The following is a 143613-nucleotide window of genomic DNA, read 5'->3' as shown; positions in this document are numbered from 1 at the left end:
GGGTTTTTTATTCCTATACCCTTTGGCTGTTGAGAAGCTGCTTCTGTTCTTCTGTTTCTTTACTTTTCTTCTATTTATCTCTTTATTGTATTAAGAGTTGGAGTGCCCTTTATACTATATTTTGTAAGACCAAGATTTGGTCAGGTGGTACAATTCTATGTTTTGATGATAACAAGTTTATTTATTATATGAACAATTATGGTTCTCTAACGTTTGTTTCTTAAGTTGTTACAAGCAGGCTCTGACTCTGATTTTAAGACTCAACTTTTATCAGAAGTTAAAGACTCAAGAGTAATTTAAGTTACGCTTCTGCATTAACTACGTTCATCTGAACGGTAGCAAACACTTCAGAAGATCTGAAGATTCAAGCTCTGATGTGGACTCTGAAGAATCAAGCGCTGGAACTCTGAAGACCAGATGTTCTGATGAACGGTCCAGAAGCTGAAGGTTTGAAGCTCTGACGTCCAAGAACAAGCTGGCTCTCAAGATCATAAGCACTTCACATTTTGAAGACCAGATGTTTTGTTGAACGGCCCAGAAGTAGAAGTTCTAATGATCTGAAGATCCAAGCTTCGCTCTGACTCTGATCGCGTAAGCTTCACAAGTTTCAATACGAAGCGTCTCCCAAGATCAAGAGTCAACTAGGCTAAGGCACGCCATTGTCATTCGTACAAAAGCAGATGTACCTTTCTGACCGCCTTACCTACGATGCTCAGCCATAGCAGGCTTTGGAAATTTCAGAACTGCCCTCCAACTGACAGATTCATCCAACGGATACACACTCTAAACCTTGGAGTATTTAAAGGCTGAAGATAGAAGAAATCAGCTAAGAAACTATTGAGCAATACAAGCGAAAAACTTCAAGCAAATACCTTAGCAATATTTCTTCATTGTTCTTATTGTGTTTACGTCTGCTTGTTTAGAAGCATCTCTTTGTAAACCCAACTCTTTCACAAACTTTGTTTGTAGTTCCTTGAGAGACCGGTGAGGTCAGTATTCTTGAGAAGACAAAGGCAAGGTTGTCTTAGTGCTGCTAGTTCATTGTATTGTTAGTCACTGAGCAAGGTTGCTAGTGCAGTTATAACAATCATCGAATAGTGAATTGTCTTCATTCTAAGAAGGAAGAAATCACCTTAATGGGTGGACTGGATTAGCTTGAGTGATTTATCAAGTGAACCAGGATAAAATCATTATGTGCTTTTCTCTTTCCCTTATCTCTTGCACTATGTGATCTTTAGTCCGAAAAGATTATCCTTAATCTTGGAGGGAAATTTCAAAAAGCTAAAAACTCTATTCAACCCCCCCCCCCCTTTTCTAGTGTTTTTCATACCTTCGTATTTTAATGCATTTTACGGCTTTTAAAGAAAATGAATGAAGATTTAAACAATAGTAAAACATAAAAATAAATATTTAGAATTAATTTGGTTATTCGTGAATAATTAAAAATGAAGAAATTGATATGTGACATGAATCTAAATGAAATAAAAGAAAACGTGAGGTAACAACAAAAATAAAAGGCAAACTAAATTAAACTAACATATATAATTGAAATTAATCACCATATTTTGTTTCGTTTTAATTCAAACATGAACTAAAAAACAATAAACAAGGACAAGTCAAGAATAATGGATCCAGGAATTTTAAGTTGTGGGTGCAACATATATATACATATAAATATATAGCATTAAAAGTGATATTACTATTGAAAATTATGATATACATACAGCGTAAATGTTCATATTTTAAAATTTTCGAAATATATCAACACTCAATTCTTAAAACTTTGTTATTTATTAACTACAATTTATATGGATCTATTAAAATTATGGGTCATACTTCCAATTTTGTTAAACCTATATTAGTCTCAACAAATAAATAAAAGAGTATTGAAAAAAGATGCGCTAATGTAAGGGTTACTAGCATTCCTTAATAATAAAAAAGTAATGAATCATTCACACCCCATACTTTTTTCTATCTCATTTCTACACATTTTTCTTTCTATCTCTTTTTACATTTTCTATCACATCACAGATCATATCACTCATTTCTCTTTTATCTATTCCTATTTCTTTAAGGTGGAGGGAGGTATAACAGATTTGTAAATTAAACATTATTCATAATAAAATTATCCATTATCCATTACTCATGGCATGAATTGTACATTTGTACTAGTAGCCAGATTTTTATAACTATTAATTTTCTTTTTTATTTCTACATACCTGTGTCACACACTACTCATATATTCTATAGTTAAAAATTATATAATCAATGAGTTGCACAAAGGAACAAGATACAAGTGAAATGTGGGGCATAATATAATATTAAGGGTTAATCGTCTACTAGGCCCCTGTCTTTGTCTCGTCGTCTGAAATTAGTCCCTCCCCGGAAAATTTGCAAATCTGGGTCCTCTCGTTTGCAATTTGTATGAAGCAAGTCCTCGCCGGAGTCCGGAGCTCCGGCGAGAGGTGATTTGGCTTGCTGACTAGTTTAAAAATGCTTACGTGGATTTAAAAAATAAAAATAAATTACACATCATAAAATTTAATTTACTTAACAAAATTAAAAACAATTAAAAAATTAATTCTCCCAAAAAACAATCATAGTAAAGTTAAACCCAGAAAATCAAAACATTTTCATCTCCTTTATAATCATCTTCATCAACTCACAAAGATCTTCATCTTCTCCATCCCATCATCTTCATCCCATTTTTCAAAGCTCAAATTAAAACAAATTAACCCAACAAATTAATACCCCAAATCAAAATAAACCTTCAAATCCCTAAATCAGAACTGTTCCAGCTTCTTCTTCCTCATCACCTCTTCGACTTCAACTTCTTCTTCCTGTTCCAGCTCCTTCACCCAGCAAGCAAGACCAAACCCAGCAACACCACCCATACCCAGCAACCAAAACCAAACATGTTTCTCAATCCAAGTCTCACCACACTAACGGCGAAGCTGCTCAATTGCAGGAGAGGAAGAAACACGTGAACCAGAGCAATAAAGAGAAAGGGATACAACTTTAGGGAGAATCAGAACCAAACTGGGAGAAGAACTCCACTGTTTTGCAGTAATTTCAGAGAGAGAAACCCTAATCCCAAACTCTGACACATGAATTGGGTTGAAGGTGAAAGAACGAACCCAGAAGCGTGAATCTGCATCGAAACCTAACGAACCCAGAAGCGCCCGGTGGCACGCCTCGCCGGCGAAGCTCGTCCTCTGATCCAGCGTCTTCTCCGCGGTGGCCTTGATCTTCGTTTTCTGGTCGATTTGGGTTTGTTGCTTTTCACGTTCTTGGTTTTCTGGTCGATTTGAGTTTGTTGCTTTTCACGTCCTCTGATTTGGGTTTTTTGCTTTTCACGTTCTTGCTTTTCACAGATCTTGGTTTTTCACGTTCTTTTCTTATGTGTTTCTGGGTGTTTTTCTTCTCATCTTTTTCAAGTTCACCATTTTCTTCACTTTCATACCACCAACCACACTAGCATCAAGGGGGAAAGGTGAACAAGTGGCGATGGTGGGGTGAAGAAGTGGTGGGGTGGAGAAGAAAGGAGAAGCAGCGGCGGTGGTGGGCTGAAGAAGTGGTGGGCGGCTTGTTAGGATGGAGAAGATTGGGAAAATTTGTTTCCCTTATTTTAGGGTTTAGGATTAGTTTGTTTTTTTTTTTTAAACTGAGTTAGTTTGTTAATTGTTTTTATTAATTACATTAGAATCAGTTTTTTATTTATTTGAAAGTTAGGATTAGTTTTGTTAATTTAATCAAAACTGATTTGTATTTTTATTTTATTTTTTATTTTTCTTTTCCTTGACACGTCAGCCTCATTTATCCAGTCAGCATGCTTATTCATCACTCGCCGGAGCTTCGGGCTCCGACGAGGACCTGCTCGAGACTTATTGCAAACGAGAGGACCCAAATTTGTAAATTTTCCGGGGAGAGACTAATTTCAGACGGCAAGACAAAGACAGGGGCCAAGTAGACGATTAACCCTAATATTAATTTTGTATTAGGTGGGGGCATAATACTATACTTGTACTACGGTGGAGGTAAAATATGAGTCTAATATAGTACCCTTATACTTCTCTAATAGTATTTTGAAAATAGTTGGTGGGGGCATTTGACGCCATGGTGTTATACGTGGATCCGTGCCTGCCCCTTTGCTATTGAGAAGCTGCTTCTGTTCTTCTGTTTCTTCTATTAATCTCTTTATTGTATTAAGAGTTGGAATACCCCTTATACTCTCTTTTAATGCATTTTACGGCTTATAAAAAAAATGTATTTTACGCCATGGTGTCATATTTTAATGCATTTTACGGCTTTTAAAAAAAATGTATTTTGTGCATTTTACGCCATGGTGTCATATTTTAATGCATTTTACGACTTTTAAAGAAAATGAATGAAGATTTAAACGATAGTAAAACATAAAAATAAATATTTAGAATTAATTTGGTTATTCGTGAATAATTAAAAATGAAGAAATTGATATGTGACATAAATCTAAATGAAATAAAAGAAAACGTGAGGTAATAACAAAAGGCAAACTAAATTAAACTAACATATATAATTGAAATTGATCACCATATTTTCTTTTGTTTTAATTCAAACATGAACTAAAAAACGATAAACAAGGACAAGTCAAGAATCAACAATATGTGTGAAAATGCTAAATCCAAATCATTGCATCGTTAAGGATTGTCAAACTCTGTGTTTCGTATCCTTGGGTGTCGGAGTATGCATTGGAAGAGATCTATCTGAATGTGTCAGTATATATGATTGTAGTGCCAATAACAGAATATACCCAATGTATTAACTTGAATATGAAAAAATGAGAAAATAAAGTAAATATATAAAATGTCTTACTTGTGTAATTTATTTTAAGACAAAACTTATATACAATTTTATGTATGTACTGATCTCCAATTATAGCATCGTATATGTAGAATAGAAAGATATCTCAAGTGGTCAGAGTTTGGAAACATACGGGTTGAGAAGGTAAATGTCTAAAAATCAATTTTTAGAGAGTGTAGTATATCTTTCCGATGTATCAAGAAATACGTAGAAAGTTGATGGAAGTTAGCAAATTAAAAAATTAATCAAATATTAAGAAAGTGAGTGGCTGCAGTGTGAACAATCGTAAAAAATGATATCTAATTTTTATCCTTTTATTTTATATTGAATATTGATAATTAAGACTTAAAATTAAGTTTTATACCCCGAATGATAGCTCAAGTGGTTAGAGCTAGAGGGAACATATGAGTTGGGGTGAGGGAGGTTCAGGAATCAAACCCTAGATGGTGCAATTTATCTTTTCGATGTAAAAAAAATATTTAAGCAGAAAAAAATGAAACATATCAGTCTCTAAATTTTGTTTTTAGGATAATTTATATCTTACTAATTTGCCTTAATACTAGTGTTTTTTACCCGCGCGTTGCACGGGAAATTTGTCTATTGTATTTAATACATCGATTAATATTTTAAATTATAAAATATTTAAAATGCTAATAATGTAAGAACAAACATAATAAAGATGCAGATATTTAAAAAACACAAATTTAGACACTCAATTCTAGTATTTTGTAAGCATACACTGAATAGACTAATATAAAGATTTTGAAAAATACAAAAGTTATTAGGCCAAAATATTTAAGTTTTGCATATATGAGGTATAACTAAATTTTGTTTGCCAAAATATTAGGCCTAATACAAAAGTTATTAGGCCAAAATATTTAAGTTTTGCATATATGAGGTATAACTAAATTTTGTTTGCCTTAAGGTTTTGAGTGACAAATGTGGTGTCCAATCCACTTTGGTGTGCTCTGTGCTCATGTAAGCCATGATCCCCAGTTTATCCACAAGGAAGTGATGCCAACAACCTTTGATGCTTTGTTTGACATGTTTTACAATAAATAAAAAGCTGAATTTTGGTTGCGAAGATGTATACTTGTGTTGCATAAAGGCTTATTGCTTTTGTGTTTTAGATATGTAACAATACATAAATATATAATTATTGTTTACATTATTAAAAATACACTTAAGTTATATAAAAATGTTTTTTTTAACTATGTGTACACATTTTTCATTTATCATGTAAAATGTTCCTTCCCGTGAGATCTCATAACTCGAATATGTTAGCACTAATAAATTTAGGTTATAAATCTATAGTACATATGTATTCATATTTTTTATTCCTCATACTATTTTAACTATCAAACTATTATAGTTATATACATATATAAATATACCCTCTTAAATTTTTTTAAAAATACTAAAATTAATTATATTAATTTTTTTTCTATTAATTTTAACACAATCATTTTCATATAAAATATCCCTTCGTGGAAGACGTTTACTCCTTCCAACACCATGTCCAAGAACTACGAAATTCAACAACATAGAGTATGCTCTTCGTATCTAGCATTTTACTCTGTATGCTTACCTGACATTCTTTTTTCTATGCTTTACTTCGAGTGAAACCCAACGCAAGTCAAACCTTCTAATGTGATTTCAGGTAACAATATAATAAAATATAGAACCTTCAAACATCTCGTCCTACAAATCTCAAATTGTAATATTCATATATGCTTGCTCAATCCTAAGTTCTTGGCCATATCTAAAAGAAATGAGTCATGTTTATCTCAACTACTCTTATGGTAAGAGCCCTTTTAAGCCAACATATGCATGTCGCGCTCAGTAGTACCTGCAGGTACTTGATCTTCAAGTTCTTGTTTGAATTGTTAAGAGCCTCTCTTGGTGGCTCAAGGAGGAGACCTTCAAGACCGTTTAAAGAAGCTCCCTTGGTCAATCTTGAAAACTGGCAAAGCTTCCTCTTGGGTGAAAAATCCACTAAACACTTATTGTCAGACCAATTTTCCCCAATGCTGCAAAGATTGAGCCATACCTCCTAGAGTTTGAAATAAGGTGGTTAGTTAAGCTTAAATATCACCCAAAAGCAAACCTAGAGTTTGATATTTGAAAAAAGTAAAATATCACATTTCACAGGGCATGACCTCAATTAAATCATTTCTCAAAAGCTGTTATAAAACAAAGCCTTAAATCTCAATCAAAGCTTGAATCAAATATTCACACCAGATTAGTAATTACTATTTTTATAACCTTAGTTTTATCCGTGCAAGAAAAACCAAAAACATATAGCATAAAAAGATGTAGCACAAACAAAAGGTTTTAAAGACATAAAAATATAATTCGATAGAATTTCTAGTTTGACATCTTTTGGCACTAGATTTGGATCAAGCAACCCATCATTTACACAAAAACTTAAAAGGGTACAACACAAAGCATATAAAATACTGCATTTATCGGGATTTATAAATAAATTTGAAATCTGTAATAAGTGACAAATCCAACAATATTCACAAATCCAATTTTGAAAATATGAAGTGTGGGAAAATTTACCAAAACTTAAAAGCAAGAGTTACCAAAGTTACCAATAGAAAAGTCTCAGCGATGAACTTTATACTATTTTCAAATATTCATGCTCTGAAATCTCTTTATTCAATAAGAGGAAGACATTCCCAGAATCATATGAGCCGCTTACATATTTGATCTAAAATGAAGAGAAAGGGAAACATAAAATGATTATTTAAAACCAATCAGAATATACTTTTGCTGAAAAATCACCACAGAATATCAACGAATAGTGTAAAGAAGCCAAAACTTAGGCATATGTAAAAAATTCAGCTATTTTGAAGAAAACAGAAAATATAGAATCTCTAAATCCTGATTAAATAGGTAACCTGCTGCTAGCACATTCTAATCCTGATTTCTTGCAATAAAGAAACTAACTCAGCATCCACCTCTATGGACAGTTTTTGAAATAAATCAATAGATTGGCATGTCACTATATAAATACATATTCAACATAGCAAGGGAACACGTCTACATACTCCATGGATTGAACAAAAGAAGTTATTAAACAAATTAAGAATTGAAAGAGGACGCGCTGTTAACATTATATATCAGGTAAGATAATTAGTGATTAATATATAGTAAAAGATGCCAGACAGAAAGAGCTAGAGCATGGTACCTTTCTCTTTTAGTAATAGTCCGAGAGAGCAATTATTCCAATCAATTACCATAAGCTGTCAAATCCCCTGAAACAAAAAGAGCAAATGAAAGGCAGTCTAAAATTGATGAATTTCACTCACTTTTATTGTGACTTGAGAGGGACTTTTCTTAGCAAAAATGAAGAGGAAGGGAAACATAAAATGATTATTTTAGGCCAATCATATTTTAAGCAAGCTCCAAAGCAGTAATTGTTGTGAACATGAAACACATGAGCAGCACCCCTGTAGCATCCATTGACATTAATTTACACGATATCTAGCTGAACTTTATGTTATTCGTCCTATATAAAAATATGTACCACCCTAAAGGGCCATCCTGCACAAAACCAAAAGGGCTATAAAATGAAAAGCTGCATAGAATACTCAAATAACCTATAAAAAACTATTGCTAAATGTTGTTCCATTCCATCCAACATGAGCAGCACCCCTGTAGCATCCATTGACATTAATTTACACGATATCTAGTTGAAGTTTATGTACCACCCTAAAGGGTCATCCTGCCCAAAACCAAAAGGGCTATAAAATGAAAAGCTGCATAAAATAGTCAAATACCTACAAAAAACTATTGCTAAATGTTGTTCCATTCCATCCAGTCTATGGATAACCTGTTTGTAGTACCATCCTGCTTTAACAATGTCAGAGACATTATTCACAATTATGAGATTTGTTCTCTTTAAAGTACTAATCCCACAGGCACCAATGACTGATTCTACAATGTTCAATGAAGAACTTGGTAGGGTTGGCAAAGCTTTGCCGCAACTTCAATAGTCAAATTCTTAAACCCTACTTATATAGTTGGAGCTTTGCTCCCAAGTCCAAAGGGAATAGAAATAATCAATCAGTTTAAATCATCTGTGTATTTTATTCGCATAAAATATATGCTTCAATGATTTGATTTTATTCTTCTAAAAGTTATTACAGGACATAAACAGCAGCTAAAAGGTTAGCCTCAAAGTGAAATGCTTCACTGTTGCAGTTAAAAGGTTGGCCTCAAAGTGAAAATCTTGACACATAGCTACATAAACAAAGGACATAAAAGAAGTAAAAAATGAAGCTCTGCTGCCTTAAACCACATTGTTAGAGAAAGAGAAAAGCAAATTAAAAAATAAACAAAAAACAACAGCAAAAAATAAACAAAAATGCAGTCTAAATGGCAAAACAAAGAGAAACTAAACTCCAGTGTACATAATTAGCATTATTTAGAAGAAAAAATCATACCACAACATGTAGATGTTACCTTTAACCTTATAATTATCAATCAATAAATTAAGTAAAAAGGCATAGTATCAATAATAGAGGAGTATAAGTTTAAGAAATTAAATAACCTTATAATTTCTTTAACCTATTTTATTATATAGCTCCTTTAACTATATAAACTAATCAAGCAATAAGGCATATGGAGTTAACATTCTAAAAGAGAAAATTTAACTAATATAGTCATTGATATGATGTATAGTAGTTCCATGAAAGACAAACTAAAGAAATTAAAAATTCTTACTTCTTTTCAATGACCAAACACAACAAATTAGAGATCAAAATAAATGAGAATGAAACATAAGGAATGGTGGAGTATCTGCAAGCATCTATGACTGAGATCATTCAGGTTAGTAAAAAGAGGAAGGCCTGCCTTGCATTAATAGCAGTCTGCAGACAAATAAATACAAAAAAAAGTGGGAATTTGCAGGGACCATGCTCTCAATGGCTTGCTTCTCATACCTCTTTTATGTTCAAGCTCTCTCAAGGAATACCATAAACATCCTTCTCCTCCCATGTTTGTTCAGTATAAGTCACCTTAGTAAGCTCCTCCAACCATAAAAAGTTGCTCCGACAGCTTTGGGTTTTCGGAACAGAAATGGTAATCTCTACATGACTTTCACCAACCATTATGCACTTGCCCTAATAAAAAAAAAACAAACCATGCTGCAATTTTACACACTCTGCATTGTCCAATGACTTGACCAAATACATGTAGATAAGTATTTATAAAAAACAGAAGCAAGATTATCACAGTTCCTTGAAACCATCATCTTGTGGCATAGAAGTTCACCAAGAGAAACCTATCTGGACATCTACCTTGCCATTTTTAAATTGTATTAAGGAGTAACTTAGGTTATGTGCAATTATGAGAAGGAGAAATCAGGGGCATAGATCATGAGAAGGACCAAAAGGAGAAATCAGGGGGTGGTGTAAGTATGGAGTAATGTAGGTCATAAAACATTTATAGTAATTTGACTTTTCAATTACTATCAGAGACATAATCAGGGAATAAAATCAATGATGGCTAATAACCAATAGCTAATTTAATCTATAGTGACCACTGCCATCCCCTAAGCTTATGGAAGTCAGAATCATAAAACTTTTTCTCAATGCCGTCCCCTAAGCACATTAACAGTATCACTGCCATACCATTTCAGTGTTTCACTCTTCAAAACAATAAGATTAAAAAATGAAAGAAAACCAAAACACATGTTCTCAATTGCTGAAATGCTACAGGTTTTTATAATACTAACTACCTCATAAATGAATCAGATAGATAGTGAGCATAAATGATAACTAACCTAATCACTTAATTACAGAGGGACTAAAGTTAAACTAACTAAGCCACTTATCTATCTAAGTCACTGATTTTCGTTTGTGTAATATTGTTTCTGCATCATCCTCTCTATCTGGTTAACTTGTGAAGAAGACAAAAATAAGATAAAAAGGTCATACTAATAGAGCTTTCTTTAGATACCAATTGTCAAAATTGTTCGGATGTTAAAAATCTCTCCTAACAATCAAAGTAGCAAATAGATATGTAAAGAGTTGTATGAAAGAGGTAAGATATGTAGGTCAATTGTTCTAAATAGGATTAACAAAAAAACTTAGGATTCTGAAAAGAGAGAAACATTAGAATGCTCTTCATTTTCACACTTGAAACCAAAAATTTAGGTGCAAAGTATATCAGAAAGTATGAAAGGGGCAGAAAACCTTACATGTTCTCCAATCTTTTTACCAACAATAAAATGGGAAGAATGTTTCACCATCTCAAACAGTTTGCCACCTCTTCTCTGACTCCAGCAATAGCTTCAATAGCTTTTAACATTACATTGTGTTTTCTATCTTTGCTAGCACCATCCTCCAAAAGAAAAAGTTTTGACTTATCCTTGATTCGTTCAAGGTGCAAATGCTCTTCATTTTCCTTTGCTCTAAAGAAGAGAGTTTTTCTGAGCATCATGATTAAAAAAAATACAGTCATAAACATTATGATTGCAGAAAATTGGGGAATCCAGACGTTTCAAAACATTTTTTTTGGAAAAAGAAAATACAACTTCTTGCAAATGTTCATTAATCATCACATTAAAGAGATAAAAGCTAAATACTCTAGGCCAAAAGAATAATCCAAATTGCATCTGGATACAGAACTGATCTCTTCAAGTGTGAAAGTTCAGCCATGTGAGATGCCATAAAATGAGTGAAATTAAACTTATTCCAGAGGAGAGAGTAAGCAGTGTAAAGTCACTTGTCAGACCGAAGTTATTTGATTCTATACACATTTGAGAAACCCAGTTCTTTTATTTAATTTAAAAATCCCGTGAGTGCATCAAAATTAAACTCATATTTTTCCACTAATGCAATCAAACATGATATGGGTGTGTGAATGAGCGTGTTTCACCTGAGCATTAGGACTCGGCTAACATCTTTCTTGGGAGATGAATCTCCACCCTTGGCTCCTGAATCCTTGGTATGACCTTGAAACACAACAAAATGAAAAAACCATAACATAATATGCTTAGAAGCACATCAGCGAACCGTAGCCAAACAGAAACAACTCCAAAACAGAGTACAATTAGCTATTCAAGCAATGGAAGAAAATAATTTGAAATTACCTCCATCTGCAACATTCACAATCAGTCCAAGGCAGCAAGACAAAAGCCAACCAAAAAACAAAAGCACAAAAAATCGCCCTTAATCGTCTTCGATTACCTCCTCCTTATGATGTTATTGCACTCATGTATCCAATGGGTGGCTTGAGTGGCGACGCGACAGCGAATCGGATGGATGGGGATTGCAAGTCGATAGCAAAGATGTGGCAGAGGAATGGGGATTGCAAGTCGATGGCAAAGTGGTTCCGTGGAGAGATGAGACGATTCTGTGGGGGTGGTTCCGGTCGGTGGAGAGATGGGATGAGAATTGCATGGAGGGGTTGGTGCACCTGGGGTAACGACGGAGGTCTAAGGGAGCGCGGTGGCGCCGTGGTGGACATGGTGAGTCGACAGAGGAGGTTGAGAAAGGGTTTCTTATGGTATGAAATAAGACTAATGAACTGAGTCAAGAGACATTGTGTGTATGGAATGGAATGTGTTAAAGAGAGATTGTGAACCGGAAGTGGTGGAGCTGGGCGAGGTAGGAGAGGTTGTGGGATGAGAATTCCATGGAGGAGATGGGGGAGGTAGGCAGGGTTTTAAGGTTTTAAGAGGGTTTTTGCTAATGGGATGTATTATTGATTTAAATCATTTATAAGATTTTATTTTTGTTTAAAATGACAGTTTTTTAGGAAATTTTAAGGTTAAAATAAAAGAAGATATAAAATATTTACCCGTTGAATATCTTTTTGTTTTTTCCTTCACATGAATCTCTTATAAATGGAACATGATCATGTTGGATTTTATTTATTTTAATATTTAACATAATCACTTGTTTTTTTTAAATTAAATATGTAATAAAATCGTGAGTTAATTAAAAATCCAAAAATTCAACAAAAATACCAAAAAAATTAATTAATACTCTACAAATAAATAATAAGATAAATTAATATAAAATCAAGAAATAAACAACCTAAATCCTAATCAAATCTAAATTTTAAAAAGGTACTAAATAAATATAGATAAAAACTATCAAAATCTAGCAAATCACAATAAAAACTCATAAAATCCTGAATTAATTAAAAATCCGAAAATTAATAGGTGAAAAAGCTGAACATGATCATGTTGGATTTTATTTATTTTAATATTTAACATAATCACTTGTTTTTTTTAAATTAAATATGTAATAAAATCCCGAGTTAATTAAAAATCCAAAAATTCAACAAAAATACCAAAAAAATTAATTAATACTCTACAAATAAATAATAAGATAAATTAAGATAAAATCAAGAAATAAACAACCTAAATCCTAATCAAATCTAAATTTTAAAAAGGTACTAAATAAATATAGATAAAAACTATCAAAATCTAGCAAATCACAATAAAAACTCATAAAATCCTGAATTAATTAAAAATCCGAAAATTAATAGGTGGAAAAGCTGACGTGTAAATAATTAAGTGAGAATTAATCTCGGAGCGACACGTCACTAACTTGGCCTGTGAGAGCGACACGTCATGCTAGAAGTTGTTCTTTTCTAATATATATAGATAGATGTTAAGTCCTATGTTATTGTAATTAATGTACTTTCAAAAAAAATATTGTAATTAATGTGCATTTTTTTCCTCGATAATTTTTTAAGTAATTGTTTTGCAAAATATCAAAAATATTAAAAAAATTCAAGTAAATTTGTAATACCCTATTTTTTAAGTTGTTGCACTTTAAGTCATTCCATCACTTTACTTATTCTTAAAAACGTACAAATTCTTATTTATGTTATGAATAAAGAGTACACAAGTATGTAAAGGGAGGAGGAGAGATGTATGAGAGATAGATAAATAGTGTGATGGGGATGCTCTGCTATTTCCCTTGATGTATCCTTCTTTTGTTTGAGCAATGCATGCAGTATTATCTTCATATATAGTTGTTGGCGGCATCTTTCTAGAGGACAGACCACAAGTATCAAGTACACATAGAATCACGAATTTCAGCCAAATGCATTATTGACTTGCCTCATGTAATGCTAATATTATGCATGGTTAGCTGAGGTGGCTGTTATAGTTTGTTTCATAGATCTCCATGAAATCGTTGTTCCTCCACATGTAAACAAGTAACATGTTTGAAATCTTCAGACAAATATCCAGCATATGCATAACCAATTAGATCTTCAGACTCTTTATGCCTTATTGTCTTTATACCTTTAGGGTATATACATGAGGTCCAAAGACCATTAAATTCAGCAAATGGATTTCTTCTTTCTATTTATGACCAATCACACTCATTCATTTTTGGGTTCAAGATTCTCGCACATATTTCTAATATTGAGCGCTACTTAATCATGTCCACAATTCTTCATATTCTTGGTTCCTTGTTTTAACTTGTAGAGACATGATCAATTGAAATCCCGTTAATCAATTATTACAGGTACCTGAACCTCTTCATGAGGTATAAAACATTTTTGTAGTCTCTACACTTTTCAAGATAGTTTGCCTCCTCAAAAGACCATCTTCCTTCTCTAGGATATATCTTTTGAACAAGTTTTAGGCATGCCTTTTAAAAAAATTTCAGATATTAAGTTAGAGAAGGGTATTTGCAGCATATAAGAAATTTAATAATTCCTTTAGGGTAAGTGAATGCATCTTTTGAACTTCTGGTTCATAGTGTGAGTATATATATGCATTCTTTACGAATTTTCAAAGCTGCTTATTTTTCTCTCCCCCCTAATGTTGAGAAACAACAACAAGTAAGACATGAAATATCTTCTGGTAATGGCTCAAATTGGTTAATAATCTCTACTTTCTCCGTGGTCTCACCTTCATGCGTTGTGGTGGAGCAATTGTAAATATATAACGCACGTTGAAAATTCATGAGAGATATTAGGTTCCTGACCATAAACCAATTGTGATGGGAAGAATTCTGATGACTTGTTGGCTCAATGCGTGTCAATGTTGCTACCAGTAAGGACATTTGTTCTCATATCTAATTGTCTAGCTATAAATAGGAGGCATTTAATTAAACAACTCAACTAGATCACTCTGAATACGAACATAAGCAACTAGATATTCAAAATCATGTCATTTACCAACTTGATCAAGGATGAAATTTTCACTATCAATATTGCGAGCTAATGGGATATTTGTTCATTTAGTCGATGCATCAATAAATTTATGAAATTCTTAAATGACTCATAAAAAGAGTGAATACGTGCACATGTATCGCATCGAATATACTCAAGAATAATGAGATATTCAAATCCATCCTTTTGCCAATTATTAATTGGTCATGAGAACAATATATAAGAATTCATTATATTGAAGAATCTTCAGGTTCTTCGATGAGTGCTCATATGAATTCATATACTTTCGCATCATAAGATTCGGGATGGTCTAACCGGTCCTGCCAATCACATTCAATTTGTTTCATATATAGAACTTTCTCATTCAAAATAGTACTTCAATGTTTGAAGTGAAATTTTCTGGCATTTTAAATCCTTCAAGAATTTTGATATTTTCAACCCATAGTTTATCGTTACATCAATTAAATGTAAATAAAGTCCTTCAAGACTTTCAAATTAATAAGGGATATATGTACATGACAATTATGTCACAAGATGAGTATTACATCTCATAATTTCCTTTAACTCATATCCATCACATGGAAAAACACAATAGGTTTGACATCTTTACATGTATGGATTACTACTGATCCAAACAATATCTAACAATAGTGTTTATTCTGCTCCTTATTTTCTATACTTTGATACCAATTTAGGGGGATAAGGGGATTATAAAGCATGAGATCATGCGCCAATGTGAGACTGTAACTCACACTTTAATTCTCAACATTCTCCCTCTAAGTGTGAGTCACAAACATATTATTATGCTCCCCCTCAGCAAGCTATTAGCAATTGCACTTCAATTCGCTTCATCACCATGCCAATAGGATATGTCGCCTGACCACCACATTGTGTCAGGAAGACTTCCGATATAAGGATTTATTATCATGGCTACACCAACCATTGACTCTAATACGATTTATAAGATTGCAACTGCATCTGGGGTTGTTTCTCGAAAAAAATATAAGATTATTGATCGGTGGATATTTTCAAGATTGTCAATGATCCCTTTTAAAATATTGCTTTGAAATTTCATAGGCTTCTTCTAGAAAGCCACCACAAAGTTTCATTTCATGAGAAATGAAACAATATCAAATATGCTATTCGATGTCCTTCAGGGACAATTAACCATGCGTTAATAATTTTTCTAACTAAATGATCACAACTTTTGTCATGTTGTGTTAAAATATTCACTTCAGGGAATATCTCAATCATTCATTAATAGCTACTTCAGCAGCTTACATGATAGATGCATCTCTTTCAATCAACTTGATCATTTATAATGGTAACGATATAGTTCTTCAGGAACTATAATGTAGACATTGACAAAAGACTATAGAGTCTTCTTCTTTTGTTTATTTCAAATAGCTAAGTTTGTTTAAATATTCCTTTATGATACAATAAGGAAATCTAAATACATGTAAATAAATTTATTTATCATAAATAACTAAAAGAATTTTATGACAAACTCATAGAGTTATTCCAAAATATATTATCTTCATAATCTCATAAATATCTACACATTATAAAAAAATTCCTTTAAGATTTAATAAAGATTTACATACTAACTAAAATAGAGCACATCCACATACAAATGTTGCTGCATGTATTCAAAATCAATAATTACCTTTTATTCTAATTTTATCACAATTGAGTGATCTGCTTCATTCCTAAATGACATGTTAGCTGAAAACCTAACAGAGTTATAAACCAAAGAAATCCAATTAAACCAAAGTGATAAATGATCTGGTACTGCAAACAAAACAAACGAAACAGTGCAATCGATCCAATATCATATATCATATAATTTAAATTTAAATTAAACTAAGAGATACACAATAATAAAATGAAACAATATAATCATGTAATTTGAAATAATCTTATCATCATGACATCATGGTAGATTGTTACGAAACTGTTTTAATACAATTTGATTTAAACAGATAACACACTTTTATTTTATTTTATTTTGACAAACACACTTTAAAAAGAAAGGCTAAAAAGCACTTTTGGACCCTAATGTTTCATGTTTGTGCAAATTCTGCTCCTACTCTATTTTTGTCGACGTTTCTACCCCTCATGTTTTCAAACAGTGCACCGTCTACCCCTCCATCAGTCAGACGTTAAAAAAATAACGGAATGAGCTGATTTGACTTTATTTTTTATATTGTTTTGATTGCCACGTGAAAATTACAAGTGAAATTGGAAAAATGGGGTATGGGAGATTCAAACTCAAGACCTGTAAGTAGCAAAACATGCATTTAACCAGGTCAGTTACATACATAATTGATATATACATCAAGCAAATTTAATTTATATCATTTCATTGATCATCATCAACTTCATATACTCCTCTTCATCTCTCCAATCCACTCAGGAACCTCTCCTGAGAAACGTTGACAAAAATATAGTAGGGGCAGAATTTGTACAAACTTGAAACATCAGGGGCCAAAAATGTTTTTTAGCCAAAAAGAAATTGATCGATTTCAGTTCAATTCAATATAAAAACAATCTATTCATTATGGTGAATCAATTTACATGTAAACAATAATCAAATCAATTCAGGAAGAAAAAAAATAGCATATAAAAAATAGTCAATTCAATAAAGAGATCTTTTACCAAAATAAAGAGATCAATTCAATTTAAATAATTTAAATATAGTATATTTTATGACTCTTTTCTTGATCTCTTCCTATTATTTTCATATGATATATCTCATAAATTTTCTTTATCTCTTCTACTTCTGGTGGCAAGATTCAATAATATTCCATTCACGTCAAGGAAGGAATGAAGAATGATCAAATCAACTAAATGATATGTATAGAGATATAGAGTAATTTCTCTCATACATTCAAGTATCCAATAAATCTATTGAATCTTTTTAGGATTTAATATTCATATAAATTTTTAGTTCTTTATGAACTGTTCTTTGTGTATTCATGCTATGATACTTCTGGACTCATAGCTCAAAGAGAATATATCTAAATCAATTCGGAAATGATCTTCAAGATTCATATTTTTTTTTAAAAAAAATCTACTACGGTAATTCTGAACTCGTAGGTTATGAATCTTCAAATGAATCTTCATGATTCATATTTGAGATAATCAAATACGGTACTTCTAGACTCTTAGGTTATGAATATTCAGGATTCATATATTTTTTTTTCTCAAAATAATTCAATTACAATGCCTATGGACTGTAAGGCTATGAATCTTTATGATTCATTCAAAATAATTCAATTATAGTGCTTTTGGACTGTAAGGCTATGAATCTTCATGATTCATATTTATTACTATGGTACTTTTGGACTCATAAATAAATGATTCGAAGAAGAAGGAGAAGAAAGAAGAAAAAAAAAATTTTTGTTAAAATTATAACCTTCAACATGGATATGGTACTTACTCTGGAAGTGGTACTTACTCTTTCACTTAGGAATTAGGAATTATGGAGAGACTATCGTGCTGATAACGTGTTATAAATAAAGAGTACACAATTATGTAAAGAGAGGAGGAGAGATGTATGAGAGATAGAGAAATAGTATGATGGGGATGCTCTGCTAGGTGCAAACTCTCTTGTATTTATAATATTAGGTTTGGAGTGTTGAACAAGTATACATTGTAAGATCAAGGTTTGATCAGTGGTTGCATCTCTATGTTTTGATGATTACAATTAAGGTTTGTGATGATGAACAATTGTGGTACCCTAACGTTTGTCTTTTTAAGTTGTGACAAACAAGTTCTGAATCTGACCCAAGCCTATTCGTTCAGAAGAAGAAGAACCAAGGGTTACTAAAAAGAGAGCTAGTTAATCTATCATGTTCGTTCTGAACAGTGGCAAATACTTCAGAAGCTCTGAAGATGGAAGCTCTCAAGAATATCTGAAGAACTCAAGTCAGAAGTTCTGAAGACCAGATGTTCCAGTGGAACGGTCCAGAAGCAGAAGACTCAAGTTCTGAAGACTTGCAAGAAGTTGGTTCTGAAGACCCAGGCTATTCTAGCTCTGACCATCAGAAGTTCTGAGGAACTCGTTCAGAAGCAGAAGTTGCATGGTCAGAAGACTCCAAGCTTCAATCTGACGATGATCAGAAGCTTCATCAACGTTCATCTGAAGCTCCTTCATCACAAGTCAACTGGTGAAAGGACAGGTCGCTATCACAGTACAACGCCGTACAAGTCTCAGTCTGTCCGCCACCTACCTTGCACAGCCTAGCAGTCTGATATTACAGAATTGCCACTCCAACGGATAAAACCCTAGCAACGGCTACATCACAAGTGTTGGAGTATATAAAGGCTGAAGAAAGAAGAAAGAGACCAAGAAACTCTGCTGAAAATATTCAACATATACGAACCATTCTCTTAGCATTATTTCTTCACTGTTCTTAAACTTCTGAGTTTACTATTCGCTTGTTAGAAGCACTCATTGTAAACCCGAAACCTTTTACATCATATTGTAAAGTTCATCAAGAGACCAAGGTTGGTCGGATCTTGAGAGGACTGAATCAAGGTTGATTCAGTATTTAGCTAGTCTTAAGAGGATCGGTAGATCAGCTTCTTAAGAGGATACTAGTGAGAAAAATCAGTGTACTGTTAGTCACTTAGCAGATTGCAAAGTGCAGTTGTAACACTCATTGATTTTAGTGGATTGCCTTCATCAGAAGAAGGAAGAAATCACCTTCACAGGTGGACTGGATTAGCTTGAGCTTTTATCTCAAGTGAACCAGGATAAAATACTCGTGTGCTTTACTTCCTATCATTCAGCACTTAGTTTTTATCTTTGAGTTTTGAAAAAGCCAAAAAGTATACCCGAGATTCAAAAACTCTATTCAAACCCCCCCTTTCTAGTGTTTTTCGCACCTTCAATTGGCATCAGAGCTCCGGTTCTGATTTTAACACCTAACAGTGTTCAGTGATCCAGAACCTTGTGTGAAAAACAAACAATGGCCCAAGCCAATACTTCCGCTGACAACAACAACAACAATCAACTCAGAGCACCGATCTTTGATGGTGAAAAGTTTGAGTACTGGAAAGATAGAATAGAATGTTATTTCCTTGGCACTGACCCAGATCTCTGGGATATGGTCATTGAAGGCTATACTGATCCAGTAGATGCTTCAGGAGTGAAGATCCCTCGTTCTGAAATGACTGACGCTCAGAAGAAGCGTTTCAAGGATCATCACAAGGCGAAGTCCATGCTATTCAGCTCAATATCATATATTGAGTATGTGAAGATCTCTGACAAAGAAACTGCTAAATCCATCTTTGACTCCTTGGTCATGACGCATGAAGGAAATGAAGAGGTCAAGGAAACCAAGGCTCTTGCTCTCATACAACAATATGAGCAGTTTAAGATGGAATCTGGTGAAACCATTGAGGAGATGTACTCAAGGTTTCAAACTCTGATTGCTGGAATCAGAGTGCTAAACAAGGGCTACTCTACTGGTGATCATGTTAAGAAGATTATCAGAAGTTTGCCTAAAGAGTGGAGAGCTTTTGTCACTGCCCTGAAACTCTCCAGAAACTTGAACTCTTTGAAGTTAGAAGAGCTCGTGAGTCATCTCAGAAGCCATGAGATTGAACTCAAAGGAGACAAGCCTCAGAAGAAAGACAAGTCTATTGCTCTTAAGTCAAAGTCTGACAAAGCAAAAGCCTATCAGGCAGAAGAGGAAAATTCATCTGAAGAGCTATCAGACGCGTCTGATGATGAAGAGCTATCTCTTTTCACTAAGAGGTTAAGCAAACTCTGGAAGAACAGACACAGCAAAGGAAAAGGACCAAAGAAAAGTTCAGGAAGATATGAATCTTCATCTGGTCAGAAGAAATCATCTGGAAAGGAAGTCACTTGCTTCGAGTGCAAGGAATCTGGGCACTACAAGAGTGACTGTCCCAAGCTTAAGAAGGACAAGAGACCAAGAAAAGTCTTCAAAAAGAAAGCCCTCATAACCTTTGATGCAACTGATTCTGAAGAAGCTGAGTCAGAAGAAGATGAAGCTGTGGAGGCTCTAATGGCTACCACCAGCAGAGGTGCTGAAGCTTCAGAAGATGATTCAGACTCTGAAAATGATGATGAGGTATTCTCTGACTTCTCTCTATCTGAGCTAAGAACTGCTTTATCTGAAATAATGAAGAAACATGATATTTTGCTAAATAAGCATAAAGATCTTAAAAAGAAATATGCTGCTAAAACCAGCCCTATAGAAGTTCATGAGAAGTCAGTCTCTGAACTCATGGATGAAAACTATATTCTTGTTAATGACAATGCTGTTCTTCGTGCTAAAAATGATGTGCTAGAAGATCAACTTGCATCATCTGATGTTAAGTATGAGACAAAATATGAGAAAGCGTTTCAAAAGTTCCTTGCAAAGGGCATAGACAGAAGTCTTATGGCTTCAATGATCTATGGCATGAGCAGAAATGGGAACAGTGGCCTTGGCTACTTTTAATCCATGAAAGATAAGTCATCTGAGCCCAAACGCGAACCATTGCATGAGCATTTCGTTCCCGCTGGCACGGTCATTCCAGAGAAGGTTAAACCAAAGGTGGTGAAACCAAAGGGAAAGTTCAAACTTGACATGTCTAGATACTATACTCAGGTTCCTATGCATTATCCTCCTGTTGCACCCAAAGTTCCAAGAACTTCTGGGAAAACTAACAAGAAAGGACCCAAGATATGGGTACCTAAAACGAAAATTATTCCTGTTGCAGACATCTTATGCAGCTCAGTTAAGACACCTGTCATGGTACCTGGACAGTGGATGCTCGCGACACATGACGGGCACAAGGTCTATATTCCAAGAACTGACACCGCTTAAGTCAGGAGGAGACGTTGGCTTTGGAGGAAACCAGAAGGGAAAAATTATTGGAAAAGGTTCCATAGGAGATGGAAAAATTCCAGTTATCAATGATGTACTTCTGGTGGAAGGATTATTTCACAACTTGCTCTCCATAAGCCAAATTGCTGACAAAGGTTACGATGTGATCTTCAATCAAACCGGATGCAAAGCTGTTAGTCAAACAGATGGATCTGTTCTGTTTTCTGGAAAGAGGAAAAACGATATTTACAAAATCAGATCTTCTGAATTGCTATCTCAGAAGGTTAAGTGTCTCATGTCAGTTAATGATGAGCAATGGATCTGGCACAGACGTCTAGGACATGCAAGTCTCAGGAAAATCTCTCATCTTAGCAAGCTAAATCTCGTCAGAGGATTGCCTCATCTGAAGTATTCATCAGAGGCTCTATGTGAAGCTTGTCAGAAGGGTAAATTCACCAAGAAACCTTTTAAAGCAAAGAATGTAGTATCTACAACAAGGCCCCTTGAGCTACTTCACATTGATCTCTTTGGACCAGTGAAAACTGAATCCATTGGAGGAAAGAAGTATGGGTTAGTCATTGTAGATGATTATAGCAGGTGGACATGGGTAAAGTTCCTAAGGCACAAAGATGAAACACATACTGTGTTTACCAACTTCATTACCCAAGTTCAGAAGGAGTTTCAATCTTCCGTGATTACTATCAGAAGTGACCATGGTGGAGAATTTGAGAACAAAGCTTTTGAAGATTTATTCAACTCTCAAGGAATCTCCCATAACTTCTCTTGTCCTCGCACTCCTCAACAAAATGGAGTAGTTGAAAGAAAGAATAGAACTCTTCAGGAGATGGCTCGCACCATGATGCAAGAATCAAGTATGGCCAAGCACTTCTGGGCAGAGGCAATCAACACTGCATGCTACATTCAGAACAGAATCTCCATTAGACCAATTCTGGAGAAAACTCCTTATGAGCTATGCAAAGGAAGGCAACCTGATATTTCTCACTTCCATCCTTTTGGAACCTGTTGCTACATGCTCAACACCAAGGAGCAATTGGGTAAATTCGATTCTAAAGCTTTAAAATGTTATTTTCTTGGTTATTCTGAAAGATCTAAAGGTCTTAGAATTTATAATATTATTCATCAAACTGTTGAGGAATCTATCCAGATTAGATTTGATGATAAGCTTGGCTCATAAAAGTCAAAGCTGTTTGAAAGATTTGCAGATTTAAGCATTGATTGTTCAGAAGCAAATCAACCAATGAAAAGCCCAGAAGATGTTGCTTCAGAGGCAGAAGCATTTGAGGATGTTCCAACAACTTCTGATCAACTTCAGAAGAAGAAAAGAATAGTTGCTTCTCATCCATAAGAACTGATCATTGGCAACAAAGATGCTCCCGTCAGAACCAGGTCTATGCTCAAACCTTCAGAAGAGACTCTTCTGAGTCTGAAGGGATTTGTGTCTCTCATTGAGCCAAAATCAGTTGATGAAGCTCTTGAAGACAAAGGCTGGATTCAAGCAATGCAAGAAGAGCTAGATCAGTTCACCAAGAATGATGTATGGACCTTAATGCCTAAACCTAAAGGTTTCCATGTCATAGGAACCAAGTGGGTGTTCAGAAACAAGCTAAATGAAAGAGGAGAAGTAACAAGAAACAAGGCAAGACTGGTGGCTCAAGGCTACAGTCAACAAGAGGGAATTGATTACACTGAGACCTTTGCTCCAGTAGCAAGGCTTGAAGCTATAAGGCTTTTGATTTCATTCTCAGTAAATCACAACATCATTCTCCATCAGATGGACGTCAAAAGTGCCTTCCTCAATGGCTACATTTCAGAAGAAGTGTATGTCAAGCAACCTCCAGGCTTTGAGGACAACAAACATCCAGAGCATGTCTACAAGCTCAAGAAGTCACTCTACGGATTGAAACAAGCTCCCAGAGCGTGGTATGAAAGGCTCAGCTCCTTTCTTCTACAGAATGAGTTTGTAAGGGGTAAAGGTGGCAATACTCTTTTCTGCAGAACCTATAAGAATGACATTCTTATAGTTCAGATTTATGTTGATGATATCATTTTTGGTTCTGCTAATCCCTCCTTGTGCAATGAATTCTCTAAGTTAATGCAGGCTGAATTTGAAATGAGCATGATGGGAGAACTTAAATACTTCCTGGGAATTCAAATAGATCAACGACCAGGAGTCACCTACATCCATCAGAAGAAGTACACCCTGGAACTTCTGAAGAAGTTCAACATGAGTGACTGCAACATCTCAAAGGTTTGTCAGATGCTTCCTCAAAGGTTTGTCAGAAGCTCTATCATGGAATTATAGGCTCTCTTCTTTACTTAACTGCATCTAGACCTGATATATTGTTTAGTGTGCATCTCTGTGCTAGATTCCAATCAGATCCTAGAGAGACTCACTTAACTGCTGTTAAGAGGATCCTCAAATATCTGAAAGGAACTACTAACCTTGGCTTGATGTATAGAAAAACATCAGAGTATACACTTTCAGGTTTTTGTGATGCTGACTTTGCTGGAGATAGAGTGGAAAGGAAAAGCACTTCTGGAAGCTGTCACTTCCTTGGATCAAATCTTGTCACATGGTCAAGCAAGAGACAGAACACAATTGCTCTATCAACTGCAGAAGCAGAATATGTTTCAGCTGCCACTTGTTGTATACAAACCATATGGATGAAGAATCATCTAGAAGATTATGGCTTGTCTATGAAGAAAGTTCCCATCTACTGTGACAACACAGCTGCTATTTCACTCAGCAAGAATCCCATTCTACACTCAAGAGCAAAGCATATAGAGGTAAAGTATCATTATATTCGTGATCATGTTCAGAAGGGCACTCTATCATTAGAGTATGTTGATACTGACCATCAGTGGGCAGATATCTTTACTAAGCCCTTGGCAGAAGATAGGTTTTTATTTATTCTTGAAAACCTAAACATGGATTTTTGTCCAGAGTAAGGTTTTCTTCAGAACTTCTGACCATGGTACCTCTGAAGTCATCAGATATTACCCCTTTCAGAAGTTACTCGATCAGAAGCACTTAACCCACTGGTTAAACTTCCGTGGTAGACAACAATACACGTGTCACCTCATTTGTGACATAGTTCCTTGAGTCGCGTGGTATATCTGCTATAATGATGATGTCTACTCTCCTCTACTATGCTATTTTCAGACTATATACTTTATAACCATTGATTTTGCCTTTAATTTCTTAGAAAAACTGTCAACGGTTACCATTAAACCCACTATATTCACTGTCACACACGATCTCCCACTCACTTACACTTACGGTTTTGAAACTATCCGTGTGCATTGCATTCATTCATATTTCTTCCTCCAACATTTCCCCTTTCTCTCTAAACCCTAAACCTCCATCTCTAAGAATCATGGGCAAATCAAGGAAACCTAAGGCGAATGTTTCTGCTTCTACCACACAAACTGCCAAAGATCAAGAGAAGCAAAGACTCGAGGAAGCACAGAAGATTCTGAATGCACCAAATGTTGTCACCTGTGCAAAGAAAGTGGAAGAACTGAGTGTGTGCTGCGAAGCAAGAGTTGATTTTGATAATCTTGCTCAACATGGGTTTGATATTAGGAACCAAGTCGAGTTTCAAGGATGGTCTAGGTACTTCAACAGGCTCGTTGGTCCAATCTATCACAAATTGGTTGTCGAGTTCTGGAAGAATGCAGTTTGCAACGACTACTACGTCGTCTCCCATGTACTGGACAAGAAAATTGTGATCTCTGAAGAATCTATAGCAAAACTGCTGGGTATGGAGTTTCAGCAGGGAAAAAGGATCAAGAATGTTGAAGCAAATGTTGCTGGAATGAGGACCGTGGTCAACAAGGCGCTCTATAATAACTGGTCTCACGAGAGAACCAAGTACAACATTAAGGACTTGAAGTCTGAAATGAAGATTTGGCAAAAGATCTTCATGCACTGTATTCACCCCAGAACTGGAGGAACTGATTACCTGAATGCAACTCAGAAGGTAATTATGTACTATATTTCAACTGGTGAGCTTATATGTCTGCCATTCCTACTTTTCAATTATCTGAAGGAATGTGTTGAAAAATCAAGGACCACAACTGGTTCTGAGAACAAAAGATTCATCTCTTACATTCCGTATGGAAGGCTGCTGTCAGACATCTTCGTCCAAAATAAGCTTGTCAAGACTCTATCAGATCTTGGACTTCACGAAGATCTGGCCATGACAGTTGGTGATGCTCTCAATGGCACAAAATTGAAGAAAATGCAGATCATTGAGAAGATTAAAGTTGCTCCCAAAGAAGACACCTTTGATGAAGTTCGTCGGAGAAATTACCCCATTGATGACTTTCCCATTTGGTCCAAGAAGGACAATCCAGCATGCATTCTGGAATATGTCAGGATGCTCAGAAGTCAAGGTGATCCAATCACCCTTACAGAATTTGTCAATACTCTTCCTGAAAGTCCTCCTCAACTGGTTACCAGGAAATCCAGTAGAGCAACAAGCAGCAAGCCCTCAGATCCTAAGGGAAAAGGGATTCTGATAGAGGAACCTGCAAAGAAGAAGGCTGCTTCCAAGACTGTGATCATCAGGGAACCATCTTCTGAAAGGCCTCTGAAGAGAACCTCAACTCAACAACAACAAATGTCTGATTCTGAAAGCTCAGAAGACACATGGGTAGACCCCTCAAGTGAGGAGACTGCAGATGAAGACAGGCCTCGGGCTAAGAGACGCAAAATCATTCTTGAGGAAGAGGAAGATGAGCAGGATGACCATGAGATCATCCAGAATGTGATTCAGGGTATAAGAGACTCATCCGAGGCTGAAGAATCCACAGATTCTGATGAGGTACACTTGGTAAGAAGAAGAAAGCTGCCTCTGAAAGGTCCCCTTCAGCAGAGAGAGACAGTTGCAGAACAAGCTTCTGAATCTGCTTCAGAAGTACAACGTGAAAGAAGATCTAAAAGAACTTCTGATCCAGCAAGGGCTGTCAAACTCACCAGAACCTCACCCATCAGAAGCCCCAGTAAGGTAATTACTGAAAGCATTAATTCTGATTCTACTTTAGTAGTTATACCTGAACAACCCCTGCCTATATCTACTTCCATGCCTACCTTAAACCAAACAGCACCCACTCAACCTGAAACACAAACTCACACACAAGCTGAACCTCAAGCTCCTACTTCAACCAACCAAACAGCTACCACAGCCATCCCTTCCATTCCAATTTACACTTCTTCCACATCCATCCCAACTGAACCAGTACCTCCTTTCAATTCCTTCATTCAAGGCATTATTCAAAGTGAGGCAACTCTAAAAACCTTAGTTGAGCAATTCACTCCCAAGCCAGCATCCACTCCACACACCTTTCTCATAACCCAAACTGGTGAGATCCCTGCTGAGAAAGAAAAGGAAGATGATGATGTCCAGATCCTTGAGCCGCCCTTCAATGTGAAGCCTCTTCAACAAATTGCTTCCAATTTTGAAGATCGGATTCCAGATGCTGCTGAGACCTCCTATGTGTCTTTGTCTAACTACTCAGCAGTCAACTCACAGGATCTGAGTTTCACTTCACCTGAGAAGACTGTCACCTCAAGGCAAAGGCCAGATACTATTTCTGAAGCTGAGTATATGGATGAATCAGATCACTCAGGCGTAGAGAAGGTCCATGAGATTGGTTCCACTCTCTCAGAGAACATGGATGAATCAAATGCTTCAAGCTCCAATGCTGCCAGAACTCCTCAGCCTGTTCTGACCCTGGCCACCTCCTTCCTTCCTCAGAATCTTCCTCAACTCATTCAGGAGTTTTCTGAAGAGGCCACCAGAAGGTTGAACTGGCTGTATCAGGTAACTGATAATCAGTTTGATGCTTCTCTCATTGATAGTCTATGGTCTGCATTTGAGAGATGGTCAGAAGGCAAAGGTCATGAACTTCAGAAGCAACTTAGCAGGGAGAAAAGACTAAGAGTTCATGATGCATCCGAAAGGGCCTATGAGCACAGGCAGAGAGTGCTACACAAGGTCTGTGAACCCTTGAGAAGAGCTATGGCTGAAAGACCATGTGTTGTCTCTGCATGCACCTCGGAAGATGCTGTGATGGTATCAGCAGAGGAAGAAGAAGAAAGCACAGATGGCATAGTCATTCTGGAAGATGCAGATGCTGATGAAGTTCAGAAGCAAGGGCCAATTCAAGTTGATATTGCAATGTCATCAGAGGCTGAAGTTGCTCCTCATGTTCAAGCTCCAGAAGTTCCTACATCTGATCCAGCTCCAGAAGTTGAAGTTCTTGCTGCCCGAATTGACAGAATTCAGAACGATCAGCAGAGGTTATTTCAGATGGTTGAGGAACAAGGACGTATTCAGAATGAGCAAAGCAAGCAAATTCAAGAGTCCTCAGGCAAAATGGAAGCAATCATGAAGTACCTCATGGACAACCTTCCCTCCTCTTCCAAGCCTTGAATTCCTCATCTCTATCATGCATACATTTAATTGTTATGACTGCATTTACTTTATGCTGACTTTGTTTAATTATTCTATCTGATTCAATGCACCGTCCGTTTAGTAACTCACATGCCTTTATGATTTGATACGTTTTATGCATGATTTTTTGTTATTTTTTCTCCTTATAATCTCCGCAATCCTTCTTCTCCATCACAACGCCATTCACTTCCTTATCATTCTGTTCCATTCTCCATAGTTCAAGAATGACTTCTGTCGACTTAATTTCTGACCTCAAGACTTTGGTATTTGACCAAGTTTTTCCATGGAGTGTTAATCTTTCTTCCTCTCAGATCTCTCAAGCTCTTGAGAAGATTGAGCATCTTATGACCTGTTGGCTCACTTCTCATCAGACTCACTGTCTTCAGAACCTTCAAGATGTTCTGAATGATCTCCTCCGTCTGACCAATCGCCAGGAGGACATCGAAGCTCAGCTCCAGGGCATTTGCATGCTTCTGGAATATGAGGAAGATCATCATGAAGCGGATCCAGAGGCTGTCCAGGAGAATGTTGCCTTGAAGGAAGATTTGGCTACTCAGTTAGCCTCAATTAATAAGGACATTCGTCCTCTCCATCTTCAACTTCTCTCCATGAAGAATTCTCGAGCTTTTCTGTTTGTCTAGGCTTAGTCTTCTTCTTTCCTCTCGATCCTTTGTACTTTTTCTCCATTCAATAATAATAACCTATCTTGTTTGCATCATTTCTCTGTTATTGCTATTGTTGATTGTGTTTTTCACTCTTTTTGACTATGACAAAAAGGGGGAGTACATAAATTGGTTTTGATAAATTTTTATATTACATAAAACCAGTAGAGGAGAATAAGTATCAATACTTATAGCACATAGATAATGTCAAGCGTCTCAGATAAGGAATACATTTTGAACTAATCTTGCTTCTAACGCTTTATTCCAATTATATCTGGACAAGACTCTATGTTATTATGTGAGATACGCTAAGTTCTGAAACCATCACTACTGATGAGTATACATCTCTTCAAGCGTAAATTCTGATCACATAACCAGACTCCGAATCTAGAATCTTCACAAATTCATCAAGTCATAGATTCAGGGGGAGTCAGGGGGAGACCCTAGCTCAGAAACAGGTGTTGTCCTAGATTCAGAAAGAGCATAGCAAACTGTTACACAAGGATAAGTTTATTCTTTGATCTTTTCCTTCTTGTGTATTCAGTTTATTGTGTAAAAATTGTTCATCAAAATACTTGTTTTGTCATCATCAAAAAGGGGGAGATTGTAAGATCAAGGTTTGATCAGTGGTTGCATCTCTATGTTTTGATGATTACAATTAAGGTTTGTGATGATGAACAATTGTGGTACCCTAACGTTTGTCTTTTTAAGTTGTGACAAACAAGTTCTGAATCTGACCCAAGCCTATTCGTTCAGAAGAAGAAGAACCAAGGGTTACTAAAAAGAGAGCTAGTTAATCTATCATGTTCGTTCTGAACAGTGGCAAATACTTCAGAAGCTCTGAAGATGGAAGCTCTCAAGAATATCTGAAGAACTCAAGTCAGAAGTTCTGAAGACCAGATGTTCCAGTGGAACGGTCCAGAAGCAGAAGACTCAAGTTCTGAAGACTTGCAAGAAGTTGGTTCTGAAGACCCAGGCTATTCTAGCTCTGACCATCAGAAGTTCTGAGGAACTCGTTCAGAAGCAGAAGTTGCATGGTCAGAAGACTCCAAGCTTCAATCTGACGATGATCAGAAGCTTCATCAACGTTCATCTGAAGCTCCTTCATCACAAGTCAACTGGTGAAAGGACAGGTCGCTATCACAGTACAACGTCGTACAAGTCTCAGTCTGTCTGCCACCTACCTTGCACAGCCTAGCAGTCTGATATTACAGAATTGCCACTCCAACGGATAAAACCCTAGCAACGGCTACATCACAAGTGTTGGAGTATATAAAGGCTGAAGAAAGAAGAAAGAGACCAAGAAACTCTGCTGAAAATATTCAACATATACGAACCATTCTCTTAGCATTATTTCTTCACTGTTCTTAAACTTCTGAGTTTACTATTCGCTTGTTAGAAGCACTCATTGTAAACCCGAAACCTTTTACATCATATTGTAAAGTTCATCAAGAGACCAAGGTTGGTCCGATCTTGAGAGGACTGAATCAAGGTTGATTCAGTATTTAGCTAGTCTTAAGAGGATCGGTAGATCAGCTTCTTAAGAGGATACTAGTGAGAAAAATCAGTGTACTGTTAGTCACTTAGCAGATTGCAAAGTGCAGTTGTAACACTCATTGATTTTAGTGGATTGCCTTCATCAGAAGAAGGAAGAAATCACCTTCACAGGTGGACTGGATTAGCTTGAGCTTTTATCTCAAGTGAACCAGGATAAAATACTCGTGTGCTTTACTTCCTATCATTCATCACTTAGTTTTTATCTTTGAGTTTTGAAAAAGCCAAAAAGTATACCCGAGATTCAAAAACTCTATTCAAACCCCCCATTTCTAGTGTTTTTCGCACCTTCATACATGTGAGCCTGACCCATTGACTCTTAACTCTGATGGGCATCCAAATATTCATAACAATTTCCAACTTAAAATATTTTCAAATTGACTTGATTAATTCATTTCATCACTTTCTTTTTTATTTTATAGACTGAAAGTGTTTTTTGTCTGTTCTGTCAATTTTGTAAAAAAACATTAAATTTCACTGAAAATAAAAAATCTCAAATTTCCCTTTGTTCAAAACCTGATTTCACATTGGACAAAATTCTTCAAATTTGATGAAATTTTCACTAAATTTCTAGTTTCTAAATCCTTAAAATGATTTCATATTCTAAATTTACTACAAGCCCCTTAAATATTTGGATAAAAAATGAGAATTAAGAATAAGAATTACTACAAGCCCCTTAAACAATACACTATGGAGTTTGATCCCGTATGCACTCCTATTGTCAATTTGGATTTAACGTAACAATATCTGCTTCAACCAAAAATCGTTCAATAGCAATGACGTGTGGGCCTCTCATCTCCTGCGAATCGGGTGGTGGAGTCATGAGTTCCAAAAATATGGGGGAGGGATTTGCATTTGAAGCAGAGGTTTGGGCTATACATGAAGTTCTTCATCTTTGTGTAGTGAGGCAAGTCAAATTCTTGATTATTGAAAGTGGCTCATCTTTAGCAGTATAGGATGGGTCAATAACATAAGCAATAGGCCGTGAAAACTGATCAATGTCCTAAATCAAATTGACTTGTGGATGACGGATGTGAGATGCCTGAAGGGAAGCAAATTCTGAAGCTGATAGATTGGCTAAAAGAGGTGCAAATTATGCAAAAGATTTATTTTATTTTCAAGAATCTCTATAACCCAGTTGGATATTGTTGTTGGCCTTATTTTCTTTTTAGCTTGTACCATGAAACTTGTATTGTAACTCTGATTAGCGCGGAAATTCTGGTTCACGCACAGGACAGATGTCGAACCAAATGTCTAGGACATCTGACACAACGTACAACAGATAACAGCGGCAGTGCAACACAGTATTAAATAAAAAAAAACAATAAGAACACCGAGAATTGTTAACCCAGTTCGGTGCAACATCACCTACATCTGGAGGGCTACAGCCCGAGAAAGATAATCCACTATTATAGAGAATCAAGTACACAAAAGGTCTTAATTGAACAGTCCTTGTTCACAGCCTTTCCTACCTACCTCTACCCGTGGTTATTACTTAGGTCTCCCCCTAAGTATGAGAACCCCCTCACTTTCTCTCAATCACTGCCACAGTGATTAACAGCTCACAACAAGAGCAAAGACAGATCTCATGATCAAACAACAAAAAACTCAACTCTCAGCAAAAGAATCAATACATGAATATGCTGAGAGAACAACAAGTGTGAACACAGACAAGAGTAAACCCTAGTTTTACTCAACAGAAGCTCTCTGCCTAAACACTAGGTTTTAGTCTTCATATATAGCAGTCATCCAGGCCTTGTCTTTGATGGGCTTTGACACGCAAAGGTCCACACAACACTCAGGGAGTTACTAGGAAACAAATCTGCAGAAAAAGTCTTCAATAAAAAGTTTCCTATTCCAGAAATAAAACTCCCACACAATCTCAGATCAAATCATTGAAACCGATTAGATCACATAGAATATAATCCTTGCACGAGGCATAGAAGCTTCCAGAAATACCCTAGCTTGATCACCAAGTAATCAAAACGAAGCTTCACAGAAAACCTAGCCAGCTCATTGCAGGTTTCGCAGGGACAGATGTCACAGGCAAGATGTTGTGACATCGGGTCCGACATGTTGGTCAAAAACGTAACTTAGCTAAAATGCAGACAACATACCAAAGGAACAACAAGCGCTGGATTTGAAAGATGGTTCTAGTCTTTTTTGTTGGTGTTGGCTTGTGGATGAGTACTCTTTTTTCTCTTTTGGGTTTTTCCCACTCGGTTTTTCCAAGAGAGGTTTTAATGAGGCATGCTCATGAGCCGGTTAACACTTTTTTTAGTCCCTCTTTAGACATCTTTACCTACTATGAGAGGGTTGTTCTCATAGGTTTTCCTATTTCAATAATACCAATCTTTTTGTTCTAAAAAAAAATAAGCATTAGGTAAAAGAAAATTGACAAGAAGATCACATTTGTTTAAGGTTTAATACTCCCTCCGTCCCTAATTATAAGTTAAAGTTGTAAAAATCACACTTATTAAGAAAGCCTTAACTGATGCATTGGTTTTTTAAAAAAATGTACAACTTTTCATGTTTACCCCTATTCAAGATAAAACTTTTTAATTATTATACTATTAATAGTGCTCCACTACTAATAAATGCAAGGTCAAATATGGAAAGAAATATTAGCTTTTACAACTTTAGCTTATATTTAGTGACAAAACATAAGTCTCAACTTTAGCTTATAATTAGGGACGGAGGGAGTAGCATTTTTGGTCCCTCACTTATCACGATTTGACAGTTTTGGTCCCCCAAGAAATTTATTAACCTACAACGTCCCTCACATTAACTAACTGTTGTCGTTTTGGTTTTTTGTCAACTTTCACCCAATATTTAACGGTTTTTAATTAAAAAATCAATTAAAAATAAGGCTTGAAGAACTGTTTTATGTTTTCTAATAAACAATTTTATGGTTTCTAGTGTTTTATAATTGATTTTTTCATAAAAAACCGTCAAAAATTGGATGAAAGTTGACGAAAAACCAAAACTGCAATAATTAGTAAACGTGAGGAACGTTGTAAGCTAATAAATTCCATGAGGAACAAGAACTGCCAAATCGTGATTAGTGAGGGACCAAAAGTGCTATTAAGCCTTTGTTTAATTCTATATAAAGTATTTCAATTACTCTAAACAAAATTAAGGTTTTTTTTTTTACATCGAAAAGATAAATTACTGCACTCTTCAGAGATTGATTCTTGGACCTCCCCACCCAACTCATATGTTCCTAACTCTTACCACTTGAGTATCATTCGGCGACAAAACTAAGGTATTAAAGTCACTTATAAGTTATATCTCCCGTTCAAAAAAAAGTCACTTATACCTCAAACTAGAATTAGAAGTCCAATTATACCTATCAAGATGGTTACCAATGACATTTTGTTGGGTTGTTTAGATATCAAACCTAAAAGGGATTGGGAGCAATTTATTGCATGTTTAATTTGTTAAAAAACTGACATACGGTTAGTGCTTGGTTGATGAAATTACTTGCTGCAATTGAAGCTCGATCTAAATGAAATGCATTTTACTTATAGATGCACATAATCAGTGATAACACATAATTCAAATCAACATGGTAGACCCTTTAACAAATATAGCATCCTTTTTGTACTCCCCTTTAGCATTGAAACTAGTAAAAGACATGGGAGGAATGCCTTGTTCATTGGTGAAAACATTGCTAGGATCAACCTGAGTCTTGGCCATCACCAATCTGCCGTAGTTACTCAAGAAGTACTTTTCACCCCAAACCTTAGCTTTTTCAACTGCATCTTTTGCACTAGCACCATTGCTAATCTTCTCCATCACTCCAAGGTCAAAATCCATGTAATTAATATATGCAGCCCTTGGACCCCATGAAACAAAAGGAGTCATAGAAGCATAGAATCCTCTAATCCAATCAATATAATCACTGCTTTTGTCATTGTCAGCTTCTTTCCAATAGATCAGGTACTGAATTGTAAACAGGTTTCCTGATCTGTGTGGAAAAGCAATGGATTCACTGCTTATATTATGCATCATCCCACCATAAGGGTCCATAACGATTTGCCCTTTAGGCTCCTTTTCAAGAATTTCCAGTGCAGTTTCTATGCCTACAAGAGGGACATGGATCCTCACAAAATCTGATTTTGCCTTGAAATATTCTTTATCTTGCATATACCTGTTCTTCAAGTCAGGGACCAAGGCTCCATCACCTAATCCAGAGAAGAAAACAATTGACTCAATCCAACTCATTTCTCTACATTCTTCTTGCACAACACCCAATTCAGGAAAAGTTTGGTTTAGAATGGATATAGCACTGTCCCTAGGACCAAGATAAAACCCTTTAAATGTTGCTGATATGCCTATAGTTTTAGCCTCGGGCAAACCTGCACCAACAAAGCATGACAAGTAGAAATCATCTTCCAATTTGGGTGCCACATATTGCCATTTGTGAACTAACTTAGCAACATGACTTTTTGTGCCTTTCCTAGACGCAATGAAACTTGTTACAACTTGTGGCACTTTCAACAGCTTGATTTTCCAAGCATAAACAATCCCCCAAAGACCACCCCCTCCTCCTCTAATAGCCCAAAACACATCCTCTCCCATGGTTTCTTTATCTAACAATTTTCCATCAGCATCAACAAGAAGAGCATCTACCACATTATCTGCTGCAAGACCATATTTTCTTGACAACAGCCCAAATCCACCACCACCAACATGCCCTCCAACTCCTACAGTTGGACATGACCCTGCTGAGAATCCATGCACACCACTTGATTGGGAGATTGCATAGTAAGTCTCTCCCAGTGTGGCACCACCTTCAACCCATGCTGTCTCAGTCTCCATGTCCACCCTAACATGGTTTAAGTTCATCATGTCAATGATGACAAAACGGGTGTCGTCATCAGCAACTGAGGAAGTTCCTTCATAGCTATGGCCACCACTTCTTACTCTGATCTCTAGGGAGGCTTCTTTAGAACATGCTACACTTTTCTGCAGCTGCTTCAAACTCTCTGGCAGTACAATGGCTATTGGCTTAGGAAGCTTAGGCTCTGCAAACCTTAAGTTTTGAATGGAAAAATTGAGAATCTTGAAGTAGTTATAAGCAGAGTCATGTTCATTGTAAGGGAAGGTGGTAAAGTTTTTGATTTTGTGATTGTCCAAACAAGAAGTGAAGTTTCTTAGTGAATCAGATGAACACAGAGATACATCAAAAGATAACAAAAAGAAACAATAACATAGAAGGCATAATCTTTGGAGGAAGTTGAACATGGCTTAAGTTTACTTGTGAATGTGAGACTGAGGAAAATGGTGGTCAATAATTGGAACAGGAGAAGTTGAAGTTGATAGGCACTGGAGAATGAATGAGTTAAATGGTTTAAGACAAGAGAGGATGGAGAAACGTAGCAACTATGCATACGTTGTAGCCGGCCATAGAATAAAATTGCAATTGGAAGGTTGAATTGAACTTGAACATTGTGATGGAATCAATTTGCTACTTAAAGCAGACAAAATTTGAAACGCAATCAACATTTTAAGGAACAAAATTAGTGAGAATGAGGCTCTACACATGAGGATGCATAACTAGTAGACATAACAGTTTGCCGGCTAATTAAGTTAAGAGCGCCAGGCCATTGATTTATTTATTTTTCTTAATAAATTTAAATACGTTCCTGTTTTCTTTTTTTCAAATATTATATTTTTCTATATTTTATCTCATATTATCTTATACTAGAAGCTATTTTCGAAACCAAGAAATAGTAACTCTTATAGGTGTCATCCTCTCATGCTTTGTCTTTCTTGATTTTTTTTTCTTTCATACTATTCTTAGTAGGTATATGATATTTCTGAATTTTATTAATTTTGAAATTGAATTTTATCCTCATTCTTAATTAATTCTGACTTTTCCAATATTATTTACTCTCATGATTAATAATGAGAAATTATATTCCTTAAATCACTGTACAAAATTTTTCAACCAAAAAATAATTGATCTAAATCCTTACTATTATAGAAAATTATTAAACCTTCACCCGAAATGTGGGCATTTTATTTATTTACTTTAATATCAATTAAATTTTATCTTATCTTATCTTATCCCATCTTCTCTTATACTATATACTATTTTCGAAACAAAAAAACGACAACTCCGACAAGTGTCACGCCCTCAGTCTATGTCTTTCTTCATAAGTTTTCTCTATCATACTATAATTAGTAGGTAGATGATGTCATATTTATCTTTTCTTTTTTTTAGTAATTTAAATATTAAATAATTCTATATTTTTTAAAGTAATTAATGTATTAATATTGTCTTTAATACTTATTATTGACATTAGAATAATTAATAAAATTCAATTCTAACTTTTTTTCAAAAATAATAACTGTATTAATTTGACATTTAATGGTTTTTAATGACATTAGAATAATTTATAAAAGTCAATTAATTGTGACTTTTCTACCATTAAAATGCATGTTGATAAAGTTTTTTTAATGATTATGTTTATTTTTTATATTACAAAATAATTTTTTCATGTATATTTATATTTTCTGATTTTTTAGTAATTTAAATATTTTTTAATTTCATATATTTGAAAATAATTAATGTATTAAAATTGCACTTAATAGTTATTAATGACATTAGATTAATTAACAAAAGTCAATTGTTACTTTTTTCTAAAATAACTACTGTATTAATTTGACATTTAATGGTTTTTAATGACATTAGAATAATTAATAAAAGTCAATTATGATTTTTCTACCATTAAGATTTATGCTGACAAAGTCTTTTTTTAATGATTATGTTTATTTTTTATATTACAAAATAAAATAAAATTTGAATGTAATATGTTACGTTCAAAATGATACCATATGCTAAAAAAAATTGATGTCAAATAGTTTTAAAGGATTGTTTGGAAATTAACTCAAAAATTTTGTATTTTATGTTTTCGTATACACATCTGAAAGATTAAAACTGTTTTAGTTCAAAGCATAACAAATTAGAAAAAAAAAATGAATTAGAATGTTGTACCGTCATGGACTTTGGACAGGATGGTTAGGTCTCTACCGGAAGGCTAGGCTGCCCTCTGAAGTTTGGGCTGGACAGATGAAGTCTGGGCTTACATGCTAGAAGACTAATATAAAAGCTCACTCCACTACGAAGACATTCAACCATCGATGAGGAAGCAAATTGATCGTTGATCACCCGCTTGGTCAAAGGTTATGACTGTTGCTGACCAACGCAGCCTGACACCAAGTCAGCCGACCAGGTGATGAAGGGCTTCCTTGATGGAAGGGATTGATCCACAAGTCAACCGACACGCTAGTGATTACGCCCCATTAACGGGCATGATCGGTCAATTGTAATAAATACATCAATTAGGTTTCATAGGCCAACCTGCTATAAAAGGAAGACTTCCCACTTCTATGTACAAGATCTTTTCCCTATTGAAATAACACTCTAAGTCTTTTGTTCATCTGCTTAGCTCTTAGGGTTTATATCAGAACATTGGCGCCCACCGTGGGGCCTGGTAAAACATTCCGGCTTCCACAAGAGTTTCTTCATCCCCTGCCCTACCACCGCAGCCTAGCCGCCTAAGGCTACGAAGGGTGTTGTTTGGGACATCACTCACCTCAGCAAGTCTAGAACTGAAGGTTATCCGTAAATTCAGAGGGAGGATGTGCAAACACTATGTAAGTATAACACCAAACTTCTTACCGTTAAAATATTTACATTGTTTTGCAGGAAGACTTTCGTCGACAACAGGTATGTCAATGTCAAGAAGGTATGTCGCTACGGTCACAACCTATAAGGAGAGAGGAAGTCGACCGGTTGATCCAGATGCACAACCGTGGAGGAATTTCAGAGCATGCTCGCACTTGGGTTTAAAAGCAGGAAAAGAAGGAGGGTATGTCGCAGACGATAACTGACAATGAAGCTCTTCCATTCGCCCACAAGCAAAGGTAAACTAACTTGGTAAGATAGTGTTTTCATTTGAGCACATGAACAGAGCAACATTGTGATCCTTCGAAGGACCTTTATATTTCGACCAAATCCATGTCCAATCGTTGGTTTGAGTATAATAAACGCCCATAAAAACAAACAAGGAACTTACAATTTTGAAGGATACTAAGAAGTCAAACAATCATGCGTTCAGGATTTCCGCCGACTCCGGTCGGGTGTCAAGTCTCATCACCTAGTCCCCGACTAGGTGCATTGAACCTCCGCCGACTCCAGTCGTGCGTCGAGTCTCACCGCATGGTCCTCGACCAAGTGCATCTCTTCTCCGCCAACTCCATGTATGAGGTCGAGGTCACACCACTTGGTTACTCGACCAAGTGCGTCTCTTCTCCGCCAACTCCATGTTTGGCGTCAAGGTCACACCACATGGTTACTCAACCAAGTGCGTCGCTTCTCTGCCAACTCCAAGTTTGGCGTCGAGGTCCCACCACTTGGTTACTTGACCAAGTGCGTCACTTCTCCGCCAACTCCATGTATGGGGTCGAGGTCACACCACTTGGTTACTCGACCAAGTGCGTCTCTTCTCCGCCAACTCCATGTTTGGCGTCAAGGTCACACCACATGGTTACTCGACCAACACATCACTTGGTTACTCGACCAAGTGCGTTGCTTCTCCGCCAACTTCAAGTTTGGCGTCGAGATCACACCACTTGGTTACTCGACCAAGTGCGTCACTTCTCCACCGAAATCACATCACGTTAATGCCAACTCGAAGGCATGAGCTGAGATCTCAACACTTGCTTAGTTGATAGCTCCAAATAAATAAACGAAGACAACCGATAAGCATGAAAACGACGAGGATCGGGAAAACGAGGAAAATACGAAGTTAGTCTCATTATAGACTAACACCCAACAAAGCATCCAACCAAAATAGGGTGTCCAGCCATCATAGGCAGTCAAATAATTGATGACATCCAACAGAGCTAAAGGGAAAGGAAAAGACGAAAAAGAGGAGAGAAAAGACTAACTAAGGAATGAAGAGATGAAGCACTTGAATTAAGAGAGAAAAGGCCAACTGTGGAAGGAGGAAGTCGACCGGTGCCGACCGTGGAAGAAGGAACTCGACCGGTGAAGCACATGAATTAGGAGAGAGAAGGCCGATCGTGGAAGGATGAAGTTGATCGGTGCCGACCGTCGAAGGAGGAACTCGACCGTGGAAGAAGGAACTCGACCGGTGAAGCACATGAATTAGGCGAGAGAAGGCCGACTGTGGAAGGAGGAAGTCGACCAGTTCCGACCGTGGAAGGAGGAACTCGACCGGTGAAGCACATGAATTAGGAGAGAGAAGGCCGACCGTGGAAGGAGGAAGTTGACCGGTGTAGACCGTTGAAGGAGGAACTCGACCGTGGAAGAAGGAACTCGACCGGTGAAGCACATAAATTAGGAGAAAGAAGGCCGATCGTGGAAGGAGGAAGTCGACCGATGCCGACCGTCGAAGGAGGAACTCGACTGTTGAAGCACATGAACTAGGAGAGAGAAGGCTGACCATAGAAGGAGGAGGTCGACCGGAGTCGACCGTTGAAGCACATAAACTAGGAGAGAGAAGGCCAACCAAGACCAACATTACTTTGCATACACTAGGAGAGAAAAGACTGACTGTGAAGGGAGGTAGATGACCGCTGTATCAGACATTAAGGATGACCACGAGTAGCTAAACCACAAGAGGACGCAATGGAACAGGTCACAAGACATTTAACTGTGGCACACAAAAGCTCTCTTAAGGCTTTTGCGACTAAAGCATTTAGCCACAAGTCTTGGGGGGTTGTGTACTGTCATGGACTTTGGACAAGATGGTCAGGTCCCTACCGGAAGGCTAGGCTGCCCTCTGAAGTTTGGGCTTGACAGGTGAAGTCTGGGCTTACATGCTAGAAGACTAATGTAAAAGCCCACTCCACTACAAAGACATCCAACCGTCGATGAGGAAGCAAACCGACCGTTGATCACGCGCTTGGTCAAAGGTTATGACTGTTGCTGACCAACACAGCCTGGCACCAAATCAGCCGAACAGGTGATGAAGGGCTTCCTTGATGGACGGGATTGATCCACAAGTCAACCGACACGCAAGTGATTACGCCCCATTAACGGGCATGATAGGTCAATTGTAATAAATACGTCAAATAGGTTTCAGAGGTCAACCTGCTATGTACATGATCTCTTCCCTATTGAAATAACACTCTAAGTCTTTTGTTCATCTGCTTAGCTCTTAGGGTTTATATCAGAACAAATGTAACTCGAATAATAATAAAAAAAGCTTAAATAGATGATATATGTATTTAAAAAGTAGAAATAAGAGAGGAAATATGAACAGATTTGATGTATGCCGACAAAACATTCTTATTTCATTTGTGCATGACGTGAGATAAATACTAGTACTATAAACTATTTTCGAAACCAAGAAATAGTAACTTTTATAGGTGTCACCCCTCATGCTTTGTCTTTCTTGATATGTTTTCCTTTCTCATATTATTCTTAGTACGTAGATGATGTCATATTTTATTATTTGAAATTTGAAATTCAATTTTATCCTCATCATTGGTTCTGATTTTCCAAATATTATTTACTTTAATAATTAATAATGAAATTTGAAATTACTTTTCTTAAATCATTGTACAAATTGTTTCAACCAATAAATAATTGATTTAATTCTTTATTATTCTACAAAATTATTAAACCTTCACCCGAAATCTGAGCATTTTATTTATTAACTTTAATATCAATTAAATGAATAAAGTCAAAGGTTATATTTTAATCAATCTCACACGTATGTTTTTGAAAACTATTATCTTATCTTGTCATGATAATTCTATCCCAGCTCCTCCCTCAGAATATCTTTTTCACATCATTGATAGGATAAGATAACCTTAATAGAAAGTAGATAAACAATGATACAATTACCACAATTTGATCACAATCAACCCTCTAAACCACTTGGACCAGGGTTCCCAAGAGAGTTGCCATCAACATTGAGAGCTACCAAACTGCTAGGAAGACACTTCCAAGACATCGAGGTTTCATGAGCAACTCGCTGAGATGGGGCAGACTCGTGCAGTGTTAAGTATTAACGACAAGTACCTAAAAATTTCTTTATAAATATTTGATGCTAATAAAAATAAAGTTATAAATAGGTGAATGGACATATTCTACAGATTGATACTTTAAATTTGAGGAACAATAACTTAATGTTTAAACAAGCGAAGACATTGTCTATAAGGATGTAGAGACATCATCAGGACATCGCCTACCATACATTATCTAAGCACTTTAAAGACATAGTTTGTCACTAAGTGAAGACACATCTACCCGACATGACATTATCTACGAGGTCCAGTACAAGACCTCGTATGAACCTTAGGGCCGAGATGTGACATCAATCTCAATTTGAAAAGTGACTTTTGTATTTTCCTACATCCCTTGGACATAGTGCTTACCTTTGCAAAGTCAAAGATGAAGCTTATAGAAAAATGAAAATGATTGTCCACACCCTTACACAAGGATACTTTTTGCACAACTATTTTTGGAAAAATTAAGCTAACGTTATATTGAAGACCCAACATATCAACTACTCTAATTTCCAACACTCAATTCCTCTCCCTTGGCAGAAGGTGTTGTTTGATTTATAGTGGTGAGCTCCCTCTTGTTGTCGTCATTGATGGTCAACTCTGCTCCTCTCATAGATCAAGAAATTTGCAGGAGAGATTAAAAAAAAACGTGAAGCCCTGTCCCTCTCCTCTATTTTTGTTTTTGGCTGCTGCCAAAACATCCTACCCAGTGCATTTATGGAGACACAACTTGTCCATGTGAAATGTGCTCATGATTCCAGATTGTAGTGGTGTATGAGTATTGCTTAGCACCAAAATAGAAAAGCAAAGAAATTCCAATAAAAGATGAAATCACTTGCTGTATTTGAAGCTCAATCTAAAATGAAATGCATTTTTCTTATAGATGCACATAACATAACCAGTGATATCACATTATTCAAATGAACAAGGTAGACTCTTTTACAAATGTAGCATCATTCATTCATGTACACTGAGGTTTGGCATTGGAACTGGTAAACGGCATAGGAGGAATGCCTTGTTCATTGGTGAAAACATTGCTAGGATCAATCTGAGTCTTGGCCCTCACCAATCTGTAGTAATTACTCAAAAAGTACTTTTCACCCCAAACCTTAGCTTTATCAACTGCATCTCTTGGACTAGCAACATTGCTAATCTTCTCCATCACTCCAAGGTCAAAATCCATGTAATTAACATATGCAGCCCTTGGACCTGATGAAACAAAAGGAGTCATAGAAGCATATAATCCTCTTATCCAATCAATGTAATCACTGCTTTTGTCATTGTCAGCTTCATTCCAATCGATCATATACAGAATTGAAAAAAGGTTTCCTGATCTGTGTGGAAAAGCAATGGACTCACTGCATATACTATCCATCCCCCCACCATAAGGTTCCAAAAGAACAAACCCTCTAGGCTCCTTTTCAAGGATGTCCAGTGCAGTTCCTATGCCTACAAGAGGGACATGGTTCCTCACAAAATCTGATTTGGACTTCAAAAAAGGTTTATTTTGCAGATACCTGTTCTTCAAGTCAGGAACCAAGGCTCCATCACCTAAGCCAGAGAAGAAAATCATTGACTCAATCCAACTCAGTTCTCTGCATTCTTCTTCCACAACACCCAATTCTGGAAAAGCATGGTTCAGGATGGATATGGCACTGTCCCTAGAACCAAGATATAACCCATTGAATGATGCTGATAAGCCTATAGTTTTAGCTCCTGGCAGACCAGCACCAACAAAGCATGACAAGTAGAACTCATCTTCCAAGTTGGGTGCCACATATTGCCATTTGTGCACAAGCTTTGCTACATTACTCTTTGTGCCTGTTCTAGACACAATGAAACTGGTTACAACTTGTGGCACTTTCAACATTTTGATTTTCCAAGCATAGACAATCCCCCAGAGACCACCCCCTCCTCCTCTAATAGCCCAAAACACATCCTCTCCCATGGTTTCTTTGTCTAACAATTGTCCATTGGCATCAACAAGAAGGGCATCCACCACATTATCTGCCGCAAGACCATATTTTCTTGACATCAAACCAACTCCACCACCACCAATGTGCCCTCCAACTCCAACAGTTGGACTTGACCCTGCTGAGAATCCATGCACACTACTTGCTTGAGAGATTGCATAGTAAGTCTCTCCCAGTGTTGCACCTCCTTCAACCCATGCTGTCTCAGTCTCCATGTCCACCGAAACGTGGTTTAAGTTCATCATGTCAATGATGACAAAAAGGGTCCCTTCATCAGCAACAGAGGAAGTTCCTTCATAGCTATGGCCACCACCTCTTACCCTGATCTCTAGGGAGGCTTCTCTAGAACATGCTACACTTTTTTGCAGCTGGTCCAAACTCTCTGGGAGGACAATGGCTATTGGCTTAGGAATCTTAGGCTCTGCATACCTTAAGTTTTGAAGTGAAAAATTGAGAATTTGGTAGTAATTATTAACTGAGGATTTGTCATGTTCATTGTAAGGGAAGGTAGTAAAGTTTTTGATTTTGTGACTATGCACACAAGAAGTGAAGTCTCTTAGTGAATCAGATAAACACAGAGAAACATCAAAGCATAACAAAAGGAGACAAAAACATACAAGGCACAATCTATTGAGGAAGTTGAACATGGCTTAAACTTACTTGTGAATGTGAGGATGAGGAAAAAGGTGGAATGGTCTATAATTGTTAGAGGAGAAGTTGAAATTGATGGAGAAATGTAGCAACTATTCGTCTACCACATGTTCCTGAACTTAAGCATTTTTGAAATTGGAGTTGGTAGGTTGATACTTGAACACTGTCATGGAATCAATAATTGAAACGCAATAAACATTTTAATAAGGAACAAAATCAGTGAGAATAAGGCTCTTCATATGAGGACGCATAACTGGCAGACATAAGATAAGAGTTTGTCGGTCATTGATGATTTTATCTTTAACATGATAAAATATAACTGCGTTGCTTTGATGCCCTTTAACTCTGTCTTTTATTTTTGCTACTAGTGATTTTAGCCTATAATATTTTGAGAACAGATTTAGGCTTTGTTTAAATTAGTGGAAGGAGGGATGGAATAGGGTGAAGGAGAAGGAATGGGAGATCTCCATTATCTGTGTTGTTAAAAAAAGGATAGAAAATCAATGTGAGACATGAACAATTTATAATAATTTGAGATCTCCATTTTAAATTTAAATGTTTAATTTTATTTTTTAATCTATGTGTATTTAAAAAAAAATAGAAAAGCCACGTGAAATAAATGATTCAACAAAAATTGAGCCACATAGACTGGAAACACGAGTAGGGACTTATTCTGATTAAAAAAAATTACAGGGATTCGGAATCGGAAAAAAAAAATTCAGGGATTTATTTTCGTACAGCAAACAATTTCAGGACCTCCAGAGCATTTAAACCTAAAAATAATATATACCATTTCTTAACCACCATTCGCACTCCACTACGTTTTGTTTTTCTCGCAGCTACTTTTGTTTTCCTAGTCATGATTCACGATTATCATATACTAGTAAAATCAAAGTGGTTAAGTGGTCTTCACCACCAATAATACTGCCTTGCTAACAATAAACTTGAGAGAGGGGATGGGACATTAAGTTGAGTCATCAATAATACCCCACGCAAAGATTTTTTTTAACTTGTGAAGCAGGTTAGATAACTCAATATAGCATTAGTTCAGTTTTAAAAAAGAAAGTGAAGAAGATTTTTCCAATATTGGAAGAAAAACTGAACCAAGAGATGCAAAATCATGAGATGCATTTCGACAATAATAATACAGAAAATTAGACGGTGCTAAGACAGAAGGGGAAAAGGATGTAACTTCAAAGTGGAAGATATAAATCTATACATAGTTATGTCAACAAAACACAATTTACAAAATGTTTAACATGTTTATAGCTTTAAAATCTTAAACTTTTTCATAAACAATTTAACAATCCTACACTGCTTCAAAATGAATTATATTATCAAATTTGGCATTTATCATACGCTTTAGATTTTTCTATCACAACCTTGCATTTTTCATCTCTTTTTCTTACCTGCAGAAGAGTTTAAAACAACATCAGTCATAATATGAAACATCCTGGAAAGATGATACAATGACCGAGAAGTAACCTCAAGAGGAGAACTAGAGAAGAAACCGAAGAGTAAAGGAATAATCAAGCCAGGTGCAATTCTTTATTTGTATGATACTCAAGTTTATCCAATCTCAAAGGCTAATAATATATTTTGCTCGCTATTAAATAGTTTCAGAAAAGTGAAGAAACTGAACAAAAACTGTAATACTTTTTTATCTGGCCTCCACCGGAAAGCTAATAGTCCTTTTCAGTAGGAAAATTAATAGTAAAAGGCCATGCATATCCAACTACAACTAAAATAAATGAAAAAGTATCATTGTTAATAATAAAAATAATAGAAAAGCACATCTTCTATGTGCAAAATAAGGACTTACAATCACAAACTAAATAAGAAGTATACTACAAAAGAATTACCTCAACTTGTGGAATTTTGCCTTGAAGCAACAGATCAACGCTTTTGTCAGTCTGCAAAAAGAAAACATGAAATAAACAAGTTAACCTTAAACCAATTCATATTTTAGCTTATCCAAATCTCTTACAATTCTACTCGAGTGATTTGGCAGCAATGAAATCAAATAATCAAAAAAGTAACGCATCTTAAATAATGATGCAGGAGATTCAAAGCTCAATGTAGATTTGAATCATCAATAACATATAGGCCTAACATATATGAGCAAGGTTTTAAATATCGGTCGCGGTCGCGTTTCAGTTTTCACGGTTGCGGGTATTGCGGGTGTTGCGGATGTTGCGGTGTGAATGGTTCACAATTATTCCCAACTTATACTAAAACTCTCATGACTTAATTTTCTTATTAATATAAGATATTTAAAGGAAAAAAATGAAACTAATACAATAAATTTAACCAATGAATTATGCAGGCCCTTTTTATATGAATTGAGACCCTTTTTATCTTATCCTTCACACCTCCATTTGGCTCATATTAACTTTTAGGTGTCACTTTCTTATCTCTTAGTTTTCTGCTTCTTCTCTCTCCTTAGCCACTATTTCACCGACCCAAACTAAACCACACCCAGATTTGCAATACCACCAACAAAAAGCACAAACACAGGAGCGAGAAACATGATCGAATTCGATCCAATTATTGCAATTTGAAGTCTGAAAATGTGAAGATTGAGTGCTGTGAAGACCATGAAAGCAGAAAAATGGTGTTTGATTTGCAGCTGCACCACCTCTCCAGCAATGAAAATGGAGTTTGCAGCTGTACCAGTCTCTGATGCGGGGAAAACGGCGTTGCGTTGCGTCCGTTGCGGCCGCAATATTGTTCTGTTGCGGACGTTACCTGTGATTTTGCTTCCCACCGTGAAATCGTCCTGTTTCGGTATCGGTGGCCACCGAAACCGTTATTTCGCGGCCGGTATTCATGTAACGGAGCGATATTTAAAACCTTGTATATGAGTATATGGCAATCCATTCTAGCATTTACTTTCATGATTTTTAGTATAATTATAGTTATAAAAATTTCACGTTCAACCCCTAGATACTATGACTGGTGTTTATTTTGAAAAGAAGTTATAATGGTTAGTAAAAAAGTATTAACAGAGAAAAGCTTCTATAAAAAATGATTTAAAGCAACAGTGTGAAATAACTTTTCACTAAGGTTATGTTTGGATTACATAATACATGATAGAGCTTTATGGCATCACCTAATGCATCTAGCTGAACCCACCTAGGGTAAGGCTTGGTTGTTATTGCAATTGTTATGTTTGGATTGATAGAAAGGAATGATACAAAGTTCCAATGTTTGGATAATTAAAAGTAGGATGCAATGCGATGAAATATGATATTATGATGGAATGAATTTATGTTCTACCCGAAATCCCATTTGTCTGCCCTCCAACTTGGGATATATAGGATGTGTTGGGATCCAAGAGAATGGGCCTAGGGATCCTGGGTGACCCTGGGCTAGTGTTATTTGTTACTGTTAGTGGATTCATGGATCTGTATGGCTCAGTCTATCTTTAGTTTAACTTTTCTATCTTTTAGTTTGTTTTATTAGTGGAGTCGGGCCTATGTTGGGCCAGTGTCATTTTCTTAGTAGTGTTAGTTTATTTATTATAAATAAGAGTGTCTTCCTAATACAATAATACATAAGGATTAGGATTTGATTATTGAGTTTGTAAAAAGGTTTTTACTTGGAAGGGGTTTTCAAGGGTTTTTACCTGATAAGTTTGAAAGAAGGTTTTTACTTGGTAAAAAGGTTTTTACCAATGCAATCCACAAGATATGAATCTTTCTTGACTGGAGTAATAAATGCTCAATTAACATACCTGATGTGTAATCCAGTAGTGTCTGTCTCTCATCTCCATCACGAAATCAAATGTTGGAGGTGCTTTCCTCTCAAGAATTGTCTTCTGACACTTTCTTGCTCTGGCTTCTGCGTCTCCCAGAGTAACGCTTGCTATTCCGCCAATCTGATAAAGCAAATGGAGGAGGATCTTGAATATTAAACTTGATTAGATTGCATAATGACTCATTTCCACAAATCAAGCATCTCTTTAACATCACACACTAATCTGCTCAACATGTATTTCAAATGAACGAATGAAATAAAATGCAGCTCAAGTTTACATTGAAGAAATTGATAGTCACTTTGTCAGATAAACCACTCAACCAAGCTAGAGAGCTCAACGTCTTAAAGGGAGAAAAACTAAAATGTCTTAAATGTTATTGTTGGCACAACCAAATGAAAATAAGAACTAACCAGATCAGAGAGTGTAGGATTCTTCATGATATTCTCAAGCTGCTCTCCATGAGCAGTCCCAATAAGCATAATGCCTCGCTCAGCAATTGACCTGCAAGCATGAGCTTCAGCTACTGTGCCAATCTCATCGACTATAATCACCTCAGGCATGTGATTTTCTACTGCCTCAATCATCACGCTATGCTGCATTGATGGCTCAGGTACCTGCATTCTTCGTGCACCCCCAATTGCTGCATGAGGAATATTGCCATCGCCTCCAATTTCATTGCTGGTATCAACAATCACCTACCCAATTTGCAAGAGTTTATTCTATTCATAAGCTGATCAACAAAGTAGTCTGAGAAAGAAAGAGCACAGTGAGACACTGAGAAATAAGTGTACCACTCTCTTGTTAAATTCATCAGACAGTACACGAGCAATCTCTCGCATAACGGTAGTCTTGCCAACCCCAGGCCTAAGAGAATCCAAATTTTAGGATATCCAAGCAAAAAGAAACATCATCAGATAATGGTAAATAAAGCATGTGTGGTGAATGAGTTGGACATTCTATAATGCTGTTGGATTGGATTAGGAAATCAAGAAAACCATGATTAGTACCATTTATTACATTTTGTCAATTTCCATAACATAGATTTCAAAACCTCCAAAGGAGTGAATTAGATTTATATATATATTCCAATTAACAGTGCCAGTAAAGGAACCCACCAAGTCTATAACTTTGTTTTTTAAAAAAGATGTCCTAGTATTTAGACCAAAAGATAAAATGATAAATACAACAATGGAACAAGCTATGAATAGGGTGCTGCTGCTATACCTTCCAACAAATAAAATGTTCTTCCCATATTGAAGCAGATCATAAACCATGTCAATGTGGCCGCTGACCGCCCTCCCAACCCGACACGTCAACCCAACAATGGCACCATTCCTACTCCTTATCGCGGATATCCGATGCAACGTACCCTCAATGCCAGCTCTATTGTCCCTCCCAAACTCACCAACAGCTTGTTGAGCATGTTCCAACTCTTTCACCGTTACCTAGCTACACACACATTCCTCAACACATCAAACCACACAAAAAATTCCCTCCAATACAAATCTTTTCCAAAATTTTGCAAATTTAATTACCATTATGAATCAAAAAAGTAGACCATTTTATTTTTGGTATAAATATCCGGTACCGGACACCCTTTGGATGCTGTCAGATTCGGGATTTAGTCACAGTTAAGGCTCATCATCCCCCCAGTGTGTATTGTGTGGGGATCGAACCCCAAAGCTCTTCCCACACACTCAGCCTACGTTGCCAACTGAGCTACCCCTCTTGGTTAAAGTAGACCAAAAATTTAATCTTTTTAATTACTAACTTCCATCTTCCTTGAAAAATTTGAAAATGAAAGTAGTAATAAAAAGGTCTAATTTTTAAGAAATTATGATTACCTCAGTGTTCCTTAGATACTGGCTACCAAGTTTTCCTAGGTAACGAGCTTCTGGGTAACGACCCAAATCCAAAATAACCTAAAATAACGAAATTGGGTATAATATAAGATTGGTGTTTAACTTCATAATTGGAAGAGATGATTGGAAATTGACCTCTAGAAGTTGAGGGCGATTTGCTTGATTGAGGAGATTGTGATGCAAATCAGAGGGAAGAATCTGCAAAAGAGAAGATACATGGGTGTGAGTGAGAAAGCAGTGAATACGAATTGGGAATGGAGGAAGAGGGAAGAAGAAGGTGCCTGTAAGAGAGGTTGGAGGTCGTCTTTCTGCGCAGAAGAAGAAGAAGAGTGTGGAAGTGGCGGCGAGGCTTGCGAGCAGTTGAATTTGAGAGTGGTGTGTGGTTTTGTCTTTGAAATCCATGGCGCCACCATCCAACATGAAGAAGATGATGATAGTGTCGCAACGCCCATTTCTGTTTCCTTTCTCCCTTATCCACTTTTCCCCTTTTCTTTTTAAATAGTTGGAGTTTTTTTTAAAAAATAAAATTGGAAGACAAATTGAGCTATTTAATTTATCTCTTATCCGAGTGCAAGGATTGGGGAGTTGGGTTTGGGGCCTCCCCTATGGGGCTGCGCGCCCCACCCTTTTTTTTTAAACCCAAAAGTGCCCTACGGAAAGGTACTTTCCGTATTCAATTTAACTGAATACGGAAAGGTACTTTCCGTATTATATTTTGATGACTACGGAAAGGTATTTTCCGTATTTAACTCTGACAGGATTCCCCCTTTTTCCACCATTACTCCTCCCTCACCAACCTTCACCAACCCCTCACCAGCCCCCCTGAACCTCCTCAATGCCTCCAGACCACCCTCTCTCTCACCCTCTCCTACCTCACTTTCATTCCCAAGCTCTCCACCACCATCCACTCCTTCATTTCCCAAGCTCTCCACCACTACAACAAGTGTTGTAGTAGAGGTAAGTCTATGTGTTTATTTGTTGTTATTTTGTAGGATTAAGTAGTGGAAGTAGTTAGATTAAGTAGTTTAAGTAGTTAGATTAAGTAGTTTAAGTAGTTAGAAGGATGGGTTTTTGAATTCTGAGTCGTGATATAATACGGATTGTTATCTTCCGTATTGAATATGGAAAGGTACTTTCCGTATTCAGTATGGAAAGTAACAATCCGTATTCGGTATGGAAAGTATATTTCCGTATTGAGTATGGAATGTAACTTTCCGTATTCTCTTCCAGGGATGACAGATTCATTTTTCTTTGGTGAGTCACAATTGATTGAAGCTGGATTTCACAATGGTCAACCTGAAGAGGCCACTACAGAGGTGCCACCACCAGCATTTGTGCCCCCGTGTATAAGTATAGATGTCTCGCATTTATTTGCAACTGATCAGGTATTCTTTGAACATATTTTTGCATTGTTTTGAGAGTGTAATATATCAATTCTTATTATGTCTTGATCACCCTTGTAATCAATTCTTATTATTATAACAGATTTTCCCTACCCGTGATGATCTTATCAATTGGGTTCATGGAATTGCGATTGAAAATGGATATGTTACGTTGATCACAAAGTCAGATTATGGTGGGAATGGAAGCAGAAAAGCTTATGTCATGTTGGGGTGCGAGAAGCATGGTAAATATGTTCCTTATAGAGACCCTGACCTTGTTGAAGGGACGAGATCACAAAAGACAGGTTGTCCTTTTAGACTAAAAGGACGACCTAGGAAAAATGGCATAGATAGAGATTGGCGGCTAAAGGTGATGGAAGGTATACACAACCATGAACCAGCTAGGTCACTACTTGGGCACAATTTTGTTGGTCGTCTAAAACCCGGAGAGAAGGAGCAAGTGGGAAAAATGACAAGGAGTTGGGTTCCACCGAGAAAGATGTTGTTGACTTTGAAGGAAAACAATCCTTCAAACTTGACTACCATATCTCAGATTTATGGTGTTTGCAAGAGGTTAAGAAAATCCCTCCGCGGGGGATTGACAGAAATGCAACACTTGTTGAAGAAGTTGGACGGTGACAAGTATGTCCACTTTGAAAGACATGAGCCTGGATCGGAAGTCATTAGGGATGTATTTTGGGCTCATCCAAATGCTATCAAACTGTTCAACACATTTCCATATGTAGTGATTATGGATTGCACATACAAGACAAACAAATATGCAATTCCCTTGCTTGAGATTGTTGGACTGACTTCCACAGATAAGACATACTCCATAGCCTTTTGCTACATTGTTAATGAGGGCACAGATGACTACGTTTGGGCACTGGAGTGTATGAAGTCTCTATTAGCTGATCAAGCCATGTTGCCTAAGGTGATTGTTACTGACAGGGATCTTGCCTTATTGAGTGCTGCTAAGCAAAGCCTTCCTAACACTACACATTTATTATGCTTGTGGCACATCAACAAGTGTGTTTTGGCAAAGTGCAAACTCTATGTTGGCACAGATGATTTTGCTGAGTTGGTTATGATGAAGTGGGCAGAGGTGGTGGATGCTGCAACAGTTGAAGAATTTGAAGTGAAATGGATGCAATTGTTTAATATGTGCAAGGCAAAATACAGCAACTTTACCTCCTATTGTTCTACTACATGGTTGGTTAACAAGGAGAAATTCGCCAAGGCATGGACAAATCATGTGATGCACTTTGGAACAACAACAAGTAACAGGTAAAAAAATTACATGAGCTTAATTTATGCGTTGTTTGTTCATTTGATAGATTGTTGTTAATAAGATATCTATTTGTTGTTTGCAGGGCTGAGGGTGCACATGCCAGTTTGAAGAAGATGTTACGGGATTGCAAGGGTGACCTGGCCACTTCATGGGATGCGTCGCATAGTTTGACATGTAATCGACATACTGAAATATTAGCATCGTTTGAGCGCAGTATTCACAGAATTGATCACATTTTCATGTTCCCATTTTACACAAATATTAGAGGATTTGTGTCAAACAAATGCCTGCAGCTCATCGACGATGAACATATAAGAATGAAGTCCTACGGCGGATGCGATTGCTTGTTGAGAGAGACTCATGGACTACCTTGCGGTTGTGAACTTGCAGGTCACCGGTCAACCACTCTCTTGTCAATTAATTTTATTTGTTATTGAAAGTGACACTTTTGTGAACTTGCAGGTTATGAAAGAATTCCATATGAGTCAATTCATCCATTCTGGAAGAGACTGAGTTGGGAGCATGTACCTGAACCTGTTGCAGATACTACCAGCAACCATATTTGCGGCATGAACCATGGAGATATGCAACCAGAAGTTGAGGCATTGACACATTATTTCAGTTCTTTGGATACTGGAGGGCAGAGTATGGTAAGGAGGAAGCTTCAAGCGATCTATTGTCCTGAAAGCAGTTCACTTTGTACTCCTGCGGTTAAGATAAGGTCCAAGCGCACTCTTAAGGCGAATGAGAAAATACCACCTAAGAATAAAGCAATAGGATCCTTGACTCGTGATCTTTCAGGTTTTGAACATGTTGATAGGGAGATCAGAGAGGCAAAGAAGGTTTCACAACCACCAAAGAAGAAGAAGCGTGTGAAGAAGTCTGATACAAGCTATTTCATGGGTCATTTTCCAGCCTTTTTCCACCCATATATACAAACAGTTCAGAATGTTGAGGATGATGGTAACTGTGGCTATAGAGTCGTTGCTGCATTACTCGGACTACCATCAGGTGAGGAAAGTTGGTCATGGGTTAGGGCAGCGTTGTTAGAAGAACTTGAACGACACAGAGGGTTGTATGATGAAATGTGGTCCAGACATGTGGTTAATGCCTTACATTCCCGACTCACTCTTCCTCCTGGTGATCCGGCTACCGAGGATAAATGGATGCAACTGCCAGAGATGGGATACCTTGTAGCAACCAGGTTCCAAGTGGTTTTCATATCCATCTCCTCTACGGGTTGTTGGTCATACCTTCCACTAAGAGGAGAAGGTCCACCGGATGTACATCCTGTTATAGTTGTTGGTCATGTGATTAATCACTTTGTACAGGTATTTTTTGATTGAGTACACTAATATCCAATTGGTGAATTGATTTGTTGTATTTGCAAGTTATCTAATTTTATTGTTATTCTCTATAATGTAGCTCCATCTAACTCCTGGACATTCTATGCCGCCAATTGCTCTCCAGTGGGAACGGTATGTTGATCCTACATCAGTAAGCTGGTGCGCCCCATATGGTACACGTTTAGGAAGATTCACATCAGAATACGAAGCTTGGCTTGTTACTTTTGGTGTTCCTCTTATTCACCAAAGCTATGTAGACATCACCTCAGATTGACACCACACTTTTGTGTGATATTCATTTGTAAACGCTCTGTAATATTAATCTGATGGGCCTTGCCTTTATGATGTTCATTTGTTGCTTTTAATAATATTAATTTGATGGTCATTTTTATATTGATGGGCCTTATTATTTTGAATCAGCATCAGGGATAATTAACATAGACAACCACTCTGTCATCAGAGTCCTGTCATTTTCATCCACCCCATCATCAGAGTCCTGTCATTTCCAACCACCCCATCATCAGAGTCCTGTCATTTCCAACCACCCCATCATCAGAGTCTTGTCATTTTCATCCACTAAATGACGAACTTGAAACCTGACATTACTATCTACCACCAACCAACCCCAACCACACTTGTATTATCCACCAAACACCATAAATCTTTTGACCATTCTGCTATAAATCTCTCTGGGTTCTTTATTCTTCTTCATCCTTTTCTTCATGTCTTGCTTTCGAAGATAAAAAAAAACAATGGAACAAGACTGGGATGCATTAGTCCGCCGTTGCAAACGTCAAGGCAGCACTTCTAGCAGCTCTCGTCCTCTCATTCATGGGCCAGCTGGCGCCGTCCAGGCTGCCATGTATGGGCGTAGATCCAACCCTAACACACTACTCATTCCGACCCAAGAATTTGTGAGGCGTGCGCTCGAAGACAGATCAACCGAAACCGATCCTGATTTCAATTCAAATGCTTGGCTTACAGCCCTGCAATTGGTGGAATCTGCCACTCCGCTGGGCACAATCACAACGAATGTTGAGAGAGTAGAGAGTGTTGTTGCTGTTATTAAATCATGCACTCCCAATGGTTTCGGAGATGCCAAAGTTACCCTCAAGGTATTTGCTCGCTTTTGTCCAGCTTCTTTAACCGTCAATTTGTTGTCTCATTTTCTCTCACGATTGCATTGATTTAGGACCCTACGGGCACCGTTGACGCTAGCGTCCATCGCAAGGCCTTCACTGACGGGGAATTTAGGAATGTCATAACTGTTGGATCTGTTCTTGTTCTCCAAAAGGTCTATTACCTTAAACATTAATCTTGCTTCCTTTGAACAAGTACGCATTAATCTTTTAAATTTGCAATTTACTTGCAGGTTGCTGTGTTTGCACCGAGTAAATCTGTTCGTTATCTGAATATAACGTTGCCCAACATAGTCAAAGTATTTCCACAGGATAGCGGACCCCACGACTTCATCGATATCACTGAGGATTAATTTTGTTTTCGTGTTGCTTCTGAATAATTTCGTGTACCCTTTAAACTGTTTGCCATGAATTATTTATGTTACTTATCCTGCCTTTGATTATTTACGGTGTAGTTATACGGGTTTTTTTCAATACAAGAGTCGGCATATAATGAGTGAAAATAGAAAGCATGATTAATATAAAGAGAGTCCTAATACAAAGAGTCACATGTCATAATATAAAAATACAAAAAAAATATACAAATATACAGTCAATCACTCGCCCCGACCCCTACCGGCCCCTCTACGACCTCTAGGTCCACGGGCTCTGCCTCCACGGCCTCTGCCTCCACGCGCACCCTCTACAGGAGCACCCTCTGCAGGAGCACCCTCTCCACGGGCTCTGCCTCCACGGCCTCTGCCTCCACGCGCTCTGTCTCCACGACCTCTGCCTCCTGCAGCTCTAGCTCCTCGGACAGCAGCAAAGGCTACCCCCTGGGTACCAATGAAGGCATTGGATCTAATAAGATCCAGCGCCCTCTCAGTGAGGGATCGGGAATGCGTGCCCTCTGCAGGAGCATCTGGCACCTCGAGTGACTGCTCCAACAAGTCCACGGCCCGACGCATAACAGTCTGCAAAAATAATGTAGATACATTAGATACAAATAAAATATCATGAACAAAAAATCACAATTGAATGGAAAATAAAATTCAAACTTACCACTGCACTGAACTCCTCCCTCCTATCATCAGGGATGATGAACCGATGGGACACAGCGCTGTACCACCTCATGTAATCCTCCACAGCCTCTCCCGGATATGTAGCGGGGATCCCCTGAGGGCGGAGGTGCGGCGCAAACTCAGCAAAGGCAGCATCTGCGGTCTCAGCAAGGGACCCAGACGTCTGGATCTCAGAGGGGTGTTGAGGGACATCCTGTATGAAGCCAAACTGGCGCAGAACCCTCTCTGGTAGATGCCGTCGAACAACACGGCCAAATGGCGACCGGATGTAGCCAGAATACATGGCCCTCGGATCCCGTGGTTGATGAGCCCGATGGTCCTCAAATGAGGTCCATATAACGTCATCCACCGTCAGCTCATCGAGCATGACTCGCCTCTCATCAAGGCCTGCATGCCCGACCCGGGACATAGCCCACCGCCGCGCCCTAGGCTGGTCCTGCGAGTACTCCGGATCCGCCCTACGGATAATGACGCGGTCAGAAAGGTACTCGTAGACCCATCCTAGCAGGAGCGAGCTAAAACCTCCCATCTGGGCCGTCCCCCTCCTGGACGCTCGACTAAGCTGGTCGTATAGCGTAGCGAGCGCAATCGCGCCCCACGCGTACTCGCACACTCGACCAAGATCCTCCAACATCCCTATCCAATAGACGGTCGTATGGTAGCCTCCGCTCTTGCTAACAAAGAGCGTGGCGCCTAGCTGGTTCACCAGCCAAATCCGTGCAGCGTCCTCATATCGGTGCTCTACAATGAAGTGAATTAAGTTAATAGTTTATAACAATACAATAATAATAGATACAAAGACAATACAATAATAATTAAGACATACCCGCCAACGCAGCCTCATACCGGGTCTGCAAGACCCCAAAGCGAATAGTCTGGGACCTATTCGTATCAAACTCAGCCTCATAAATACCAACAGATCCTCCCATCAACTGAGCACAGAGCGCTGCACACTCGTCCCTCTCCCCCCTCCCAGGCGTATAGAACCTCGACCCCATGGGGAGATGGAGAAGAGCCGACACGTCGTCCAAGGTGATAGTCATCTCCCCGAACGGCATGTGGAAGCTACTAGTCTCCTCATGCCATCGCTCCACAAGGGCCAAAATAAGGCCTGCATCTGTCACCGGGTAGCTGCAATAGGGTAGCTGATGAAGACCCGTCTGCTCAATCAACTCTCGAACCCGCCTGTGACTGTCTGAATCACCATCACAAGCAAGGTTCCAAACCTTCCCCCCAGCTGTGGCCACCTTCAACTGTCGACGGTCCACATACCGCTCGTTTGTGCGTAGGAGTGCATGCCACGCCCAGGGAGCCTTGTGATCAGCATAATGGGTGAGGAGCGATAGCTCAACAGGCCCCCCCGGAAACGGCGGCAACCTCTGGATCAGGTCCTCCTCGCCACCCTGTGCCCCCTGCTCCCCCTGCTCTGGCGGCAGGACATCAGCATCAACAGTAGGCGGAGGAATACTATCCTCGTCAGATCCTCCCATGCCGGATGAGGCCTCGCCTGATGACTTCTCGCCGGAAGACTCCTCGCCTGAGGACTCCTCGCCTGAGGACTCAACCATGGGAGAGGGCGGAGAAACAACTGTAGGTATCTCAACCGTGGGAGACGGCGGATAATCAACCAGAGGAACCTCAATCATGGGAGACGGCGGAGAAACAACTGGAGCTGAAGCCTCCACCGCCTGAGAGGTTGCAGCATGATCGCCGCGCCGGCTAGAAGCATGTAACCGCCGGTGTCTATCCTCAGTAGCCCCGACATCCTCACTAGAAGCATGAGACCTCTTTCTGTTCTTCATTCTCACTATATATTCAGAGCAAACATTCACTATATATACCATTTCAGCCATAGACAGAAACATGATGCAAGCAAATGGAAAATTCCTAGAATTTTATAAGTACATAGATGATAATCGGATCTTCTGTGGATTATGCATGCTTGGATCTACTTTTATTTTCCTAATAATCAATTATGGCATCTAGAAACTACTCACAAATGCTTTGGAAACCTTCTATAATTGATTCTGAACCCAGAATCAATTATAAGTGTTGGGTTTGGTTCTGAGATGAATACGGAAAACGTTTTTCCGTATTCAATACGGAAAACCATGTTCCATACTGAATACGGAAAACCATTTTCCATATTCAATACGGAAACCTGTGATCCGTATTTACCCAGAAACGCCATTAACGACAATGAGCTATCGGCCCTAAACCCAAACCACATTCAAGACATTTCAGCCAACAATACCTCTACACAAGCAACAATCGACTACCCTAGGGTTCAATGATTAACATAATTTCAAGTTAAATGGGGAAAATCCAAAAATCCTTACCTCTAGGTTTCAATTCTGAGAATGGGGTTGTGAAGAGCTTTGATGGAGATGATGGAACCTTTCAAGTACACGGTTCAAGCAAGGGGAGCGACAGAGATCGAAGGTTGAAGATGGGAGAAGAGTTTGGCAAAATACGGAATGAAGTTTGAAATGGGTTTGAATAAACCCTTGCCGGTTTACATACTAATATAATACGGATATAAGACTTCCGTATTGAATACGGAAATGTTGCTTCCGTATTCTATTAAAGGGGGGCGTTCCAGTAATTTCCCCACTTTAAGTGGGGCGGGGAGCCCCATAGGGGGGGCCCCAAACCCAACTCCCCAAGGATTGGGATGATTTCTAATTTTGGTGCCCAATAGTAAAATGTTAGTTGGTATTAGATTTGATATGGTCGTAGGTGGGACCCTCATGGGCCACTAACTTAGGCATCAGAGTATCTTCGCTGGGACCCTCTTGGGCTTGGTGACGATGCTCGGCCCCTGCCACTTCTCTTCACCCCGCTGGAAAAAGCTCTCATCTGGATTTTCATTGTTTTCTCCTCAATCAACAACTCCTAGGTGATTTGACCGGCTTAGTCCAACCAGTTGTGGTGTGGAGTGGAGGAGGCGACAATGTTGTAGAGTAGCAATGGCGACAAGTTTTGCTCAACAACTTGCAATTATACATGCATATGTGATCTCTATTTTCTTACATTAATGGGAAGTAATTTAAAGATGGTTAGGGAAAGGAATGCACGTACTTAGTATTTAGAGCTCATTTAGATACCCGTTAGAAAGTATGAAATCAGAAAAATAACAAATCTCGAGACACTTTTTGTTGAAGTAGTTTCAACAAAAAGTATCTTGTTGAGATGCAAATAAGTAACACAAGAAAGAGGGGATTTGAATTGTGTACTTGAAATTTACATTTTAAAAACTTTGTTTTATGAAATGATTATTAGTTCTTTCAAGAAAACGTTTTAAGTATGACTTTTAGTAAATTGTTCAGTGCAGCGGAAATATAAGCAAGTAAGGCAGAACGATCAGCAAACAGAGATTTATATTGGTTCACCCTAAACGATTGGGCTACGTCCAGTACTTGGCCACCACCAAGATTTTCACTAGCAAGTTTCAAGGACTTCTCCAATACAAGTATTCGACAGGACTTCTCCAAGTATTATCACGGACTTCTCCAAGTATTATACAGGACTCCTCCTATAAGTATTGTTCAGGACTTCTCCAAAATCTTACAAAGATTTAAATCACTCTACAGGGTGTAAGATCAAGATTTGGTCATGTGGTACAACTCTATGTTTTGATGATAACAAGTATTTATTTGTGAATGAACAACTATGGTACTCTAACGTTTGTCTTAAGTGTTTTGACAAACAGGTTCTGATTCTGACACCAGAAGATAAATTCATCAGAAGATCTGAGGATCAGAAGATCTGAGGATCAGAAGTTCTGAAGATCAGAAGAGCTGAAGATCAGAAGATCTGATGATCAGAAGATCTGAGGATCAGAAGTTCTGAGGATCAGAAGTTCTGAAGATCAGAAGAGCTGAAGATCAGAAGATCTGATGATCAGAAGATCTGAGGATCAGAAGTTCTGAGGATCAGAAGTTCTGAGGATCAGAAGATCTGAAGACCAGAAGCTCTGAAGGACCAGAGGCTCTGAATGTCCAGAGGCACTGAAGGTCCAGAAGCTCTGAAGTTACGAAGGTCAGAGGATCCAAGCTTCCCTCTGACTCTGATCACCAAGCTTCACAAGTTTCAACATGAAGCGTCGTCAGATCAGAAGCTAATGGTTACAGGCAAATGTCACTATCAAGAAGTACAAGAGCAGTGTACTATTCCGACAAGCCTACTTACCAAAGTTCAGCCACAGCAGGTTCTGGAAGTTCCAGAAATGCCCTCCAACGGTCACATTCTCTCAACAGAAATATCCTTTGCACCTTGGACTATTTAAGGCTGAAGAAAAGAAGAAAGATTGTGGAGAGAGAAACCAAGAGCTGCAATACAAGAAAAGATTCAAGCCTCTACTTTCTTCATCTGTTCTTATTTAGTTTACACTCAGCTTATTTAGAAGCAAACCTTTGTAAACACCAACCTCAAACAGTTGTTTGATTTTCCTTAAGGGACCGGGTAGGTCAGTATCCTTAAGAAGACTAAGAGAGTGAATCTTAGTGGTGATTCCTTTAGGAGATCAAGGTTGATCGGATCCTAGAGAAGACTAAGAGAGTGAATCTTAGTGTGAGCTAAGTCAGTGTATTGTTAGTCACTTGTAGGTTTCAAGTGCAGTTGTAACAATTATCTGATTAGTGGATTGCCTTCATTCTAAGAAGGAAGAAATCACCTTAACGGGTGGACTGGATTAGCTTGAGGGATTTATCAAGTGAACCAGGATAAAATACTTGTGTGCTTCTCTCTTCTCTCTATCTTTATCCGCTGCACCATCTATCTCAGATAAACCGAAAAGATTTGCTAAAATCTTAAGGGGAAAGTTTTTATATTCAAAACTCTATTCAACCCCCCCCCCTCTAGTCGTTTTTCACACCTTCAATTGGTATCAGAGCGCAAGTTCTGATTACCACACTTAACAGTGTTCAGTAGATCCGGGCCAGTGTGAAAAACTCATGGATTCCACCACTACTACAAGCAAATATCAATACAGTGCAAGACCACCTATCTTTGATGGTCAGAGATTTGATTTCTGAAAAGACAGAATCGAAAGCTTCTTTCTTGGCTTTGATCCTGATCTTTGGGATTTTGTTGTTGATGGCTACACCCCTCCTATTGATGAACATGGTGTAAAGATCCCAAGGGAGAAGATGAGTGAAGATCAAAAGAAGGAGTTCAGTGATCATCACAGATCAAGAGCTATACTGCAAAGTGCCATTTCATATGAAGAATATGAGAAAATTACTGATCGAGATTCCGCTAAGTGTATCATTGATTCCTTAAAGATGACACATGAAGGAAACAAAAAGGTGAAAGAGACAAGGGCGTTGTCTCTGATCAAGCAGTATGAATCCTTCCAAATGGAACCTGACGAATCCATTGAGGATATGTTTTCCATATTCCAGTTGATTATTGCTGGAATAAGACCTCTCAACAAGAGCTACACAACAGCTGATCATGTCATGAGAATTCTGAGAGGCCTTCCTGAAAGTTGGATGCCTTTGATAACTTCCTTGGAGCTAACTAGAATATACTAAACAGTTGCATAATTTGAAATATCTTCACTGTATAGTAGAAGGTATAATTAGAGAGTAAACCCTAATTCTCAGAAGCCCAAAAGCTCCTTGCTGCTGTCATAATTAGAGAGTTCATACCTGATGAAATCAATGATCGTGAGACTGGAAGGTCGAGGGGATTTGGATTTGTGACGTTTGCATCGGAGCAGGCTATGAGAGATGCGATTGAAGCGATGAATGGTTAGAATCTAGATGAGAGGGGAAAAAAGGGAAATCTTGAGGCACTTTAGGTTCGATTCAAGGGCTTATGAATCTGGAAATCGCAGACGGTGATGAAATTCTGGAAGAGATGAATTGCATAGGAGGTTATGCTGATTGATGAGAAATGTGGTTGAAGTGAAAAATAGCAATGACACACTCAAATAAGACTTCTCTTGTAACTTGCAGATGTCTTCAATAATTTGTTTGGTTTGACATAACTCGAAATACCTAGCTTGGCAACGTGCAGAACAAAAATATATATACTTCTAGATTTCCACCAGTCCAGTGACTTTGCCCATTCTGTTTAACTGTTTCTAGTTTTTGACAAGTATCTTAGAATTAAAAAGAGTTAACTGAAGTAATTCAATTTTGATTTGTCCCTTGAAACTGAGCCGTTGTTTCATAGCACATAAGGTTCTAGAAAGGTTCAGAATGGCATGCTCTTGAATCATAATGGCAAGATAAGAAGAGCATTATTCTTTATGTTGGTTCTGTTCATGCAACTAAGCAAGCTATCTTGATTTAATGATCATATCATGCTTCTTTTTTAACCTTGTATAGCAATACCATTTGTTAACTTCTATACATAATTTTTCTGAAACCAAGTCATACATAATTTGTTAACCATAAAAGATTACCCAAGTTGCTGTAAGATTGAAGATCTATGTGATTTATAACTTCTGGATAGATTATGCAGCTAAAAATAATCTTGAAAGTGAAGACTTACGCAAGGAGTGCTTGTTCCAGGTAATAGAGAGTAATTTTCACATAAAATCAGCACCCAAATAAAAACCCTTAGAAACCCTATCACTCTCTAGTACTCAGTAGAAACTAAAGTGAAGAACCCTAAAAAATCGATCATACCTTTTGTTGCTCCTTAAGCTCTGGCGATGGAGGATGACGGTTTACGAGCGACGAGCGGCGGAGAAGAAGGCGGCGGACACGCGAAGGGAAACCCATTCACCACCGCATATTGTGGATTCGAGCACTGACTCCGGCGGAGGATCTAGCGAGCGTGAGGAACGGTGGTTATGGTGAAAGGGAACGACAACGGTGGAGCTAGCGAGCGTGAGGAACGGTGGTTTCAGTCTTTCAGTCGAGAGGTTTCAGTGTTTGGAAATGGTAAAGTGTCTTTTAACCTGTGCTAGCGAGAATGAGGATTGATAAAGTGTCTTTTAACCTATTAGTCTTTATCAAGTCAAATATATTTATTTCAAAGTATAACAGACAAAATATCAAGTAGTTCAAATGGCTAAGTCATTCCCTTTGACAAGCAAGACCCAGGTTCGAAACCTGGAGAAAACAATTTATTTTTAAAAATAATATATTTAGCGACAGAAATTATGTTATTATTCTGTCACTAACTTCTTACAAACTTTACCGAGGGAATTAGCGACGGGAGGTAATCAGCGACGGTACAAAACTGTCACTAATTTGCAATATAAAATAATAAAATGAAATTAGCGAGGGAATTAGCGACGGAAAAACAGCGAGGGAAACAATCCGTCGCTAAATTTTAAAAATTGAATATTTATTTTCAAAACGTCGATCCGTCGCTGATTCCATCGCTATCCGTCGCTAAAATCCATCGGCAATTCGCGTTTTTTTAGTAGTGTTGATACCAGTACCTATCATAATTAACTTGTATGTTTTCTCTCCTTCCTTCTCATGTTGGTCGGGTTTGCTTTAATATATCCTACCAAATAGAAATGACAAATTGACATATTGGTTTTGGGTGGGGAATGATTTTTTTGCCTAGTTACCTCAATATAAAGCAAGCGTTTCAAATCAATGATAAATAGACTTTATTATAGTACTACCTAAGTAGGTTTACATAACCAAATGGATACCAAACCCTCAAAATTTCAAGTGAAGTTGAGAATACTATTCATTATTCAGCTTCCAATCAAATAAAGCTGATCTCAAATAGTTGTTAATTATATAATGTTTCACTTTTAAGAGTGATAATATGTTTGAATCAACTTTTCTTTTATCCGGCATTAAAAAACTACTCATATAAAATTATCACCAAAATTAATTACATAAAAAATTCTAAACATTGAAAGCTGAATAGTTTCTAGCTATCTCCTTCCCTGTAACGGGAAGTGAGCTAAAAAGTGATACATGGCATATTATTCTTGTAAGAAATGCCTGAGCATGATAAAAAAAAAAATGGGAAAAAGGGTTTATGAGTACATCTAGGGTGGTAAAATGTGTAAGATCAAGTTTTGATCTAGTAGTACAACTCTATGTTTTGATGATTACAAGTTAACCTTTTGATATGAACAATTGTGGTACTCTAACGTGTTTTTCTGAGTGTGCTATTTACAGGCTCTGACCTCTATTCAATCTCACACAAATCAGAAGCACTGTGCATAAAGAGTGACCCAAGCAACGCTTTCGCATTCTCCATGTTCACTCTGAACAGTGGAAAAGCTTCAGAAGATCTGAAGTAAATCAAGCTCTGATAAGGACTCAGCGCACTTGAAGGTCTGATGATCCAGAAGATCTGACAACCAAAAGACTCTGAAGGCTCAGAAGCTCTGATGGTGTAGAAGACTCTGACGATCCAGACTCTGAAGTCCAGAAGCAACTGGCTCTGAAGACCATGTACTGATCCTCTGAAGTGAAGATCAGAAGGTACAACGGTCAGAGGATCCAAGCTTCCTTCTGACTCTGATCAATCAGCTTCACAAGTCCCAATACGAAGCGCTCCTCTGATCAGAAGTCTACGAGGTTAAGGTCAAGTCACTATCCAAAGTACAAAAGCAAAGTGTACTATTCTGACGACCTACCTAACATCCTCAGCCAACAGCAGAAGCTGGAATTTCCAGAACTGCCCTCCAACGGTAGCATTCCCATGCAACGTTCAACCCTAATCCTTGGAGTATTAATAGAGGCTGAAGGTTGAAAGAAGCGGCCAGAAGCATTCACATACGCGCAAGAAATATTCAAATCCTTCTAAGCTTTCTTTCATCTTAAATTTCATTGTGTTTACTATAAGCTTTTTAGAAGCACTTTCCTTGTAAACAAGAACTTCATATACAGTTGTATAGTTTGCCTTTAGGAGATCAAGGTTGATCGGATCCTAGAGAAGACTAAGAGAGTGAATCTTAGTGTGAGCTAAGTCAGTGTATTGTTAGTCACTTGTAGGTTTCAAGTGCAGTTGTAACACATACCTGATTAGTGGATTGCCTTCATTCTAAGAAGGAAGAAATCACCTTAACGGGTGGACTGGAGTAGCTTGAGTGATTTATCAAGTGAACCAGGATAAAATCCTTGTGTGCTTTTCTATCTCCTATCTTTAGCACTTAGTTCTCGAAAAGATTTGTTAAAATCTTTAAGGTGAAGTTTATCTTGAAAACGTTATTCAAACCCCCCATTTCTACCGTTTTTCATACCTTCAATTGGTATCAGAGCGCAAGTTCTGATTACCACACCTAACAGTGTTCAGTGATCCGGGCCGGTGTGAAAAACAATGGCTACCACCAGTGAAACACAGAAAGATGGATACAACGCAAAGCCTCCTGTGTTCGACGGTCAAAGGTTCGAATACTGGAAGGATAGACTCGAAAGTTTCTTTCTGGGTTTTGATGCAGATCTCTGGGATATTATTGTGGATGGCTATGAGCGTCCAGTTGATGAAGAAGGCAAGAAGATCCCAAGGTCAGAGATGACTGCAGATCAAAAGAAGTTGTACTCACAACATCACAAAGCAAGAGCAATTCTTCTAAGTGTTATTTCTTATGAAGAGTACCAGAAGATTACAGATCGTGAGTTTGCAAAAGGCATTTTTGAATCTCTGAAGATGTCTCATGAAGGAAACAAGAAAGTTAAAGAATCAAAGGCATTGTCTTTGATCCAAAAGTATGAATCCTTCATCATGGAGCCAAATGAGTCCATTGAAGAAATGTTCTCTAGATTTCAGTTGCTTGTAGCTGGAATACGACCTCTCAACAAGAGCTACACTACAAAAGATCATGTCATAAGGGTCATCAGGAGTCTTCCTGAAAGCTGGATGCCTTTAGTGACATCAATAGAGCTCACAAGAGATGTCGAGCGTATGAGTTTAGAAGAACTCATTAGCATTCTGAAATGCCATGAGCTGAAGCGTTCTGAGATGCAAGATCTGAGGAAAAAGTCTATAGCCTTGAAATCCAAATCTGAAAAGGCTAAGGCTGAGAAGTCAAAGGCTCTCCAAGCTGAAGCAGAAGAATCTGAAGAAGCATCAGAAGATTCTGATGAAGATGAGCTGACTCTGATCTCTAAGAGACTCAACCGCATCTGGAAGCACAAGCAAAGCAAGTACAGAGGCTCTGGAAAGGCCAAAGGAAAGTATGAGTCCTCAGGCCTGAAGAAGTCATCAATCAGGGAAGTCACATGCTTTGAGTGCAAAGAATCAGGGCACTACAAAAGTGATTTTCCAAAGTTGAAGAAGGACAAGAAGCCAAAGAAGCACCTCAAGACGAAGAAGAGTCTGATGGTGACATTTGATGAATCAGAGTCAGAGGATGTTGACTCTGACGGTGAAGTCCAAGGACTCATGGCTATTGTCAAAGACAAAGGAGCAGAGTCAAAGGAAGCTGTTGACTCTGACTCAGAATCAGAAGGAGATCCTAATTCAGACGATGAAAATGAGGTATTCGCTTCTTTCTCTACCTCTGAACTGAAACATGCTTTGTCTGATATTATGGATAAGTATAATTCTTTATTGTCTAAGCATAAGAGGTTGAAAAAGGACTTATCTGCTGCTTCAAAGACTCTTTCTGAACATGAGAAAATTATTTCTGATTTGAAAAATGATAATCATGCTTTGATCAATTCTAACTCTGTGCTTAAGAACCAGATTGCTAAGTTGGAAGAAATAGTTGCTTGTGATGCCTCTGATTGTAGAAATGAATCTAAGTATGAAAAGTCTTTTCAAAGATTCCTGGCTAAGAGCGTAGATAGAAGCTTAATGGCGTCAATGATCTATGGCGTAAGCAGAAATGGAATGCATGGCATTGGCTATTCTAAACCAATTAGAAATGAGCCTTCTGCGTCTAAAGAAAAATCTTTGTATGAATGCTTTGTTCCCTCTGGTACCATATTGCCTGATCCTTTACCTGCTGAAGTTGCTAAACCCCCTCTCAAAAAGGGATCTTTCTCCATGTCTAAATATCATGCAAAAATTCCTTTACATTATCATGTTGAGAAACCCAAGGTGATCAGAACCTCTGGGGTAACTAACAAGAGAGGACCCAGAAAGTGGGTACCTAAGGATAAGATTATCTATGTTGCAGATATCCTTGATAGCTCCACTGAAACACCAATCATGGTATCTGGACAGTGGATGCTCGCGTCACATGACGGGAGAAAGGCGTATGTTCCAAGAGCTAAAACTTAAGCCTGGAGGCGAAGTTGGCTTTGGAGGAAATGAAAAGGGTAAAATTGTTGGTACTGGTACTATTTGTGTAGACAGTAGTCCATGCACTGATAATGTTCTATTGGTAGACGGCTTAACTCATAACTTATTGTCTATAAGTCAATTAGCTGACAAGGGTTATGATGTTATCTTTAATCAAAAGTCCTGCCGGGCTGTAAGTCAAATCGATGGCTCTGTTCTGTTTAACAGCAAGAGGAAGAACAACATATATAAGATCAGATTATCTGAGTTGGAGGCTCAGAATGTGAAGTGCCTTCTGTCTGTTAATGAAGAGCAGTGGGTATGGCATAGACGGTTAGGGCATGCCAGTATGAGAAAGATTTCTCAGCTGAGTAAGCTAAACCTTGTCAGGGGCTTACCCTCTCTGAAGTTCTCTTCAGACGCTCTTTGTGAAGCATGTCAGAAAGGCAAATTCACTAAAGTCCCTTTCAAGGCAAAGAATGTTGTCTCAACCTCAAGGCCGTTGGAACTTCTGCATATCGACCTGTTTGGACCAGTGAAAACTGAGTCTATAGGTGGCAAGAGATATGGGATGGTCATCGTTGACGACTATAGCCGTTGGACATGGATAAAGTTTCTAACCCGCAAGGATGAGTCTCATGCTGTGTTCTCTACCTTCATAGCCCAAGTGCAAAACGAGAAGGCTTGTAGGATTGTGCGTGTCAGAAGTGACCATGGTGGAGAGTTTGAGAATGACAAGTTTGAGAGTCTGTTTGATTCCTATGGAATTGCACATGATTTCTCTTGTCCCAGAACTCCTCAACAAAATGGTGTTGTTGAGAGGAAGAACAGAACTCTTCAGGAGATGGCTAGAACCATGCTCCAATAAACTGGCATGGCTAAGCACTTTTGGGCAGAGGCAGTAAATACAACATGTTACATTCAGAACAGAATCTCTGTGAGACCAATTCTGAATAAGACTCCCTATGAATTGTGGAAGAACATAAAACCCAACATTTCTTACTTTCATCCTTTTGGTTGTGTTTGTTATGTTCTTAATACTAAGGATAGATTGCATAAATTTGATGCTAAGTCTTCTAAATGTCTATTACTCGGTTACTCTGAGAGATCTAAAGGTTTTAGATTTTATAATACTGATGCTAAGACTATTGAAGAATCTATTCATGTTAGATTTGATGATAAGCTTGACTCTGACCAGTCAAAGCTAGTTGAAAAGTTTGCAGATTTAAGCATTAATGTTTCTGACAAAGGCAAAGCTCCAGAGGAAGCTGAGCCAGAGGAAGATGATCCAGAAGAAGAAGCTGGTCCCTCTGATTCACAAACTCTGAAGAAGAGCAGAATCACTGCAGCTCATCCTAAGGAATTGATTATGGGCAACAAAGACGAACCAGTCAGAACCAGATCAGCCTTCAGACCCTCTGAAGAGACCTTGCTTAGTCTGAAAGGGTTGGTGTCCTTAATTGAACCCAAGTCAATTGATGAAGCTCTTCAGGACAAGGACTGGATTCTGGCCATGGAAGAAGAATTGAATCAATTCTCCAAGAACGATGTTTGGAGCTTAGTGAAGAAGCCTGAGAGTGTCCATGTAATTGGAACAAAATGGGTGTTCAGAAATAAGTTGAATGAGAAAGGAGATGTAGTCAGAAACAAGGCAAGGCTAGTTGCTCAAGGCTACAGCCAGCAAGAAGGAATAGACTACACTGAAACATTTGCTCCAGTAGCAAGACTAGAAGCAATCAGACTGTTGATCTCTTTCTCAGTAAATCACAACATAATTCTACATCAGATGGATGTTAAGAGTGCCTTCCTAAATGGATATATATCAGAGGAAGTCTACGTTCATCAACCCCCAGGTTTTGAGGATGAGAAGAACCCAAACCATGTGTTCAAGTTGAAGAAATCACTCTATGGTCTGAAGCAAGCTCCCAGAGCATGGTATGAGAGACTCAGCTCATTCATTCTGGAGAATGAGTTTGTAAGGGGTAAAGTAGATACAACTCTCTTTTGCAAAACTTACAAAGATGATATCTTAATTGTGCAAATCTATGTTGATGATATAATATTTGGCTCTGCTAATCAATCTCTATGCAAAGAATTTTCTAAGATGATGCAGGCTGAATTTGAGATGAGTATGATGGGAGAACTCAAGTACTTTCTGGGAATACAAGTTGATCAAACACCAGAAGGAACATATATCCATCAGAGCAAGTACACTAAAGAACTTATGAAGAAGTTCAATATGCTGGATTCAACAGTGGCTAAAACTCCTATGCATCCTACATGCATTCTGGAGAAAGAAGATGCAAGTGGTAAAGTTTGTCAGAAGCTCTATCGTGGTATGATAGGATCACTTCTATACTTAACTGCATCTAGGCCAGATATATTGTTTAGTGTTCATTTATGTGCTCGTTTCCAATCAGATCCAAGGGAAACCCACTTAACTGCTGTTAAGAGGATCCTAAGGTATCTGAAAGGTACCACTAACCTTGGCTTGATGTATAAGAAAACATCAGAGTATAAGCTTTCAGGTTATTGTGATGCTGATTATGCTGGAGATAGAACAGAGAGAAAAAGCACTTCTGGAAATTGTCAATTTCTGGGAAGCAACTTAGTCTCATGGGCAAGCAAGAGGCAATCAACCATTGCACTATCAATTGCAGAGGCAGAATATATCTCAGCAGCAATATGCAGCACTCAGATGCTCTGGATGAAACATCAGCTGGAGGACTATCAAATCCTAGAGAGCAATATCCCCATCTATTGTGATAACACTGCTGCAATTTCACTGAGTAAGAATCCTATCTTGCATTCAAGGGCAAAGCACATTGAGGTAAAGTATCACTTTATTAGAGATTATGTACAGAAGGGCGTACTTCTTCTAAAGTTTGTTGATACTGACCATCAATGGGCAGATATCTTTACAAAGCCCTTAGCAGAGGATAGATTTAATTTCATTATGAAAAATCTGAATATGGACTTTTGTCCAGCATGAAGATGGATCAGAACCTCTGACTATGATACTTCTTGATCAGAAGATGTCTAGTCCAGAAGGTAACTCTATCAGAGTGTATGTACCCATTGGTGCTGACTCTGAAGCTGAGACAGTAAACGTGTGTCAGTATCTCTGATGCATAGTTCCTTGTGCCCGTGTGACAGTCTGTCATAATGAGTGTTGATGTGCTTCTCTCCTGCGTGTGATATGTGTATTTACTGTTACTATGATGTCTTTAATTTTTAACCGTTGATTTTAACCTGCTTTTTGATCAACAACGGTTACTTTTAAAAACCCACTATACACACACGATCTCCTACACTTAAGGTTTTACTCTCTCTCTCTCTCTTCAGTTTTTCAAAACCTCTCACCCATGATCTCTCTCTCTCTCTCTCTCAAGTCTTTATCTTCATTCTTCCTTTCTACCCAAAACCTTCAACCGCTCAAATGGCGAGACAAAACAGAAACGAAGCTGCTGACGCAACCAGGTTTCCTGTAATGGTAGTTGGTCAAGCTACAGGACAGGCAGGTCCTGAGGTTCAGAGAAATCAAGGTCAAGCTCAAGAGCAGATGATTCCGATTGCAGAACGAGGCTGTGCCGTTCACTGCGTGTATGCACCGGAAGAACTCCAAGTACTTGCAGAATGGAGATTCGACCTAGACAACATTGCTGCAAATGGGTATGATCTTCGTCCCGAAGTTCAAGTTCAGGGATGGGAAGAATACTTCAACAGGCTCAGAGGACCAATTTATGACAAATTGGTCAAGGAATTCTGGAAACACGCTGAGTGTGATGATAATTAGGTGGTTTCGTACATAGCTGGAAGAAGGATAATCATCACAGAGAAATCTATTGTGAATCTGCTGGGTGTACATACTGGAACTGGGTACAGATTTCACCTGACTGAATCCAAGTTGAAACCCAGAACAAAGGAAGAGACAAACAAGGCCCTTTACACCAATTACAAACCGGGCAAGACCGATTACAAGGTGATGGATCTTCATCCTAAACTCAGAATCTGGCACAAGATTCTGCTCAACTGTATCAACCAAAGGCCTAAGGGCAGTTCTCCTGACTACATCAACTTCTGCCAGAAGGCGATGTTGTTCTTTATTCAGGATAAGAAGAAGATCTGTCTTCCCTTCTTCTTGTTCTCTTACCTGAAAGAATGCATCAGGAAGTCCATAACCACTGCATCCATCAAGTCTGCTATCAAGTACATTCCTTTTGGAAGACTTCTCTCAGATCTTTTCATTGAAAGTAAACTTGTGGAAGATCTGATCAATGCTGGCTGCACTGAGGATCTGACCACAATTGTCAGTGATGTCTTCACATCCACATCTTTGAAGAAGATGGGATTGGTCAAGAAGAGGATTGACCCTGATCATGAAGATACTGAAGGTATGAAAAACGGTAGAAAGGGGGGGTTTGAATAACGTTTTCAGTATAAAACTTCCACCTTAAAGATTCTGACAAATCTTTCGAGAACTTAAGTGCTAAAGATAAGAGATAGAAAAGCACACAAGGATTTTATCCTGGTTCACTTGATAAATCACTCAAGCTACTCCAGTCCACCCGTTAAGGTGATTTCTTCCTTCTTAGAATGAAGGCAATCCACTAATCAGGTAAGAGTTACAACTGCACTTGAAACCTACAAGTGACTAACAATTACACTGACTTAGCTCACACTAAGATTCACTCTCTTAGTCTTCTCTAGGATCCGATCAACCTTGATCTCCTAAAGGAACTAAACAAATTGTTTATCAAAGAATTGTTTACAAGAGATTTGCTTCTAAAAAGCTAATAGTAAACTCAATGAATTTCAGATGAAAGAAAACTTAGAAGATTTTTGAATATGTCTTGCGTATGTGAATGCTTCTAGCCGTTTCTTTCAGTCTTCAGCCTCTTTATATACTCCAAGGATTAGGGTTGAGCGATGCATGGGAAATGCTACCGTTGGAGGGCAGTTCTGGAAAATCCAGCTTCTGCTGTGGCTGAGAACGTTAGGTAGGTCGTCAGGAAGGTACAGTTGCTTTTGTACTTGGATAGCGACGCGACCTTTAAACCTAGGAGACTTCTGATCAGGGGAATGCTTCGTATTGGAACTTGTGAAGCCGGTTGATCAGAGTCAGAGGGAAAGCACAGATCCTCTGACCATTGTATCTTCTGATTCTGAACTCAGAGGGAAGAACATGGCCTTCAGAGTTTCTTGCTTCTGGACTTCAGAGTTTCCACTATTCAGCTTCTGGATCTTCAGAGTCTTCTACACCATCAGAACATCTGAACCTTCAGTGTTTCTTGGTTATCAGAACTTCTGGATCTTCAGAGCTTCTAGTGACTGAGTCCACATCAGAGTTTGTATAACTTCAGAACTTCTGAAGCTTTTCCACTGTTCATACTGAACATGGTGAATGCGAAAGCGTTGCTTGGGTCACTCTTTATACACAGTGCTTCTGATTTGTGTGAGATTGAGTTGAGGTCAGAACCTGCAAATAGCACACTCAGAAAAACACGTTAGAGTACCACAATTGTTCATATCAAAAGGTTAACTTGTAATCATCAAAACATAGAGTTGTACTACTAGATCAAAACTTGATCTTACAGATACTTCAGATGAAGTCAGAAGAAGAAGAGTCCCTCTGAATGACTATCCTTTGTGGACTCAGGCAGACAATCCTGAGGCTATCAGGTGCTACGTTGAAGATCTAAAAGCACAAGGCCTTGAAATTGATTTAGATGAATTCTTCTGGCGATTGCCACCAGCTCCAGAGTTTGACTCTCCTCCCAAGAGGAACGTTCAGAGGAAGATGGTCTTAGAAGAATCCTCTGAGGAATCTGATGTCCCTCTGAATAGGAAGAAGAAGGCTGACCAGCCTAAGAGGAAATATGATGAAACCACCAGGCCAGATGATGGTGATGATGGTGACAATAACGATGGTCCTTCTCCTCCCAAGAAGAAGAAGAAACAGGTTAGAATTGTGGTGAAGCCTACACGTGTGGAGCCTGCTGCTACAGTCATCAGGATGAAGACTTCTGCCAGAGTGACTCGCTCTGCCGTGCGTACAAGTAAGTCTGCTATCATTGAATCTGATGATGATTTAAATTCTATTGATGCACTTCCCATTTCTACCCTCCTCAAACGCACAACCACCTAACTCACTCCTATCCCAGAGTCTCAACCTGCAGTCCAAGCCACATCTCCACCAAATTCCCCAAGGTCTTCATTTTTCCAACCCTCTCCAAACGAAGCACCTCTTTGGAATATGCTTCAGAACCAACCTACCGGACCCTCCGATCCAACCTCACCCATTACCATTCAATACAATCCTTTAACATCTGACCCCATCATTCTTGAACCCTCTGGACTTGACCTCACAATTCCTGTCCAACCAGAACAAGAACCCAGAACGTCTGATCACTCTGTCCCCAGAGCATCAGAACGTCTGGCTGCCAGAACCACTGATACAGATTCTTCAACTGCCTATACTCCTGTATCATTCCCAACCAATGTTGTTGACTCCTCCCCTTCTAATAACTCTGAGTCAATTCGTAAACTCATGGAGGTCAGAAAAGAAAAAGTGTCTGCCATCCCAGAGTATTACCTCACATGTCCAAGCCCTAGGAGATACTCTGGACCTAGACCTGAACGTCTAGTTGACCCAGATGAACCTATCCTGGCTGACCCTTTACATGAGGCAGATCCTTTGGCTCAACACGCTCAACCTGACCCTATCCATCAAGAGCCAATTCAACCAGAACCAGAACACTCTGTGTCTAACCACTCTTCGGTTAGATCACCACATCCTCTGGTTGAAACCTCTGATCCTCACCTTGAAGCCTCTGAACAACATGTTCAAAACTCTAACATTGGCTCTCCTCAAGGTGTTTCTGAGGCACACAGTAGCAATCACCCAACCTCTCCAGAACCAAACCTCTCCATAGTTCCCTACACTTACCTCAGACCCACCTCTCTCTTTGAGTGCATCAATGTTTTTAATCATGAAGCTTCTTTGATGCTACGCAACGTGCAAGGTCACACTGACCTGAGTGAGAATGCTGATTCTGTTGCTGAAGAGTGGAATAGTCTGAGTACTTGGTTAGTAGCTCAGGTTCCTATTATGATGGAGCATCTGACTGCAGAAAGGGATCAGAGGATCGAGGCTGCAAAGCACAGGTTTGCAAGAAGAGTGGCTCTTCATGAACAACAACAGAGACATAAGCTTCTTGAAGCTGTTGAAGAGGCCAGAAGAAAGCAAGAGCAAGCAGAAGAAGCTGCACGTCAAGCAGCAGCTCAAGCTGAACAAGCAAGATTAGAGGCAGAGAGACTTGAAGCTGAAGCTGAAGCCCTTAGATGCCAAGCACTTGCACCAGTGGTTTTCACTCATGTTGCTTCTGCTTCCCTTCCATCTCATCAAGCTGCTCAGAATGTTCATTCTCGCTCTACACAGTCAAGCTCGTCCAGACTCGACATCATGGAACAACGTCTTGACACTCATGAGTCTATGCTAATGGACATGAAGCAGATGATGATGGAACTTCTGCGTCGATCTGATAAACCCTAGTCTTAGGATCTCTTCGTTTTTCTCTCCTAAATTTTTTTTGTTATCTTCTGTTTATTTTCTTTCAGTTACTTTAGTTATTCTGCTTTATTCGTTTGTGATTATCATTGCATATATATATATATATATATATATATATATATATATATAACTAACATTGTGCTTGCAAATGTTTTTCTTTATTCATATCACTTATGTTATTACATCATACATGTTGTCCCTTATCTAGAATGGAGGATCCTTCCTCATTCTTCTGCACTCTTGGCGCTGCTCAGACCTCTCCCTCTCCAGACGATCCCGCGCATACTGGATATTGTTGAGATTGACGTTTAGCTCTTTTCTCTCCAGAATCTCTTCTGTTGTCTTGAGCTTCTCTTCTATGGTTTCCTTTTCTTCCAGTAGCCTCAGCTCCAGTTGGCTGAGTTCTTGAACGTCTTCCACGAAGGCAAGAAATTCCTTCAAGTCGTTCTTTAGCTCTGGACGAAGGTCCTCCTCAAGCAGTGTCCTCGTCAGCTCTGGAATGGTCATTGTACCCTCTAGATGCCTTATGTTCAGGAACAAGTCCTCCTCGAATGCCTTCCTTCTGAGCTCTTCTAGTGCAACCATGTTTGATGCCATTTTTTTTATTGATCGAGTTGTGAAGCTTACCATATTCTCCATCGCTTTATATAGGCTTCACTTTCTCTCTGTCAGTTAATGCTCCTACAGTTTCTCGAGGTTCAGTTCTTGGTAACTGAAGCTTCTCTTTACTCCCTTGGCCGGTGGTAAACGTTCTTCTTTTGCATTAACTCTTCTCTTTAATTCGCCTAACTCTGATTCATGCATCGTTTCTATTTCTTTTGAAACTTAGACCTTCTCTAAGGGGGAGTACCTTGTACTTCAACCTAAGTTTTTCACACCCCAAGCTTTTTGCTTATGACAAAAAGGGGGAGTACAACCCAGTTTTTGATGTGTAAGCTGTGTTAGTGTGATTTATTTTTCTTTTGGAGAATTTAAGAGTTCCACCTTTATGACCATAGATGTGTCACTGGGCAAATACAAGGAATACATTTCACTTCTTCTGAAGTGATTTTAGTTTGACTCTGATACCCAAGACTCTGATACCTTGTCCGTTGACTCTGAATACTTATGCGCTCTGATAATTCTATTTCATCTATGTCATAAGTTTTTCACTCTGAACTCTTATTTTATTTAGCTCAGAATCTAGACTTTACTAACGTTTTCATCAAGTATTAGATTCAGGGGGAGCTAAGCTCAGAATCAAGCAGTGACTTGAATTCAAAATGAGCAAGATAAACTATTCACATCAGGATAAGTCTTATTCTATATCCCTAAACTCTGAGTGAATTCAGTTTATTGTTTAAGAATTGTTCATCAAAAATCTTAGTTTTGTCATCATCAAAAAGGGAGAGATTGTAAGATCAAGTTTTGATCTAGTAGTACAACTCTATGTTTTGATGATTACAAGTTAACCTTTTGATATGAACAATTGTGGTACTCTAACGTGTTTTTCTGAGTGTGCTATTTACAGGCTCTAACATCTATTCAATCTCACACAAATCAGAAGCACTGTGCATAAAGAGTGACCCAAGCAACGCTTTCGCATTCTCCATGTTCACTCTGAACAGTGGAAAAGCTTCAGTAGATCTGAAGTAAATCAAGCTCTGATAAGGACTCAGCGCACTTGAAGGTTTGATGATCCAGAAGATCTGACAACCAAAAGACTCTGAAGGCTCAGAAGCTCTGATGGTGTAGAAGACTCTGACGATCCAGACTCTGAAGTCCAGAAGCAACTGGCTCTGAAGACCATGTACTGATCCTCTGAAGTGAAGATCAGAAGGTACAACGGTCAGAGGATCCAAGCTTCCTTCTGACTCTGATCAATCAGCTTCACAAGTCCCAATACGAAGCGCTCCTCTGATCAGAAGTCTACGAGGTTAAGGTCAAGTCACTATCCAGAGTACAAAAGCAAAGTGTACTATTCTGACGACCTACCTAACATCCTCAGCCAACAGCAGAAGCTGGAATTTCCAGAACTGCCCTCCAACGGTAGCATTCCCATGCAACGTTCAACCCTAATCCTTGGAGTATTAATAGAGGCTGAAGGTTGAAAGAAGCGGCCAGAAGCATTCACATACGCGCAAGAAATATTCAAATCCTTCTAAGCTTTCTTTCATCTTGAATTTCATTGTGTTTACTACTAACTTACTAACAACTAACCACTAACATTTGCCTATCAAAAAAAAAAAAACTATAAGCTTTTTAGAAGCACTTTCCTTGTAAACAAGAACTTCATATACAGTTGTATAGTTTGCCTTTAGGAGATCAAGGTTAATCGGATCCTAGAGAAGACTAAGAGAGTGAATCTTAGTGTGAGCTAAGTCAGTGTATTGTTAGTCACTTGTAGGTTTCAAGTGCAGTTGTAACACATACCTGATTAGTGGATTGCCTTCATTCTAAGAAGGAAGAAATCACCTTAACGGGTGGACTGGAGTAGCTTGAGTGATTTATCAAGTGAAACAGGATAAAATCCTTGTGTGCTTTTCTATCTCCTATCTTTAGCACTTAGTTCTCGAAAAGATTTGTTAAAATCTTTAAGGTGAAGTTTATCTTGAAAACGTTATTCAAACCCCCCCCCCCTTTCTACCGTTTTTCATACCTTCAAAATGGACTTGACCCGTTGGTCAAGTCCGTTTAGCCCGCCTATTTTAACGAGAGTTGGGTTGGGTTGAGAAATTCAGCCCAACAAACTCACTTTAAACCCACATTTGAAACCCACTTTTTTATGAGTTTAAGCGAGGCAAGGCAGGCCAGGCAGTCGAGTTAGCACATGTTTTTTTACTTAAATAAATAAACTTAGGAGATTAGGGATTCATTTTCAACTTCAAACCCACTTTCATTTCACCGGTTCCGATATACTTTCGACGTTCTTCCTCTTCACTTCACGTCTTCATTTCTTTCTGGCTTCACCTTCCACCTTTTCGATCTACGGCGCGCTTCACCCATCACCATTTTTGTTCTTCCCGCCGCCTGATCAGCCTATCATCATTGTCATTTGTCTCGCCGGCCTCTGCATCACCCATCATCGCTTCGCCCATCGTTGTCGTTGTTGACATTTTGCTGATTCTAGATATCATTCTCCCTTGCTTATTTTCTACCTCAACCTTCTTGTTTTTCTTGGAAGAGGAAAAATTCTACTCTTTTAGTAAAAATGTCCATATCACCTAATGCAAAGAGAAATCAAGAAAAAGAAAATAGTTAAAAATTGTTCTTGTCTTTAACATCCGAAATACCTTTAGCAAATATAATATTTTGACCAAGACTCCCTCCGTTCCTTTTTAAGTGTCGTTTTAGAATAATTTTTTTGTTCCTATTTAACTGTCGTTTTGATGTTTTAGGTTCCATTTTGTCAATTATACCCTTACTTTTTCAAAAACTCCACTTCACATTTTCCATAAAATTATTCTTTCTTAATAATTATGAATACCTTTATGACTCTATGATTGGGTGAGAGTGGTAGGTTGTTTAATGATATGAGAGAGTGGAAAAAAAACTAAGAATCCACTATCTTGGTTGGAGAGATTTATGACTTTATGATTGGGATGTGAGAGGGTAGAATGAGAAAAACAACTCTAATAATCCACTATCTTGGTTGGAGAGCTTTATGCTAAAACGACACTTAAAAATGAACGGAGGGAGTACTATGTTAGAATTAAAGTTTTGAACTAAGACTTTATTATTGTGAGATTGTTGGACTTTCGCCCGTGCTTTTGTTGTTTTAAAGGTCAATTATGAGTTGTGACTTATCTTATTTATTTATTGGTTTCAAGAAACAATGGCACAGGGATCAACCACATTCATTTTTTTGTTAGTGTTTAATTTGAATTTGTGGTGCTTATTATATAATCACTTTTTCCACTACATTACAAAGTGAGTTAACACGTTAATCTGTTAGCCCACAAAAATGTGGGTTGGACTAAAACTTTCAACTCATATACTAAAAGTGGGCTAACCAAACTCGACCCATATTTTAATGGACCTATAGTGAACCCGCTCACCAGCTCATATGGTCACCCCTGAATACATCTTCTAATGTATTTAAAAGTAGGGTTAATCCTCTAATTGGTTCCTGTGGTTGTGTGGCCGTCTGAAATTAGTCCCTCCCGTAAAATCTAAGTCCTCGTGTTTGAAAAAGTGTGTGTAGCAGGTCCTCGCCGGAGGGACTAATTTCCACACACTTTCCAAACACGAGGACTTAGATTTTACGGGAGGGACTAATTTCAGACGGCCACACAACCACAAGGACTAATTAGAGGATTAACCCTTAAAAGTAAGACATTATATGGATGATTGAACAACAGATGGCTCTCCAATTTCAGTTTGCACCCTCTGAGACACCAATTACATTTTTATCTCTATAATTTTTAAAATATGTGATTTTAACCGACATAGTTTTAATTGCTCAAATTAAATTACTCTATTTTCAAAATGAACAGATTTAATCCAAACATTAGATTGTTAACCAAAAACTTAAGAAAATAAAACTGACATAAATCATGATTTTAGACATGGAAATTAAAGGGAGACATATTGTCATAACATTCTACACACATAAAAAAATTGTGATCCAATCCAGATCATCTTTTTTTAATAACTATTGAATAATAATTTACTTTTTGGATCATATTTGTTCAATCTTAATAGTACCAAGACAGAGCAAATGAAACTATAAGCACCAAAAATAAGCATTCGCAGAATTACAAGGACTAAAAGTGTAATCAAACTAATATTGTGTCCAGGGTATCAAAAGTAGCACTTTTGTTGGTTGCCTCTTGTCCAGGCAACAACTGCTGATTTATTTTGGAAGGGACCGACCAAGCTATATTAAGTCCAAGGTCTGAAAAGTATAGCTAGCAGTAGCACTGTTTAATAATTCAAATTCTGTGTCAAACGTCCTTTCTGGTTGAGTGTGATAATTTCCTTCATTACTCAATTTGAAGCTTAAATTAACCAAGCCCTGGAGACTGAGACATAATCTCCCATAGTTTAATTACAATTACAATTAACTAGACATTACTCCAATCTCTAGAATGAATAATCTTAAATACAAAGAAGAAAAAGGCTGAGCCAGTTGGGATTTCCCATATCATATATAAATCATGAAGAATATTGGTAATGACATAGAGAAACTTTATCAATGTTACTTTTGACTAAAATATTCTCACCTTCTTGTGGTTTCAGAGAATTACAAGAGAATGTACTAGTAAGTTACATGCCATAATTTACTCTGATCAAATAAATCAGGGATGATTATAAGTTGATGATAACATCTGTATATGCAACATTTATTAATCTCTGGACCCAATTCTTGAATAACGTCGTCTGTATATGTACATGCTCAATAAATTGTGTATGATTTTGGGGTCCAATTCTCTCCGGGAAATTAATTGGTTCAACCAATTTGATAGTTACTTGTTGAAACAAATTGTATTTTGTTGGAATTAGTGGTAATTCAGATTAGGTCCTTGTGTTTTTAGAGAGTTTATTAGTTGGTCCTTCAGAGTCTGTATGTTGTTAATTGTGATCCTCATGTAATGAATAAAAGGCACTCACTGTGTGTGAGTGCAGTGTATCAATAATATTCATCTTCTTCATTCAATCAGAGTTTTTGATCTTTCCTACGTTTACTTCAAGATTCATTCTTTCTTTCTTGTGTTGATTGTTCCTAAATCTAGCATTGATTGTGATAATCAATTGCGTTCAAGGGATTTCTGAGATAGAAATCCAACAGTGGTATCAAGAGCTTCACGATCCGGCGACCGGCGACGTGAGCCACCACCCGTGCACGGCGATCTACGGCGGAGTGTGAATCAGTCACAACGGAGGTGCTTGCTCCGTTGGAAGCTCCGGTGGAAGTGGACGCTTCTTTTAAGGTGATGGCTGGAACGAATGGCAATTTCCCAGCTTCGTTGCCGGTTCTTGACGGCAAGAGTGATTGGGAACGGTGGAATACCCAGATGCTTGTCATCTTCGGGTTTCAAGATGTTCTGGAGATGGTGACTTCTGGGTATGATGCTCTACCGGCGGAACCGACGGCGGAGCAAAGCGCTGCTCATAAGGAGCTGAAGAAGAAAGATATGCGGGCTCTGTTCATTATCCATCAGTGTGTTAACCCTGCAAATTTTGAGAAAATTGCAGCGGCGAAAACGTCAAAGGAGGCGTGGGATATTCTGAACAAGAGCTACGAAGGTGTGGCAAAATTGAAGAAGGTCAAGTTGCAGACTCTCAGAAGACAGTATGAAGCTCTGAAGATGGAGATATCAGAGACGATTTCTAAGTTTTTCACTCGACTTCAGACCTTGACAAACCAAATGAAGACGAATGGAGAGACTATGAATGATCAAATGCTTGTAGAAAAGGTTCTTCGATCTTTGACTACAAGATTTGATCATATAGTTACTACTATAGAGGAGTCTAAGGATTTGGATACAATGAAGGTTGAGGAGCTTCAAGGTTCATTGGAGGCTCATGAAATGAGATTGAATCTGAGAGAGTCTGACAGAGAAACTGAACAAGCATTGTATGCTCATGGTGGTACCAGCAAGAAGAAGTGGAGTAGCAACTCTAAGACCTTCAAGGAGAAGAATTGGAAGAACAAGGATTCTGGGCAGTCTTCACATGAGGATGAGGGTGAATCCAAGAAGAAGTGGGATTCCAAGGAAAAGAATCAGGACAAAGATAAGTTCAAGAAAGGAAAAAGCAAGAAGAGTGTTCAGTGTTTTGCATGTAAAAAGTATGGACACTATGCTTATGAATGCAAAAATAAGAAGAAGGGTAACAAGACAAGTGGTGATGATCGAGCTTATTCTGCTCATGAAGATGATGAATCAGATGGTGAGCAGGTATTGTTTGTTGTCCCTGATGATGAATCTAGTAGTAGTTTTATTCAAATTCCTAGCCTTATTGGTAGTGAAGTTGTAAATTCTGCTGTTAGTTCTCACATGCTTGATGAGAACACCTGGTACTTAGACTCAGGCTGTTCATCTCATATGACTGGTCACAAAGAGTGGTTTGTTGACTTGGATGAGAGGAAATCTAGTAGTGTTAGGTTTGCTGACAATAGCACTATTAGATCAACTGGTATTGGAAGGATTCTTATCAAAAAGAAGAATGGAAAACAAGCATTTATCACAGATGTGTTGTATGTTCCCAGTGTGAAACATAACTTGATTAGCCTAGGGCAGTTGGTTGAGAAAGGCTATTCATTGAAGACTAAAGGGAAGAATTTGTTAGTGTTTGATCCAAAGTATAGGTTGATTTTGAGATCAGCATTGGCAACAAACAAGACTTTTCAGGTTGATCTTAACACTAGTGATGCACAGTGTATGAAAGCAAGTACTTCAAATGTGGATAGGCTTTGGCATCTCAGATATGGTCATCTGAATTTCAAAGGCTTGAATCAGCTCCATAATGAAGATATGGTGAAGGGTCTTCCACTGGTAAAGGTCTCTGGTCAGTTGTGTGAAGGTTGTTTATTGAGCAAGCAGCCTAGAAATGTTTTTCATGAGAGTATGCCAGTGAATTCTAAGGATGCATTGGATGTAGTATATTATGATGTGTGTGGACCTTTTGAGGTTGTGTCATCAGGTGGTAATAGATATTTTGTGTCTTTTATTGATGATCACACTAGGAAAATGTGGACCTATCTACTAACCAGAAAGTCAGAAGTGTTTGAGATTTTTAAGAAGTTCAAAATGTTAGTTGAGAAGCAAAGTAGTAGAAGCATAAAAACCCTGAGAACAGATGGTGGAGGTGAGTATGTTTCAAAGGAGATGAAAGCATTTTGTGAAGAAGCTGGAATTTATCATGAAATAATAGCTCCATATACTCCTCAGCATAATGGAGTGGCTGAGAGGAGGAATAGAACTATTGCTAACATGGTGAGAAGTATGTTGAGTAGCAAGAAGTTACCAGTGAAACTGTGGGGTGAAGCTGTATCTACTGCCACTTACATTCTCAACAGGTGTCCTACCAAAAGATTGAAGTCTTTGACACCTGAGGAAGCTTGGACAGGTTTGAAGCCAATTGTGAAACATTTTAAGGTTTTTGGATCTGTGTGTTATAGACACTTGCCAGATCAAAGGAGGAAGAAACTGGATAACAAGAGTGAGAAGCTACTTCTAGTGGGGTATCACTCTACAGGTGCTTATAGGCTACTTAACCCTGTGACAAATGGTATAATCATTAGTAGAGATGTTGTTGTTGATGAAGAAACAACATGGGATTGGCCTGATGATGAAATAGTGGGATCCAGTGCAAAAGTTCAGTTTAATTTTCCTGAGTTGTTACCTGATGCTGAAACAGATGTGAATGAAGGATCAGGCGAATCAGTTGTACAAGGAACTGTGAATCTTCCTACTGGTAATGTGGTTCAGAGGACTCAAAGATCAAGACACTTGCCTGCTAGGTTAGATGACTATGTGCTATTTCCTGACAATGAGGTTACACATGAAGGTGATCTGGTTCATCTAGCTTTGAATGCTGAGATTGAGCCAGTGAGTGTTGAAGAGGCTTTTCATCATGATAATTGGATCTCAGCTATGAAGGAAGAGCTTGGTTCTATTGAGAAGAATAAGACTTGGAGTCTTGTTGATTTACCAAAAGGGAAGAAGGCTATCTCTGTGAAATGGGTCTATAAGACCAAGTTAAAGTCAGATGGCTCTATAGCTAGGTATAAGGCCAGGCTTGTAGCAAGGGGTTTTCAACAGAAGGAAGGGCTTGACTACACTGATGTTTTTGCTCCTGTGGCCAGAATGGAAACTGTAAGGATGGTTGTTGCTACTGCTAGTCTTAAGAATTGGAGGTTGCATCAGCTCGATGTTAAATCTGCATTTCTCAATTGACCTCTTGATGAAGAGGTATATGTCCAACAACTTCCTGGCTTTGAGGTTAATGGTGATGAGCACAAGGTTTATAGGTTGTATAAAGCTTTGTATGGACTCAAGCAGGCTCCTAGAGCATGGAACAAGAGGATTGATGGTTTTCTGAATCAGTTGGGATTTGTAAAATGCATCTCTGAGCATGGTGTATATGTCAAGAGATCAAAGAACACTGGAATGATCATAGTGTGTCTATATGTGGATGATCTCTTGGTTACTGGGAGCAGTGAAGATGAGATAGTTGAATTTAAGGGGAAGATGGAATCTGAATTTGAAATGAGTGACATGGGAGAGCTTTCATTTTTCTTGGGAATTGAATTTCTCAGGACTAAGCAAGGAATTTTCATGAGCCAAAGGAAGTATGCGGCTGAGGTATTGAGGAGGTTTAATCTAGCTGAATGTAATGCTGTGACTTCTCCAGTGGAGTGTGGTACTGTTCTGACTAAGGCAGATACTGGGAAGTCAGTTGATTCTACATTGTTCAAGCAACTAGTGGGTTCTTTAAGGTATCTGTGTTGTAGTAGACCTGAAATTAGCTATGGTGTGGGACTTGTGAGCAAGTTTATGGAGAATCCTAAAGAGTCTCATTATCTAGCTGCCAAGAGGATACTTAGATACATTAAAGGAACCCTTAGTCATGGTGTGTTGTTTCCAGGAAAGGCTTACAATGTGAAGAAGGAAGTCACAGGTTATGTCGACAGTGACTGGAGTGGAGACAAAGATGATAGGAAAAGTACTACAGGCTATGTGTTTTTGTGTGGTGATGCACCAATCTCGTGGTGTTCCAAGAAGCAGCCAATAGTAGCACTTTCATCTTGTGAAGCTGAGTATGTTGCAGCTTCATTTGGTGCTTGTCAAGCTCTATGGATTAACACATTGATGGAGGAAATTGGACTGAGAACTTCTGGAATTATGAAGTTGCTGGTTGACAATAAGTCAGCTATTGATCTTGCCAAGCATCCTGTGGCTCATGGAAGAAGTAAGCATATAGAGACTCGTTTTCATTTCTTGAGGGACCAAGTCACAAGAGGAAAACTAGAGTTGGTTCATTGTCCAACTGAGGACCAGCTTGCAGATATGTTTACAAAGCCATTAAGGCCTGAGAGGTTTGCAGCTTTGTGTAAGAAGCTGAAGATTGTATCTGCTGAGAGTATTCTGAATTAAGGGGGAGTGTTGGAATTAGTGGTAATTCAGATTAGGTCCTTGTGTTTTTAGAGAGTTTATTAGTTGGTCCTTCAGAGTCTGTATGTTGTTAATTGTGATCCTCATGTAATGAATAAAAGGCACTCACTGTGTGTGAGTGCAGTGTATCAATAATATTCATCTTCTTCATTCAATCAGAGTTTCTGATCTTTCCTACGTTTACTTCAAGATTCATTCTTTCTTTCTTGTGTTGATTGTTCCTAAATCTAGCATTGATTGTGATAATCAATTGTGTTCAATGGATTTCTGAGATAGAAATCCAACATATTTTTGATATTTGTGTCCTGTGAAAATGGTAATGGTTCAAAGTTTTAAAACAATAATCACATGCATCGTATCGATCAGTTCAACTATTTTTGTTCTCATTAAAGTGTGGGGGGATTTTCCTTTTTATTTTGGTATTTGCAGAGTTGAAGACACGTTTGGGCGTAGTTACTGTGGACCGAATGACAGGGAATTTGAATTTGAATTTGAATCTGCTACCAAACGACCCACGTGGGTAGTAGACGTACATTGTTATTACTATATTGGTTTGGCAGGACTATGAAATTACTACTAGGGAACTAGGATGATGTGAATGTGATGTTAAGAAAAATGTGGGATTGTTTTTAGTAACACATATTGTGGGTTCGATTTTTATTGAATTTGTTCATCTTTCATTTCTTCTAGCAATTTTCAGTGCTTTCTCCACCATAGTTCTGGTTTCTATTCACAATCTAACACTTTAAAATCATTTTTTAGTCATTGTTTGATTATAGGCTTAAATAAGTTTTTGGTCTCTAACCTTTACTAAATGCTTGGTTTTCGTCCCTCGTCGGAGTAAAGGTGAGTTTTAGTCCCTAACCTTTGCCCAAAGATTTGGTTTTGGTCCTTCCGGAGCTGTGGGTCAACGCCGGAGCTCCGGTGGCCCATGTGACATGGCCATGTCAGCTCATTAAATTAACGTGGTCATGCCACATGGGCCACATACTTGAGAAATGTGATATAAAATCATATTTCACATGGTCATTGAAATTTTTAGGATAAAATTAAGCCGGACTTAAATTCAAGTAGCAGCGCGTCTCAAATTAACCTTATTAATTGTAAAATTATTATTGGGAAATCTAACCATATCAACTATGCATTGGAGATGCTCTAAGTTTTTGAAAGTGTCCAACATGTCATGAAACAGTTGCTACTGCCTTTCATTTATGGTTTTCCCCCGTTCCCTTTAGTACCTGACTTTCCTTACCTGTGACACATGTCTTGTTTGTAACATTGACCAAACTCTCTTTGCTTGAGAAACAAAGCGTTACATAGCTTTGAGTTCAAAAACCACAACTTGTTGCTCTAGAGTTCAAGTGTGAAAACCAATCTCTCTTGAATCCTAAACCATTCTGAACTGAAAATGGGGTTTTCAGCATCACTTCTTCTCTTCCCTCTCCTGTTTTTCCTCTTAAATCCAACATGGGTACATGGGAATGCAGAGCTAAGAGCACTCATAGACATGAAAGCTAGTTTGGATCCAGAAGGCCATCATCTACGCTCCTGGACTATCAATAGTAACCCATGTGGTGGATCTTTTGAAGGAGTGGCATGCAATGAGAAGGGTCAGGTTGCAAATATTTCTTTGCAGGGAAAAGGGCTTCCAGGGAAGCTTTCACCAGCCATTGCTGAGCTCAAGCACTTGACAGGACTCTACTTGCATTATAACTCTTTGAATGGAGAGATACCAAGAGAAGTTGCAAACTTGACTAAGCTTAGTGATTTGTATTTGAATGTGAATCATCTTTCTGGGGAAATCCCTCCTGAGATTGGCAGAATGGAGAGCTTGCAAGGTATAATCTGTGATTCTGTTGAACATGTTTGAAACTTTTATTCTAAACTGTCTTTGTGTTTCTTCAAAATTTGCTGTGTTGAAAGTTTGTTTCTTTTTTCTTCTTGTACACTTAAAATGCTGTTTTAGACATGGGTTTCACCTAAAGATTTGAACCTGGTTGTGTATTAGGAACTATGATCCAGCAGCTGGCCCAAGTGAGTCATTAGCCCATGTGGGGTCGAAGCCCAAAGAGTGGAAGGTATACTCTAGAAGGGGCAAAAGGGACAAAGGGAGTAGTAACTAACTAACAGCACAGCTGGTGAGCTGGCGAGAGAGAGGGGAGGTAGGATTGTAATCCATTCCATAATATAAGGAAGGTAGTGAGAGGTAGGGAAGGCATTCTGAAATCATTGAGCGTGTAGTAATGAGTAGGAAGCAATAGCTTCCTATAGGAGCTTGGCTCTGGTCAGTTTAGGAAAGGCTTTTTCCTTCTCTGTAACGATTTCCAATTCATCAATAAACAATCCTGATTACTGTTTCATTCCTTCAGTTCTATTTTCTGTTTTGGGTTTCCATCAAATTGGTCCGACCTGCCGGATTGATTCGCCGGAACCAGTGAATGCCACCCAGAAAATCCAAACACACGACAAACTCGATGGAAGCAAAGCTTGATGCTCTTGAAGGCGAGCTCGCTGAGATGCGAACGTCGCTGGTAGCTGTTACGACGGCGATGAAGGATCTTCCTGCATCGTTGATTGCGATGATGGAACGATCGTTAGGAAAAATGTCACACAGGGAAGATGCAAGTGCAAACCGAGACAAGGGAGAAAGCTCAAGCGCTGAGGTTCCTGAGCAACCTGAAGCGAACGAAGGAGGACCACGAACGCAACCTCTACACGGCGATGCGTTGGCGGAGTTTCGCCAGTCAGTAAAGAAGGTAGAGTTGCCGATCTTCGACGGGAGAGACCCGGCGGGCTGGATCTCACGCGCGGAGGTGTATTTCCGTGTGCAAGAGACTTCACCGGAGGTCAAGGTGAGCCTCGCTCAGCTCAGCATGGATGGACCCACCATCCATTTTTACAACTCTTTGTTCGAATCAGAAGCTCCCCTGACGTGGGAGAAGTTGCGTCAAGCTCTTTTGGAGCGTTATGGCGGTCACGGCGACGGTGACGTGTACGAGCAATTGACTGAGTTGCGTCAGAAAGGTACGGTGGAGGAGTACATTACCGAGTTCGAATATTTGACGGCCCAAATCCCAAAATTACCTGAGAAGCAATACCAGGGATACTTCTTGCATGGTCTGAAAGAAGAGATACGGGGAAAGGCGAGGAGCTTGGTGGCGATGGGCGGAGTGAACCGCTCAAGATTGCTCTTGATCGCCCGGGCGGTGGAGAAGGAAGTAAGGGGTGAAGCCGGGTCGGGTTATAACCGTAGTTCGAGGATTGGTGGAGCGGGTTTTCGGACTGGCGATCGCCCGGGGCCGAGTCGCCCGGGAAGCACCGATTGGGTCTGGGTCAAAGGCGCTAAGGATAATGGGCCCGCGACTACTAATAAACCAGTTTTTGGTGGCCCAAAAGGAGACCCCAAGGCAACAACAGAAGCTAGGAGGGCCGGTCCACGTGACAGGGGATTCTCCCATCTCACTTATCATGAATTATTGGATCGGAAACAAAAGGGTCAGTGCTTCAAATGTGGAGGCCCTTTCCACCCAATGCACAAATGCCCCGATCGCCAACTCCGAGTGCTGCTCGTCGAAGACGGCGACGACGACGCCGGCGATGGGAACATTCTCGCCGTAGAGATGAACGAGATGGAAGACGAGGTCGATGGTGAGCTAAGTATAATGAGTTTGTGCAATCTCGTCGACCATGGTGAACCGCCACAAACCATGAGGCTACAAGGAAAAGTGCGAGGGGTGCCCGTGCTCGTGTTAGTCGACAGCGGAGCCACTCATAATTTCGTTGACCACAAGGTTGTGCAACGAATGAGCTGGGAAGTGGAAGACACTCCACGGATGTCCATCAAGTTGGGAGATGGTTTCCAGACTCACACCAGAGGTAAGTGTAAGGAGCTTGACCTGGAGATTGGGGATTACAAGTTCTCGTGCACACCCCATTTGTTTGATCTGGGAGGCCCTGATATTGTGCTAGGAATTGAATGGCTCAAGACGTTGGGAGATACAATTGCTAATTGGGGAAAGCATACTATGAGTTTCTGGCACGGCACACAGTGGGTAAGGCTACAGGGTCTTAGTGCTGGCGTAAGTTCCATGGGGGCGTTGCAAAGCATCCTGAGAAGGTCTGACCTTGACAGCAAGCTAGCGTTTGGACTCTTGGAGCACCGGCATGAGGTTCCCAAAGGTCAGCATCTAGAGGCAGCGCAACAGGAAAGCTTGCAGAAGTTGTTGCAAGAGTATGACAGTGTGTTTGAAGCTCAGGAGGGGCTACCCCCGAGTCGAGGCAAAGAGCATTGTATCAACATAAAGGAAGGGCAGGGACCAGTCAACGTCAGACCATATCGTTATTCCCATACCCATAAAAATGAAATTGAAAGGCAGGTTCAGGAGATGTTGTCAGCCGGCATCATACGACATAGCTCAAGCGCTTACTCCAGTCCAGTGCTCTTGGTCAAGAAGAAGGACCAGTCATGGCGTATGTGCGTGGATTACCGCGCACTCAATAAGGTAACAGTCCCTGATAAGTTTCCCATTCCTGTAATTGAAGAGCTGCTCGATGAGTTGAATGGTGCTAAATTTTTCTCAAAGCTTGATCTCAAGTCGGGGTATCATCAGGTTCGCGTAAGGGCAGAGGATGTGCATAAAACGGCATTTCGTACCCATGAAGGGCACTACGAATTCCTCGTAATGCCGTTCGGTCTCATGAACGCACCATCGACGTTTCAGAGTTTGATGAACGCAGTTTTTCGTCCCATGCTCCGGAAGGGAGTGCTTGTATTTTTTGATGATATTCTAGTGTATAGCAGCGATTGGGAAAAGCACCTATTGCATCTTGAGAAGGTCTTACAACTCCTCCAACAGCAACACTTGACAGCAAACAAGAAGAAATGTCAGTTTGCGCAAGACTCAGTGGAATACTTGGGGCACCTGATTTCAGCACAGGGAGTGGCGGTTGATCCTAGCAAGGTGGCGAGTGTCAAGAGTTGGCCCGTGCCCAAGAATGTAAAAGGGGTGAGAGGTTTTCTTGGATTAACCGGTTACTACAGGAAATTTATTCGGGATTATGGGAAAATAGCAAGGCCACTCACAGATTTGACAAAGAAAGATGCTTTTCAGTGGGGAGCTGCAGCACAAAATGCATTTGAAACTCTAAAAGGGAAGCTCACAACGGCCCCTGTTTTGGCACTTCCAGATTTTGAGAAAGAATTCCTAATTGAGTGTGATGCGTCAGGGTGTGGCCTCGGGGCGATTTTGATGCAAGACAAGAAACCCATAGCATACTATAGCAAGGCCTTAGGACCACGGAACCTCGCTAAGTCCGCCTATGAGAAAGAGCTTATGGCAGTAGCTTTGGCGATACAGCATTGGCGTCCTTACTTATTGGGACGGAAATTTCTGGTGTCTACTGATCAGAAGAGTCTTAAAGAGTTGCTCCATCAAAAGATTATTACTGGGGAACAACAGAATTGGGCCGCGAAGCTATTGGGGTATGACTTTGATATCGTTTATAAACCTGGGAAGTTAAATAAGGGAGCAGATGCGCTATCGCGCGTTGGGGAATATGGTGAGATCAGGACCGTGTGCACGTACCCGCGCTGGGAAGATCACCAGTTGATAGCAACAGAGGTTCAGCAGGATGCAAAACTTAAGCATGTGATCATGGAGTTACAAAATGACCCATCAACTCATCCGGAATTCAGTCTACAGCAGGGGATTCTGTTGTACAAAGGGAGGCTGGTTTTGTCACATACTTCCTCTCTAATTCCACAGATGTTAAAGGAATTTCATGCCACCCCACATGGCGGGCACTCCGGATTTCTCCGCACCTATCGGCGGCTCGCGGCCAACATCTATTGGGTAGGCATGAAGAACACGGTGCAAGAGTTTGTTCGTAGCTGTGATACATGCCAAAGACAAAAGTACATGGCCTCATCGCCCGCAGGCTTGCTGCAGCCTCTACCCATCCCAAATCAGGTGTGGGAAGATCTCTCGATTGATTTCATAACTGGCCTACCTAAATCCAGGGGATACGAGGCAGTGCTAGTGGTCGTGGATCGCCTATCCAAATTCTGTCACTTCATTCCGCTGAAGCACCCCTATACTGCGAAGAGCATCGCTGAATTGTTTGCCAAAGAAGTCATACGTTTGCATGGAGTTCCCTCAACCATTGTGAGCGACCGGGACCCAGTATTTATGAGTCATTTCTGGAAAGAGCTTTTCCGGTTGCAGGGCACACAGTTGAATATGAGTTCCGCGTACCACCCCGAATCGGATGGACAAACGGAAGTCGTAAATCGCTGTTTGGAAACGTATTTGCGTTGTTTTTCGGCTGATCAACCTAAAACGTGGGCAACTTGGATCCATTGGGCTGAGTATTGGTTCAATACATCTTACCACTCAGCCACACATATGACCCCGTTCGAGGTTGTTTATGGACGCAAACCCCCAGCAATCACACGTTGGGGACTCGGCGAGACCAGGGTTGACGCAGTGCAACGTGAATTGGTTGATCGAGATGAGGTTCTGCGCCAGTTGAAGGCACAACTCTTGCGAGCCCAGGGTCGAATGAAGTCACAAGCTGACACTAAGCGGGTTGAAAAATCATTTACTGTCGGGGAATGGGTCTTTGTGAAGCTTCGCGCACATCGTCAACAATCTGTAGTAACCCGGGTTCATGCAAAGCTGGCAGCCCGATACTATGGGCCTTATCCTATCGTGGCTCGTGTGGGTGCGGTGGCTTACAGGTTACGTTTACCAGAAGGATCGCGAGTTCATCCTGTGTTTCATGTGTCATTGCTCAAGAAGGCGATTGGGGACTACTCTGCAGAAGCAGATTTGCCAGATCAATTGGAGGGCGAGTGTGATGACAAGGACACACCCGCCACTGTTTTAGCCACTCGCCTGGTGAAGTTGCAGGGTGACACCATTCAGCAGCTACTAATTAAATGGCAAGGCAAAACTGCTGAGGAGGCTACCTGGGAGGATGCCCTCACCATCATGAGTTTATACCCAAACTTCAACCTTGGGGACAAGGTTGTGAGTTCAGACGGCGGCATTATTAGGAACTATGATCCAGCAGCTGGCCCAAGTGAGTCATTAGCCCATGTGGGGTCGAAGCCCAAAGAGTGGAAGGTATACTCTAGAAGGGGCAAAAGGGACAAAGGGAGTAGTAACTAACTAACAGCACAGCTGGTGAGCTGGCGAGAGAGAGGGGAGGTAGGATTGTAATCCATTCCATAATATAAGGAAGGTAGTGAGAGGTAGGGAAGGCATTCTGAAATCATTGAGCGTGTAGTAATGAGTAGGAAGCAATAGCTTCCTATAGGAGCTTGGCTCTGGTCAGTTTAGGAAAGGCTTTTTCCTTCTCTGTAACGATTTCCAATTCATCAATAAACAATCCTGATTACTGTTTCATTCCTTCAGTTCTATTTTCTGTTTTGGGTTTCCATCATTGTGTTTACTAATTGTACCATTTTTATGTGCTCTCTTCCACTTATTCCCAAATATTGTTGCATCTTGCTTTTGAATTCAGTTTTACTTACCTATTGATATTTTCAGCTTTGATCAGGTATAATGCTTTTTTGGTGGTCCAAACTTGGCAACTTTCTTATTTTTCCCCTTTTCACTTGGTTTGCAGTTTTGCAGCTTTGTTACAATCAGTTAACAGGAAGCATACCTACACAGCTTGGTGCTTTGGAAAAGCTTAGTGTTGTTGCTTTGCAGTCAAACCAGTTAACTGGTGCTATCCCTGCTAGTCTGGGTGATTTGGGTATGCTGGTGAGGGTAGATTTGAGCTCTAATAATCTTTTTGGTTCCATTCCCACTAGCCTAGCTGATGCTCCTTCACTGAAAGTTCTGGATGTTCACAACAATACACTTTCTGGGAATGTACCTTCTGGTAATAATAATGTTACTGGAGATATTCAATTTTGTTGGTTCTTTCAATTTTATGCATGATTGGATATACGGTGAAAAACACGGTGCGGTCAAAATCATGGTGGACACAGCTGCAAAAGCTAAGGGAAGTTGCATCTGTCCACCGTGATTTTAGTTTCACCGTTATCTTCCACTATGTATCCAAACATGAACTCAGTAATATGTTTTGCTCATTCTAGATTGTTTTTTTATTTGCTTTTTCTTTGTTAAATGTAGCTCTTGAGAGACTAGATGCTGGATTTTTGTATGAAGACAATCTGGGATTATGTGGAGTTGGGTTTCCATCCTTGAAAACTTGCAATGGTTCAGAACATGTCAATGCAAGAAGACCTGAACCTTATGGAGCATCAACAAGAGATATCCCAGAAACTGCAAATGTGGAGTTACCTTGCAATGGAACTCAGTGCCTTAATTCATCAAAATCCAAAAAAGCCACATCAGTTGCTATTGGCGTACTTGTGGTAATAATTGCAATGTCTGCAATTGGTGGTTTAACCTTCATGCTATATCGCCGGCGAAAACAAAAGCTTGGAAGTTCTTTTCATGGCTCTGATAGCCATCCAAGTATTGATGAAGCCAAGGGAATATACAGGAAAAATGGATCTCCTTTGGTTAGCCTTGAGTACTCTTCTGGATGGGACCCTTTGGCTGATTATAGGAGTTTGAGTTTCAATGGGGGTAGCAAAGATATGTTCCAGAGTTCCAGGTTCCACTTGGAAGAAGTGGAGTCAACTACTCAATATTTCTCAGAGTTGAATTTGCTGGGCAAGAGTAACTTCAGTGCAACATACAAAGGGGTTTTAAGAGATGGATCTGTGGTTGCTGTGAAGAGCATTAGTAAAACTAGTTGCAAGTCTGATGAGGCTGAGTTTTTAAAGGGATTGAACATTTTGACCTCACTGAGGAATGATAATTTGGTGAGGTTGAGAGGTTTTTGCTGTTCAAGGGGAAGAGGTGAATGCTTTCTGATTTATGATTTTGTTTCTAATGGAAACCTGTCAAGCTTTCTAGATATTGAGGAAGGTGATGGAGAAGTCCTTGAATGGTCCACTAGAGTTTCTATTGTGAAAGGGATTGCTAAAGGTTACCCTTCTATCCTTCCTTTTTACCAAATCACTTTCTTATAACTTTTGACACTAGTAGCATGTTTGGAAATCCTTTTACAATTGATTCCAAATTCAAAATCAATCTGGGAAGAAGCTTCTGGGTCCCAGAGGTGATTCTGAGGAAAAATAAGCTGATCCAAACATGCTACGTCAATTTTTAAGATATCAAAATATACAATGCAGTGACTAGTAATAGACATTTGATCTTTGTATTACTGAATGTAATTTGAAGTTATATTTTACTAAAACATTGTTTTCTTAATCAGGTATGGCATATTTACATGCATACAAAGTAAACAAACCAGTTATTGTGCACCAAAACATCTCAGCTGACAAGGTTCTCATTGATCAACGTAACAATCCATTGCTGGCAGATTCTGGTCTCTACAAGCTTCTCACTAATGACATTGTCTTCTCTGCACTTAAGGCTAGTGCAGCAAAAGGTTACCTTGCTCCTGAATACACAAACACTGGCCGATTTACCGAGACAAGTGATGTTTATGCCTTTGGGGTGCTGGTTTTCCAGATTCTTTCAGGGAAGCAGAAGATAACTAGCTCAATAAGGCTTGCTGCAGAATCCTTCAGGTTCAACGAATTTATTGACCCGAATCTCCATGGCAGATTCTTTGAATATGAGGCAGCTAAACTAGTAAAAATAGCTTTGCTTTGCTCCCATGACTCTCCTTTTGAGAGGCCATCCATGGAAGCCATTGTTCAAGAACTAGGCAACTGTAGTAGCTGTCTCTGATTTTAATGATTGAATTACTTCTCCCTTGATCCCCACAGTGGCCTTTGTGGTGGTGAGTGGGTGATGAGATGAGAAGTTAGTACTAACTACTCTTGGTGGTGAACTGAACTTTTAGGGAATGAGATTGTTCTGTATCCTTGTCCAAGGACTTGCTTTAATGTGAATGCCTGTTATGTTGTAGATTAGAAAAGGGGCATTGCTCTCCTCAAATCACATGTTACTATGTTGAATGTCATTTTTAAAGGTACAAGGAATTTAGCTATTTTTGGATACCGTTGGCACCGGTGCAAACGGATATTAGCATTCACTTTAAGACAAAAAGTGAAAGAATATCGTCTTATGAGTTAAAAACCTATCAACGCTGCAATCAACTAATATCCGAACATACACATAATTTTCCCACTAACTGTACTGTACAACTCTGAATTAGGATCATTAATTTTCCTATCTTTACCATATTCCCTAGAAAGCTTTTGCACTATAGAGTTATTTTTACCAAAGAAGGAATGATCATTCACAGGTGTGGGGTCTAACTCACAAGTTTTACAAAGTAAAAAATTTCACTTTAAAGGTTTCTTTTTGGTACATCTTCAATCATTATTGCTGGTCCCAACCCAAGCCTTTCAAAATGTTGGAGTCCGGACTTAATCATCCTCATTTTAAGACTTGCTTTGCCAAGTATGCTAGATTCTGATAGTTAAAATCTGTGGGGTCAGTTTTCTAGATGTAAATCCATCAATTTTGAGCTTGTAAGTAGGACACACCTCTAACCAGATTCATAATGAGGGAGACTCATCTTCTATGAAAACCATAAGCCCTAGGAGTACCCTCTCAAGTAAATCCAACTCCACATGATCAATTGTCTTGCTCACATATCAAGTTTAATAGCAACATAGTTCCTACACATCCTTTCCTTATTCTTTAGACTATGAAACACCTCCCAGCAATCAAGATGTTGTCCTGGATTAGTCTTCCCCCTACAAATGCACTTTGATTGGAGATATAAGCTTGCCCATCTACCCTTTTAGTCTAGTCACCTTGATTCTGGAAATTAATTTATGGCAAAGTTGCAACAACTAATGGGCCTGTATTGAGCAACACATTCATGGGCACAGATCATAGGTACAAAGAGTTGCCAGAATTTCATTGATATCAGAAGCTAAGGATTCAAATATCCAATGCTAAAATACTGTACCTTACAAAGTCCATCCTTGATTGTACCCAATGGCTCTTGAAGAAGAGATCATTAAAGCCATCCAGTCCATGGGCCTTCAAACTTCCAAGCAATTCTATTATTTTTAAAAATAATAATAAAAGTATAAATAGCATCAATATTTGTTTTATTTTGATATTTTATATTGCAAGTTGATTAGAAGACAAGTCTTGTTATACTAATCAATCGTTACAATATCAGAAGACAAGTCTTGTTAAGCTCACATGACACATGTTAATGCTGGAAGTGATTCCCAAAACATGTTGGCATGGATAGCTGTTGTTAAGTTCTAAGTAAACAAGTTATTAATGAATTCTGACACACTTACCTGATGGTACAATCCAACTAATCAGCCAGCATTATACCAAGGCTTTTGTTGCAATTTACAGAGACAAAACCACACAAACCCCACGTTAGAACTGTTAGCAGTTTGGCCAAAGTGATTTTAAATGAATTAGAGTGGGCACTAAACAACTGAGTTTAAGGTACTCTTGTTGTGTGGACAGCGTGTTGTCTGCACAAACATTGCTGATAATACAACAGGGACCGTTTTGGTTGCATCTCCTTCACGTGAATGCTCAATGGTCACAACTCACATGCACTTGTTGAGGGTTTGAATATCAATTGAGTACCGCCGCGTGAACGAACTTTCAATATAATTTATAAGAAGAGTTTCGTTGATTTTTTAGCTTTAAATCTTTGTGAATGTTTGTTTACATCAGTGTAAATGGATGTTAGCGAAACACGTCTTAGTGTCTGCCTTTGGGTTTAACTAAATAATCCAGGCTCAGTTTATAGACAGATTTTTGGAAACAGTGAAAAGGGTGGAAAAGAACATCAAATCTAATAATTTGAGTGAAGAAGTTTTACAGTTACTAAGAATGCTCTTTTTGCATAAATTTGAAAGAATAAATTAACCAAATCTTGGCTTGGAAGAAAACTATGACAAGAAGCTGGCAGCTTATTTGTTGATGTGATCTTAGATGAACTTTTTCCCCTGCTATTACTTTCTGGTAAGGAAGAGGCCTAGCTCAAGTGCTCAGGTAGAATTGGATTTGAGGAAGAGGTCTGAAATTGATTCTCAATAATATTAATAAAAATGTATTTATGTGTTCGTTAGTTTGACAAATCTATATTAAAGATATTGACTAGTTTTACGTTGGCTGCAGAAGACCTAACACAACCCTCTTCCTTTACCCGGGCTTTGGACCCCTATGATGAGAGATCTAGAATTTGATTATTCTATTGGAAATAGTATTTATACTCTTTTGAAATAATCAATCTTTTCTTTAATCTTCCCTTTCAATTCCTGCAAAAACCCTTCTAAATAGAGATTTCTAAAATTTACATGCCCTTGTGACTTCAAATTCCTTGAACCCTTGAGAAATTTCAGAAAGGCATTCAGTTATGGCCAAAAGGAAAGTGACAATTTGATTTGACCAGGAGTCTATAATTTCTGTTCATTGGTAAACATTTGCAAAGCATAACAAGTCTGTCCAATAAATTCAACATATATTTATAATTTGCTATATACATTACAAAAATAAGACTAACTCCTAGTGATTCTCAATAGAAGCAAAATCTAGCACTCCATCACTTTTGCCAAGAGAGGAAGTTGGATGGGGCTAATAATCTAGTCTTGTTTGTGCACAAGTTAACAACAATTTGATTAAGCTTGAATCACTTTCCCATGAGGAAATCTGACCCTAAACACATGTTCCTCCCCTGTGCATTTATCCACTTTAACAACCCAACGGCTCTTCATCTTCCCCATTCTGCTACCATGTTTGGGACTATTGTCACTTACTCCAAATCTTGTTACCAGAAGCCCTTCTCCTATAGGCAGAAGCTGAGTTTTTGTTTTTGATCCACATGATGACAACCAAGATCCTCTGCAGCTAAATGCATTGTATCCCACAACCACTGTGCCATTTTTCTCCCTACTACCCTCTTGAACTGCTTTCAGAATCTCTTCATGATTCTCAAGGTTACAGTCAATGACCAAAAAATCTGCTGCTACAAATTTATCTGATAGAAGCAGTTTCTGAGCTTCTCCAACCATGAATTGAACATGATGAGAAGCAACTCCCAGTGCAATTTTGGAGGCATTGAGTTCTTCATGTCCACTCACAATGCAAATGACTTTTCCACCAGTTTGATGAGCAGCAGCAACCAAGGCTAGTGTGTTGGAGTCTGCTGCAGAAGCACATGCCACAACCATAAGTTGTGCATTGTTTCCAGCAGCTAGTGCTGATATGAACTCAGCTACATTTGGCTCTTTTGCCTTTTGACCCTGAAAGAAAGAACACAAATTAAATACTATATACATTAAGATTCTGAAGATAGACATTCAATAATAGCTGCAAGCAAGCAATTGAATCTGACGAAAAATAAGCTGATCTGATCAGGCTATAACTCACCATTTTCAAAGTGTTGAGATAGGCCTTTGTGGCATTTTCTGCAGACCAGCAAGCCATGATTCACTTTAATGGAAGAGGACTTTGAGAGAAGACTTTTTTGGATAGAAGAGGATTTTGATTGGTGCAAGTGATGAATGCCTTAGGTTTGGTTCTTGCAGTTATATATATAGAAGCAATCCAAGGGATCTCACTGGACACATGGTGGGACAACTGGACAAGTGTCATCCTAACTAAGCTCATGAGTCATGACATAGAAAAATATATGATGATGCATGTATATACCAAGAAAACAAAGCTTGATCGATTCCATGTGCATAAAAAAACAATAACTTGGGTAGGCGTATTCAAAATATTCATTATTTTTGGTACAATAAGTTATTATTTAAATGATGATAAAACACTATCACAAATTCTTCCCTTGTTTGCTGATTTCCTTCTGTTAGACAAGGTTAGCTGGAAAAAAATAAATTATAAATTTTCCATGAAAAAAAAATTGAGATTTGAGATTTGACGACAAATGCACACATGAGTCATGACACACATATTTGGATTCTTTAGTCCATGACAAACAGAAACAAAGTAACTATATATACTAATTGATTTCATCAATATTTCTGTTGACCAAATGGAACTTAGGTGAGCTTCCTGGATACTGGTACATCCCATAAAAAAGTATTTCTTAACAAGATTGGCTTTTAGATGGATGGAAAGTTAAGATGCTTTAGTTGTTTAATCCAAATTCCTTTTTATTTGGGAAATACGTAAGTAGCTTCACATCCAGTTTTTTTTTTAAGTAGTTGATTGATCGCAGCTATATTGTAGTTTTAGCACGTAGAGCCCAAATAAAGGAGGAAGATTGTGTTAGGTTTTTGATAATTAAGGCAATACTAGCGAACATTGTTAGTATGTAGACCCAACACGACAAATTTGTGTTAATGCTACATCATATAGCCCAAAATTAAAGCAACATGGTTTATGGCTCAAGTACAGTGTCAGATGAGCTAGGGCCGTTTCATCGCCATCCGGATGTAATGTTAAATGAGTAAGTGCAACAATCACTTCTTAGGTATACTTCAAAACAATTTTCTCAATTGCGTTAGAAATAGTAAAACAATCACGTGCACTCAGATGTAAATAATAATAAAGAAGAGATTCATTAAAAATAAGAAAAATATATATATATAATTGAAACAGAATTAAAACAAAGAAAATGGTTAATTACGCCAGCCCTAGTACAAGGAAAGCTCAACCACACATGAAAATAAACCAAGAAGAAGACATGAAAACTCTAGTAGAGCTCCACAAATCCTCTCTAAGCATCCTCCAAGATGCCTTTAGATGTGTCTCCAGCTCTCTGAGATGTCAAAAGTACCGAATTTGATCACAGAAACTGTTTTTTATAATTTTCTGACACAGCATGGGCACAACTATATACGCCTAGTCTTGGCACAGAAGCGGCCAACATCCAAAAACTACATCATTTCTTGACCTGCAAGCTGTCAATTCTGAGACCATCCGTAAAATGGCTCGTGCAAATTCGTTCACTGTTGGATCGGACTGAAACTTTAATATGTTTTTCAATATGATCATTCGAATTGTCAAGAAAATGTATATGCAAAGAGAACGAGCTCAAACAAGAAATCATGTCACTTTAGTAAAACAGGTAAAATAGATGAAAATTAATAAAAAAATCCTTAATGCTAAAAATGCAAATTATGACTAAACAGCAATAAAGAGACTACGTACGTACATTGACATATTTAATAAAATAAAATAACTCTATAATACTAAAAGATGACCTTATATCATTGGCTCAACACAAATCTTATAAGGCGTTTTATAGAGATCTTGGAATAAAAAAACAGAGAACGAAAAATATATAAGCTTGCAAAAAGCAGACAAAGAAAATCAAATATTTGGACCAAGTGAGATGTATTAAAGATGATGATAGAAAGAGTTATGGTTATGGGTTAAGTATTGAAGAGAGATGAAAATTCAATGATGGACAAGGATTGAACTATAACATGAAACAGAGGCGGAGGACATGGGTAGTTCACCGGTGTTGCCGCCCCCTCATGTTTATTATTTTCATTTAGATACTATGCATATTTTTCTTATAACCAAGTGGTAAAGTTAATATATATTATCAGATAACCTACACCACTTAGCACACTGCGGTGCGCACATGAATAAATTTTTCCATTAGTTCTGGGTTCAAGTCCTGTTTACACCATTTAATTTTCATTTTCGAAAAAAAGGATGTAAAAAATGCTCCGAATAGAAATTGAACCTCCTACACTAAGCTAGACACATATATATTAATGTATACGATTTAGTTTATTCAAACATATAAATAATATTATAAAGAGACAAACACATTTTTGGATTTTTATTTATTTTCACTTTCAATGTTAACACAAGTATGAGTTAGTTAGTATCTCTTATACTCAAACTAATTATGTATCTCTTCTTTTTATAGAAAATACTAATTATATTAATTGATTTATACACATGTGGAGTTGTTTAGATTATTGTTAAATAAAATTATGTTTGATATAATGAAATTTAATAAAATAAAAGATAAAAAATTGAATATGTGTATTGAAATTATATGTAAAAATAATTTCAAAAAATGAATATTGTCTAGATAAAAGAAAGAAAAATAAGATCTGAAAGGCTTAAAAGTGAGAGAAGATGAGTAAGATCTGACTTAATATCATCCAATTCTAGTCGAAGAAGTGAAATAAACTCTTAAGCGCATACATAATTTACAAAAATAATATGTTCACAGTCTTCCACCTACGCTTAAAACCACGGTTTTGCACGTGCAAACACCAACTTTTCTAGCTAGGTTTATATGTTAAAGAAAAGAAATCTAAACAAATTAGATGGAATTGATTGGCCCTAGAGACATGCCAACAACGCCAAACACTGATCTTCATAAGATAGAGTTAGCTGGCGATTGTAATTTAATTAAGAAGCTAAGTGCTGTTTGATTCTTCCTGCACTAGGGAAAGCAAACAAAGATATATAGATCACATCTAGTTGCTCCCCCTACCATGAACATTGTTAACAAGGAGGAAACCCTATGAATTAATTTTCTGTCCACTGGTCTCTGATTTCTTTGCATTACAAAATGCTCCACATTTGTCTGATTCTGCTGGTGATCGAAGATGATGCAAATAATTGGTGGATCCTTATAATTATGTGAAGTGTTCAACATAAATTTCCTTGGTTTTTTTTTTGTATATCCAACTGAATTTCAAAATATTGCATTTACTTTTTCATGGCTTGCTTATTCAAAGAATATCCAATAACATTGAAATGAAATTAGTGAATGTGTGAACGTGGGGCTTGGACCATAAAAAATTGACTGAAGCATGAACAAGTTGTGGGCATATAAATTCTTGTTGAATGGTTTTTGGGTGTATCCATGGAGGGGACACGTTTTTATGGGTCAGCATACCGCATTCATGAGCAAAGCATGGTACCTTATCCGGTACCATTGCCATGTACTTCAGCATGCATGTATCTCTAGGATCTTCGTTTGGAGACATCATGGGCAGCAGGAAACAAAGAAATTAGGGGCAAAAGCACTTGTCAATCAACATATTTTGACATTGTTCTCCTATATGCTTTGGTTTATGAGATTGAACATGGGAGTTTTAACTTTTAACTATGATTTTGTGTTTCTTTTTTCATTAGAATAATGTGACAATCATAGTTTATAGTGAGTAATTAAAGTAGACATTAATAATTTAATACTATCGATCACAACAGTCAAAATCAAAACATAAACATATTACTTTTTAAAATGCTTATATTTTCATTAGTGATTTTTAATCTTGATTATTTATATAAAATAAAAACCAAGATTTGTTTGTTTCACTCCCACAATAAACCAATCACTGTGGGTCTACAGGATTTTTGCCAACGCTCGCAATGTATAACAGTTTCTAACTACAAACAACCTAATTTTTTTATACATTCTGTAATTTGTAACGGTCAGAAACATGACAACCACAAACTATATGTGTCGTGGGTGTTACTAGTGTTCACTAATGTAGTGTTTAATAATATGTTTGTAAACCAAATGTTGAGCAAAACTTCAAAGATATTGGGTATGTACCTAGGTGTGTTCTCTTATATTTTCTTGAACTAGTTATCTTCTAACCTATAAACTCACACTTTCATTCTCAACTGTTTTGAAGTGTAAAAGTTCTTCAGATAATTTTTGGAGCCAATGTTTACGCTTAAAGGAAAAGGAGTACTTATCCTTCAAAGATTGCTCATTAAAACTTATTGAGGTATACTCATAAGTTTTTAGCAGAAAATGAAACATTGCCGCAGAATCCAATCTGGGTTGCTTGTGGCGTAAAGAAAGGGGTCTTCATCTTGGCTCTCTAAGAAAGGGGAGAAGAGGGAAGCAAGGCGGGGAGGAGGAGAAGGTGGGGGTTGGGGAGGTGGCAGGGGTGGAGATTGGGTGGTGGCTGGAAAGGAGGGGGGAAGAGGAAGAGGAAGGAGGAGAATGACCACAAATGATTGGACAGAACTTTCAAGAACTAAAACTAATGTGAAAATTACGTTTAGACACTTATATCTGATTAAGACTATAACCTGAACTAATTATTGAGTAAAAAATATGTCAAATATGCTTTGTGATATCATAATTGCTAATTTTATTTTATTTTTTGGTAAAAAGGGACTAATTTAAATCAAACAAAACTGCTCAAGGATAAAAAGTAGTTATTTCTTTTTCAGGAAAATTTTAGATTCAGATTCAGGTATATAAGTCAAAGTCAAAACATATTTAACCCTAAACAGAATTTGATGCTCATGATAAAAAATTGCCAGAAAGTAACACTAGGCCAATTAGAATGTTTAAGAAATGGGCAATCTTTTCAGGCTTATGGTAGTGTGTACTAGGCCTGCTACAACTTAAAACAATGTCACTTTTTTTATGGTTAGTTTTTATTTTTCTTTTAAATTTTTTGAGAGTGAAAAAAAGAAAAGAACTGATATACTATGAGAGAGAATTCTATTCCAAGATGTAACAAAAAAGAAAATACTATGAGAGAGAATATTAAGTATTCAGTATTGCAAGACTACTCAAAATTTATTCTCATTTCACTCTTCAAATTTATTATATTGTAATAGATATGCTGCTGAAATAATGGACCATTGGACCTAAAAATTGCAAATGTAGTATCAGCAGAGTAAAGAATCAGCCTTAATTGTAAGCTCTAAACTTCAATGTATTTGATCACACAGTCATATAAACGGGATCCGAGAAATTCTGCAACCTCAGGATGCTTCACCTGTAAAAAGAAATGGGCAAATGGCAAGAAAGGAAAAAGAAGTAAGAATAGAATCATCAGTATTCAAATTTTCACAATTAAATTCAGGGAATCACATTAAAAAAATGCATTACCATAGCAATCTTAAGGGAATCACATTTAAATTCAGCAAAAAGATTTGTTTCAATTCCACGACCCTGTCAAAAGAAATTGGTTAGTGTTTAATGAAGCATCAATTTAGGACACTGAATTGGTTCTAAAGCCAAAATCAATTTTCGAGAAAAGCTTCTATGAGTAGCTTCCGGGTTTCAAAATTGACTCTGTTAAAGAGAAGCTATCCAAATATGCTAGAGCTTTCAACTTTCCCAACCCAACTGCAGGAGCATGCAACTTGTCTAACCAAACAGAAAGCATATAATGTCAAAGGAAGAACTTACCATCCCTTCTAAGATGACAAGATCTGCATCATTTGCATGGAAAGCAATCTCCTCTGACACCTTATTAAGATCAATGCCCTGCAATCCATTGAACAAAACAAGAATGAAACATGTAATGTAATCATCATATATAAATCTACCAGAAGTACTAAGATGATTTTCTTACAGGTAAACCATTTCCAGAGTTGGCAATTACAAGATTTGAAGTGCTAACACCCATGAGACCTCCTTCTTCATCCTTTAACTGGTAACTAATATAACAGTGTTAGGAAAGAACTTGGTCATCATAGCAAAAATTTGCCAAACCTAACTCTCCTTACCGTTGATATAATTTCAAGTAGCTCAGGGTAAGTTATATCATTTATGGAGGGTAAGTCATTAGCAGCCAGTACAACCTACATTCATAAGAACAAGACATCCATAAGAAAAGCACATGAAAATAACCTTCAATTTCACAAAACTTTAAAATGGACAAATACTATCACAACTAAAACAAGTAACAATTACTCTACTTTAAAGTACTTAAAATAGATTAACAAAATCTGCAGTTCTTCTAAATTCCTTACCATGCAAAATAAATTCTAAGTAATACAACACATTGGTCCATACCTGAACCCCACGGCGAAGAAGCTCCCTCGCAAATGGCAAAATACCCAAAATGATATCGGCGCCTGAGTTATCAACAAATATGATAACCTGTCATGATAAACAAATTGATCAGGATGATACTGCTGCACAAGATATGCCAGAAAACATCAAATGCATCATAATATTGTATGTTTCTATAGCAATGGAAACTTGCCTTTCTCCAGGAATTCTTGCTCCATTTCATTTTGAAAGTGTCAAGGTCATCAATAACCCATGGTCGAGAGATAAGATTTTGACAAGTAGACGAAAAGGACATTCCATCCTTAGAGAAAACCTCTGCAAGCTAAGAAATTGAAGGAAGAAAATGATAATCCATAAACTAGAACTTGTTGTAATTCTGCAAACTTTGGCACTTAATTCTAATAACAACAAACAGTCTTCATCAAGTTGGCAACAAAAATTCAATATGAAGTATGATTCCCACACAGATGATAGATCGGAGATCAGGTAAATGCAACTATCAACTACATAAGAGTACTACCAAATGCTAATTGAGGGTAGTGAATGATCATCATATTCTAAAGAAGCCACACTATATGTTGGTGGAGTATTGAACCAACTGTGCATACAGTTCGGTTAATTTCTTAACTTAGCTCATTTTCAGTTTGTGAGAATTATTTTACTGAGGTTCAGTTCATTTATTTAATTGATTGTCAGCTATCATCATTAACACCAGAAGTGAACAAAATTACATATAGAAAATCAACCTACATGGGCAGAACCAAGATCAAATATGTTCCCTGCCAAAATCCCTCTCATTAGATTTTCAACCCGCTTTCCTTCATCTTCAATGGCATCATTAAGGCGAACAACACTCTCAAATAGGGCAATGGCCTTTGCATTCTCTTCCTCCTGTTGTATTCAATCATAGAGGAATTACAAATCTTAGACAAAATAAAACTGCATGGTTCAATGATAATCATGATACCACTCCATCCCTTATTGGAATTGAAAAGTAGTAGAGCTAAATTTCTTCAACTTTGGCTAATAAAAGTAGAACTCTGGCCAACAGAATTATAAAAAGAATGTAGTTAAATTTCTCTATAGTCTCCATGCATATTACATTACTTCAACCCCTATAATCAGATATTGACATGCTTTTCTTCAATATTTTAGCTTAATAGTATTAGCATTTAACACATAGAAGACTGAACACCAGATTGTACACAGTTAAGCTTACCTTGACTTTCTTAAAGATGTCTATGAATCCCAATTCTCTAAGTTCTTGCTCACGAAGTCTGCATAGAAACTAAAACCAACCCCCAGCACCAAGAAAAAACAAACAAAATGAGAAATAGAGGGAAACACAAGGGGATAGTTAGTTAGACATGTAACAAACATTTTGTGTTTTAATTTGTTATCTTTTTATTTTATTATTTTGTTCTTGGGAGATGGAAATTGGATTGTGGTGACTTGTGAGAACATACAAGGACATCAGGAGGCCCGCCTTGACTTGCAGGATCTTTCTTGAAATCTTCAAGGATTTTAGCATACCTGTTTACAGGAAATGCAACAACAGAAGATGCAATATTGCAGTTAACAACAATTTGAATTATATGGATTACATAACTCAATACAAAAAGAGGAGGCTAAAGAATAATACAAGTCTGAGATCCATAAGAAACTATATGCCATTCTAATTTTCAGAAGTATTGCCATGTTATTATTAAAGAAGTGTGTGTTTTGAAACGAAATGAGTACAAAGTGAACAGACTTTCATTTAAATTCATAAGAAGAGTCCTGTTTGCACTGCTGAGGTATTCAAACATAGCCTAAAAAGCATAGGTTTCTCATGCAAAAAAGACCTCTGAAATGGGACAAAAAGGAAGAGTGAAATAGTAAAAGACCACCTTTGAGCAAATATTTCTGCTTTATTTGCAGCATCAGGAACAGAGGTATCACTCTCAGCACGCTTCCTGTATCAAAGAAAAACTAAAAATTGATGCAAAAAACGTAGAAATAATATTCCTTGCAATAATGTAAGAACAACATTTCACTAAAACTCTTTCAGGTTAGGCTTTTGGGGTAGAATTAAGCCTAATCTGAATTCTAATATGGTATAAGAACATACACTAGATTTGCTTATTAAAGACTACCCAATACCCATATGGGTCGCGCACAGATGTTCACTCATTCAAATTTCACACTCCAAATGTCTAGCTCTCGGCGTGAGGGGGTGTGTTAGAGAAGTCACATTAACCAGTGATATGACCTAATAGTCCTTATAAATAGTAGAGAAACCCTCACCCCCAAACTATCTACCTTTTGCGATAGAGTTAGGTCTAATCCAAATTCTACGAATAATAGGTAATGGCTACATTAATACAATAGTCCTTGCAATCATATAAGAACCAGAAACTACGCTGTGCTCTTTAATTTACTTTATGAAATACAGAGGAATTGAAATGATGCCCTAAGTCAGTCTACTAATGCTGAAGTTTAAGCTTTTTTAAGAATAAAAAATCGAACTTTTCATGAGTTATAATTGGATACAGAAATTTGAGTCACACCCCATTTTTTTAAAAAGGATAAAGATAGGCTACGAATAATGAAATTTGAAGCACACCCCATTTTTGTTTTGAGAAAGAAAAAGAACATACTTGAAGGAGGGGATGGTATTGAGAAGGAGATTAATCCAAGATAACTCTGTCGGAGTGGGAATGTGTGGATCATCGGAAGGAAACCTCCATGGAATGGTGCTGGCTGTGTAATTGTCATTCTTCAACAATGGGAAACGAACCAGCTTTGAAGTGCTACTCTGCATTGCTTCTTCTGATATCACTGTGACAACACAACAATGAATGAATGATTACTCACACTCCTAAACAAAGTTGTATCTGTTATACAATAATGTCCTTTGTTTCTGTTATACAATTAGTACACTGTAGTTAAATATCAGTAAACTTATCACTTTAAATTTAATCTGATTTTCATATTTATTTAAAAAAAAAATTTAATCATGACATTACAATATTGCTTTATAAAAATCTCGAATTCGAATTACTGTGATGAAGGTAAATATTTTATATGAAGAGTAATATCATTTGTAATGATACTAACCGACACGAACATTGTTGTCTCGCTCAAGAATATAAATGGTTTAAACTCTAAACTAAATTGAGATATAAGACAATAAAATTTAGTGTTCTGGGGTAGTATTCTATTACCTAGTTTGGAGTGGACGGTGGATTGTGGGGGATGAAGAATGCACTTGAGTTGGGGAAAAGACAAGGACTTATTGGTTGAGAAGGAGGAGATTGATGGAGAGTTCCAATGGCTGCTGTGTGTTTGAACTGGTGATAAAATCGGTTTCACTATCCCCATTGAAGCTCGTAATATGAACTTGTTTGTTATTCAGCCCTGTGGAATTTATATCATGAATCAAGGCTTTCTGTTTTGCTGAATGATGTCAAAACATTTTTCTGGTGTACATTAATTTAAAGATTTCCACCTTACAACTGTCAGTGTAAGTAACCATCTTATATTAAAAAAAGGAAAATGCCCTCAATGATATAAAATGTTATTAAATAATAAAATATTAAATTGTTAAATATTTAAATTAATTTAGCATAACATTAATTATGAAAATTTTTTGTAGAAAAATATTATAAAAATAGATAAAAATAAATATTAATATATTTTTAATTTTAATTAGTAACCACATCTTTAGAATAAATTTAAATAAAAATAATAATTAGTTTAATTGACTTGACCTTTACATTAATAAAAATATTAATTATTAGTTAATAATCTTTTATATTTATAACTAATTGTAAAAAATTTCAATATCTCATATATTAAAATTAATTATTTTAATTTTCTATAATTTAAGTTATTAATCACAATTTGATGAATATTTAAAAATAATGAATTAAAATGATTACTATTTTTCATATATAACAAATGTATTACGTATTAATGTTAGAATGTCAAAAAAATTCACTTGACCTATACATTAATACGAATATTAATTAGTTTCGGTTCAGACTTGACCTATATGTTAATAAAAATATTAATTAGTTATTGATAAACTTTTATATTTTTCTTTATATTAATTACTAATTGTAATTTTTTTCATATTCAAAAATAAAAGCTATCATTATATAAATTGAATTGTTTATTTTTTGAAACACAAAAGAAAACAATAGCAGAAACAAACACAGTGCCTCATTCTTCTTGGTCGTCTTCAACAATATTGGACTGCTAATTCCGGCTACATTGAGTGCATTCACCATACATTCTTTTTTTTTTCTGGGGTAACTAATTAGAATTATAAATATACACAGCATCCGCTAGATCTTCAATTTCAACATCTTGTTTATGAAAAAGGAGATTCTGCATAATCTTCACTGTCTCCACCATTTCCAAGCTCATGGCACATGGACATTGAATGCAACCTTCACCATCATTATCTTGATTTCCTTCAAGATCAATCTAAGAGAACCGGCTCAAGAGATCCTTGAACTTGAAAGAGAAAGGGGGAAGAATGACTGTGTTTGCTGCTTCTTCTTCTACTTCACATTATTAATAAGAGCCAGCCTCCAAACCGTTATTTCCCAGCATCATCGACCACCTCGGAGGCGCAAATTTAATTATTATTCACAGCTTGAAAAAAATATAAGAATAATAATGATAAGAATAAGTAAAGTAAAAGTAAAATTGACTCACACCAATAAAATTATTAATCAATCATTAATAAAAATTATTCATTATATTAATTACTAATTGTAAAAAAATTCAATATCTTAAATTTAAAAATTCAATAGCTTGTCAAGTCATTATAATGTAATTTAAATGTTAATTACCAATCACAACTTGAGGAAAAGATTTAAATAAAAATAATAATAAGTTTAATTGACTTGACCTTTTTTTAATTGACTTGACCTTTACATCAATAAAAATATTTTTTATTAATTAGTAGTTAATAATATTTCATATTTACAAATAATGTTAAAACTTTTAAGTTTCTCATATATTAAAATTAATATAAATTTTATTTCAATTTGAATTATTAATCACAAGTTGATGAATTTTTAAAATTATAAATTAAAACTTTTACTTTTTTATAAATAACAAATGTATTAAGCATTAAAGTGAATTACATCTAATCTAAAATCGAATAGAGAAATTAGAGCTGCTCTCACATTTTTTTCTATTTTTTTAAAGCAAAACATGACACGGTCTCACGTTTTTTCTATGTTTTTTAAAAGCAAAACAGGGCACAATGGAAATTATGTAACGTATACTGCAGGTTGAGAGCTTAGGGCAACCTTAATCAGGGGTAGAGTGTGGTTTTTTTTTTTTAAGTTAAGTGTGATTAACAAGTGGAGTGAAATATATTTTTTAAATAAAAATGGGTTAAGTGCTTTTGTAGCAAACTTGGAGAATCGAGTGTATTTTTATTTTAGTGTATTTTACCCATGGTTACCAACTATAGTTACAAACTCAATAAGTTATTGACATGATTTTGTAATTTTATTTGAAATTATCGCTCCTTTTTATTTGAAATTTTCTCAACTTGTAATTTCATCTTCCTCCATTATCTAAGTCTTTTACCTTCAACATATTGGCAAGACTAAACAACATTGTTGTAATTCACCTAACTTTTTCAGGCAGGTAGTTTACTTAATTTAATTTTGCTCACTTGTCTCTCAAGACTTCCTAATAACTTTGCAATTGTCGTCATGAAAATTGTTTACAAAAGAGCCAATGCATTGGACGAGTTGAAACGGCAATATATAAACCATAGTAGATAGAAAACACTTCAACGTGAAGGTCATCAATGAAAACATAACAATAACCATTGATAGCATCCCCAAACTAGACACCATTTTTCAACTTAATAATCATCACATAAAATCTTCAATAAACTAGTCCTTGAACTATCTTCTCACCCCTTCTTTTGACAAAGGACCATAAACATATAGCAAAAAGTCATAGTAACAAGAAACTAAGCTTAAGAGACTAATATGCAGTTTCTTCTTTCACAACAAATAATTATAAACTGTTAAGTTACATATCAGAAGCACTCACATCCACTCACACTTACAATATCCATATAGAATGTAATCAAGGGAGAAAAAAAGTGGCACAAACATATATCCTACATCTAACTGCTACAACAATGAGTAAACATTACAGGGATACATCAACTGACACATAGAAACCCTAACAACCAGATTTCCCAACTAACATCTAGCACTAAATAGTGAACTTTGAATCAAAACCATTGTGTGACACTCATCTGACCATAAGAGTTTGTGTTGATAAGTTAATGTCAGCATCAGTGAGTGAGCCCAAATGAGGTTGACTCTGCAGAATACCAAATAATTCACAGTGGAACATGTTCAGCATGATGCTGCTGTCTAAGCATTTGATTGGTTTATCTTAGACTCCTTTTCAGGTAAAGGATCATCTTTATCATCAGCAGATGAGTTCCTAGAGTGTTGAGCATTGTTGTTAAAAGAAGCATTGTTCTCTTCTTGAAATGCAGCAGGTGTCATGATAGGCTTAAATCCACCAAAACTTACTTTTATTTCCTCATTAGACATATGAGGAGCATGTGTAGTGGTGGGAATAGTTGATACATGCTCCACCCTGTGCTTCTTGGCTTTATGCTCCAGATGGTGGCCAGGAAGAAAACTCCCCACAACAACCTGATGCACAAGATAGTGAGCAGAGCGCCTACTGAAAAGCACTTCATTTCATACATGTAATGTGGTTCTTTATCGAATGTTTTTCAGCTTTTATTCTTATTTTCATGGGGTAGTTCATATAGAATTAATATTACACATGGTCTATCCAAGAGTTTTGTCATCTAATCTTCAAACTTAACAGATTAAAACCCGTGTTATGGTTATGGGAATATTTTGAACCATCAGGAGTTCTACCAACACACTCACACACTCTTTATGATTGGTCAATTTTCAAAATAGTCAATGTATTTCCCCTCACTTATTAAAAATGTTGTTGACTTTTGCAAAAATTAACCACATGAAGAGAGTGTGTGAGTGTGTTTCTATTAATGGTGAGATTATGCTATTAATGGTGCACTGAGCAATGAAAATTGCATGTGTAATCGATTTCTGGCTTAAACATGGCATAATCGTAAAATTAATCGCACAAGGTTTTTTTTGTTATTTATGCTATTTTATATAAATGTATATGAACTTATATGCATATTTACAATTAACACCTCCCCTTCCCGCTTAAAGTCATAACCCCTATTTTGCCTACTATTATTTGAACAACCAGCATTTGTGCTAATGTGCATATATTGTATTGTTTCCTTATACAAAGGTTAGAACACCATAGATTAGAAATTTCATAAGGTTCTTGATTTTATTTAATCAAACATCCTCTTCTATAGCATGAGGATTACCTGCACAGGACCAGCTGCTATCAGCAGACCAGCTAGCCCACCACCCATTACTCGACCATCTGGCCCCGCCAAAGAGACGCTCATCCCACCAGATCTACTTTTTGTAATTCCATTATCGGTTGGCATAAAGGAGCCAGACAAGGAAAGAATCTCAAATCTTCCCTGTAAAAGCAGCAAGCAAGTGTGAATGAATTTTTTTTTTGGTAACTAGTAAGAATGAATATATTTGATCTATACGATAAGGACCATATGTGTAAAATCAATTCATTGTGAAGTTAAGTGAGTTGATGACAAAGAAGGATGAGTTATCTTGTTGAGGAAGTCAGTGAATTCGCTGTTTCAAATCTCTGATTCCAACCAAAAGCAAGGAAAGTTTTAATAAAGAGACATTAGTTGTTGAAGCAAAAAATGAGGTCCAAATTCCTAAGTGTTTGAGACAAGAAAAAAGAATGGAAACATGAACACTATGCTTTTCTATCCATAATGTTTATAAGGATTTCCCTTGGGGAACATTAAAATAAAAAATGAGAATTTGATACCAAACACTAATACATATATACAATATAGACTAGGCTGTGTATAAACAAAGAAGATTATATAATGGATTATCCAATTGACTGCATGTTATATAAATAATTAAATATTATCTCATAAAGAAACAAATGAATGAACTCATTTTCTATTCATGCAGATGACATAAGATTGAACTCACCTCATATGTTAAAGTACCCCCAGAAGAACTTGGTTGACGAAGTGTAACATTTGAAATTGTGCCAGTTGCAGAGAGAATGCATATAGCACGTGCTCCTTGTTGAGAGAAGGACATAATCTTCATAGTAATATCCTGAGATAGGCCATAAAAAATTCACAAATACGAACAAACACTCTGCACACCAGTAATTAAATTGAAGAACAATGTAGACCAAAAGGTTACTTCAATAAGGTCACTGAACACAACCACTAGATATGATCCATGCAACAGTAAAATACAAGTAGGGCTATGTCACATCAGTGCATCAATATTTCATATTGTAAATAACAGTACATCTTCATCAGTATACCAAAGTTAATATGCTAATGTTTCTTTTCATAATTTATGGATAAATTATACATTACATAGATGTACTTCTGAATTCACTAAAATTTAAAAGTTCAACTTATTTCACTTATTCTTAAATTCAATGGAACCAATAAACGACGCTCACAGCCTTGGGTGTTGGGACAGCATTTTTTTTAAACAGCCAGGCATTCCTTAAATAGTTCAGCAAATTATGTAACTATTATTTCTAGACTCTAGAATTAAATAATTTTATCTAATTGGATACCCTCATACATCATTAGTAAGCAAACAAATAATTTAACTGTATGGAAAATTACGTGTTTTGTTAGTGCGTGTAAAGGCAATAAGATTTTTTTTGGATGATGACCTGTAAAGACAATATTACATGTTACTGTTAGCATACAAATGTTGTGAACTTACTTATATCTTGAAGATAAGAGAGTTTTCAGTTCGTTTTATTTCGCTTCATCACGAAATTTTATTTATATGAAAATGGCATCAAGTGAAAGCAATATGAATGGCATTTGCATTTCTGCTGTATATGGCATTCATACACAATGGTTGGAGAAAACTATTAAGTATATAATCTAATTAACTTCAGGATATAGACCTAAAAGGAAACGAAGAAATACCTCGCCAGAATTAACTGTAAGCACATGTGCTGTGAAATTGCCTCCAATAGAGTATGCGATTCCCTCACCTATATATAATACATTATATGGAGATATGGAATGGATGGGGAAAGACAAGAAATAAAAGACAGCATTAAAGCAAGTTCAGAATATCAGGTTCCAAACAAGAAAAAGTAAATAAATAGATAAATCAGTTCATCATGTAAAAGCAATCCATGAAATCAAATTAAACAAGCTCATGTATCATTTGGTTAGATCCACTTTTTAAAGGACAAAGTAAATTTGGAGAAATAAGTAATGTTGACCAAAAGGTGTTATTTTCGACATACACAACAAATGAAGCATTTAACTTGAAGCACGAACGAAGATGCATTCTATGAGCAGAATTTTTTAGCCTTAACTCCACTTCATTCATATATTTAATTGGACAGCTAATTCAATCTCATGAATCATAACATTACATGGAAGAGAATTAGCCACCCTATTATAAACCAAATTTCAGATTCACCATAACCCTCGTTCAACTATGTCATTAGTCAAGTCAACAAAGAATCTGGTCTTCTATGTTGTTAATAAAATTCTAAGCATCTGCTATGTCATAATATGGCAGAGATCATAATTATTCAGGACCGACACAAGATACATGAGATCTACTCTGCTTCAGTAATCAATAATCATGTCCAAAAATAATCCACTTACGTAATGGCCCTCAAGACCTCCTTCGGAACATTAAAAGACAGAGCGCCAAACCTCATAAACAATACAGGAACCCAGATCTTATTTAGATGTAGAAGTCAGCAAGTTCATCATGCGGAAAGATATTGTGCCCATATAGAACATCCTCGCCCCCCAATAAAAAAAACAAGAAAGGAACATGAAGAGAACGACGGATTGAGTGAATTTTTGTCTTCTTTCTATTTTTTAACGTCTATAAATCCTCCAAAATCAGGACAGTATTTAATGCTCAAAACAAAAGAAGGTAAAAAAAAAAGAAAAATAAGGGAGTGTTTTAAATGATCCCATGAAAATACCACATTCCCTGTCTCTTTTCATAAAACTTCCACGCAGAGGAAGGTCCCCCTAAAACCTTCCCTTACACTCTCCATCCAAACATACCTATAGGAGACAAAAAGTTACTCCATGAACTTTAAACAATATTTTCATTACATTTGACTGATATATTAATGGGCATAAGTCACTACCATTCTAAGAAGCTACTCTTCAGATACTCAATGGACAAGTTCAAATTTTTGGAAATATTTCAGACCAAAACTCCTATTTTGCAACCCATTTTTCAGATATAGCCAATATCCACATGGAAGTTACTAAACTGTTAATAATAATTAGTAATTTAGAGTTTAGACCAGTCCAAGCGTAGCGAACCAGCTAACAAAATTATGAGTAAGCTGGTCCTTCATTTACTCTAATTGTTTACTTGGTCAGGTAATGCAACCCTTATCCTCTTCTCATAAAGGAAAATAAACAGGTACCACCAATACATACTATCCGAAAATAAAAACCAACCTCACTGTCAACCACAAAATATCCTCATCCACCTCACAATTTGTATTAAGATCTGAAAAGGAATCTGAGTTAAGGGTCCACCCCCCCTCCCCCCTCCCCTCATTCAAAAATATAAACTATCACAAAAGCAAAAATTAAATCCCAAAAACTAAAAACATAGATCAGAGAAGATAACTAACCAGATCAATTAGAACCTAAAGCAAATAATTAACAATAAAAAAAATGACTTATGAGTTATGATATCCATTCCTCCATTGAAGAGCTAAATGACAAGAGCCAATAAGGATTCACTCATTTATTAAGACTCCTCCTACAATCATTTCTCAGAACCTCCAAATGTAACAGTAGAAACAATATCTTAGCAACAATTGTAACAGTAAACAACTAAACAATAAAAAACAAACAAGGTAGTAACTTAAACTTAGATTAAAGGGTTTCTTTAATTTCATTTCAGAGTGGAAATTCAGAACATCAAAGAACAATATATAATACCTGGTCCTGGTGCAGCTGGAGGACCTGGACTTTCAAAATCCAACTTGAATGACTTCTTAATAGATTCAACAGGTCTCCCTCTACCCCTCTTCCAGGCAGAGAAATCTCCGGTCAACGGAATCGAAGACGAAATCGGCATCGGAGAAAGAGGCGTTGCTGCAGCTGCAGCTGCTGCACCTGGTATTGCCCTGCCATCAGGTCCATACTTCCTTGGCCTCCCCCTCTTCTTCTTCTCCGTCACCGCCGGCGTCGCCGCCGGCACCATAGCCCGGGAAAAATCCAAGTTGTTCTCAATCCTCGGAGCCACGTGGAAGCTCCCTGGAGCCTCATCACGCACCACTCCATGACCACCACCACCAAAATTTTCTCTTTCCTCCATTTTTGAGCAAATCAAAGAAAACTAAGACACCCCAAAACCTTGAAACTTCGCTTAAACCCTTCCCATTCAAGATTCAAACGTTTTCACACCCAATCACTCAAAAAATTCAGAAAAATCTAGAGTTTTTGAAAAATTTACAGCAACACAGAAACCTCAAAAATAGAAACTTTTTGTATAAACAAGGAGACCCAGAAGTGAGATTGAAGCAGTTGAGCTTTGGTCTCCAAGAAAATTGCAGCTCAACAAGCTGAAATCAACACCATTGAAGAGAACACAAAAAGCTTTGAAATTAACATGGAAATTACAGGAAAAAATTATGGAATAATGGAGAAAAATACAAACTGTGGTTTGGAAATTCTCCTGAGTGGTATGTGAATTTAGGGTTTTGCAGGAAAAGGTTGGAGTAAATAAATAAAGTCGATAAAAAAAATTTGGGAAAATAAATAAATATTAAAATAAAGTAATTAAATATTGGGAATTTAATTATGAATTAATATTTTAATTGTAAATTTGAAAGTATAAAATTTGGTTAAGAAAATGGTTCACGTCCGTCTTGGAAATTTAATAAAGGTGATTTAATAAATGGCTGTGAATGCAGATACTTAATTTGAATGCAATATAAAAATGTGTACCATTTTTGAAAAGGAAAGAAATTGGCATTATTTTAATGGAAAACTGGCATTTATTTAATTAAAGTTTTTGTTTTAAAAAATTATTCAAAGCTGTAAAGTTAAGATAAGAACCATTACATTTTCCCAACTACTGACAAGTTCTTTGTCTTTTCAGTTAAATTAAATTAAAGTTGACTAAGAAAACTCAAATGCATGAATTTAAAAGGACAGAAAAATTGAAGTTTGAAATGCCCCTCTTGGTTTGGTGAATCTACTGCAATTGCCACTGTAAACGCATCTTCTTCTCTCAGTTGTTCTTCTTCTCTTTCTCCCCCTTTTCTCCTCCTTGTTCACGGGTTCTGTTGACTTAAAGGACCATGTCCTGAAACTCACCCTTTTTATCACAAAAAGAAAAGAGGAAGAAAGAGACAGTAATATGTCATGTTCTCAGAAAATTGGGTTGAGTTGTGACATGAGATCCATGATATGTTTGTTCAGTTCATTTATTTATGATGTTCATAATATGTCATCTCTATATCTTCATATCTGTGATGTGTACTACTGTACTTACTGTATGTAAGCTAGATACCAAGGACCACCAGTTCAAATCATCTATGGAAATTGCAGGCTGAGTGAATTAAAAATAATAAGTGAAATATTGTGTATATCTATTTTTAAAAATATATAAAAGAATACCACATATTTAATAATCTCATAAGAAATATAAACACAACATTTCAACTTAAAAAACTTGAGAAGGTTTACATTTAAGAAAATTTGAATTCCTAAATTACGCGTGTTTGATTAAAAGTTGGAAAAGTACCCTCAAATTATCTTTTTGGTTGCATTGGCTATTTTGCGGTGAAAATAAAAAAATAAAAATATATTTTATGAGTTCAACCGATTGATATCTAAACATGGTGTTACTATTATGGAAGTAAGGTTAAATATGCAAAATTTATCTTAAAATTATGAGTTTAATTATGAATTTAGTTCAGAATTCAATTTATATTCAACTCTTTACCTCAATAATTTTTTATCACTTCAAAAGTAAATTTTTAATTTAAATATAATAGAAAAAGTATGTAATTAGTATTTGTAAATATGTAAAACATGCTCTTCGTGAATCAAAATTGCCTTAAAATAGTGAAGACTTTGGTGGTTGATAGGTACAAATCTCATGTGTTATGGGATGAGTTTTTCAAGATTCATCAATTTTTGTCTCGGAATTGGACCATTTGCATTTTGCATACAACATATTTTTAGGAGTGGCCAATGAAACGGTGAATTATTTAGCTAGGATTGGAGGAGAGTTAAGGTGTGACCTTTTTTGTTTTGGATAATCCTCCACTTGAGTAGTTTTTTGTTTTTTAAAACCAAAGGTGTATTTGTAATCCAAATTCCAAAGGATTTATTGTGTTATTTATCCTAACATGCTTTAACATATTCTAACCACTAATCCCAACTCCAAAGACTTTTCCAATAAATTTAAAGAGCACACTATTATGATTATATTGACAAATATTGCTTTCAAGGTAATGAATTGAATTAGATCACAAAATCTCATTATTAAGGTTCTTCATCTCTTTCTTCCCCTTTCTCCTAATTGTTCACGACTTCTTTGATCAAAAGGACCGTTTTGTGGAACCCACTTTCCTCTTTTTATCAGGAAAAAACAATAGGAAAATAGAGACATTGAGACAATATCATGTTTTGCAGAAAATTTGTGATGAGAATCGGCAAGCCATGATATAATTTTCAATTTATAAATGAATTATGATGCTCAAAATCTATTCTCCATATCTTCTTCAATCACGGGTAAGGCTAACACTGGGTGGCAGTGTGCCCTTTAACTTAGTAATTTTTTCAATCTAAACAAACCAAGCTCCAATTTCATTTACATTTTCACCATAAATTAAATGAGGTATATATCATGATCATTGACAAATTTCATGTATTCCTGTCTGAGATAATCCTGCTTAAGTGAAGTAAATCAATTACCAGCAGCAAAACATGTATTTTTGATGATCATAGAATCAACATTGATGTCAATAAAAAACAATTTCATAACCAAAAATAATAATAAATAATTTCGATGATAAAAGCGGAAAATCAAGTCTCCCATTGAAATTTCAAAGAAAATGCAGGAAACTACAATAATGAAAGGCAAAGATTCTGCTAAATCTCTTGATGAATTCAAAATACTGAAAATCTCTATGCAACAACACCATTTTTCCAGAAACAATCAGAGAGTTATAAAGAAAACTACAAGCATGTTTGGAAATACTTAAGTATTTGATTCTAGGCTTAATCCTCAAATTGGTCTCTGTCTTTGTCTCGCCGTCTGAACTAAGTCCCTCGTCGGAATTTTTTTAGTAAAAGGTCCTCTTATATGTAAAGCGTTTGGAGCAAGTCCTCGCCGGAGCCCGGAACTCCGACGAGTGAGCTGAGTGGCAGGTAAATGCTGATGTGGCTTTATCCACATCATTTTTAATTAAATTTGAATGACACATACTTAATTATTAATTAAATTAAATTAAAATTATTAATTAAAAAATCCGTAATTCGTAATTTCAGAAATATCAAATCCTACTTTCAAAAAAAAAAAAAAAAAGAAATATCAAATCCTAAATAAACACACAAAAATTAATGAGTATCATCAATGTTCTTCTTTTCATATTTTTAACCCAGAATTTTTTTTCCTCAACCAAATTTGAACTCAGAAAAACCAATCATCTTCCTCACATTCTTCATGTTCTTGAACAAACAACCAACCCCAAAATCAAGATCAGCCCCTCCCCCAAACTCAGAAAATTTACCCACAAATTTATCTTTTCCAAAACAGCATCCAACCCACAAAATAAAACCCCAAAATCTAGAAAATCAGAAAAATTGGATGAAGGTTCAAGTGAATTGGTGGGAGGTTGAAATTGTTGGCACGTTGGGGTCTAGGCGGTGATATTGGAGTGTTAGTTGGGATTGAATTAATGGGAGAGGAACTAGGCAAAGTGGGTTATGGGCATAAGCTTTTTAATTTCTACCAAGCATCAAGTAGTTGCAGAGGACATAACAATTGGGGATATGGTATCAGCCTAACCAGAAATTGAATGAACCCAGAAACTGATTGAACCCAGAAATCATAGCCCCTCAACGAATCCTTTTTATAAGTTGATTGAACCCAGAAATTCATCACTTCATCTTCTTCTTCTTCATCAACAAAGGACCCATGAAAACCTCACCACCACCTCTAACCCCCACCCCTACCCTCAACCAAAACCCAACCCTTACCTGCAACTGGAATCTCAACTCCACCACCACCTGCAACCGAAACCTCCACCCCCAACCCCGACCTGCAACCAGAACGTCAATCTCTCTCCCTTTCTCTCGCACTTTTCCTCCCAATCTGGGTTTTCCTCGCTCTATTTCTTTCCCATCTTAGGCGATTGTGCGGATTTTGGTGAAGGAGAAAGATGAAGAAGCCATAAGGGTTTCGTGAAGGAGATAGATGAAGAAGGCAGAAGGATGAAGAAGGCATAGATGGAAGAACGTGTTTTGGATTTAGGGTTGAATTAGATTCTGGATTAGTTTTTGAATTTTGGATTTTTTTAAATCAATAATTTTAATTTAATTTTAATTATCCAAGTGTAAAATAATTTAAATTCCACATAAGCATCATTAATCCACTCAGCATGCCATTTCATCATTCGCCGGAGCTCCGGGCTCCGGCGAGGTCTTGCTCCAGACGTTTTACATATAAGAGGACCTTTTACTAAAAATTTTCCGGTGAGGGACCTAGTTCAGATGACGAGACAAAGATAGAGACTAATTTGAGGATTAAGCCTTGATTCTAAAGCTAGAATCAATTATGGAGAGAAGCATCAGTAGCTTCTAGGTGTCAGAATTGATTCTGAGAAATAATAAGTTGATCCAAAATGCTATAAATCGCATTACACTGCAAAACCTCCTCAGTAAATTTGTTCATAACCTAATCTACGTTCACTTCTCATAATGTACACCATTAGACAGCCAATTACAATTGACTTATGGTGGTAACAAGTAAAATGAAAACCAGACAAGATATAATCATGCTAGCATATAACTGAGCCTTCTTTCCTCGAAGGAATACTCAATCTCTTGAACTGACAAGGGAGGTGGGGCCTTGTTCATTAAAACAGTTGAAGGAACTGGAGTCATGGCCATACTCATTGGTACCGATACCGTTGAAGGTGTTGCAGGGACAGGAATAGGCATTGTCTTTGGAGTCATGGCCATATTCATTGGAGCTGACACCGTCGAAGGTGTTGCAGGGACAGGAATAGGCATTGCCTTTGGAGTCTTGTTCTCTTCATCTACCACAGTAACTGTCTTAGAGGGACTAGTGAATGGCACACTGTTAAGTGGCATTGTTTTCTGCATCTTCCCACTCTGTAAATTCAATTCATTTGCGGCATTTTCTGTACTCCCCTTTGCAGATACATTAGAAGTGATGGGCGAAAAGGGTTGTCTTGTCATAGGAGATTCTATACCATGAGAACTTCCAGCACCAAATGAGTGCTTCTTCATAGGAACCCCAGCAATATCTAACCCTCTTCTAGCTGTTAACATAGTGAGAGGAAAAAACTCAGAAGAGTTGTAAATGCATGCATGAAAATGTCTTTGTATGGGTTATATACATCATATTGACTGTTTCTGCAATTTAGTGATACACACTAACATAAATAAATAAATAAAAGAGCAATGGAAGAAATTGATATTTCTATCAGCTGAGCTGCTGAGATGTGGCTTTTCACTTCCTACTTCAATATGAAACAATAGAAAAGCTTAGCAAATCATTGGTTCTGCACAAAATCAAACAAAGGAGCCATCACCCAGAAGAGTGGTTGGGACATTGTTAAGGAGCATCATTTACTAAAACAAAGAAAAACATAAATAGGTCCCCCAAAAATAATTGAGGCTGATCTATTTTGAGAAGTAAATTTACAGACTGAAAAAAGAATCTGAAACAATCACCTGTTTCCTCAAAGGATGAAAGGAAAAACAAAAAACGAAGGAAAAGAAACGAAAATATGATTTTGCCAACAATATTTTTTTCTGATCATTGTTAAACTATATGAAGCAAGAAAACCCCTAAAGTATTTATTTAAAGGAGGTGATAAGTAAAGTATTAATAAACCCCACCTGCTGATAAACATGAAATGCCATCATCCTCAAATTGGTGTGCTTTGTCAGTCTTTCTCATGGCACGTGAATTAGCAGTTTTTGAATCGGGTTTTGGAGTTTGAAGCATTGCTCCTCCAAAGGAGACTCTCCTACTAGCTGCACCTCCGGTTGACATCCTAGATCCCTTTTTCACACTCTGGGGCTTTGAAGGGCTTGGTTTTGACCCATATAGTGCCTCCTGTTCCGCTATCATTTGTCCCTGAAGTTTCTTTAAGTCCTGAAACAAAAAAGTAATATTTACAAAACATCTATTTGTTTGAATGATACACAGATCAATAAAATGTTGCCTAGATTTCAAAACCCAATCTCAGAGACAATAATTGGATGTATAACTTCATAATTTAATTGAGGTGCGTATTTAAATGCAGAGGACCATACCCGCTGCCTACGGCGTTCTTGCTCTTTCTCCTCACGTAATATATTGTACTCATCAAGCATGGACAGTAGACGAATCTAAAAAGCCAAACACAGACGAAATCAGTTTGAAGCAGATTTACTTGAGCAACTAAAAGACACTAATAAGTAATCCAATCCTCTAGGCAAATAATAAAAATAAAAATCAAGAAATCATTATGGCTCAAGATTATGGCAGGCATATCAGGGAGTACTTACACCATCATACATGAACTCAATGCCTTTTTCCTTTTCCCATGTTATAGTTTTTGAAGTCAAAGCATCAACCATTGCTATATACAAAAAGAGAGACATATTAGAATCATACACACACACTGACAGAGAAGAAAAAAAAAAGAAAAGTTTTATGATTGAAGCACAACCAGATGGCTTGGAAGAGAAATGAGGTTGAATGTCGAAAAGTCGTATCAATCAAGAGATTAACTAGTGTTCATTACTCTAGAATTGCTTTTGGAACTCACAAACAAAGTCAGAATATTGAGAACTATCATTTCATATCCAAATTGACACCTTTACATGCAGGGTTCTTCATTCAGTTTGATGTATTACATCATAGAGCCATAAGACGGGTAATGATTAAGAACTACAAATACCTGGAATTTTGTTGACCAAGGCACGAGCTTTCTCAGCTCGCTTGAGAGTAAGATGAGCACCTCTCCCAGCATTGTATCTATTGTCATCCTGAAAGATAAACAAAATTAGCAGTAAATTTATTAAATTGTAATCATGATTATGAAAAAAAGGAGTCAAACTGGCAACGTTGAAGGAGGATTCAACTAACTAACCCTGTTGTACTCCTCAAGCCAAGACTCTTCATCACATGCTCCTAACCATTTCTCAACCTTCTCAAGTATTTCTTTTCGGCCAAAAGCTTCCTCTTTGACTTGCGCTATCTGAAGTTCAATTTGTTCAAGCACACATGCAGGGTCCACAGATCCTACATCAAGAAGAAAGAAGTAGACTTTGAAGTTTGCAAAAAAAAAATTGCAATCATGTCCAGAAATACCTTACTATAAAAAATAGAAGTTACCAGATTCTATAGCTTCAAAAACATATTCAATTGCACCATCTACTTCTGGAACCAAATGAGTCTTTCGACAAATCTCCTCTAGCTCTGTTCTCTTCTTCAATACAAGCTCTTTCATTTTGCTCGATTTGAACTCTTCTAACCTAGATACTTCCGCCTCAGCCTGCATGCCATTATTATTTTTTTAGCGATCGATTATGAACCAAATTAAACCATGAACTATAATCCTTATATTCAATAAACTTATAACTCACACAATTGATGAAGTCCAGGGACAAGGAGTTTGGTTCAGTTATTTCATGCTCTGAAGCAGCAATATTACAGGTAACATTCTGAAACATTTGTTGCTCTTCAACTGGGGTATCCATCAAGTTCCAGAGCTCCAACATTGTTGTAGCAAGATCTTGGAGCTGCCGACCATAAGTTATTTAAACCATTAACCAGAGGAAAGAAAACTAAATCATTAATCAGAACTTATTGTTAAAACATTCTTTACCTTCTGCATTCTCTGTAATTTAACTTCCCGCAGTTCTTGCACAGCAACAGCCAATTTCTGTATTGTATCATTGCTTACACTCTTAGATCCTTCTAAGTCTCCTAAACTGGGATGGATTCCACTGATTGTCTGCTTAAAGTCCAAACCAAGCACTGAACAAAGAGAACTTAAAGTGTACTGGTGCTCCTGGACCTTCTTTAGGCGGTTACTCTGCATGATAACAAGACAAGAGCATAATTAGTAATTAGTAATACTAACGTAGCACAAGAAAGAAATTATGTATGTTGATCATCAATAAAAAAGACATGGAAGTATATTGACCTTCTCAGTTTGAAGTGCATTCAGTTGTCTGTGCAATTCTTCAAGTTTTCTCAAGGATAAATCTGTTTCATCTACAGTAGCAGGAATATACTCTATGGGACCATAAATCTCAATCGAGAGACTTTGAATCTGCTCTTGAACTTCAATAAATTGATTTCTACGCTCAGACTTCATTTTTCGCATCTCGTCCAACTGTGGAAGAATTCTTGCATGCTCTTCTTTCAGGCTTCCAGCATTTTGATCAGCCTAGAAAAATGAGAAAGACAGGGGGTGCAATCTTATTAGTAGTTTAACTGGTCAACTTGTTATCTTGGCAGAAAACACACAAGAAAACGGAAATTTAATGTCAACTTAGGGTGGTGATCCATCTTGTTATAAAAATCCATTTTCCACCCCATTCATTGATACATAGACACACCCTAAAACAACAATAAGCAGGTTATAGCAATTCTTAAAATATCTAACCTGCCTAATATGTACAGGTCGCTCTCCCATTGCTGAACAGATAGCTGCAAGTTCTGCCTCGCAATCAGCAATTGCCTGCCTTAATTGAGCTCTAGACCGATTTGCCACATCTACCTTCCGTCTGTAGACTTCTAGACACTCTTGTTCAAGCTCATAAAGCATTCTGTCTCTGTCAGCATCAGACTCTCCAACTTCATCCCATATTATCTAATCAGTTGAGGGAAACAATGAGAGATTCACACAGATTCAATTTCAGCTTGCAAAAGGGGATCATCAGCTGGCAGGGGGGATGCAGGAAAGATAATTGCAGCAAAATTTAATGAATACCTGAAGTTCATACAGAAGCGTCCCACATGTTGTTTCAGCTTGCGAAAGGGGATCACCTTGAGGTTTAGACATTTTGGAGTACTTGTACCTGCCAGAAACATTGTCTCCAAAATTAGAAAGATCAAAGCAAGCAAAGCATGTATAATGATAGAAACCATCTTTCTAATTCGATTTACTTATCATAGAAATAGAAACTAACAAAACACCTTGCGGCCGAAAAATAATCACTATAAAATCAAACAGGACTCAATCTAAGAGGTGCCAATATAGAAAAAGCATATGAATTTAACTTAGGTCCAAAAGCAAAATTTGCAGACAATGAAAATTCCCAAATGTACACACTCTACTGTTCTCTTTATACAACAAATACCTCAGAACCCTAAAACACACACATTTATCACTGCTAGTTCTAGACCTGCAACATGAATTTCCTAAAACCCATCGTCTGAAACATAGAAATTGAAGATTAATTGAACAGAAATTCAATTAGAACTCAAATTTGAGCATTGTTTTGTTCTGTTAATTAATCTAATTTAGAGAAACAGTTTATGAATCCCAGCTAGAAGAAACTGGAAGTAGCTAAGTAATTCAGATTTCAAAATGGGGGCGAGTTCATCAGCGAGAAATAGAGTAACCGATCTTCACGACGACGAAAATGGAATCTGACAAGCATGACACAGAAACTAAATTGAACGAGTTTGGATTTGGAAAGTGGCTTCAATTTCCCATTTTAGGGATTTGGATGGCTCAGATTTCGAGGAGCGAGATGAGAGATGTGAGTACTGAGAACACTGACCTGAACAACGGAGGGAATGGGTGGATGAACCGGTGCTAGGGTTTCGTTTCGCCGGTGGTGAGAAAAGGAACGAGTGGATTTTCCCGAGAAAATGAGAGTGAGTGAGAAAGTGGGATTTTCGTGGAAAAAATTTGAAGTTTGAATTGATGAGAGAGAGAGTGATGTATCCGTTTTGAAGAAAAGGGGACCGTTGAAGATGAAGAGCGCTCGATTTGGATTTGGAGTTACACTTCTCTCTACTTGCCCTTTTTAAAAATAGATAATAAATATAAAATAAAAAAATGATGTGTGTGGGGCTTCGGATCCAATGAAAAGAAAGGATTTGAATTTATGCTAGGATGAGATAAGGAGAATAAAATTGTTTAAATTTCAAATTCAAAAGAGAGAAAAGGTTAGAACTTAGAAGAACTAGATTTGGACTTGATAGCACTTGCAAGTACTTTGTAAGGAAGGTCAAACTCCAGAATTGTAACATAAGAGTTTACCTGGTGAAAAAAAAAATAGAAAATTATAATAATGATGAAGACAGATTAGACTGATAACAATAGAAATTAATCAAATCATTCAACAATTACATTAATCAGTAATGGGGAAAAGGGGAAAAAAATCATAATCAGATCAGCAATTCATCAAAACATAGTAGAGATGAGAAGATAGTTGAAATGAGAATGGTGTTCTATGAAATCAAAGATGAGAAGAGCGATTTGAAGATCAAAATTGTACCTTCGAAGCATAGGGTTGGGTTGTGACGGGGCAGCGCTGAAACGTTGCATCGGAGGAGCAGAGGTTTCATGCAGGAGAAGAGAAGAAGGGGAACATAGGAGCAACGACGGAGTCGCGCAGAAGGTGGGTGTCTGGTCAAGGTTCATCGAGAGAGAAGAGGGGGGCTATTCTTTGAAGTGAGAAGTCAGAATGGGTGAAGAGTATAAAGAGAACCTTTCATAGGTAATATTACCGTTGCATTTACTTCAATTTTACCGTTGCAGTTAATTTAAAATGTTACATTTAATTAATCATTATTACCTGTTTGAAATCTCCAAATTAGTCAAATGTAACGTTTTTACTTTTGGCCCGTCTCGAACATGGGTCTAGAATTTCCAAACTAGTCAAATCGATTCATTTTTTTTTTTGTGCTTAAATCGATTCATTATTGAACAAATTAATATATATATATATATATATATATATATATATATATATATACACACACAAATTAACCATGGTGCCCTCCCTACAAATGCCAAGCGCTATCATTCTCATCTGGCGATTAACGCAACGTGCCCTAATTGTAGTGCAGACCATGAAGATTTAGATCATCTCTTTCGCGAGTGCCAGAACGTGCGACTTGTTTGGAACAGCTTCCGATCAGTTCTGCCATCCCCAGCACCGTCATTGGACTTTCAAGTTCCTCGAGCTGCTGTCTCGCAGCAACAGCGTTCTTGGTATTGCAATGATGTGGTGGATATGGCGCTCGCGGAATTGCAGGGTGTTTGAGCCACAAATACCCACCTTAAATAGCATCCTTAGATCCATCCTCCGTGATGAAGCTGTTTGGCGAAAGGTTATGCAGGAACAATCACCAGAATCTATTACTGTTGAGCACGAGGTCGAGAGCAACAGGTCTTTGGCCGTCACCATCACAGTAGATGGGAGCTGGAATCCTCAGCTGGGTAGAATGGGGAGCGTAGCGGTACTTTGGGATCAGAACAACAGCTGGGTCACAAGGAAGTCCAGAAGTGTTAGCCAGGGAAGTGCGTTCCTGGCTAAGCTCTTGGCAGTTGAGCTTGGCCTGCATCATGCTCTAGAAAATGGCTATAGTACAGTGAAATGTTGCACGGATTGCCCTAGGGTGGTTGGTGCTTTGCAGCAAGCGAGCGAGGGGACTACTTTCTGGAATCGGGATGAAATTACTCGCGTGAGAGAGCTCATGGCCACCTTTGAGGATATTCAGCTGGTGTAGATTGAGCGCAATAGGAATAACACAGCGGATGCTCTAGTTCGAGAAGCTTGCAGAATTGGGTCCCCTCCACAAGTTTGGCGTCGGCCTCCCTCATATGTTTATGCATCGATGTATTTAGATGCCATTAGCTAGTTTTCCTCTTTCGTTGATTTTCCTCTTGTAACAAAAAAAAATAATTCTTGAATGCTTAATCCAATATTAAAAAAAAACAATTTAACATCCTCATGTTTGAGTAAAAATATGTTGGAGATGAGAGAATTTGAAATTCAATTGTGGATAAATTGTTGTAAATTAGTCTATCTATAAGTTTTAAAAATATCGCTATTGCATTGACTTCAACATTGACTTCAATATTACTGTTGCAGTTAATTCAAAATATTACATTTAACTGATCAATAGTGCGTGTTTGGAATCTCCCCAACACCCATAATATTGAATAAGTTAATTGTTAATTTTTCTTAGCAATATTAGGCATTAAATATAAAAATTAGGCTTAGATTTTTTCATGATTGTAATCAAATGAGTTGTAGAGAAATCTCATTATTATCATTGCATAAGAGACAGCATAAGAATCATTGTGGGATCACACAAACTCTACTTACCATTAACTACTTCCATATGAAGCGCATTTGGGATGCTCTCCAATTCTTTTTTTTCTTTTTGGCTTAATTGCACTTTTGCTCCCTTATCTTTCACCGTTGTGCGAAGTCCCTCCCTCATGTTTAAAAGGAGCAGATTTCCTCCCTCATGTTTAAATTTGTGCTACTGTTAACTTTCCATCCCATTATTAACGAGATTGCTATTTTCACCTCTCCTTTTACTAACCACACCCCTCAATCAGAAATATAAAATAAAGAAAAAAATAAATGAAATAAGTTAAAAACAGAAAAAAAAATATATATTTTTATAAAAGAAAAAAAAACCTTCATCTCTCTTCCACATATTTTTTTTTCCATCCAATAATTTTTTTTCCATCCAATAATTTTTTTTCCAGAAATCATGTAAGTGGTGGAGATAGTAAAAAAGGGGGTGAAAATAGCAACCTGCGTTAGCTTTTAGACGACTAACTAACAGAAGGGGCGAATCTTCACATTTTAATACATGAGGGAGGGAATCTGCTCCTTTCAAACATAGGGGAGAGACTTCGCACAACGGTGAAAGATGAGGGAGCAAAAGTGCAATTGAGCCTTTCTTTTTTTCTTTTTTGAGATGAGGGATGCTCTCCAATTCTTGAGCACACTTGAGTTGCTTTTGGAGATGTTTTATTTTTAGCAAGTAATGATAAAGATGTTCTTACCAATTTGGATTTGATAGGATGTTTAGGCATTGAAATGTTTAGATATTGAGATGCAAGTTTATCCTATCCAATATTTTTTATTTTATTCAAATTCTTTCAAAAGTTAAATTTAATCTAATTCAATACAATCTTAAATAACTTTTTACTAATTTATATTTGTTGATAAAATACTACTTTCATAAAATTCCAAACAAAAAAATGTTAGCGGTGAACCTCCAACACGACATGAAACTTCATGTTTTATCAGAGCATCCTTTTGATAAACTTGTTTGGTTTACTTGTTTCTACATATGACCTCCAATTCCATAGTAACAAAGAACCACCACAGCCAACTAAATACCAAAAGTAACAACTAAAATTTGAGAAACAAATGTAAGCCCAAATGTAACAATGAAGGTGATATTCAAAACCAGAACTTTCTCATTCACATGTTTAATCCATGTTTGGAAATCCTTCTACAATTACTTCTAAAGTCAAAATCAATTATGAGGAGAAGCTTATATGAGTAATTTCTAAAAGGAAAAATTGATACTGCAAAAATAAAAGTTGATTCAAACATGCAATTATTCAAGTATAGCAGATAGCTTTTGATGGTTAAGAAATATAAGCTACCAGATTACCAACCCAATCCTTAAAATAAATTAATTTCTATATAACATATTATTCTATCCAAAGGTACAACTGAACTCTATTTTTAACCCTCCCTAGAAACTCAAAATTCTTAGAGGGACAACATGCAGCTTGATTGTCAAAAAAATAAACAAAAAAATAAATCTTATGATGCAATTCTACCTTCATATTCACTCTTAATGATTTCAAACACAAGTTCATTCCAGGTATCTACAGGACCTGGCATGCACCAGTGCAAGCAATCCTGTGGCGGCGGCCTTCCATCTGGGCCGCGTTTTGTGAGCTTATTTGGGTCAGGACTCCTATAAGGACCAGGATGACCATCATGCCTGTATTGAAAGGCTTCAGTGATATCCATCAACCTCAACTTTGCTCTATTTGTAGCCCTTTTCATTGCTCTGTTAAAGCCTGTAACTTGTTGCTCATGCATTGTATTTGTGAACCCATTTTCCACCAGTTCACCTATTGCAATAGGCTTAACCTTCCCAGTGCATGACCCACCTGTGTTCCATGCCCCACCCTCGTAATGGTCGGGAGAATAAGAACGCACAATCACAAGCCCTGTGTAATTTGGATGTGTAGCAAGAGCAGCAAGAATTGTTTCAACAGAGATACCATATGCTTTGATGTTGTTGACCTTCATTTGCTTGGACTTGTCTGGCCACCATAACTGTCCTCCCACTATCTCATTGTTCAGAATATACACAGACTGCTTGGCGAACCAGTGACCGGAAGAAAGAACAACCACATCGAATTGCGGAATGTATTCCATCAATTTCTCATCAGGGGCATCAAGATGGAGCTTGTCCACACCAGCTGGAGCAAAATCAAATGGTTCAGATGTTAACTTGACAAGCCATGATGACCATATCCGGACAATCATTACTTGTGTGGACCTAAAATAATATCGCTGCATGTTACGGTTCCCCCGGTTCTTCGGTACCTCGACCTGAAAGTACCATATTTTAAGTTAAGCTTCTCCGGCAAAATAGATGCTCACACGCAAGCACATAGAATTACCAGCTTCAAAATAAAATACAAATATTTAACTTGTACCCAAAGTTCTAGAAAATCCAAAATCGCAAAATATGCAGCAACAATGAGAAGATATTAACAATGACAAGTCAGCAAAACAGTGAATATTATTATCATCTTGAGATCATTTTATTTTCCTTGCAAATCAGATCAATAAGGAATCCAAAAGAAAAATAACCTGCCAGAGAATACATAGCATTGATTCCATCTGGTTTCGAGCTACTGAATCTCCAATGAAAGCCAATGTCCTCCCTCTCATCAGCTCCAAAAATTTCTTTGGGTCAAATCGTGGGATGTCACACTGAAAGGGCTTCCATCTCCAGTTCTCATAATCCTTGTCAGGTCTCCCATTACCCTGGCAATTCTGCATCTGTGTAATCAGAGGGCACGAATTGTTTGTATATAATGGTCCTGACGGATCATGAATCCAATTTCCATGGTACAGATCACAGCCTACGCGATAGAGTGGAAAACACAAATTAAAAACTTATACAGAGTAAGTGCAACCAATATTATTAGAATAAAGGTTATTCCTGTTTACTACTGAGAAATTCTTAGTAATAAGATTAGATGCGGCTACTCACAATTTACATATGTTGAGAATATTTAAAAATATATAGCAGAAATCTCCTTCCTTTAGAAAAACTAGTTGAAAGCAAGGCCACTGATAACCCAGTAACCTATGTCTGTCTATGTATTTGTGTCTGTGTCCTAGTTACCAGCCAAATCCGGACAATGGAGGGCTTAAATTGTAGTATGCTTCATAAACTCATAAACCAAATAATTAAATTATATATTTCATTTGTACTCAGTAGTCCATAAAGGTTAAACTACTCTAAATTCAACTTTAAATCCATATTTTCCACACCTGACACCCCTTTACTTTTTGTCGGAAATTTTTTTTTTTGTTTGTATAAAGGGAAACGTAAAATAGAAAAACAGAAAATGATATCGGTCTACTGCATAAAGAAATAAGGAACAGCGAACAACCAATTATCAATATGTCAATCTATCCCAGAGGTTTTCTTGACCAAAAAATTTCTATAAATTTACCAAACAGACAAACTAGACAACTAAACACCCCAAACCTTCCTTTCCTTTTTCCCAAAGCAAATTGACAAATCCTGACTTTATGGAGATGTTAACGCTCATTAAAGCTGTGCAACAGTATAGATTACTTGCTCAACACAGTAACCTATGCAAGAACAACTAAACAAGTGATTAAGAGGTATCTGAGGTCAAAGAGGGGAAAGAAACATAAACTGCTCAAGGTTGAAAAACTTTAATTTATCGACCTGAAAGGGTTAACAGTAAGTTCATAACAGGAGAATCACATCTTTCTTCAAAGAGAAAAAACACAACTATTGAAATTTGAAAGTGCAGCAAAGCTTCCCATTTTTCTGCACAATAGAGATGGCAACTGCCTTGAAGCAACCATGAACAACACCAAAGCAAAGCCATAAATGTAGCCCTTTACCATAAGAGATTGTCAAGTTAAAACCGTAGAGACACGACTGTACTCTGCCAGAGTTTTGGGCTCCTTGCTATAATTATAAGTTATTACTAAAACCTATGTAACAAACCATAAAACAATGCTTCAATTGAAAGGATGCATCTAAGTTCGCTGGATCACTTGACAACAAATAAGTCAGTATATGGAGCCTTATGCACATATTAGGGGCCATAAAAAGGGACAAAAGTAATGAATGACATGAAAATCCACCCGTAATTGAACCTTGGAACCTCAAAGAGTAAAATTTGGATGGAAATGAATGATGAATCTCTGTGGGCTTGCATGAGTGACATTGAGTCGAATATTTTGCATGTGACGGAGTTGACAAGCCGTCATAATCAACTTTTACCAAAAACAGTGAAGTTCTAATGGGTGGAAAAATAACTGTATGCCACAATGGTAAAATAACACCAAAGCAAAGCCATAAATGTAGCCCTATACCGTAAGAAGTTGTCAAGTTAAAACCGTAGTGACACAACTGTACTCTGCCAGAGTTTTGGGCTCCTTGTTATAAGTTATTACCAAACCTATGTAACAGACCATAAAACAGTGCTTAAATTGAAAGATTGCATCAAAGTTTGTTGGATCACTTGACAACAAATAAGGCAGTATATGGAGCCTTGTGCACATATCAGGGGTCATAAAAAGGGACAAAAGTAATGAATGACATGAAAATCCACCCGTAATTGAACCTTGGAACCTCAAAGAGTAAAAATTGGAAGGGAATGAATGATGAATCTCTGTGGGCTTGCATGAGTGACATTGAGTCAAATATTTTGCAAGTGACGGACTTGACAAGCCGTCATAATCAACTTTTACTAAAAAGAGTAAAGTTCTAATGGGTGGAAAAATAACTGTATTCCACTATGGTAATGTCAGCGACAGTTGCCTCCATAATACTACAATTTGGACCACTTTCAATGGTGCATACCTTCCAACTCACAACTTAGTCTGATTATGCTCCCTATCCCAAGCCAAAGAAAAAGTACTAATTTTCACAAAACTCTTAATAAACACAGTTGAGAACTTAAACAAAGACCACCAAGGTAAAAGAGAGGTTACTTAACAGTCACACTAAAATCAAGCTAAACTGGCCGAAGCATTAAATCTCATTTCAAGCCCTCATTGCTGTACTCACAGAAATATATGGACAGTGAGACCACTATTGCTATTATTGCCCACTGAAAAAATACATTTTTACCCAAAAAGGAATTTCTCTCTCTAGCCGAATCCATAAAATCATAACTTCAAATATGTGAAGCAGCATGTATAAAAAATGTGTTAAAGACTAAACATATCTCTTGCTTAGTTTATTGTCAGAAATTTACTAGACGGATGATAAAATTGGTGTTACATTAACCAGATCACAGTCGAAAGTTAAATGACAATAGTAATTACTTTAAATTAATAAAACGAAACTATTTCACTACACACAATGTGTTTCCAAAAGAGAGTGAAGTAAAGAAGAACAAGACAATTTATGTTATTATCAAGTACGTATAACAAGAATGGTAAACACTGAATACAATGATACATTGAAAACAAGCTAGTGCAGAGGAAAATATGACAACTACCTGAATCAGCTGAACCAGCATTGGATGTGTTATTTGGCTTCTCTACTGATGTTGGAACAGCTGTTGATGTGGAACCATCAGAAGAGGTCTCATCTGATGTTTTAATTGCAGCACCAGACTGATCATTCAAAACTGCAGAAGTGGGTTCCTCAGTTCTAACACTACCTGTCACGTTCGAAGTCAAAACAACTTGTGGATTTGTTTGAGCAGGCAAGCTAATACTGGCCGCATCTGAACCGTCACCAGATGAAGTCACCTGTTCTTGTGAATTAATAACTTCCTTATCAGAAGTTTCCGCGCCATTCACCTCCTTGGTCACCGGAACTTTCACTGAAGCAGGCTCACTTGAGTCTACTTGTGAGTTTGATGTTGCATCAGTTTTTTCCACCACACCATCATCAGACCGATCGGTGGAGGTTGTGGTAGATTTTGGATCAAAAGACGGTTTGTTATCAACAAGATCTGAACTTTTACTCAAGTGAGGATCAACAGCAGCTTCATTTAATTGAGAAACCGAAAAGCCTAACTTCTCTGAACTACCTACACCATAAAAATACCCCTGAACCGTCGAACCAACTGGGGACGATAAAAGAACCCATGAAGCATAAAACAAGAAAACTGCCAATGCTCCCACTACAACTACAATCCAAGAAAGAGGCCTTGGATGTGAAGACATTCTAGGAGAACCTTTGGGTGAACCCCAACTCGTCATTCATTAAATACAATCAATGAATCAAGCTCTACACTACTACACCCTCAAGAGTGAAAGCTTTTAAAACAACAGAAAATTTTCCAAGTTTAAATCATAAATTATAGCTTTCCTTCCAGTGATGAAAACCACATAGAAGATGTCTGAGATGAGATCAACCACCAATAGCAGCCCTGTTACATCCACATATACATAAATAATCAATATGATGCAACAAATTCTGAGTTAAAATGTAACAAATCAAAGATCAAAAAATCATGTACTTCAAATTTGTTCTTGCAAGCAATTAATCAGAAAAAAAAAATCACAAATTATGAAAAATCCACAGTTAGCCTTCAAAACTCAGATGCCCATCAGGAAGGGTGGAAGAAAAAAAATTCACACAGGAAATTGAGATACCCAGAAAGGAAAAATAACAAAAAAATGGATTTGGATCATGAAACAAATGAAAAGCAGAAACCTTGGGAGACAGCAATGCGTGTTGTAGTGGATGAAATGACAACAACTTGGCAAGTGTTTGATTCTGATGCTTGTCCTCTTGGGGAAGGAAGGAATGGGACGTGATTTGTGAGAGAGCAACCTCAAATCCACGATTCAACTTTTGTTCTCTTTTTCGGGAAAATTAATGTTTCTTAATGCTTGAGAGAAAAAATTATGATGATGAACAAGGTTAAATTAATGTTTTTTAATCACAAATGTGACACTTCAAATGGCATAAGATATACTCCAATATCCCCCATTAAGGGTGATTAATGTAGATGTAATTAATTTCAAAAAGTAATAAATGTAGATGTAATTAGCCACTTTTTCTAGAATTTGATAAGAAAAATGGATAGTGTGTCTAAATACTTTACAAACTTGTCAAAAGTGATTTAGAAAAAAATAAAATTGAAAAGAGTTATAAATAGTAAAGTTTGAAATGTGTAAAAATAAAGGACTAATGTCAAGAAAGAAAAAAACTAATTGGGTGATTGGGAAGGGATGGAAGAATAAACTAGAGAACCGAACTGATTGCAATTGATTTGACTAGGGTTTAATGTGAAGTGATTCAGTTAAATAGTGTTATTCAATACAGCTCAAACCAACAGAAATCAGATTAACGATCTGGTGGTGTCATATAATAATCAATTTTCCATTAGACTCGTATGTCCTAGAGTAATTGGGCAAATTTTTATGAAAGTCAGTGACTCAAACCAATCGAATTACATTGTTAAGAAATTGATTATTATGAGATGAACTTGAGAAAAAAAGGATTAGAAAAGTGGTGAATAAAATCTATAAATACAAACTGAAGGACTTTTTTTTCACGACCTCTGCAACCTAAATTGTCAAGCGTGTGTGAAACACCCCTCGACTAGATCTTACGATTGGAAAGCATATTTTATATTCATCTCGCTCATCACTCTTCCAATGATGGTCACAGCTGAGGGACTCATGTTCCGGTGAGTGCCGATGTTCATGGTCACTACACAACACAATTGTTAATCTTATGTAAAACACATTTGGGCTACATCCTACGATTGACAAGCATATGATGTACCTCTCACCTACCACTCTTCCAATGATGTCCAAATGTGACATACTCTTATTCTGGTGGTCGCCAACATAGATAACATGACCACCCAACGTCAATAATCTTCAACTTCCTCTCCTCATCAGTTATGTTCAAGATGCATCTGGAGCGTTCTTTGGGTATGTCGTCAGCTACCGTACATCTTCGCCTACCATTAAAAGAAAACCAACAAAAGGTAGCTTACTCACAACCATGACTACTCTCTCACCGAGCATGGCTACCACTTACCAATCAAGGTTGTTTGGAGAAGGTAAAGATCTTTGCCTATGACAAAAAAGTACAAGTCACCAAATTGCTGAGCATGTTTACCACTAATCATCTAAATGACTCATTGTCGATTGGTTCCTATATGATAATTTGGTCCTTCCTCCTCCCAAGGTCGACGACTCTCTGCCCAATGAGGAGCAATGACATTCAAAGAAGAGGTCGTACGCAAGATCTCTATACACCATTCAATCAATGGTGCAAAGTCATTCTTGCTAGACAATTAAACAATCTCTTGGGGTCCTCATCATACCTCAAACTCGAATCCGCAGGTAACTTGTAACACCCCGATTTCGGTGGCGTCACTTTAGTAACCAAAAAGAAAATAAAGGCGGAAAAAAAAAGTGAATATTTTTTTTTCGATAATTGTTTTAAATAAATAAAAGACTTGTCGAATTTAAAGACGTATCGACGAAAGATAAACAAGACTAATATACAAATATATATACAATCCCCACAGTAAACAGCATGCCACGTCACGAGTAACCTCCAGTGACGGGAAAGTAGTGCCTGTCGGCAAATATGTACAGAACAAAATATAAGGTCAGTATTCTGAATACAGTCCTCCAAACGAAAGTAGGTCAGCCCAAAACAGCCCGAAGACCTCCTAGTCCGACCAACTCCCTGTGACTCCCGTAAAGAGAGCCACACAAAAAGCTAAAGGTCGGGGACCTACCCTGCCCAAAATGAGAAAACTGAAGATCAGAGCCACGACGCTACTCCTACCCTAATCCTGACTAGAGGAGTACAACACACCACTCCCAGCTACGCATCACCATGGTCGTCGTTTGAATCTGAATCCAAGACGATCAGGTCTATGACTGCATCGGTCCTCACAGCTGGTACGGCGGGTACTGTACCCGATCCCAAATCAACAGCAGCCGCGACGGTGGGTCAGCTAGAATCAGATGAAGTCCCTCCTACAGGCAACTCCCCCGAAGGGTCCTCCTCGTCCTCAGGCAACGGTGGTGGTGGTGCTACAACTCCAGGGCCACAGTGCACGCCCGGTGGTAGGTTGAAGCTGACGGTGTAGCGTCTCAAGACTCCATGCATCAAGTTTCCCATTCTGTCGACGCGGTCCTCCATTATTCGCCCCGAATAGATAGCTCGGTGACCGGCGGGGTCGACCACCCATGAGCCCGGGGTATCCTGGTCCAACATCTCGAACCTTGTCCCCCCCGAAGGGACGACCATCTCGAACCAATCTGCCATCGACATCTGACAAAAAGGGCATACATAGCCCCCCATACACAGGTAGCACGCGCAAGGGTCAACTCAAAGAATTACATAATAGTACATCCAATAGGTAAAGTTTAAGTAGTAGCCACATAGGCTTAGATATGAATGACAACATTATAAATTGTATATCCTGCCGAATAAGAATAAATAACATTTGCTGGCAATTAACATATCTCAAACAATGTTAACAAGTAACAAATACAATCAGCAACTAAATCAGCATGAATGGTGCATGAAATGCAAATGCTAAGGAACAAGATGCAATCCGGAGGGATGGGCACCAACGAGTCAGCCCTAACACCAGCCACGGTGGGACCATTTCTGCTCGGGTGTCTCTTATACCAAACAAAATGTAGTCAGATCAGCAGTGAACCCGTAGGTCTGTCATTTCCGTCAGCTACCAAGAATCACCGCAGTGTTCTTATGTGGAAATCCGGGTCTTATGACCATTTTAGAATACACCGAGGTCCGGCATCCCACCGTGTATTAACCTCAAAATGAGTGCATGGATGCAAAGTGATTAGCCAAACAACGTCTCCGACCTCACTCGTCACGTCGTCACGTGTTCTAGCTAACTTATTGTCTCTAAAAAGAATACCCTAAGGTAAATGTCGATTCTGCGACAAAAGACAATTAATTATAAAAAATATGTCATGATGATTTCTCGAATCATCCGACTCATCTCCATCCGATGGTCAAAAATTGCTCAGAGAGCAAAAAGTACCAATGTACTTGGAAACTACCCATTTCCCGGCTTATCTTTCAAATAACTCAACAACAAAACTGTTCATCGAGCAAAAGAGCATCAACATACTCAGAAACTTATTAATTTTCCCGACTTATCTTTTAGATAGTCAAACAACAAAACTGCTCATCGAGCAAGGAGTATCAACATACTCGGAAACTCATTGGTTTCCTCAAAACTTGGACTCGGTGACACTTCTCATTTTCCAAAACTAATGTTCAAGTCCTAAGCTCTTATTTGCGATTGTGATCATTATTTAAAGATTCAGAGGTTGTTTAATGTCTTATGAATTTTCCTTGTAAAATAGTTTCCATTTAGTTTTGTCACTAATCTTATGAGTTTAAAAGATCCCATAATCCCAAGTCATTCCCAGGGAAGGTCTCGATCCATCAAAACAACAACAAGGCCCGAATCTCTGTTCGTCCCGTCAAACTTTCTCAAAATCTCCCGATAAATCTGGCATAACTGCCTGTTATCCTCACTCTGACGAACAACAGATATATGTGTATTTGCATAATCAAAGTAACACAATCCAACAGTCCTGGCACATATATCAACACATTGTAGAATAACCATTTAGCACATAGCATGTGAATCAATATCAACACATCCTAGATTAACCATTTAGCACATAGCATGTGAATCTATCTCAAACAATTCAAGCAATAAATGATTATCAATTGTCAGCCGTAGCCTTAGAAAACATTTTTCCCAGTCAAACACAATCAAGTGCATAAACAGTAAATCAAGTCGAATTCGTCGACACCTAATTCATTATCTAGTATTCAGTGAGATGCCCTCACCTGTAGGTTCTCCAGCTCGCTCCTCAAACTTTCCTTCACAATCTTCCTCTTCGGCTCCACAAAGTTCCTCGAACGAACCTTAGAGCAAATTCACAGAAATCAATCACATTGAGTCAGAAACTCAGCAAACAATAGATACTAGGGTTACACGAAGCATTATAAACTCCGAAGTACGGTAATCTAACGCGTTAAGACAAGTTTTCGAAAAACGAAATTTTCCTCCCCCTAAAGAGGAGCTCTCGGCCACACATCACAATTGTGTGCGTCGATTTTTCTTCGATCAAACTTGGTTCCTAGGTTATCATTAGTCGTAACTAAGACGAATCTAAACTCAGAAAAATTTTCGGATCGAAAACTGTCGCAGGGGTATTTTGGTCAATATTTTCAGCTCAGAATTTCAAAATTGGAATTTCGAAAAACAAATTGGATGGGGACGTTACCAACGACGTTTATGACAACTAATTCTACTAGCGCTAAGCTAAGTCGAGAGTTTTCATCTTAAAGGATGAGACTTTGTCTAGGAATGGGTTTTTCCAACAGAAATGAATTCCGGCGGCATTTCGGCGACATTCGGCAAAATGTAATCCTCTAAACACGCTCTTGGGCATGCAGGGAATAAGTTTAGACAGAGAAATCGAGTTATTTGGACAGTTTTACAAAAAGCTCAAAACTTTGAGCACAGAAGGACATAGAGAAAGTCGACAGAATTGACGATCAGAAGTGAGAGATAGTATCTATACCTCGAAGTCTTCGAATAGCAACGAACGGTGCAGCAATCGGGCAAGAAACGGCGAAAATAACTTCCTCCTCCTCTCCTTGGGTTGCTCGCGGGTTTGGGAAGAAAATGGGTGAAGTTTTGCAAATTTTTCATTTTCTAGCTATTTATAGGTTTTGGAAAATGCGGAAAAATGAAAATTTCGCGATTCCGATTTTTCTTGTGCATTCCTCCGTGAATTCTAAGATAGGTTCTGGCGACAGAATTCCAGAACTCAAAACAGGTTTCTTGGAATTAAATCAAACGATCCAAAGTCGGTGTAAATCGATTTTACCCGAAAAGTTACTTTTTGCAGTTGATGTCGGATGAGAAAACTTCGTTCTGAAGAAAGATTAGAAATATCAAGAGAAATAGGCGTACGCGTGTGGAATCTTCGTTTGAAGCTCCGAATAGAAAAAGTCTTCATCGTCCGTTGATTTTAAGTTTCTTGAACTATCAGGGTTTTAGTTTCGGCAAACTTCCGAGTATTGGAATTTGACGTTTGTACATTCTAGGGTTTCGTATCGAAACGCTTGTTTATGGACGAGTAAGAGAAGTTCTAACATTTCTCTGAAGATTTTTGGAATTAGTTTCCATCGTGTCTTAAAGTGTAAATTAGCTATTTACTAGCGTTCTTGCCCTAGGTTTAAGCGAATACTAATCGTGCTATAACTTTTATCGACTTTGATACAATCCTTAGTTTTTTCCTGAACTTTCTCCTTCACAAATTTATTCCATTCAATAAACACTTGTTCAGGTTTTCCTTCACGTTACATCAAACTAATCGTGAATAGGAATTTTATTCGATTTATTCTAAGCTTAAAAACTTGGGTCTCACATAACTCGACCTCGTACCCACAAGCTAGACCTTACAAAAGCGGAGAGTAAACGCATGAGGTAAACACACTTTTGATGTCACCTTCCCTACATATCATCCACGGACTAACTTAAGTACCATAGTATTTTTACAAGTGTCTCAAAGGACCACCGTATTCACAACCATTCACTACTCTTCAAAACAATCCCGTGGGCTTGATCATTATGTTTAATGAGCATAGAATCAAATTTAAAATATAATCATGGTTTTGTGTTCTAGCCTAATAATAATTAATAATTAATAACAAGGTAAAAAGAAAAGTTTTTTTTTGTTTTAGGGATCCAATACCTTAATGTGACTCTTAATCAAATCACAGATAGCGGTTTCTTTAAATGAAATCAGCATTTTTCAATAGCATATTTTAACAAATATATTCAGCAAGGGGACAATTGTGTATTATAGCCTCCATTAATCTTTGTTATCTTTTAATTTTCCAAATTTAACCACACAAAAAATAGCCTCCATGGGTACGGGTTTTATTGCCCAAAAATGTTTTTTGGGTTCAAACCCAAAGCTTCTATTTCTGAAAAATATAATGATTAAGGGCCCATCGGCCCACATTTATAGACCCTTTTTCGTTGGCGTCACTCAAAGCTTAGTATCGAACAAAAAAAACTACCAATAACAGGACAACCCAAGTACCCAACCCAAATAAAAAAAAATAGTAAACCACGCTATAGTAAAACCACCCCTTTGATTAAAAAAAAAACACCCCTAGACACCGGTTTGAAACCGCCATAAAATTATGAAACTGCCAACAAATGCATTTTTTTCAAGGTTGTAATTTTGTGACAGTCTTAAACCGCCACAAAAATCGGTGTTTAGACACCTTTTGGTGGTCCAGGAATCACCACTGCAACCCAAAACCAACTTTTTTTTTCATATATAAAAAACGTAACGCTTTTAAATTTAAATAAAAGACCATCTTCATGGTAAAGTTTTTTTTCTTTGGTATTGTCTCGCGTGTGTTCGGTTCATGCACGTAGCTGTGAGATTGAATAATTTGGTCTACCACGCAAGTACAATGATAATGACACACGTGCATATTAGTTCATCTATTGGGGGGCAAAAGTGGAAATGGAAGAAAACACACACACACACAACAAAGGGTGGAAAGGGAAGAGCATGATCATCTAGCTCATTTGCCATGTTTCGTCATTCTTCATTTTTGTTTATTGGCCTTTATTTTGGGACCATTTCATCAAAGGAAAATGTCTACCCAAAGTGTAACATAGCTCCTTGAATTCTGATGAATAAGAGGCCACAATTAATCCATTTATAACCTATGTTTTCCCTTGTTTCTTAACATGGCCAATGCATCCTCCAATAACCCCCAAAGAAAATATATACAATAATTTGCAAGTTGAAGTCAATTTTCATTATTTTATCCTTATTATAATGATTCTCACATGACAAAACGTTGCACTCATATTTGGTTATTTTGAACCTTAATTTCTAAAAGCACTTGTATAGTGGGTTCTGACCGGCACACTTAGGTCTCCATCAAGAGTGGTCAAAATCAATGAATGTATTGTTTGACAAGAAAAAAGAGCATTTTGTTTTTTCAAAATGACTTTGAAATGCTTAGTCATATGGGTATATAATGAACTAATGCGTTCTGTCCAAAACCATAGGGACAAGTGGATTCCATCTTCACTTCAATTAATGGTTATATTAGATTAGATTTGATTAATTTGATCACTAAATGCGTGTTTGGATAATGTCATGTCATGTTCTAAATGCTTGTGGATGAAACCTTAGAAAAGGCTTTGACGTTTATACTTCATTGGGTATCTTCTTAGATCTGCTTTTGGTTGTGTTTATCATGTCATGTCCTGATGCATTTGGTGATTGACCCAAATAGCTATAAAATTTTGATATTGTTTTGATCGGTTCAAAATATATATAACTAAATGAACGTCGTGTTGGTTGACTTGACGACCAAAACATATTCTACCTCGTTCAACAACTAGCTAAATAAAAGCAATTAAGTCAATAACTCGGTAAGGTTAATGATGCAAAAGGTTCCTCAAGTACAATAATCAATATAGAAGCTATTCATATACAATAGCTTCATTAGTCATTACGACCAAATGCTTCTAGGGTTCATACAAAGCTCTATAAATTAATGTTTGATAATTTAAGATTATTCATTTGTTCACTACTTCTCTTCTTAAATTTTGTATTTCTCTATAATTCAAATCTGATTTGAATGTTAGAGTAGAAGTAGGTACTTCCTCCTTGGTGGACAATGAATACACACCCCATGCTCTACCTAAAACCACCACCTCTAGATTAGAGGTATTCGTTTGTTGGGAAGAAAAATTCAATTTGCTGATAATCTTGAAGAGTTATATTCTCAAGAATTTGAATTTTTATAATATTTGCTGCTAAAATAATTATGTAATTTTGTATTAAAAATATTTTGTGTTTAAATTAAGGTTGTTCAAATTGATGAAATTAAAAAAAAAAAACTCAATTTAGGAAAATGGATTATGTTAATATATAGTGTTTAATGTGAAAAAATCTATATTTGAAAGAAATATAATTTTTGTATGATTTTGTATATGAGAAAAAAAAATATTAGGCAAGATGCATGATATATATAATTTGCTTTAATTTTGGGTATGGGTGCATAGAAATGCAATGATCTTCAAGAAGAAGAAGAAGGTGGGTTTAACTAGATACTGATTTTCTTTCGATTAAGTTGAAATCTTGATCATAACTTCATTAGAGAAAATATTTTGAGCTAGGGTTTAAATTTCTTTGTTTCTGTGAGTTAAGAAACCTGTGTTTAAG

General features: G+C 37.5%; 11 protein-coding genes across 14 annotated transcripts; 2 read left to right on the top strand and 9 right to left on the bottom strand.

The window, feature by feature from the left end:
• Positions 1-34045: 34045 nt before the first annotated feature.
• LOC130716570 (berberine bridge enzyme-like D-2) lies at positions 34046-35983 on the bottom strand. The gene has a single exon (XM_057566535.1). It carries the CDS (start codon positions 35788-35790, stop codon positions 34099-34101), a length of 1692 nt encoding a protein of 563 aa, XP_057422518.1. The 5' UTR covers positions 35791-35983; the 3' UTR covers positions 34046-34098.
• A 6469-nt stretch (positions 35984-42452) lies between these two features.
• On the bottom strand, positions 42453-44448 carry LOC130717255 (berberine bridge enzyme-like D-2). The gene has a single exon (XM_057567421.1). The coding sequence runs from the start codon at positions 44213-44215 to the stop codon at positions 42557-42559; it is 1659 nt and encodes a 552-aa protein (XP_057423404.1). The 5' UTR covers positions 44216-44448; the 3' UTR covers positions 42453-42556.
• A 959-nt stretch (positions 44449-45407) lies between these two features.
• On the bottom strand, positions 45408-50327 carry LOC130717256 (uncharacterized protein ycf45). Of its 2 annotated transcripts, XM_057567422.1 has the most exons (9): positions 50123-50327; positions 49977-50039; positions 49824-49901; positions 49204-49424; positions 48771-48843; positions 48390-48674; positions 47956-48099; positions 46082-46132; positions 45408-45628 (listed from the first exon to the last, which is right to left on the bottom strand). In XM_057567422.1, the coding sequence occupies exons 1-9, from the start codon at positions 50291-50293 to the stop codon at positions 45557-45559; spliced, it is 1158 nt and encodes a 385-aa protein (XP_057423405.1). In that variant the 5' UTR covers positions 50294-50327; the 3' UTR covers positions 45408-45556. The 2 variants fall into 2 exon arrangements, with proteins under 2 accessions (XP_057423405.1, XP_057423406.1); XM_057567423.1 differs by lacking the exon at positions 49824-49901.
• Positions 50328-52449: 2122 nt separating this feature from the next.
• LOC130719695 (uncharacterized) lies at positions 52450-53777 on the top strand. The gene is made up of 4 exons (XM_057570306.1): positions 52450-52510; positions 52597-52904; positions 52977-53525; positions 53719-53777. Exons 1-4 carry the CDS (start codon positions 52482-52484, stop codon positions 53775-53777), a joined length of 945 nt encoding a protein of 314 aa, XP_057426289.1. The 5' UTR covers positions 52450-52481.
• Positions 53778-55489: 1712 nt separating this feature from the next.
• LOC130721558 (protein MAIN-LIKE 2-like) lies at positions 55490-58518 on the bottom strand. 2 transcript variants are annotated; one of them, XM_057572360.1, is made up of 4 exons: positions 58400-58518; positions 56887-57867; positions 56041-56801; positions 55490-55952 (listed from the first exon to the last, which is right to left on the bottom strand). In XM_057572360.1, the coding sequence occupies exons 2-4, from the start codon at positions 57860-57862 to the stop codon at positions 55596-55598; spliced, it is 2094 nt and encodes a 697-aa protein (XP_057428343.1). In that variant the 5' UTR covers positions 57863-57867; positions 58400-58518; the 3' UTR covers positions 55490-55595. The 2 variants fall into 2 exon arrangements, with proteins under 2 accessions (XP_057428343.1, XP_057428342.1); XM_057572359.1 differs by lacking the exon at positions 58400-58518 and having other exon boundaries at positions 56887-57971.
• Positions 58519-86042: 27524 nt separating this feature from the next.
• On the top strand, positions 86043-94916 carry LOC130717394 (MDIS1-interacting receptor like kinase 2-like). The gene is made up of 4 exons (XM_057567614.1): positions 86043-86734; positions 92529-92789; positions 93044-93910; positions 94200-94916. Exons 1-4 carry the CDS (start codon positions 86305-86307, stop codon positions 94679-94681), a joined length of 2040 nt encoding a protein of 679 aa, XP_057423597.1. The 5' UTR covers positions 86043-86304; the 3' UTR covers positions 94682-94916.
• A 2469-nt stretch (positions 94917-97385) lies between these two features.
• LOC130720211 (uncharacterized) lies at positions 97386-98469 on the bottom strand. The gene is made up of 2 exons (XM_057570833.1): positions 98315-98469; positions 97386-98187 (listed from the first exon to the last, which is right to left on the bottom strand). The coding sequence occupies exons 1-2, from the start codon at positions 98369-98371 to the stop codon at positions 97564-97566; spliced, it is 681 nt and encodes a 226-aa protein (XP_057426816.1). The 5' UTR covers positions 98372-98469; the 3' UTR covers positions 97386-97563.
• A 4935-nt stretch (positions 98470-103404) lies between these two features.
• On the bottom strand, positions 103405-108078 carry LOC130720210 (damage-control phosphatase At2g17340-like). Its single transcript, XM_057570832.1, has 13 exons — positions 107864-108078; positions 107297-107477; positions 106547-106612; positions 106124-106190; positions 105877-105945; positions 105408-105548; positions 104851-104979; positions 104658-104744; positions 104369-104443; positions 104215-104292; positions 104049-104126; positions 103746-103808; positions 103405-103632 (listed from the first exon to the last, which is right to left on the bottom strand). Exons 1-13 carry the CDS (start codon positions 108018-108020, stop codon positions 103558-103560), a joined length of 1266 nt encoding a protein of 421 aa, XP_057426815.1. The 5' UTR covers positions 108021-108078; the 3' UTR covers positions 103405-103557.
• A 2574-nt stretch (positions 108079-110652) lies between these two features.
• Positions 110653-116559, bottom strand: LOC130717600 (AT-hook motif nuclear-localized protein 6-like). Its single transcript, XM_057567897.1, has 5 exons — positions 115786-116559; positions 113770-113837; positions 112790-112921; positions 112078-112239; positions 110653-111352 (listed from the first exon to the last, which is right to left on the bottom strand). The coding sequence occupies exons 1-5, from the start codon at positions 116162-116164 to the stop codon at positions 111062-111064; spliced, it is 1032 nt and encodes a 343-aa protein (XP_057423880.1). The 5' UTR covers positions 116165-116559; the 3' UTR covers positions 110653-111061.
• Positions 116560-120697: 4138 nt separating this feature from the next.
• On the bottom strand, positions 120698-126059 carry LOC130718766 (65-kDa microtubule-associated protein 3). The gene is made up of 13 exons (XM_057569390.1): positions 125842-126059; positions 125046-125133; positions 124719-124925; positions 124254-124499; positions 123933-124142; positions 123691-123846; positions 123440-123599; positions 123195-123346; positions 123003-123090; positions 122608-122681; positions 122374-122448; positions 121954-122212; positions 120698-121370 (listed from the first exon to the last, which is right to left on the bottom strand). The coding sequence occupies exons 2-13, from the start codon at positions 125115-125117 to the stop codon at positions 120859-120861; spliced, it is 2211 nt and encodes a 736-aa protein (XP_057425373.1). The 5' UTR covers positions 125118-125133; positions 125842-126059; the 3' UTR covers positions 120698-120858.
• A 3670-nt stretch (positions 126060-129729) lies between these two features.
• On the bottom strand, positions 129730-135238 carry LOC130718059 (protein YLS7-like). 2 transcript variants are annotated; one of them, XM_057568510.1, is made up of 4 exons: positions 135020-135238; positions 133851-134732; positions 130942-131216; positions 129730-130677 (listed from the first exon to the last, which is right to left on the bottom strand). In XM_057568510.1, the coding sequence occupies exons 2-4, from the start codon at positions 134560-134562 to the stop codon at positions 129874-129876; spliced, it is 1791 nt and encodes a 596-aa protein (XP_057424493.1). In that variant the 5' UTR covers positions 134563-134732; positions 135020-135238; the 3' UTR covers positions 129730-129873. The 2 variants fall into 2 exon arrangements, with proteins under 2 accessions (XP_057424493.1, XP_057424494.1); XM_057568511.1 differs by lacking the exon at positions 135020-135238 and adding an exon at positions 134823-135000.
• Positions 135239-143613: the final 8375 nt, after the last annotated feature.

The sequence above is a fragment of the Lotus japonicus genome, chromosome 5 (genome assembly GCF_012489685.1).
Source record: "Lotus japonicus ecotype B-129 chromosome 5, LjGifu_v1.2".
Classification (NCBI taxonomy): Eukaryota; Viridiplantae; Streptophyta; class Magnoliopsida; order Fabales; family Fabaceae; genus Lotus; species Lotus japonicus.
Note: the sequence above shows the minus strand (reverse complement) of the source record. Positions and strands in the feature narration are given on the sequence as shown.

Bases quoted from the DNA above. Each gene is read 5' to 3' on its own strand.
- LOC130717394 (XM_057567614.1), top strand. From the start codon at position 86,305: ATGGGGTTTTCAGCATCACTTCTTCTCTTCCCTCTCCTGTTTTTCCTC. The intron at 86,735-92,528 runs GTATAATCTGTG...CTTGGTTTGCAG, and splicing joins CAGAATGGAGAGCTTGCAAG to TTTTGCAGCTTTGTTACAAT. The intron at 93,911-94,199 runs GTTACCCTTCTA...TTTCTTAATCAG, and splicing joins TGTGAAAGGGATTGCTAAAG to GTATGGCATATTTACATGCA.
- LOC130719695 (XM_057570306.1), top strand. From the start codon at position 52,482: ATGCACTTTGGAACAACAACAAGTAACAG. The intron at 52,511-52,596 runs GTAAAAAAATTA...TGTTGTTTGCAG, and splicing joins GGAACAACAACAAGTAACAG to GGCTGAGGGTGCACATGCCA. The intron at 52,905-52,976 runs GTCACCGGTCAA...GTGAACTTGCAG, and splicing joins TTGCGGTTGTGAACTTGCAG to GTTATGAAAGAATTCCATAT.
- LOC130721558 (XM_057572359.1), bottom strand. From the start codon at position 57,925: ATGTTTCTGTCTATGGCTGAAATGGTATATATAGTGAATGTTTGCTCT. The intron at 56,802-56,886 runs GTATGTCTTAAT...ACTTCATTGTAG, and splicing joins GTATGAGGCTGCGTTGGCGG to AGCACCGATATGAGGACGCT. The intron at 55,953-56,040 runs GTAAGTTTGAAT...TTATTTTTGCAG, and splicing joins GGGAGGAGTTCAGTGCAGTG to ACTGTTATGCGTCGGGCCGT.
- LOC130718766 (XM_057569390.1), bottom strand. From the start codon at position 125,117: ATGTCTAAACCTCAAGGTGATCCCCTTTCGCAAGCTGAAACAACATGT. The intron at 124,926-125,045 runs GTATTCATTAAA...TCAACTGATTAG, and splicing joins CGCTTCTGTATGAACTTCAG to ATAATATGGGATGAAGTTGG. The intron at 122,682-123,002 runs GTATTTGTAGTT...TTTTGTATATAG, and splicing joins CTTGGTCAACAAAATTCCAG to CAATGGTTGATGCTTTGACT.
- LOC130720211 (XM_057570833.1), bottom strand. From the start codon at position 98,371: ATGGCTTGCTGGTCTGCAGAAAATGCCACAAAGGCCTATCTCAACACT. The intron at 98,188-98,314 runs GTGAGTTATAGC...TCTTTCTTTCAG, and splicing joins ATCTCAACACTTTGAAAATG to GGTCAAAAGGCAAAAGAGCC.
- LOC130718059 (XM_057568510.1), bottom strand. From the start codon at position 134,562: ATGACGAGTTGGGGTTCACCCAAAGGTTCTCCTAGAATGTCTTCACAT. The intron at 131,217-133,850 runs GTAGTTGTCATA...TCTATCGCGTAG, and splicing joins TGCTGGTTCAGCTGATTCAG to GCTGTGATCTGTACCATGGA. The intron at 130,678-130,941 runs GTTATTTTTCTT...TGGTACTTTCAG, and splicing joins TGCTATGTATTCTCTGGCAG to GTCGAGGTACCGAAGAACCG.
- LOC130717255 (XM_057567421.1), bottom strand. From the start codon at position 44,215: ATGTTCAACTTCCTCAATAGATTGTGCCTTGTATGTTTTTGTCTCCTT.
- LOC130720210 (XM_057570832.1), bottom strand. From the start codon at position 108,020: ATGGGGATAGTGAAACCGATTTTATCACCAGTTCAAACACACAGCAGC. The intron at 106,191-106,546 runs GTGGTCTTTTAC...TCCTGTAAACAG, and splicing joins GCAGAAATATTTGCTCAAAG to GTATGCTAAAATCCTTGAAG. The intron at 103,633-103,745 runs GTAATGCATTTT...TTCTTTTTACAG, and splicing joins ATTCCCTTAAGATTGCTATG to GTGAAGCATCCTGAGGTTGC.
- LOC130717600 (XM_057567897.1), bottom strand. From the start codon at position 116,164: ATGGAGGAAAGAGAAAATTTTGGTGGTGGTGGTCATGGAGTGGTGCGT. The intron at 113,838-115,785 runs GTATTATATATT...TATTATATATAG, and splicing joins TCCAGCTGCACCAGGACCAG to GTGAGGGAATCGCATACTCT. The intron at 112,922-113,769 runs GTATTTCTTCGT...GGCCTATCTCAG, and splicing joins TTACAGTTAATTCTGGCGAG to GATATTACTATGAAGATTAT.
- LOC130716570 (XM_057566535.1), bottom strand. From the start codon at position 35,790: ATGTTCAACTTCCTCCAAAGATTATGCCTTCTATGTTATTGTTTCTTT.
- LOC130717256 (XM_057567422.1), bottom strand. From the start codon at position 50,293: ATGGGCGTTGCGACACTATCATCATCTTCTTCATGTTGGATGGTGGCG. The intron at 49,425-49,823 runs GTAATCATAATT...GTGTGTAGCTAG, and splicing joins AGTATCTAAGGAACACTGAG to GTAACGGTGAAAGAGTTGGA. The intron at 48,844-49,203 runs GTATAGCAGCAG...GGATTCTCTTAG, and splicing joins AACATTTTATTTGTTGGAAG to GCCTGGGGTTGGCAAGACTA.